We start from the raw sequence: 143214 nt of genomic DNA, 5'->3' as shown, positions 1-143214 counted from the left end.
ATAACACCATAGACATACACAACCCAAAAAACAATAAAAAACACCACCACCAAAATATAAACAAAGAAAAAAGAACAGACAACCGATAAGAAAACATATGAAAAATATAAAACATAGTTAACCTCATAAACCAAATGTCCATGACCTTCTTTTCTGACTCCCTCACATCTCCCTTTTCTGTGTTCCCATTTAGAAAATCATGTTCAGCAATACTTCACCTTCTCTCGAAACTTGTTTTAAGTTGTACGTTTCAACTATTATGTCTCCAATTTTACCCTTTGTTTTCAAATATTTAAATATTTAAGTTTGACATAATTATTCAAATTTCACCTTTGTTCTTATAGTTCAGTTATTTTCATGTTCCTTTCCGCTAAGTCACTAATGCCATGTTATCTTTATATCCTGCATCATTCTAGCATTCATACAATTTACAATACTTTTGCAAATAGTCCTTAAACATCTTCCAATCCTCTTCCACTGTCCCCTCTCCCAGGTCTCGGATTCTGCCAGTCATTTCTGCCAGTTCCATGTAGTCTATCAGTTGCATCTGCCATTCTTCCAGGGTGGGCAAATCTTGTGTCTTCCAGTATTTTGCGATGAGTATCCTTGCTGCTGTTACTGCATACATAAAGAAAGTTCTGTCCTTCTTTAACACCATTTGGCCAACGATACCCAAAAGGAAGGCCTCTGGTTTCTTAAGAAAGGTATATTTAAATACCTTTTTCAGTTCATTATAGATCATTTCCCAGAAAGCCTTAATCTTGGGGCACGTCCACCAAAGGTGAAAGAATGTTCCCTCAGTTTCTTTACATTTCCAACACTTATTGTCAGGCAAATGATATATTTTTGCCAGCTTGACTGGGGTCATGTACCACCTGTATATCATTTTCATAATATTTTCTTTCAAGGCATTACATGCCGTAAATTTCACACCAGTGGTCCATAACTGTTCCCAGTCAGCAAACATAATATTATAGCCAATATCTTGCACCCATTTTATCATTGCTGATTTAACTGTTTCATCCTGAGTGTTCCATTTTAACAGCAAGTTATACATTCTTGAAAGTACCTTAGTTTTTGGTTCTAGCAGTTCTGTTTCTAATTTCGATTTTTCCACCTGGAAGCCTATTTTTTTGTCAACCTTAAAGACCTCCCTAATCTGACCATAATGTAACCAATCCCGCACCTTACCCTTTAATTTCTCAAAACTCTGCAGTCTCCAAGTGTCTCCATCTTCCTCTATTATCTCCCAATACTTTGGCCAGTTGGCCTCCATATTGAGTCTTTTCTGAGCCTTAGCTTCCATCGGTGACAACCACCTTGGGGTCTTACTCTCCAATAAATCTTTATATCTTATCCAGACATTAAACAGTGTCTTCCTGACTATATGGTTCTTAAATGCTTTATGAGCTTTAACCTTGTCATACCACAAGTATGCATGCCACCCAAACACATTGTTAAATCCTTCCAAATCCAAAATGTCAGTGTCTTCAAGAAGTAGCCAATCTTTCAGCCAGCAGAAAGCTGCTGATTCATAATACAGTTTCATATCTGGCAGGGCAACCCCCCCTCTTTCTTTAGCATCAGTTAATATTTTAAATTTTATTCTGGGCTTTTTGCCATGCCAGACAAATCTAGAAATGTCTCTCTGCCACCTCTTGAAACAATCCATCTTGTCCACAATCTGCAAAGTTTGAAACAGAAACAACATTATTGGCAATGCATTCATCTTTATAGCGGCTATTCGACCCAACATGGAAAGCTTCAGTTTTGTCCAAATTTCTAGATCCTTTTTAATTTCTGACCAACATTTTTCATAGTTATCTTTAAATAAGTTCAAATTTTTAGCCGTCATATTAACCCCTAAATATTTCGCCTTTTTGACCATATTTAACTCTGTCTCCTTCTGAAACCTTTCTTTTTTCCAAAGTTGTCAAATGTTTACCCAAAACCTTAGTTTTCTGCTTGTTTAATTTAAATCCTGCCACTCGACCAAATTCTTGGATCAGTTCTAACACCCTTTTCGTACTAGATTCTGGCTCCTGTAGTGTCAAAACAAGATCATCTGCAAAAGCCTTAAGTTTGTACTGCTTAGCTCCGACCTGAATTCCTTCAATTCCGGTCGGTGCCAGCGCTTAATGGCGGTCCTCCCTCCGAGCTCCGGAGAAGGACTGCTCCGCAAGTTCGGGTCTTACCCGCTACGGCGAGCGGGGGACCCCTAAAATCTCAGGCGCTGAAGCCTGAGAGCAAGGAGATTCGGTGGGCACCTTTGCGCCCCCCGGTACTGTGAAAGAGCCTTTTTAAAGGCTCCGGAGCGGCATAGGGAGTGAGCGCGGTGCTGAGAGTCGTTACCCAGCCTGCGGAGTGAAGCCGCGTCGCCATAAGCGGAGAGCGCCGATTTCTTCCTGAAAAGAAAATCTGGACTGAATTCCCGTGAGTAAGAGCAGAAAAAGAATCGGGACCCTTTAAAATTTGAAAATCTGGCTGAAAACGGGAGGGAATAAAATAAGGAAGTCTGCCCCCCCCCCGGACTGCAGAAATTTAAAGCAACGAAAGACCCTGCTGCAGTTACAAGAAACTTAGTTGCGAACTGTCAACCCTGAGCTGTTAAAAGTATCTCTTCCCCCCTGATCGGAGGAGAAGGGGAAAAAAAAAGACAGTCTTGTGAAGATACTCTTAATTCAAAGGAAACAAAGTTTTCCACTGCCCTGATCCCCTGGGGACGATCTGCCAGGAGTTAACACCGGGAAAATTGTTCTTTAAAATAGGTATGAAGTGGATATAGACTATACCTTAAATGGTGAACGAGTTTTAAGACTTGAACGGGACTTTGTTACAGATATTTGATTAGCTAAATCTACCTGGAGAAAAAGTCTTAAATAACTTTAATGGCGGACTTCTGACTCTTTACATCCGGCTTTCTGCTTCTTTGTTTCCTCCAACTTGGACACTATTAATTGCTCCCTCTGGAGGATTAAGAGGGAAAAAACTGTAAAGTAACTGGCTGACAGTGGGATTTTCCATTGCAAGTTTTTCCTGTGAGAACGGCCTTGGGATATGAGTGGCACGGCAGAGGAGATAAGAACCAGATCTAAAGCTAAAGTGACACAAAAGAAAAGAGGCTCAATCTCTGGCAATACAGTGCCTGCACTGGAAAGTGCGACAGCAGCATCAATGGAATCTATGACACAGGCACTGCTTAAAATAAATCAATCCCTAGAGGCCTTAACAAAGCAATCTACAGAAAATTCAAAGAAATTGACAGAACTCACAGCAAGACTGGACTTGAACACCACGTCAGTGGCAACTAATACAGAATCCATAAATAGACTGATTCAGGAATCTACAGAAACTAAGAAAATTGCAGAGAGTGCAAGATCTATTGCCGGGGAGACACAGGAAAAACTTGCACCGATAGAGAAAAAGGTGAATGAGCATGAAGAGGCCCTCTCCTTACTGGAGCTACAACGGAAAGAACGGAATCTGAAATTAAGACAGGTTCCAGAGAATGAAAAGGACAACCTGAGGGAATTTCTCACAGAGGCAATTTTGGAAAATTGGCAAGGAGATCTGGAGGAGGATGAAGTAGAGATAACAACTGCTTTCAGACTTGGTAGAAAGCAAAGTGCGAAGCCAAGGGATTGTCTGATCACCTTCAGAACCAAAGAGGAAAGAGACAAGATACTGAACCTTCATTATCAAAAAGCTTTGGTAACTGGAAACACTCAAGTCCAAATCTTTAAGGACATCCCTAAATACATCTTGGAAGTGAGGACTTTCTATAGAGACTTGGCCAATTTGCTGAGGAAGAACTTTATACCTTTCAGGTGGGAATTTCCACAGGGGTTATCCTTCAACTACAAAGGGAAGAAAAGAAGAATAAGATCAGTACAGGAAAAAGAAAACTTCTTGGAGAGGAACCTAGAGGACCTACAGAAAGGTACGGTGGGCCTGGCAAGAGGAGGACAAGAATCAACACCAGAAGGAGGAGGGCTAACAGACATTGCAAATCTATCATTTGGATTACTACAACCGCCAACTGAAGAGGAAGAAAAGCTTGGAGCAGTCAGAGGGTCAAACATCTAATAAACAAAATGTCTCTGCAACTTCTTAGTTGGAACTGCAACGGTTTGAACCATCCCAGAAAAAAACGACAAGTTTTTCATATTTTGAAAAGGGAACAACTGGATCTGATATGTCTACAGGAAACCCATATAACCAGAGCACACAGGAAACTGTTGGTGAACAAAAGATTAGGACAAGAATTTATATCTTCTGACAAAGTAAAAAAGAGAGGAGTAGTGATTTATGCAAAAGAAAAATTAGACCCAAAAATGAAATTTAAGGATGAAGAAGGAAGATATTTGGCAATCGAAGTACAGATTCAGGGAGAAAAATATTTGATAATTGGAATATATGCACCTAATGATGGGAAGGCTGAATTTTTTAAGAAGTTGCATGAAACCCTATTGGACTACCTCGACTGCAAAATAATACTGATGGGGGACATGAACGGAGTGGTCTCCACAAATATGGATAAGGCACAAAGACAGACAATTTCTAAAGAAGGAAGACTACCAAAGACTTTCTTTGAGATGACGGAAAATATGGATTTGATTGACATCTGGAGACCAAAGAACCCTCTCGAGAGAGAGGGAACCTTTTTCTCGGAATCTAAAATGACATGGACAAGAATCGACCAAATTTGGGTATCTAGTGTGATGGCTACAAAGATAAAGAAAGTAGAAATCTGCCCAAAAACCTGCTCCGACCATAATGCAGTAAAGATGGAAATGAAAATGACAACAACTGGATCCTTTAGATGGAGAATGAATGACTCCCTATTTAGAGACGAACAATTCTGTAAAAAGGCCCTAAAGACATTGAAAGATTACTTTGAGATAAACCTGAGAACAGAAGTGGAAAAAAGAACAATCTGGGACGCGAGCAAAGCCGTGATGCGAGGCTTCCTGATACAACAGAATTCAATTAAGAGGAAAAAGCAAAATGAAAGGAAAGAAAGAATTTTAGAAAAAATGAAGGAAGGAGAAAAGAAATTGAGGTCTAAACCAAAGTCTCAAGAAATTTTGAGAGAAATAAAGTATTATCAGACGCAATATATGGAACTGACAAATCAAGAGATAGAATGGAAAATTAAACAAATGAGACAAAGGACCTTCAAGTCAGCAGACAAATGTGGGAAGCTTCTTGCATGGCAATTGAAAAAGAGGCAAAAATTGAATACAGTCACCTGTTTGGAGATAGAGGGAAAGAATATTCACAAGGAATGAGATAAGTAATTGTTTCCAAAGCTTTTTTAGGAAATTATACACACAAGGGCCAGCGAACGAACAAGAAATAGATGAATTCCTTAAAAATCATGGACTACCTAAAATTTCAGAACAGAGCAAGCGGACTTTGAATGAGAAAATAACAGAGCAAGAAATAGAGGAGGCCATTCAAAAAGCGCAATTGGGAAAGTCTCCAGGACCAGATGGTTTGACGGCTAGATACTATAAAGCTTTGAAAGAATGTTTAGTGCAACCATTGAAAGAAGTTTGCAATGAAATATTGGAGGGGAAAAAGGCACCTGAAACGTGGAAAGAGGCTTTTATTTCGCTTATACCAAAAACTGAGACTGAAAAGAATCAGGTCAAGAACTACCGCCCGATATCATTACTAAATGTGGATTACAAAATATTTGCAGACATTTTAGCAAAAAGACTGAAGAAAGTACTGATAGGCGAGATTCATAAGGACCAAGCTGGCTTTCTCCCGGGAAGATATATGTCTGATAATGTGAGGAACATAATAGACATTGTGGAACTGCTGGAAATGAACATTAATAGAAAAGCGGTTTTGATCTTTGTGGACGCGGAGAAAGCCTTTGACAATATTTGCTGGAGTTTTATGAAAAAGAATCTCCAAGGGATGGGGGTAGGCCAAGGTTTTGAAAATGGTATAGGTGCAATATATTCTGAGCAGAAGGCAAAGCTAATTGTGAATAATGTGGTAACGGAAGAGATAGCTATAGAGAAAGGAACACGACAGGGATGCCCTATCTCCCCTCTACTTTTCATACTGGTCCTGGAGGTTTTGTTAAATATGATTAGAAAGGACCAGTTGGTTAAAGGAATCCAGCTCGGAGTGAAAGAGTATAAACTGAGGGCATTTGCAGATGACCTAGTTTTGACTCTACAGCAGCCAAACACCAGTACAAAAAGAGTTTTAGAACTGATTGAGATATTTGGTCAAGTTGCAGGATTTAAATTGAATAAACAAAAAACTAAAGTGCTGGAGAAAAACTTAACAAATGAGGAAAAAGAGACATTTCAGAATGAAACAGGTTTGGAGATAGCAAAAAAAGTGAAGTACTTGGGGGTGAACTTGACAGCGAAAAATGTGAACTTATTTAAAGACAATTACGATAAATGTTGGACAGAAGTTAAGAAAGATCTAGACATATGGTCAAGGCTGAAACTTTCCTTGTTAGGCAGAATTGCTGTTATCAAAATGAATGTATTGCCTAGAATGTTATTCCTGTTTCAGACATTACAAATAATAGACAAGATGGACTGTTTCAAGAGGTGGCAGAAAGACATATCAAAATTTGTTTGGCAGGGCAAAAAGCCAAGAATAAAATTTAAGACATTAACAGACGCAAAAGATAGAGGAGGTTTTGCCCTGCCGGACTTAAGACTTTACTATGAATCAGCAGCGTTTTGCTGGTTGAAAGACTGGCTGCTCCTCGAGAATACAGACATTTTGGATCTTGAAGGGTTTGATAACAGATTTGGTTGGCATGCATATATATGGTATGACAAGGTAAAAGTGCACAAAGGCTTTAAGAACCATATGGTAAGGAAAGCTCTGTATAACGTCTGGATAAGGTATAAAGATTTGTTGGAAAGCAGAACCCCTAGGTGGCTGTCACCAATGGAGGCAAAAGAGGTGAAAAAATTGAATATGGATTCTAATTGGCCTAAATATTTTGAAATGATAGAACAAGATGGTGAAAAAGTAAAATTGCAGAGTTTCGAGAAACTGAAGTTTAAGGTGAGAGATTGGTTACATTATCGACAGATAAATGAAGTATTCAAACAGGACAGAAAAAAAGGCTTCCAAGTGGAGAAGTCAAAACTAGAAACAGAACTGTTAGAACCCAATACTAAAAACTTGTCAAGAATGTACAACCTGCTGTTGAAATGGAATACTCAAGATGAAATGGTGAAATCTAGTATGATTAAATGGGCACAGGATATAGGGCATGACATTGAGCTTGCTGACTGGGAGCAGTTATGGACCACTGGTGTTAAATTTACGGCATGTAATGCCTTAAGAGAAAACATTATGAAAATGATCTATAGGTGGTACATGACTCCGGCTAAGTTAGCAAAGATTTATCATTTGCCCAATAACAAGTGTTGGAAGTGTAATGAAACGGAGGGAACCTTCTATCACCTTTGGTGGACCTGCCCGAAGATTAAGGCTTTCTGGGAAATGATCTATAATGAAATTAAAAAAGTTCTGAAGAGAACTTTTAATAAAAAGCCAGAAGCCTTTCTCCTGGGTATGGTGGGCCAAATGGTGCCAAAGAAGGATAGGACATTTTTTATGTATGCCACAACAGCAGCAAGAATACTTCTAGCAAAGTATTGGAAGACACAAGATCTACCCACGTTGGAAGAATGGCAGACGAAGGTGATTGACTATATGGGACTGGCAGAGATGACTGGCAGAATCCGAGACCGGGGGAAAGAGGCGGTGGATGAAGACTGGAACAAATTTAAAGTTTACCTTAAAAACTGTTGTAATTTGGAAAATTAGAGGATCAGGGTTATAAGAGATAAAGAACTACAGTTGTTTTAATATCTTATGGAAGTTAAATTTACGAAATAGAAATATGTTTAATACGAAAGGGTTGCTGAAAAATCTTGAAACAAGAATGCAGAAAAGGGGTGGTACGGGGAAGTCGTTTTTGTGTTTATTTATGTTTTTGCTTTGCTTTCTTTTTTACTTTTGGAAAATTAATAAAAATTTATATATATATAAAAAAAATGAATTCCTTCAATCAGCCGGTCTCCTCTAATCCTGTTCAAGAGCACCTCCAGGACCGAGATGAATAACAATGGGGAAATGGGGCAACCTTGTCGTGTTCCTTTCTCAATTTTAAACTCTTCTGACACCACATTGTTAACTATCAATTTTGCCTTTTGTTCTGAATAAATTGCATCTATACCATTTTCAAAACCCCATCCCACTCCCATCCCTTTAAGATTTTTCTTCATAAAATTCCATGAAATGTTATCAAAGGCCTTCTCCGCATCTATAAAAATCAACACTGCTTTTGTATTGGTATTCATTTGCAGTAGTTCCAATATATCAATAATGTTCCTTGTATTATCAGACAGATGTTTACCTGGGAGAAAGCCTGCCTGGTCTTTATGGATCACTCCATTTAACACTCGTTTTAGTCTATTAGCCAAAATGTCTGCGAAAATTTTGTAATCCACATTTAAAAGGGAGATAGGACGGTAGTTCTTGAGTTGTGTCTTTTCAGTTTCAGATTTAGGTATAAGTGTGATGAAAGCTTCTTTCCACGTTTCCGGTGCCTTCTTCCCCTCCATAATCTCATTACATACCTCCTTCAATGGTTGAATCAAATGGTCTTTTAAAATCTTATAGTATTTGGAGGTTAGCCCATCCGGCCCTGGAGATTTGCCCAATTGCATGTTCTGAATGGCGCCTTCAATCTCTTGTTCTGTTATCTTATGGTTCAATGTTATCTTATTTTCTTGAGACAATTCTGGTAATCCGTTGTTTCTTAAAAATTGGTCTATCTCAATCTCATTTTGCAGCCCTTGAGTGTAGAGTTGTTTAAAGTATCTCTGGAAGCATTTTCTAATCTCCACAGGGTTCTGAATATTTCTCCCTTCAATCTCTAGATTAGTAACCGTGTTCATTTTCTGTCTTTTTTTCAACTGCCATGCTAGCAGTTTTCCACATTTATTTGCCGATTCAAAAGTCCTTTGTCTCATCTGTTTAATTTTCCATTCCACTTCCTGATTTATCAATTTTGAATATTGTGCTTGATAGAGTTTAATTTCTCTCAGAATCTCCCGTGACTTTGGTTTCAGTCTTAACTTTTTCTCTCCTTCTTTTATTTTCTCCAAGATCTTATTTTTTTTCTCATTCTGAGCTCTTTTCTTTATCATATTCTGTTGTATCAGAAACCCCCTCATAACCGCTTTACTTGCATCCCAGATTACTCTTTTTTCCACTGTAGTTTTCAAATTTATTTCAAAATAGTCACTTAAAGTCTTTTGGGCCTTCTTAACAATCTCCTGATCTCTTAATAAGGTGTCATTCATCTTCCATCTAAAGGAGCCGGTTGGAGTTAGTCTCATTTCCATCTTTACTGCGTTATGGTCGGAGCAGGTTTTTGGGCAGATTTCCACCTTTCTAGTCTTAGGTGCCAGTCCTCTAGTTATCCATATTTGGTTGATTCTTGTCCATGTCATTTTGGCTTCAGAGAAGAATGTCCCCTCTCTTCCCAAGGGGTTCTTTGTCCTCCAAATACCAACCAAGTCCATATTGTCAGTTAGTTCAAAAAAGGTTTTTGGCAGTCTGCCCTCTTTTGTCATAGTTTGGTTTTGCGCTTTATCCATGTTCGTGGATACCACCCCATTCATATCTCCCATCATGATGATGTTGTTATAGTCCATGTAGTCCAGCATTGTCTCATGCAGCTTCTTGTAAAATTCCGATTTCCCCTCATTCGGTGCATAGATTCCCAGAATCAGGAATTTCCCCCCTTGTATTTGCACTTCAATTGCCAAAATTCTTCCTTGCTCATCTTTGAAAAGGAATTTTGGTGACAGGCTCTCCTTTGCATATATCACGACTCCTCTCTTCTTCACTCGATCCACTGAAATAAATTCTTGGCCTAGTCTCTTATTAATTAGCACTTTTCTGTGGAGCCTGATCACATGTGTTTCCTGCAAACAGATAATATCTAATTGTTCCTTTTTTAATAAATGAAAGATCCTCCTCCTTTTTTCCGGGGAATTACAGCCGTTAATATTCCAACTTAAAAGCTGCAGAGACATCTTGGACAGTTCTATTGTCCCTTTGGTGGTGGTATCTCTCTCTCCTGGTCTTCAGGCCCCGAAGGTGTAGGTAAAGATTTCAATAACCCAGGTCCTAAGGCTCCCGGATCTTCTACAGTCCCTTTCTGAATGTCTTCTCCGTGATTGCTCAGAAACTTTTCTTTATCTTCAGCTGTTTTGATTTTCACTTTCTTCCCTCTAAAGGTAAAAGATAGTCCTTGGGGAAATTCCCACCTAAAGGCGATTATGTTGCTCCTCAGCAGTTTCACCAAATCTGCGTAGCAAGATCTAAGTTCCAATAGTTGTTTCGGGATATCTTTGTAGATTTCCACTCTCAAATCCTGAATTTCAAGTGTCTTTGGAAAGTGTGCACTCAATATCTTATCTCTTTCCTCCTTCATTCTCAGAGAAATCAGGCAGTCTCTAGGCCTGCCCTTTCTCACTACTTTTCCAAGTCTGAATGCACTTACAATTTTAAAATCTTTGTCTTCTTCCAAAGGCCAAAATTTTGTAAATTCTTTTGTCAAATACTCAATTAAGTCCCCTTTTTCAAGTTCTGAGACTGACCTCAATCTCAAGTTATTCTCCTTACTTCGTAGTTCTATCATAGACAGATAGGCCTGCTGTTCACCAATCTGCTTGCGCATAGGTTTTACCTCCTCTTGTACGGCCTCTGCTTTCTGTTTAGCCTCCTCAGCTAATTTACGATTTTCTGTGGTAGCTTCAAATAGCTTCCCAATTGATTGTGCATTTAGAGCCACTTGTTGGGTCAAATTGTTAACGCTAGATGTATTTTGATCAATTTTAGATTATTGTTCAGCTACTTGCTTGCTCAGGCCTTCCAATTTTTCAAAAAATTTATCCAGTACTGAATGGGAATCCCCTCCTGCAGCCATTCCTTCTGGCCTGGCTTGCTCTATTTCTTCTGCTTGTGCCACAGAAACAATAGGAACCGATGATCTGCGCAGATGTGAAATTACAGTAGTTTGTTGTGTTTTAGCTTTGGCTGATCTTGTCCTCCCAGTTCCACTCATCCCAGTTCTGTCTACGTGTCAAGGTCAGTCAGTGTACAATTCCCATGGGAAACCACCAGTCCAGAAGTAAGCAGAGAAGAAGAAAAACAAATCCCCAGTAGTTGTAATTCACAGTTCCTCTAGAGGGAGTTAAATGTATCTTAAGGGAAAAGACAAAGTTATTGTTCATGCAAAGTTTCTCAAATTGCTCCAAGTCCCTTAAGCATTTGTAACAATATCCAACAACCTCCAAGTCCCAAAAGTCCTTCAGATCTTTAAACCTTAGCAGAGTTAATCCTTAGGCTACTTACAATGTCTCAAAAGGTGCCAGATTCAAAACAACAATGTAGCAGTTCAGGTAACAGTCCAATGTAACAATCATAGAATCATAGAATCATAGAATCATAGAGTTGGAAGAGACCACAAGGGCCATCGAGTCCAACCCCCTGCCAAGCAGGAAACACCATCAGAGCACTCCTGACATATGGTTGTCAAGCCTCTGCTTAAAGACCTCCAAAGTAGGAGACTCCACCACACTCCTTGGCAGCAAATTCCACTGTCGAACGGCTCTCACTGTCAGGAGGTTCTTCCTAATGTTTAGGTGGAATCTTCTTTCTTGTAGTTTGGATCCATTGCTCCGTGTCCGCTTCTCCGGAGCAGCAGAAAACAACCTTTCTCCCTCCTCCATGTGACATCCTTTTATATATTTGAACATGGCTATCATATCACCCCTTAACCTCCTCTTCTCCAGGCTAAACATGCCCAGCTCCCTTAGCCGTTCCTCATAAGGCATCGTTTCCAGGCCTTTGACCATTTTGGTTGCCCTCCTCTGGACACGTTCCAGTTTGTCAGTGTCCTTCTTGAATTGTGGTGCCCAGAACTGGACACAGTACTCCAGGTGTGGTCTGACCAGAGCAGAATACAGTGGCACTATTACTTCCCTTGATCTAGATGCTATACTCCTATTGATGCAGCCCAGAATTGCATTGGCTTTTTTAGCTGCCGCGTCACACTGTTGGCTCATGTCAAGTTTGTGGTCAACCAAGACTCCTAGATCCTTTTCACATGTACTGCTCTCAAGCCAGGTGTCACCCATCTTGTATTTGTGCCTCTCATTTTTTTTGCCCAAGTGCAATACTTTACATTTCTCCCTGTTAAAATTCATCTTGTTTGTTTTTGCCCAGTTCTCTAATCTGTCAAGGTCGTTTTGAAGTGTGATCCTGTCCTCTGGGGTGTTAGCCACCCCTCCCAGTTTGGTGTCATCTGCAAATTTGATCAGGATGCCCTTGAGTCCATCATCCAAGTCGTTGATAAAGATGTTGAATAAAACCGGGCCCAAGACAGAACCCTGTGGCACCCCACTAGTCACTCTTCTCCAGGATGAAGAGGAACCATTGATGAGCACCCTTTGGGTTCGGTCAGCCAGCCAGTTACAAATCCACTGAGTGGTAGCATAGTCAAGACCGCATTTTACCAGCTTCTTTACAAGAATATCATGGGGCACCTTGTCAAATGCCTTGCTGAAATCAAGGTAGGCTACATCCACTGCGTTCCCTTCATCTACCAGGCTTGTAATTCTGTCAAAAAACGAGATCAGGTTAGTCTGACATGACTTATTTTTCAGAAATCCATGCTGACTATTGGTGATCACAGCATTCCTTTCTAGGTGCTCACAGACTGTTTGCTTAATGATCTGCTCCAGAATCTTCCCTGCTATTGATGTCAGACTGACTGGGCGGTAATTATTTGGGTCCTCTCTTTCCCCCTTTTTGAAAATAGGGACAACATTTGCCCTCCTCCAGTCTGCCGGGACTTCGCCTGTTCTCCAGGAATTCTCAAAGATGACTGCCAGTGGTTCTGAGATCACATCTGCCAGTTCTTTTAATACTCTTGGATGCAGTTCATCTGGCCCGGGAGACTTGAATACATCTAAACTAGCCAAATATTCTTGTACTATCTCCTTAGTTATTCTGGGCTGTGTTTCCTTTGCTGAATCATTTGCTCCAAATTCTTCAGGTCGGGCATTGTTTTCTTTATCGGAGAAGACTGAGGCAAAGAAGGCATTGAGTAGTTCAGCCCTTTCTGTGTCCCCTGTTTGCATTTCACCATCTTCTCCTCTGAGTGACCCCATTGTTTCTTTGTTCTTCCTTTTGCTACGAACATACCCATAAAAGCCTTTTTTGTTGCTTTTAACCTCTCTAGCAAGCCTGAGTTCATTCTGTGCTTTAGCTTTTCTGACTTTGTGTCTACACGTGCTGGCTATTTGTTTGAATTCCTCTTTGGTGGTTTCCCCCCTTTTCCATTTTTTGTACACATCCTTTTTTAATATTAATTCAGTTAAAAGTTCTTTAGATAGCCACCCTGGCTTCTTTAGGCACCTTCCATGTTTCCGTCTCATTGGTATTGCCTGACGTTGTGCTTTTAGTATCTCCCTCTTAACAAACTCCCAGCCATCATGAACTCCCTTTCCTTTTAGTATTGTTGTCCATGGGATCTCACCCAGCACTTCCCTAAGTTTTATGAAGTCGGCTTTCTTAAAGTCAAGAAATTGAGTCCTAGTATGCTTGGCTGCTCCTTTCCGCTGTATAGTAAACTTCAGAAGAGCATGATCACTCGCGCCTAATGATCCTTCCACTTCTACCCCACTAACCAGGTCATCAACATTGGTTAGGACCAGATCTAAAATGGCTGTTCCTCTTGTTGCTTCTCCCACTTTCTGGACAATGAAGTTGTCTGCAAGGCCAGTGAGGAATCTGTTTGACCTTATGCTCTTGGCTGAGTTTGACGTCCAACAAATGTCCGGGTAATTGAAGTCCCCCATTACTACTATCTCCATTCCTTTTGCATGCTTGGCCATCTGTTCCAGGAAGGCATCATCTATGTCCTCCGTTTGGCTTGGGGATCTATAGTAAACTCCCACAATGAGGTCTCTGTTATTCTTCTCTCCCTTAATTTTGACCCAAATGCTCTCACTTTGGCTTTGAGGATCTAAATCTTGGATCTCTTCACAGGTATACACATCCCTGACATAGAACGCCACTCCTCCTCCTTTCTTGTCTGGTCTGTTTCTCTGAAATAGATTGTATCCCCCCATTATTACATTCCAATCGTGGGACTTATCCCACCAGGTTTCAGTGATGCCTATTATGTCATATTTAGTTTGCTGTACCAAGAGCTCAAGCTCATCTTGTTTATTTCCCATGCTTTGTGCATTAGTGTACAGACATTGAAGTCCATTAATCATTCCCCCGTGTCTCTTATTTAAGGATTTTTTCCTCCCACCACTAGGTCCGCGTGCTGTTTGCTCCATTTGGTCTATGACATTTGGATGATCATCTTCATTAATTGATAGACTCCTACCTTCAGGAGCACTGTCTCCCTCCCCCACATTAGTCAGTTTAAAGCCCTCCTGATGAGGTTTCTGAGATTTTTGGCAAAAACATTTCTCCCAACCGTTGTGAGGTGCAGCCCATCACTTGCCAGAAGTCCATCTTCAAGAAACTGCAGTCCGTGATCTAAGAATCCAAACCGTTCCTGTTTACACCATTTGCGGAGCCAGCTGTTCACTTCCACTATTTTCCCCTCTCTCCCTGGGCCACGTCGTTCAACTGGGAGGACAGATGAGATGACAATTTGTGCATTTAGTTGCTTCAATTTCCTGCCGAGAGCCTCGTAGTCTCTTTTGATCTTCTGGAGGCTATTGCTTGCAGTGTCATTGGTTCCCACATGAACCAAGAGGAAGGGGTATTTGTCAGTGGGTTTTATGATTCCTTGCAGTCGTTCAGTTACATCTTGGATCTTAGCCCCGGGGAGACAGCACACTTCCCGAGACATCTTGTCAGGCCCACAGATCACTGCTTCTGTTCCCCTCAGTAGGGAATCCCCTATCACCACTACACGCCTCCTCTTGGGTTTGGTCGGGGTTCTTCCGTGAGCTGTCCGTTCCAAGGTCGCCTGCACATTCCCTGAGGACTGACTTTGCTGCTCGTCTTCATATACCTGGTTGACTGTAATGAGGGAGAGATCCTCAAATGGAGTCTGCTCTTCGTCTTCCATGCTAGGGGAGAGGACCTCAAAGCGATTGTGTATTTCTAAGCAATCAGAGTGAACCCTGGGCCTCCTACTTCTTTGAGTCACGTTTCTCCATATATCTGGCTCCTGTGTTGGTGAACTAGACTCCTTCTCAGGGGAGTCCCCTGTCTCCTCCTTGGTGGAGACGGTGTGCTCTGTTGCTTCCAAGAAGAGCTCCAGCTCTCTAATTCTTTGGAGCGTAGCTACACGTTCCTCCAGTTGCTGGACTTTGTCTTTTAAGAGGGCAATCAACATGCAATTGCTGCAGGTAAAGCTGCCTGCAACCTTTGGCAAGATGGCAAACATTGCGCAGGAATCGCAGGCGACTGCAGCTGTTCCCTCCCATCTTGAGATCGTGTCGTTGGGGTTGGCTACAGAGGTCCTCCATCATAAAAAGCTTGAAGACAGGACAAATAACTTCCCCCACACACAAAAAAAACCACCTAGATCTCCCCAACAAACGTTTGAGACTAGCTCCCCTAAATCTAAAAGATGGATCTAACTGCGCGCGCCGCTAGGCGCGCGCCGCTGCCCTGCAAACTCTGATAAGCTCCTCCCACAGCTAATCCCCTGCCTCAACAGAAACCCTGCCCCCTCTGACCTTTACACAGGGAAAACAGCTAATCAGCCACAAGGAAACACACAGACACAAGAAAACCCTTTTTGCTCCTTCTTCAACTGATGCCCTGCAAACTGCAAACAATCCAAGTAGCCAAGTCCGCAAACTGACAATTTTGACAGTCTGGCAGCCCGACTGCCCGGGTAGCTTGATAAATTTGTAAATCCACTGAGGAAGAGGTAAACAGATGTCCACAAATAGAAAGATCAAGTCAATTAGTGCCAAGACAGGGTCAAGTTCGGATTGATTCCTTTTAAAACACAGCTTCAAAGGCATTAGAAAGTTTGAAGTCTTTGCTTTAGGTCTTTTAAGCAGTACCGGGAGACGGACTTCCTGGTTGCGTCTCCCGTTTTGGCCGAAATTTCAATTTAAAATTAGTCCCAAATCGATCTTTTCCCCTACTCACGGGTTGTTACGTTTTTTTAGCCGAATATTCCCAGGAAAAGGGTCACCGCTCACCGACAGCAGCTTTGCGGCTTCACAGAAAGAGCGATCGACTCACAGCACCGCGCCAGCCCTTTCACGATCCGGATCCCCTTACGGGGCTCCTTCAACATTTCAGGGGGCGCTGATGGTGCCCGCCGAGTCCCACGGCCGCAGGCTCTCTCTGCCTGCGGTTTTCCGACGAGGGTCTCCGCTTCGCCGTAGCGGACGACCCGTTTCAGCGGAGCTTCCCCTTCACAGCTGGAAGGAGACCGCCATTGCCGTTCGCGCCGCCCCCGGAAGTGACCCATCAATCCTAGCTTTAATGACCTTTTCTGCTCATCAAACATTTGCTGAAGGATGCCAACAGTCGGTGGAATGTCCAGTGATATATTTGCCATACTGAATGTTTTTGGTCTTACTAATATTTCAGTCTTTTTACATCTCCCATCTCCACCTTAAGATCTTCACAGTGTTTTCTCTAATGAAAACACCTTCCTTTCCCATGGAATAAATATGAAGTGGCAAAATCATTTTTGATTTCAAGAAAAAAGAATTTTAATCAAGAAAAAAGAAAATAAAAAATTAAGAAAATAAAAATTCTTAGCACTCCTAACTTCCTGTAATTATTTAAAAATTTATTGTCTAAAACAATTAGAGCATGCTTTCTGTTCTGTCTTCAGCCTTTAATGATTGACTCTTCTTAAAGCCAGAAAGTAGCTCACACACCAGATGTAAATATCCACTGGCTGACAGAGAAACCTTTCTCAGTCATAAATTATAACCATCTCAGAGATAATTAAAGAAAGGGAGGCTTTTGCACACCTTATGCCCATCAGAGTTTTAACATATCTTTTGGAAAGATGTTGATTCCTCCGCTCATAAGTCGATCACCCCCTCTGGTTTTCCCGGAGCTGACAGCTTCTCTGTCTCCTGATGTAGAAAATGTCTTTTTCAGAGCATTAGAGGTTAATTGCCTTTCACTCTTATCTCTAGAGCATTAGTGTGCATTGGCAGCACCCCGAGCAAGGCAAAGATTATTCCCCCTAATCTCCTTGCAGGGATTGCATGGGAGGCAAGAGGTGCGCTGTGCTGCTCCTCATGGAGGTTGCCTGTGGGTTACCATGTTTGCCCTCTCCGCTTGGTCTGCTCCTGGTGCTCCTTGGTGGGCTTGGCAGCGTCCCAGAAGCACCTGAGCTGCAGCTGCAGCAGGCCTAGTAGGAGGGCGGCAGGGAGCAAGCCAGGCACCAAGCGCAGCCCTTTCCCAGCTGCCACTCCTTGGCTGCACTGTGCAAGGACAGGTGAAGGAAGGTCCTGTTGTGGGGCACGCACATCGCCCAAGGACACACAACGGAAAGGAGGCCCCAGGGAAGGACTGGCATGGACCAGGAAAAGTCTGGCCTCCAGCCAGTGGGAATTCCACCTAGGAGTTGCTGTCCCTTCACTGACTGTGAGAAGAACACAGCAGACACACAGCCTTGGCACCCCCTCAGAATTCTGCACTGAGGGCCACAGCATCCCTTGCCCCTCACGCTATACCATTGCTCTAGAGTGAATTTGATAGCCAAGATTCATGCCTGGCTATCATCTATCACTGTAATTATCTCTGTTGGAAACCTGCCAACAAAAGTTGATAGAGCTCCTCCCCCTGAAGTCCTATTCCACTTTTACAGCTTCCACCCAATCTCTGTTGCCCCTTGAAATATTTGGCCTGCCGGCTGCTCTCTTTCAGATCTGTGATCCTATAAATGCTGCTATAATCATACAAACATACACAGCTGCCTTCTCCAAGGCAAATAAACTGGTCCACGTAGTTCAGTATCAGCGGCTTCCCAAGGCCCGAGGCAGACACCTTGCTACTCAAGACCCTTTTCACTGAAGATGCCTAGAGGTAAGTCTTCTGCCTGAAGACATGTACGCTTCCTACCAATGAGCTATGATCATGCCACGGTCTTCCAAAGCCGAAGCTTCTTATTCCTCCCACCATGTGACTATACAGTGGTACCTCGGGTTAAGTACTTACCGTATTTTTCGCCCTATAGGACGCACTTTTCCCCCTCCAAAAATGAAGGGGAAATGTGTGTGCATCCTATGGGGCGAGTGCAGGCTTTCGCTGAAGCCTGGAGAGTGAGAGGGGTCGGTGCGCACCGACCCCTCTCGCTCTCCAGGCTTCAGGAAGCCATCCGCAAGCCGTGGGAGCCCGTGGGAGTTGGGAAACTGCCAGGGAGATAACGTCCATCATGGCCCCCAAGCCGAAGTTCGGAGAATCCATCGGCCTCCCGTAGTCACGCAGATCCAACAGTTAGGGGCACAAAGCCTTAGAAATTCCTAGCCACATTCCTAGGCTGGTTCACCCTCTTTCAGCAGAAAGCACAGTCAAAAGCTTGCATCACAGAAGAGCATAATTTACAGACTTTATTTAGCGTTTAACAGAACAAAAGAAAACGTGACCGTTCTGTGTCAGCATCTCTGGCCGACTGGCAAAACGAAAGGAAAACAGCAAGCATAAACATCCTGTCAACAGGACATGCACAGACTCTGTTGCTTACAAAGCCTGCTCCCTTTAAGGTGGAACGGAAATATCCTAACATCCTGCACCCCAAAGCCCCGGCGTGCTGAGGCTCCCCCGGTGCGCTGAGGCTCCCCCGGCTTGCGCAAGCGCTGCCTCTTATCCCGAAGCCGCGGCGTGCTCAGCAGTCGCTCCAGGGCTTTGGGTAGCTCTGCACAAACCACGGGGGGCTCCCCCGGCTTGCGCAGAGCTGCCTCTTATCCCGAAGCCCCGGCGTGCTGAGCAGTCACGCTGGAGCTTCAGGTAGCTCTGCGCAAGCCGCGGGAGGGCTCCCACGGCTTGCGGAGAGCAGCCTGTCCTTGGGGCTGGGGGAAGCTCGGGCTTCCCCCGCCCCAGCCTAGTGCCTTGGGGGGTGGAAATAATTTTTTTTCTTTATTCCCCCCCCAAAAGCTAGGTGCGTCTTATGGGCTGGTGCGCCCTATGGGGCGAAAAATACGGTAATTCGTTCTGGAGGTCCGTTCTTAACCTGAAACCGTTCTTAACCTGAGGCACCACTTTAGCTAATGGGGCCTCCCGCTGCTGCCAATGCATGATTTCTGTTCTCATCCTGAGGCAAGGTTCTGACTTAACCCGAGGTACTACTTCCAGGTTAGTGGAGTCTGTCCCCAAAGTGTTTGTAACCCGAGGTACCACTGTACCCAGGTGCCTTCTCAGTCTGGCATAGACTGCATCTGGTGCATCTGGTACTTTGCCTCTCGCTTCTGCTCTTATTTCCCAATGCACCTTTACCTGTGATATCCCACCCAGCTGCCAGGTGGTCTACTGCAACCCCTCTCCTTATTTCTGTCCCTCCTTATGCATGGGACTGTCTCCACACAAGTCCTGGAGGGTTGGTACCCTCTTTTAAGAACTCCTTAGTTCCCCTTTCTTCTCCCTGTATAAATGACTCAACAGCGATGCCAAATAGCAGAGACTTTGGGGTCTGTCTTCATCCCACTTCCTGAGTTAAGTTACTGCCATTTGGCTAAGGCCATACTGCTTGCTTCTTGTTTGAGCAACAGCAGTCTTTTTGCTTCCATTGCAGGCTGTACCTCCTCTCGAGAATTCGGAAGAAGCAGATCTGTGCCTGCTGCACTGAGAGAGAGAAAGGCCTGGTTGGAAAATGCATGCATTTGACTTCCAAGAGAAAAATCCTGACACAGGCAAGCTGTGTCCCTTCCTTTCTGTGCTGCTGCAGTAGCTCCAGAGATTTAGGATTTTAGCAACTTTCCCACTCTACAGAGGTAGCGGACCTGTTAGGACAGTTCACCCTCAGAGGCTGATGGATCCAATGGGCTTCCAGGCGGTTCTAGGAGATTTCTGAGGCTGAAGCCCTGGCCAACCTCTGGTACTGGCATACGGGGGGGGGGGGGGGCGGGGGGAATGTGCTGCACCGGGTACCATTTGGGGAAAGGGTGCCATCACAGCTGCGCCCCTACCTGTTCTCCGCTCCGGGGGCTGCAGCACGTTGAGACTACAATTCCCATCAGCCTTAACCACTGGTCCCGCTCACTAGGGATCATGGGAGCTGTAGGCCAAAAACATCTGGGGGGCTGAGGTTGAGGAAGCCTGATCTAGAACATCTGAATGAGCATCTGAATGGCTCAAGCCATTGACATGATTGCTCCTGCTTGGAGAGCCTGCCTGCTCCCTGGTATACTGCAGAGCCTAGGGCAAGGTAATGAGCTGGGAGACAGCTTCAATTATGAGCGTAGCCAGGATTTCTTTGGGGGGGGCCAGCAGTGGCATAGCTAGCCGCTTGGGGGCCTGGTGCGGGGGAGTGTCCTGGAGTTGGGAGTGGGGTGATCTGCCCATGAGGGCGGGGCAAGCCTCTCCAAAGCTTGGAGCCTCTCCGCCGCACCCCCCCCCCAGCTGTAGGGCGGCTGAGGGAGAGGCAGATGCAAGTCCCACGCTGCTGTTTCAGGCAGTGCAGAAACTGCAGGCGCTAAGCCACCATGTCACTCCTAAAAAGTTTCGTGAGCCCTTTTAAAAAACAAAAACTCATTTTGTTACACACACTCCAGTGATGACACCCAGGGCGGGGGGCGCCCCCTTCCTCCGCCACTGGGGGGCAGAGCCTCAGTTAGCTATTTTTATTGATGGGGGGGGGGAGCTGGCCCTCCCTACCAAGGCTTCCATGCAAGTGGAGAAAAACTCCAGTTGAATGCAGTTGAGCACGGATGCAGGCTCATCTCACGAAGGCCTACTTTTCTGCATCCCAATTGGGCCGCCCAGAAGAGCTTTTCCAGATGGTGCAGAACCTTTTAGCCTGGCCCAGAGGAGGTGGTGGGGCCCACAGTGCCGCACTGTGACTTGTCTGCAAAGCTCTTTGAGGATAAAATTGCTTGCACCCACTGGGACCTTGACTGCTGTTACAGCAGGTGAATCTCAAGGTGTCTAGCCCTGCTCTGTGTTGGATGAGTTGCGGTTCGTAAGGCTCAAGGATGTGGACAAGGTGCTAGGATCAGTCAGGGTGAATACTTGTTGTTTTTTGTATTTTGGTTAAAAGATAAAATGCTACGTATAATAAAAGGAAGAATTCCATAGATAGCAAGATCCAGGTTTGGGATAAGTACTCTTTTGTGATAAAACCCTAGCAAAGATTTAAAATCACCAAATATGCAAAATAAGCATGGAATTATAAGTTGTTACAAGGAACACAAAGAGACACAAAATCCAAAGAAACAAACTTATGTTTTATAGGCCCATGATTCTTTTTTCCTTTCACAGTGCAGGGAACAATCAAAGATTTAGTTATCATAAACCAAAAAAGGTGCAATTATGCTTCAGAATATAATTACAAGAACACCACAACTATAGCAGTTAATAGTACCATGAAATTCCAACAGACAATTCCAATAGTAAGTAGAATAAACCAGAACTTGACATACTGTGTCATCTGATGCAGAAAAATGTGTCCATTCTGTTCAGAGAAAAGACAGCTCCAAAGGAAGGGGTTTCTTAATCCTTTTATCAAGGATTATGCTCCTGTGTCACCAGACACAGCCTATCAGGGTCCATACCTGGACGGTAATAAGTTCCCACAGCTGTATTCGAGGTCATTAAGGATGGGGGAAGAGTGCAAAGACCCCCTGGAGATATTAAGCACAAATAATGTTCTACATCAACATCAAATAAATTAGTCAATACAAAATATTAGGAGTTATTTCTGGCAAATCATGGGTGAACCTTGGGCAATTTCAGTATATGTCTTTAATCAGTTCTGTTAAAAGGTTCTCTTTATTATTCACATGCAATAAAATCTGGGACCAAACAAGCACCCTGACGAAAACAGAATATTCATCTAATAAGCATCAGAAATCTGGAACTTACAGCAGCCTGTTGACATAAACATGCCAAGCAGCTAAATGTATGAAACAAAGATGGGGAGCTTACTACTAGATAAAGAGAGAGTTTTTTTTTTTTTTAAATGGTATTTCATTTTAGCAGAGATGCTCAGTCTGGGCAAAGGGAAATCGAGGGCAGGGGATCCTGGTCAGCACAGCAACCCCCAAAATTTATGTGGATGACTACAAATCCTTAATTCATAACTAAGATACAGAAGCAATGCTGGCAGCGGATCCTCTCACCCATAAATTATGTACATTCAATTGCCACCATTTTGGAAAGTGAGACTGAAAGAGCCCCATATGTCTCCTCTGGAGCATGACAGGGATAATATCTGTGCCTGCTGTTCATGCCTTTGAGCATGAATACATCGCTTGTGCCAGGGAACCTATATTCTTCCCAAGTGCCCACTTCAACAAATGACAACTTGCAACTTTGCTCCCACCTTACAGGGTTATGGGAACTTTCCATGACTGCTATTGACAACAATGAGGGAACATTTTTCTACCCTTTTCTGCAAAAGGGAGGAGGACTTTGGCTACTGAATGCACTTCATCCTTCTCTTCCCAGCGAGACAGAAAAGAATGACGGGACGCTATATTGGAAAGAGGGTGCGTGGGCCCTAACCTCCAAAGCAAGACACAGAACAGTGAACTGGGCAAGATCAAAAGAATAAAACTTGCCACTCCAGAAATGTTAGAAAGAAGTATGCAAGCTTTAATACCACGAGAGATAAAATGTATTCAAATAAAATAAAGGGATTAATAAATATACTGATATATCCAATCGATGCCTGATCAACCAACTCTTGTGACAAACAATTGTGCCAAGACCAAAATGTGTTCCAACCATGTGGGACTTCCTCAGTGATCCAAAACATTTCTCCATATGATTTGTCACAGTAAATCTAGTCTGTCTGGATGATCTGCATTTGATCTTATGCATCATTTGTTGCTTCTCATATCTGGATCTATCATTTTATTTATTATTGTATTTAAACATCTATATCAATCAACAACAACAATTGTATTGTTTACACCCTGCCTATCTGGCTGAGTTTACTTATTGAATACGGTTTATTTATCGTGGCACTGAAGTGTGTGCATTTATTTCTTTTTAACATTTTAGTGTTTCACTTTACTGGATTCAGCTGCATCAAGATCTCACTGAATCTGCTACTGGTAGCCCCTCTCCGGCTACTGGCACAGACGCAGCATTGCAACGCTGTGACATGGGCTACTTTCTGCAATGGGAAGACAGAAAAGGGAGGCGGCCAATGTGAGCTTAAGAATTATTTCCCTCTGGTATTACCTACAAAAAAAGTTCATCAGAACAAGGTCCAAGGGGCCACCAAGGGGCACAGGCACTCTCCCTGTTCAGGTGCGGAGCGCAGCGACACCCTGTGGACTAGAAGAAGATTTGTCAAGGAAGTTTGTTTCACAACATTCCACAGTATCAGACGGGGATATTTTTGTCAATATGATTACTGGCTATATCAGTTTACAAAATATTTAATAAGAGGGGGATATAGAGGTCATTGACTCTTGTTTGGAAAAGCCTTAAACAAAGGAAATCATTAATGTGCAGGTGATGTAAAAATCTCAACTCATGAACATTTTCCCTATTACTGTTTTAACATCAAACTTTTAAGATACAGACATCATATAAAAAACACACACAAACACTTCATGGAATTCCTGCATAGCGGGGGGTGGGGGTGGGGGGGATGAATCAGTACTCAACAACGAATTCCTATGATAACAATGGAACCCGGCATTTATTAATTTTTTAGGTGCAGTGGAGGTCCTACTTCTCTTGTGCAAGCTGGAGGAGAAGAAGAAAAACATGAATCGGGGTCGTTCTTGAAAAATTCCCCTTCGTTTCAACAGGGCTTGCATGAACAACCTCAATGGCTGGCTGCAGCCAGAATGTTCAGTCACAAAAAGAAAGGACATAAATAACAAGGAACTGCATGGAAGCATACTTAAGGCATGAAAACAGTTTGAAAACAAAGAGAGAGAAGTTATCTTGGTTTCTTGGCTGTATTGTAAGAACCCCACCTCCTGCTACTTTTGCACTTAAGTGTTTCCTGCTTAGTGCTGGAAAAGATGGGAACCATCACCCACTGATGAAAGTCAAAGGCCCCCAATTCTTATAAATACAAGAAGTCCGGCTGGCACCCCTAAGAAGCCAAGCTCTCTTGCAGGTGTGAACATGTGCCACACTCTCCCTCCTGGAGGAGATAGTCCAGGCTGCTTCTCCCTCTCCTGCTGCAGCTGCCTGTCTTCCATAAACCTTGTACTATGGGGCACATCCACCACATAGGGGCCTGACTCCCCACATCTTTCCCAACATCCTGCTGCAACCAAGTTAGGGAATCTACTGCCTTTAGGGGGTGGCTTTGCTTCTCTCTCTCTCTCTTTTCTTTGTACTGTTGTTAAATGGAATGATGTTCAAACAAATCAAAACCGGATTCTCTTCCTTTTTCAGGGTTGTCACACTTTTGTGTTAGCAGAGCAAAGCGTTAAGTTTGTACAGCCCTATAGCGCTCTGAGAAAAGGGGCAGAAATAAGAGCTGTACATTGAAAGGTTTTATATGGCAACTGTTTTCTCTGAAGAAAACATGGCATTCAGAAATCCTGGCTTCCCAAAAACACCCACTGCACCAAGTAAAAAAAAATAAGTCAAAAGGCTTAATAAAAAAATATCATGGCAGGATGAGGCTGAATACACCAAGTGCAATATCAGCGAGTTGTTCAGTGCTCTTCCTTAGGCAAAACAAAACAAAACAAAACAAAACAAAAACATGTAAATAATCTATGGCAGCTCACAAATATATTTCTCATTTAACATGAAAGAGACACAAGAACAAAAACCAAAGGTTGTAGTTTTTTTATAGTCACATAAGCATGCGAAGAAGTGACCAAACCAAAGTGCAACTATACAGGATGGATGGACAGACAACTCCCTTTCGGTACTACCTAAACTGCCACTTTTGAAAACCCACACCTAAGAGTCTTAAACCTCTGCATGTCCTGTTCACACAGCTGAACTCCATGATATGGTGTGGAACTGGTCTTCTTGGCAGCTATACAGCAAGAAGAAAATTTTGTCATAGCTGAAAGACACAGCCACTCAGCTGCAAGTTTAGAAAGGGAGCCAGCAATGGCTTTGTATGGCTGTTAATTGATCTAGAAACACTACTTAATTCTCTATGTGACAAACCAAACTTTGCCCACTTTGACTGCTTCAGGACTCAGAACCTGCCCCTGGCCCTATGGAATAAGGCATGAGAGAAATTTAAACACAAAAAGAAAACAAACACCCACCTTCAATCCAAGCACAAATCTTAAAGAACTTGCTTTTATGAATCACCTGGAGCATTATTATGAGAAGCACCTGTTGCAACTGAAAGACAGATGCAAGCGGCTCCTGTCAACAAGCCACTGACCATTTGCTCCTTGACCGTTTCATCCAAGCACTCTATTACCATCACAGCTTCTTATCGGCTGGTGGCAGGTTTAGCATGCAGGCCATCATAATATCAAGGTCTGTTCTAACAAATCCTATAGCAGTGCTACAGAGAGGAAATTTCAAGTCTCCAGAGCTGCCATCCACTAAAGGAAGGCAGCCAAAACCACCTGCTCACCACCTGAGATGGACGTGGCAAAACGCAACCCAAGATGCCACCACCACCACTACCTCCTTCCTACTCTCAGGTAAGTGATGGGAAATTGCAAAAGAAAAGCAGACTATTTGACACAAGTTGGGAGGGAAGATCTTGGCAGCAGTCCCCCCCTTCCCCCTTCATAACGGATATTTGTTCTAAAACAGTTCCACTGCTACACAGTATAGTCCATGAGTTTAACTTATGAAAATTAAGAGTCGCTCTTCACAAGTTGTCTCATATGGGTAGTTATATTCTCCTAACACCATATAAATATGTAATATTTATACAGCTTAGACATTCTGAGACATGCAGTAGTTTTTTTGTTGTAGGTAGTACATTTTTCTTCATGATCGTATGTGGGGGTTTTTTACTGATCACCTTATTACCAGCAGATCTCATGCCGGTCCATGTCTGGCATTGTCTACTACATTTGAGGGTGGCTCTGAATCATCCATGGGGAGAACAAGGCGTGTGCCCCTTATGACAAGTTCGTGGTCCCCAAACCCAAGCTCCTGGTCCAGGGTGTCCTCGGAACCGTTTCCCGCCGCCCTTCGAGATGCGCCAGATGTCAAAGAATCTGTGTTCACGGTGGAATCCCCGTAGGTCAAACTGATGTCTCCGTCATTCAAAATAAGGTCTGAATCATCGTCTTTCAGCTGCTCTTGATTCTGAGTAAAAGAAAAGAGCTATTTTACCAAGCAGCTAATATGTTGAATTAATATCTATTCCTGCTGCCCAATATGTCTGACTGGCATAATAAAATCGGAAAGTTTTTATTTTATGACTGCAATTTTCTACAAGGTACCCAAGTTCCAAGCAGGATATGAAGGTTTCACAACCTAGGCATGTTCCACGAGATTCAGATCCAGGACAATTGGGTCCAAATCCCACTGGAGTAGTCATCATTTCTCCCCTGCCTCACTTATACCTGTAAAATGGGGCTAAATACCTGCTCCACAAGAATATTGCTTAAAAATTAAGTCCATCTGCATTCATAAAACACCACAGAATTTATCTTCTTTGACTCCCATAGTATTTAACAATTTCACAGAGGCAAACAGGTCTCCCAAAGGCCATTACCAAAATCAAACTGCCAAGTTCAGAAGTATCAGATGCTTAGGAATGCCAATAAAGGGTGGTCTATTGGGAACATGATGGAGGTATGGATGGACTTTGACCGACCAAGCAATATTTACCGTATTTTTCCATGTATAACACCCCCCATATATAAGACACCTCCTATTTGGGGGGACAAAAAATTAAGAAACTGGGGGGGGGGGATTGCCCAGAGTTGTTGAACTTTTTTTGGGGGGGGTGGCCCAGATTTTTTTGGGAATGACAAAAATCACTCACCCGCCAGACCGACAGTGCTGCTCACACGCATCAACAAAGCAAACTATCCTCTGTCTCCTCGCTGTCAAAAGCAGTAAATTGGCCTGCCCAATTGCTGCAGCGACAGCAAATCAACACCAGCCCTTCCCGCAGCCACCAATAGCAATCTCCGACTCGCGGCAGTAACCAATCCCATGTCCCCACAATATACCCATGTATAATATGACCCCAAATTTTGAACAAGATTTTTGAATAAAAAACCAGTCTTATACATGGAAAAGTATGGTATGTGGCTTTCTGCTGCATTACGTTAGCAGTGGATTATCTTGAAATGTTGCTATATATGTTTATTGCACTTTTCTGATGCTGTTTGGAGCTGCTCTGAGCACGATTTTGAGCAAGAAAGTGGCATATGATAAATAAAGACAGAAGCCAGTCTGATTTGGAAACTGAAAAACAATCACAGCACTTGGTGGAAAAAGCTGCTCCAAGAATACAGTAACTGTTTTGCACAGCCAAACCTCAGCAGCTGCAGAAACACAACATACAAAGAAAGCATTCCATGGTCATTCTGGGAGGTTCTGCACGTACCTCATAAGCCTGAGGGCTGGTCAGGCACCTGGCAATGGGGCCGCAGCAGCTTGGGAGCGTCGTCGTTAGAGGAGGACCACTGTGCGTCAGGAGGGGCTTCAGGTAACTGAAGGGGGGCATTATTAAGGCGCAAAACATTTCAATGAGAGCACTTCATGGGTTTTTTATATAGCAACAACAACAACAACAATTTATTATTTATATCCCGCCCATCTGGCTGGGTTTCCCCAGCCACTCTGGGTGGCTTCCAACAAAAGATTAAAAACAGATTAAAACATCAGTTATTAAAAGCTTCCCTAAACAGGGCTTCCTTCAGATGTCTTCTAAATTTCTGATAGTTGTTTATTTCTTGGACATCTGGTGGGAGGGCGTTCCACAGGGCAGGAACCACCACCGAGAAGGCCCTCTGCCTGGTTCCCTGTATAACTTGGCTTCTAACAGTGAGGGAACCGCCAGAAGGCCCTCGGAGCTGGACCTCAGTGTCCGAGCTGAAGGATGGGGGTGGAGACGCTCCTTCAGGTATACTGGACCGAGGCTGTTTAGGGCTTTAGAGGTCAGCACCAACACTTTGAATTGTGCTCGGAAACGTACTGGGAGCCAATGAAGATCTCTCAGGACCGGTGTTATGTGGTCTTGGCGGCCACTCCCAGTCACCAGCCTGGCTGCCGCATTCTGGATTAGTTGTAGTTTCTGGGTCACCTTCAAAGGTAGCCCCACGTAGAGCGCATTGCAGTAGTCCAAGCGAGGGATAACCAGAGCATGCACCACTCTGGCGAGACAGTCTGCGGGCAGGTAGGGTCTCATGCTGTGTACCAGGTGGAGCTGCTCTGGACACAGAATGGACCAGAGTGGGCCTCCATGGGTCCAAAATGACCTCCAGGCTGCACAGCTGGTTCTTCAGGGGCACAGCTGCCTGATTCAGGTGCAGGGAGTCTACCACACCCGCGTGCCCGCCCACCCACAACAGGACTTAGTCTTGTCAGGATTCAACCTCAATCTGTAAGCCGCCATCCATCCCCCAACTGTCTCCAGGCAGGACCTTCGCTGAAGCCAAGGATATTAACGAAAACCTATTAAATCCCACTCCATGCATTCCCACAAGAGATGCATACAACATAATCATGAAAATATACAGTAAAATCATTTTAAAATGATTGTTTTTAAAAAGTAGTAAAATATAATGCAAATGAATGTGGTATTGTACACAAAAAGCCCTGTGTAAAAATGCCTTGTGTTTTTCCAACAGGGAAGACACAGAGAGGGAGCCAGGTGAGTTTCAAGTAGGAATGCGTTCCAGAGTTGCCCTTATTTTGTGTTTAGCTCATGCCCACAGATGGCACTAAGGTCTTACTTTCCAGGCCAACTTCTTCAAAAAGCAACAAACAAGCAAGTGGTTCTGATGGGCAACGACTGGCTAACTGGCTACCCAGGATCAGAGCAAAGTAATTTTATCAGGCCTTTAGTAGTCCTACCTAATTGTTCACTAAGTGGTGGTAAAAAGTTTCATCCAGTTTCACTTTCTGAAAACTGGTTTTCCAACGTCCCAAGAAAGCGGGGGGGGGGGGGCTCTCTGCTCCTGTTGGGGGCACTTCAGTAATAGGTTGTTTTTGTTCCACAACCTAGAAACATTCGCTGCTGAGTGGTATCAGTTTTATACTAGAGCCACTGGGGGCAAGGACATCCTTTGTTGGGGGGCCGCGCTCTCCTGTGAGCTTGAGATTGCAGGGCCCAAAAGTGCATGTTTTTGGGGCACCATGCTCTCGAGCAGGCCATGTGACTAGTCTGGCATGGATGGTTTGGCACTAGGACAAGCTGGAAGGTATGGGGGCTCCGTTCACGTAACAAAAACTGCTACAGAGAGACCAGCATTTTGGCTTGGCTTTTGAAAAACCGGGGGTCTGCAGTACCTAGCAAATTGGGAACCACAGTTCCAGGGGGCAGCCTGTGTGACAAACTATACCTTTGGAAAACATCCACACTTCCAGAGGCTAAAATAGCTGGCTCTTTAAGTAACTGAAAATATGACAGATTTATCACTCTGGCTCTTGACTGCCAGGCAATTGGCTGTATGAAAGACAAGGATCCACAGCTGAGCAGAAGAGACTTCTCAGAGAGGAGAAGCTCTCTTCCCCCATCATGGACAGAGGCAGATATTGGCCTTCTAGTACAAAGGCCAAGACGTAAGAGGAGGAGGAGAAACAAGGAGAACCGGTTTTTGTTTCTCTTAAGGATACTTATGGTCGAAGTTGTACCACAGCCGGAATAACCAAGCGCTCTCTGCTTTGGTACTTCTCCTTTCATTTTCTGGCACTCCCTGAAACAAATCAATGAGGCACAGTTACAGTACTTTGGTTGACAAGAATCACACTCCAAACAAGGCATTTGACAAGGAAAAGAAACTCTTCTGCCTGTGATAGCCTGGCAAAGCATTGGTGTCAGAAGCTTGCAAGCCTTTTCAGTGACGTGAACCACAAACAGAAGCTTCCCTTTTCCTGCCATCCCCTCTTTCACTGGAAGGCCATGCTTAATTCTGTCCTAATTTATGGCAGATTGACATGTCCTGGGTTCCAGCAAGTCGAGGCACTGAAATGATGCTTTCATGCAGTGTTAGAAACTGAGATATGAAAGCTAGGAGCTAAATGGCACCTTAAACCTGGGTTAAGAGAGCCAGTGTGGTGTAGTGGTTAAGAGCGGTAGTCTAGTAATCTGGGGAACCGGGTTCGTGTCTCCGCTCCTCCACATGCAGCTGCTGGGTGACCTTGGGCCAGTCACACTTCTCTGAAGTCTCTCAGCCCCACTCACCTCACAGTGTTTGTTGTGGGGGAGGAAGGGAGATTGTTAGCCGCTTTGAGACTCCTTAAAGGGAGTGAAAGGTGGGTTATCAAATCCAAACTCTTCTTCTTCTTCTTCTTATGGGCACTGCAACTGAGTGTCTAGGCATGCTTTTTTATAACAAGAATACAAAGCTGAAAATGAATGAACTGCACCTAAAATCTTATGTTCATTTTTCACATGGTACAGTCCTTCCCCTGCCCACCCTCCTAATATTCTCTGTTCTTCAGAGAGTAGCTGGAAGTGGGGAGGCAGAAAAAGGTCCTCCTTTCCTTCCATTCTGCAGTTTTAATCTGAAATCTCAGGTGCAAAGCTCAGAAACTGCTCGCGCTAATGAAATTCCCTGTCACAAAATGCGCCTGGAACAGTAGGAGTTTCAAAAGCTGCTTTCACATACTCTTCCATGTGACTGTGGGCAGGCAAGGAAAGGCAGGGCCTACAGATCACGGAGAGTTGGCTTTGCTCTTCCTCTTCTTCATGTTGGCCCTTGGTCCCGAAACGGCACCAATCCTTCCCAGAAGCTTCTGGCTCAAATTCTATTAGTCTCTAGTCTTGGGTTTGCATGCCGGTGCTTGTAAAATGCATGCGAGAACCCTCCCATCTGTTCGGGACTGGTTTTCTCTGCGCATAATTATTCCCCTGGTGTGTTATTTCAGAAGATACGCTTGCAACAGAGTTCAAGCATCTACTCAGCTTCAAGGTGCCTTGAAGGCAGTCACTACTCTGCAAGGCTGCTGCAGAAACAGAACGGCAAACCGTTTTGCATACAGAAATAAAAAATTGTTTACGTGAAGAAATTAACCAACATGCCACCACAACAAATGTGAGGATATCCACCACGGACACCCCTGTGTTAGAGGCAGAGAAAAAGAGCACAGCCACCTACCACGTTCTCCTGATCTGCATCCACACCAACCCTGCAGAGAAGAGGAAACAATTACTCAAGTTCTCCTGTGGGCTTCATCTACAAGGCCTCTCACTGCCCAGATGTGGGGCTTAAAAGCTAAAAAAACACAAGCCCAAACACCTGCCCTTGGCAGGAAGGGTGCGTGGTAGAAAGAAAGAAAGAAAGAAAGAAAGAAAGAAAGAAAGAAAGAAAGAAAGAAACCACATTTTTTTCCTCACACAAAAATCAAACTACTGTTTTAAAAAAATAAATTAAATTATGAAATGTCCATAACAAATTACACCTGCCTGCTCCAGAGTCCTTTTAAAGGTTTTCATGTTGCTGTGGACCACCCTAATGTTTTGCAGGAGGGAGGCATAGAATAACTTAGTAAACAAAGCCCCACTAAGTTCAACAGGACTTACTCCCTGCTAGGCTATGTACGCCAAGACCTGCAGTCTTGGATTTTTAAGCCAATCCAACTGTATCTGGCCACTGATTTTATCCTTCTCATTAAGTCATGTGACCAAGGAGACCCCCAGCGACCAAGAGGAGACATTTCACAAGCACACTTTCCCCATTATTCAGTTCCTGCTTAACACTCTTTCTTACTTCAGAAAGATGGACCCTCAGATTCCATTGTTATGAAGTGGGGAAATGTGGAGCAAAGGGTTTCTCTTCCTTCGTTGGCTTCCTGGTTTTCATCTTTTAACATTTCTTACATTCTGTTTCTTACATACATATACAGTCAAACCTCGTTCTGCGTCTGCCTCCGCTTGCATCCGCTTCAGCAAACATCCGCAGCAAACCCGGAAGTACTGGAACGGGTTACTTCTGGGTTCGCCACTCATGCATGCGCAGAAGTGCTAAATCGTGCATGCGCAGACGCGGCGCTTTGATGTGAGTCATTTCCAAGTTGTGGCAGGGCCTCTGGAATGGATTCCTGCCGTAACCCGAGGGTCCATGCATCATGGTATGTTTCCCCCCTTTATATCCCTGTGACTTCCCTCCCCCCATGTTTAGCATTATTTAGTTAATTTAATATTATTTTAATATTGTGTTAAAGCAATATGCTTTATATAAAAACCCGTAGAATCTTTTCCAACTGTTATCCTAACTTTGCGAACATCAGTCTAAGCATATCAGTAAGTTTCTTTTGGAACAATGTTTTGCCTTATACTCCTCTACACATTCCCATTCTTTCCTTAGTTTTTGATTAAATTGTAATCTGATTGCTGCCATCATTTTGCCCAATTCAATAAATTCACAAAATTTAATTTGCCAATCTGCTACTGATGGGACTATATCTCCCTTCAGGTTTTTTGCCAGTAAAACCCTAGTGGCAGCCGTCGTGTATAGGAATATTTTTTTCTTATCATTGGGGATGTCTTTTGTCACTATACCTAGAAGGAACTTTGGCCTTTTCTCAAATATTATTTTACACATATTTTTTAATTCTTCATAAATATTACTCCAGAACTTTTTGATTTTATCACATCCCCACCATACACGATACATTGTACAGATCACAGCAAGATTCCTTAGCTAAGGCAACAGCACAAGACTCAAACCGACACTCACCTGATATGAAGGCACGACAGCATAGGAGTGGTGCCACCTCCAAACACCCAGACGGTAAAGAAGACGATGAGAAGCGTTGTACTGAACATCATCTGCCGCGCATAGGTGGCGGTGTCCCGAATGGCCAGCGCAAAAGCCATGGCTCCACGGAGGCCTGGGAGAAAAGGCTCATCAAACCTTGTGTGGCCCATGGCCGGGCTCCTAAGAGCCTATTCCATTTCTGTCCCGGGGTCTGAATGCAGTATGTACATGCAAGAACGTGTGGGCATGCGTGAGTGTATGCGTGTGTGTGTGTGTGCGCGCGCGCACACACACACACACGAGCTTTTCTACTTTTCACCTTTCGAGTGCAAACCCCAACCCACCTCCCCCAGAAACCCTCTTCCATTTCACGTGGTGTTGCAGGAGGGGAGTGCTACTGTTCCAAGCTGCAACTTCCAGCAAAAAAGAATCTTGTAGTGACTTCGAGATGAACACAGTTATTACGGCATAAGCTTTCGTGGACCAGAATCTACAGTATGATCACAGGGCAGCTGTCTCCCAGCTCCAGCTGGTACACAGGTGGAGACCCTCCCTGCCCGCCGACTGTCTGGTCAGACTGGTGCATGCTCTGGTTATCTCCCGCTTAGACTACTGCCATGCGCTCTACGTGGGGCTCCCTTTGAAGGTGACCCAGAAACTACAACTAATCCAGAATATGGCAGCCAGACTGGTGACTGGGACCGCTGAGACCACATAACACTGGTCTTGAAAGACCTACATTGGCTCTCAGGACGTTTCCAGGCACAATTCAAAGTGTTGGTACTGACCTTGAAAGCCCTAAACAGCCTTGGCCCAGTAGACCTGAAGGAGCGTCTCTATCCCAAATGCTGGGGTTCCTTTCCCAAGGGCCTTCTGGCGGTTCCCTCCCTGCAAGAAGTGAGGTTACAGGGAACCAGGCAGAGAGCCTTCTCGGTAGTGGCACCCGCCCTGTGGAACACCCTCCCATCAGATGTCAAGGAAATAAACAACTACCAGACTTTTAGAAGACATCTGAAGGAAGCCCTGTTTATGGAAGCTTTTAAAGTTTGATGAACTATTGTATTTTAATATTTTGTTGGAAGCCGCCCAGAGTGCCTGGGGAAGAAATAATAAATTATTATTATTATTATTATTATTATTATTATTATTATTATTATTATTATTGGCGAGGGCTCTCTTCCAGAGGCAGTGCCCATATACCACATTGCTCAAAGCCAAAGGCTGCTGGGAAAGCCTGCATGGGGGACCTCCCTGTGCCACCACTGCCAGAGAAAGAAGAAACCACAACTTCCTCAGATGCGGGAGGGAGCAGAGGCAGACAGGGAGAGAGGCAGGTAGAAGCAGCAGACAGGTGGGGTTTCTTCTCGCTCTGCCTGCCTGCCATCCCTTAGTTGGGAAGGCTGCTGCTGCAAGAGCAAAGTGTGTGTAGTTGCATTTGCACAAGTAACATGTGTGTGAAGAGATTACGCTGCACTTCTGCAGAGGCATGAGAGAAAGACGTCCAGAGCAAGTTGCACAAGGGCCTGGATCCTGGTCCATGCTAGGACTCTTAATTAACACCTTCTCCTTCATGCATCATATTCCACCCTGCCTTAAGGCCAATCCTTAAGAGATGCTTAGATCATCTTTTAAGCCTCTGCCACTGGAATGATGCCACCTTCATGTTAAGTGCAGTGACACCAATCTAATGGCAGGAGCTCGTATTTTTGCACTTTCATCGATTCTCGGCCTTTTGGCTAAGATCAAGTGTCGTATTTTTGCACTTTCAAAAACACAACAAGTACAAAGATAAATACAGATAAATACAAAGATAAATATAGGGGACAGGGCAAAATCCTCTCTCTCCGTTTCATCTGCATCAGGAACAGCTGTACAGTGGGGTCACTCAGAGGAGAAGATGGTGAAATGCAAACAGGGGACACAGAAAGGGCTGAACTCCTCAATGCCTTCTTTGCCTCAGTCTTCTCTGATAAAGAAAACAATGCCCGACCTGAAGAATTTGGAGCAAATGATTCAGCAGAGGAAACACAGCCCAGAATAACTAAGGAGATAGTACAAGAATACTTGGCTAGTTTAGATGTATTCAAGTCTCCAGGGCCAGATGAACTGCATCCAAGAGTATTAAAAGAACTGGCAGATGTGATCTCAGAACCACTGGCAGTCATCTTTGAGAATTCCTGGAGAACAGGCGAAGTCCCGGCAGACTGGAGGAGGGCAAATGTTGTCCCTATTTTCAAAAAGGGGAAAAGAGAGGACCCAAATAATTACCGCCCAGTCAGTCTGACATCAATACCAGGGAAGATTCTGGAGCAGATCATTAAGCAAACAGTCTGTGAGCACCTAGAAAGGAATGCTGTGATCACCAATAGTCAGCATGGATTTCTGAAAAATAAGTCATGTCAGACTAACCTGATCTCGTTTTTTGACAGAATTACAAGCCTGGTAGATGAAGGGAACGCAGTGGATGTAGCCTACCTTGATTTCAGCAAGGCATTTGACAAGGTGCCCCATGATATTCTTGTAAAGAAGCTGGTAAAATGCGGTCTTGACTATGCTACCACTCAGTGGATTTGTAACTGGCTGGCTGACCGAACCCAAAGGGTGCTCATCAATGGTTCCTCTTCATCCTGGAGAAGAGTGACTAGTGGGGTGCCACAGGGTTCTGTCTTGGGCCCGGTTTTATTCAACATCTTTATCAACGACTTGGATGATGGACTCAAGGGCATCCTGATCAAATTTGCAGATGACACCAAACTGGGAGGGGTGGCTAACACCCCAGAGGACAGGATCACACTTCAAAACGACCTTGACAGATTAGAGAACTGGGCAAAAACAAACAAGATGAATTTTAACAGGGAGAAATGTAAAGTATTGCACTTGGGCAAAAAAAATGAGAGGCACAAATACAAGATGGGTGACACCTGGCTTGAGAGCAGTACATGTGAAAAGGATCTAGGAGTCTTGGTTGACCACAAACTTGACATGAGCCAACAGTGTGACGCGGCAGCTAAAAAAGCCAATGCAATTCTGGGCTGCATCAATAGGAGTATAGCATCTAGATCAAGGGAAGTAATAGTGCCACTGTATTCTGCTCTGGTCAGACCACACCTGGAGTACTGTGTCCAGTTCTGGGCACCACAATTCAAGAAGGACACTGACAAACTGGAACGTGTCCAGAGGAGGGCAACCAAAATGGTCAAAGGCCTGGAAACGATGCCTTATGAGGAACGGCTAAGGGAGCTGGGCATGTTTAGCCTGGAGAAGAGGAGGTTAAGGGGTGATATGATAGCCATGTTCAAATATATAAAAGGATGTCACATAGAGGAGGGAGAAAGGTTGTTTTCTGCTGCTCCGGAGAAGCGGACACGGAGCAATGGATCCAAACTACAAGAAAGAAGATTCCACCTAAACATTAGGAAGAACTGTGGCTTGATGATAGAGTCCGGCACATTCTGCTGCGCCACACTGGACTCCTGTGCGTAGCTCACTGTCAGCGTCCTTCAGTGAGCGTAGCTCACTGTCAGCAGAGTCTCCGCAGCGGTAGAATACTGTTGCAATGTGTGGGTAATAAATCAGACTGTACACAGGCTTGTTGCTTATCTCCAACAGTCTTTAATCGTGTAGCAAAACATCTTAAATCATCCCGGCGAAATAGCACACATCTTTCGCCTCTCGGTCAAACCGAAAGATGACTCACACACAGAGAAACCACTCCCGTATGTGAACATAACCACGCCTCAGAATGTGAGACGTCACTCAGAACTGTTTAACCCTGTAAGTTCTGATTCTCTTCACAAGAACTTCTTGACAGTAAGAGCTGTTCGACAGTGGAATTTGCTGCCAAGGAGTGTGGTGGAGTCTCCTTCTTTGGAGGTCTTTAAGCAGAGGCTTGACAACCATATGTCAGGAGGGCTCTGATGGTGTTTCCTGCTTGGCAGGGGGTTGGACTCGATGGCCCTTGTGGTCTCCTCCAACTCTATGATTCTATGATTCTAATTACTGTTTGGGTGCCTGAAAGCAGGGATGGAGGATGGCTAATAAAACTGAAGCCGAACCCAGATAAGATGCTTTGCCTGTGGAAATGGAGAGTGGCCTGAAAATTTCTAGGTGTCTGGTCGACGGTGAGGAATCTTAACTTATTTCAAGATAACTACATTAAACTATGGAAAGAGATTTAAAAAGAGTAGAAATTTAGGGAAGGATTAAACTTTCCCTACTAGGGAGAATTTCAGCTATCAAAATGAATGTGCTCCCCAAAATGCTGCTTTTATTTCAACCGATTATTGACAAACCAAGTTGCCTCAAGGAATGGAAAAGAGGTATTTCTAAATTTGTCGGGGTGGGGAAGCCACGAATTAAACACAAAATTTTGATTGACACAAAAGAAAGAGAATTGGCAACTGAAGATGACAGAATATGCAGAATTAGCAGGTCTAACAAGTAGAATAAGAGAACAAGAAGAACAGGTATTTAAAGAGGAGTGGTATCTTTTTGTTGCGCATAACAAAATAATTGTGCACCGTTGAAAACGCTGGCAGTATTAAAGTAACTCAACAATATAACATATTCTGAACTGATGTAAGATAGGAAAATTAAATTAGATAGATATATTAGAATATGTAGGAATGTTGGATAAGATAAATGAATCCTGGAAGGGGAGGGGAGGAAGTCAGTGAATGTATGGTATAATAAAAGATATTTAATTTGAAATGTACAATTTGAAAATTTAATAAAAATTATTAATTTTAAAAAGGTGCATTATCTGTGGGCTGGTGCTTCTCAGGTCCAAAAATTAGGTAAAACAGCTTGTTTTGGCAATCTTCTAGAAGGGAGATGCCTGGAGTCGGGGGGGGGGGACTTCCTAGATTCCAAGATGCCATTGCATGTCTGAGTACAATTCAAAGTGTTGGTGCTGACCTTGAAAGCCCTCAACAGCCTTGGCCCAGTAGACCTGAAGGAGCATCTCCACCCCGGATGCCAGGGTCCCTCTCCTGCAAGAAGCGAGGTTACAGGGAAGCAGGCAGGGGGCCTTCTCGGTGGTGGTGCCCGCCCTGTGGAACGCCCTCCCACCAGATGTTGATAAGCAACTATCCTACTTTCAAAAGACATCTGAAGGCAGCCCTGTTTAGGGAAGCTTTTCATGTTTCTTGCTGTATTGTGTTTTTAATATTCAATTGGGAGCCGCCCAGAGTGGCTGGGGAAACCCAGCCAGATGGGCGGGGTATAAATAATAAATTATTATTATATATTATTACTGCAGGCCCATGTGACAAGGATGCAACCTATGCGGAGCTACAGCTGTTTCTCCAGCTATGGCCATTCTAGGAACAACCTCTGAGTTAGACTGTTGTAGTGTTTGGCTTCCCTTGAAGATGATCCAGTATTTGCAGCTAGCGCATAATGCTGCTCTCTTGCAGTGAGATGAGATCATTTTACACTGAATTTGAAATCACTGCAGGAGAGCAACCAGGCCCAGTTCAAAGTATAGGTACCACCAAACCAAGTCCAAACAGCTTAGGACCCAAGTGTTTGAAGGAGTGCCTTCTGCAGCACTACCCAAACCAGGTTTTGACACCTGCAAGAAAGGCCCTGCTGAAGGTTCCCTCGTTGAGCATAGCCCAGTAGGGCTACTATACACAGTAGGGCCTTCCCAGTGGCACCACCACCTTTGCTATGAAACGCCCTCCCTGTCGAGATCTGGCTCTCTCTCTCACTTGGTCTGCATTCAGTCAGAAATTAAAAGCTCACTTGTTCCAGCAGGCCTTCATTATGTAGTAGTAGTAGTAGTTGTAATAATAATAATAATAATAATAATAATAATAATTTATTATTTGTACCCCGCCCATCTGGCTGGGTTTCCCCAGCCACTCTGGGCGGCTTCCATAAAAACCAAAAATACACTAAGCTGTCACACACTGAAAACTTCCCTGAACAGGGCTGCCTTAAGATGTCTTCTGAATGTCAGGTAGTTGTTTATCTCTTTGACATCTGGTGGGAGGGCGTTCCACAGGGCGGGCGCCACCACCGAGAAGGCCCTCTGCCTGGTTCCCTGTAGCTTTGCTTCTCGCAATGAGGGAACTGCCAGAAGGCCCTCGGTGCTGGATCTCATCGTCCGGGCACAATGATGGGGGTGGAGACGCTCCTTCAGGTATACTGGGCCGAGGCCATTTAGGGCTTTAAAGGTCAACACCAACACTTTGAATTGTGCTCGGAAACGTACTGGGAGCCAATGTAGGTCTTTCAAGACCGGTGTTATATGGTCTTGGCGGCCGCTCCCAGTCACCAGTCTAGCTGCCGCATTCTGGATTAGTTGTAGTTTCCGGGTCACCTTCAAAGGTAGTCCCACATAGAGCACATTGCAGTAATCCAAGCGAGAGATAACCAGAGCATGCATCACTCTGGCGAGACAGTCTGTGGGTGGAGCTGGTAGACAGCTGCCATGCATACAGAATTGACCTGCGCCTCCATGGACAGCTGTGAGTCCAAAATGACTCCCAGGCTGCGCACCTGGTCCTTCAGGGGCACAGTTACCCCATTCAGGACCAGGGAGTCCTCCACAATAGCCCGCCCCATTCCCCAAAAACAGTCCTTCTGTCTTGTCAGGATTCAACCTCAATTCATTAGCCGCCATCCATCCTCCAACCACCTCCAGGCACTCACACAGGACCTTCACTGCCTTCACTGGTTCTGATTTGAAAGAGAGGTAGAGCTGGGTGTCATCTGCATACTGATGAACACCCAGTCCAAACCCCCTGATGATCTCTCCCAGCGGTTTCATATAGATGTTAAAAAGCATGGGGGAGAGGACAGAACCCTGAGGCACCCCACAAGTGAGAACCCAGGGGTCTGAACACTCATCCCCTCAACACCACTTTCAGGACACAGTCCAGGAGAAAGGAGCAGAACGTCTGTATGACAGTGCCCCCAGCTCGCAGCCCCTCTCGATGGTCCAGAAGGATGTTATGGTCAATTGTATCAAAGGCTGCTGAGAGATCCAGCATAACTAGGAAACAGCTCTCACCTTTGTCCCTAGCCCGTCGGAGATCATCAACAAGCGCGACCAAGGCAGTTTCAGTCCCATGGCGAGGCCTGAATCCCGATTGGAAGGGATCCAAATGGTCCGCATCCTCCAGGCGTGCCTGGAGTTGTTCAGCAACCACCTGCTCAATCACCCTGCCCAAGAATGGAAGATTTGAGACTGGGCGATAGTTGGCCATACTGGCCGCATCTAAAGATGTTTTTTTAAAGAAGCGGTTTAATGACTGCCTCTTTCAGCGGATCTGTGAATGTTCCCTCACAGAGGGAAGCGTTCACCACTCCGCAGAGCCCATCGCCCAGCCCTTCCCGGCTAGCTTTTATAAGCCAGGATGGGCAAGGATCAAGGAGACAGGTGGTTGGTTTCATGCATCCAAGCAGCCTGTCCACATCCTCAGGGGTAACAGATTGAAACTGATTCCATGCAACTTGACCAGACAGGGCTCTAGCACTCTCCCGCCCCAGCCCTGCTCCCACAGTGGTGTCTAGCTCCTTCCGAATATGAGTGACTTTACAGTGGTGCCTCGCAAGATGAAAAGAATCCGTTCTGTGATTCTCTTTGTCTAGCAGTTTTTTTCGTCTTGCGAAGCAAGCCCATTGAAGGATTAGCGGATTAGCGCTATTAGCGGCTTTTAGAGGCTTATCTGCTGATCGAATCAGCTGATAAGCGGCTTAGCGGCTTAGAAAATGGGGGGGGGCCCAGCAGGAACTCACAAGACATTGTCGTCTTGCAAAGCAAGCCCTTAGGAGATTCGTTTTGCGAAGCACCTCCAGAACGGAAAACTCTTTCGTCTAGCGGGTTTTCCGTCTTGCAAGGCATTCGTCTTGCGGGGCACCACTGTATCTGCAAAAAACTTTGCAAAATAGTTGCAGGAGATCTTGGGGTCTTTACAAGGCCCTGGTGGTAAAGGTGGTTCCGTTAAATTGCGGACCACCTGAAAGAGTCTCCTGCTATTATTTTCTGCAGATGCAATAGAGGCGGTGAAGAAAGTCTTCTTCGCCATCGCTATCGCCACTTGGTAGGCTCTAACCCGCGTCCGGTCAGATTCGGAATGAGTTTTCTGCCACCGACGCTCTAGCCGTCTCAGCAATTGTTTCATTGCCCTCAGCTCCGAAGAAAACCACGGGGCTGTCCGGGCTCCATGCAATCGGAGAGGGCGCTTCGGAGCCAAACAGTCAATAGCCCTGTTTAACTCCACATTCCAGCGGGCCACCAGGGAATCAGCTGAAAGGCCATCAACATGGGATAAAGCATCCCCTACCACTCTCTGGAAACCATTTGGATCCATTAAGTGGCGGGGGCGGACCATGCAAATCGGCCCCACCTCCCTGCAAAGGGGAAGGGTTGCCGAGAAGTCCAGTTGCACCAGGAAGTGGTCTGACCATGGCACTTCTTTCGTTTCGCTTTTACTTAGTGTCAGATCACCCACATCACTAGAGGTGAACACCAGGTCTAAGGCATGTCCATGACTATGAGTTGGGCCAAACTTATTCAGGGACAGCCCCATGGAGGCCATGCTTTCCACGAAGTCCCGAGCGGCCCCTTGTAAGGTCGTGTCGGCATGGATGTTAAAATCCCCTAGGACGACCAAGCTAGGTGTCTCCAGGAGAACATCCGCCACGACCTGAAGCAGCTCAGGCAGGGGATCCTTGGCGCAGCGGGGAGGTCGGTACACCAGTAGGAATCCTGTACTGCCCCTATTGCCCAACTTCCAGAACATGCACTCAGAAAACTGGGTCTTCCCAATAGGACGCCTGGTGCAAACTAATGACTTCCTAAAAATCACTGCAACCCCCCCTCCCCGCCCACAAGGCCTGGGTTGCTGTGCGTAAGAGAAACCTGGTGGACAAGCGGCAGCAAGGACAGGCCCATCTGCTTCATCCAACCAAGTCTCTGTTACACATGCCAGGTCAAGTCTTCCATCCACGATCAAGTCATGGATGGCAGTGGTCTTGTGAATCATTGACCTGGCATTGCACAGCAGCACCTTCAGGCTATGTGGGTATCCCTTGCTGATTCTAGTATCCGTCCGGACAGGACCAGACCCGGAGGCAGGAATAGTCCTCAGACAACGACTAAACCTGCCTCCTCGGTAATGACATGGTCTGGTCTTAGCGTAACTCCACCTCCTGCCCATGATCACTGAGATCAGTTGTCCCAGTGCCCCCCCCCATGGAACTTGCCCCAGCCATCGTGTTGGCTGGGGCCCCACTCCCCGGCAGCCCTTAAAAACAAAACACAAACTATACAGCAACCAATAAAACAACAGAAAACAAAAACAGAACAGTTATTATAAAATTAATCCCCAACTAGATATCCATCCCACCCACCCACCCCCAACAAAGGGAAAAAGGAGAAAAAGAAATAAAAATTTAAAATGCCACTGACTGCTTGAGGACATTTTAAAACACATTAACCACTTGGAACAGGGAAGCAATAGCAGAACAACTTCCCGCACTTCCCCAAAGTTTGTTCCAAATGAGGGCCTGGGCCAGTTGGAAAAGGCCCTGGAAGGGAGCAGGCCCTGCAGTCCTCCCCTCAGCCGATGGTGAGGCCGATGTAACATAACAGGCCATATATTTGTACTTTAACTGTAAATTTGTCAATCAGGGTGGCTAAAAATCAATGGTTTATTTAAAAAAAAATTAATTTTTTTTTTAAATAGGATTTTTTTTAATCGGAATTTTTATTGATTTATATCAGAATTTTTAAATAAAATGCTTTTGGAGAAAAAACCTTTCTAAAGATTTTCTCTTTAAGTTACATTCTAGTCCAAAGGCTATTCATCAGGAAATAAGGATTTGTTTTAAGTTTTTCATGTCTGCTAAAACTCAGTCTAAGTTTTTTTAAAAAAAAAAACCATTTAACCACATCAGTTAACAAACATGGATACATTAGCTATCATGTTTTAGTTTGCTATCATGTTTTAGTTAAATAAATTGCTTAAATTGTTACTACGGAAATTATTTTTCTCCTTCCAATCAAGTACAGCAGAAAGGTTGTCCAAATATAAACAGATAACTTATTAAACCTCACAATAATTTCATAATTATCTGTCTATGTATTTCTAATAGTATAACCAAACCATTAATTTTTTATATAACTGCAAAAACTACTCTGAAAATTTATTATTCCAAAAATGAAACCTTCATCTGGTTGTCATTATTAAGATTATACCAGCAAGAATGAGTCTTTCTGTAAAAAGTGATTTAAATCAAGTCTTACTCACTAGTGATTTAAATCGTGATTTACCGTATTTCTCGCTCTATAGGACGCACCGGACCATAGGAGGGGGAGAACAGGGGAATTTTTTTTTCTTGTTCTCCCCCTCTAAAACAAGGTGCGTTCAAGGTGCATTCACCCAAAGCCTCTGGAGCATGGGGGGGAGTTCCCACTGCGCTCCGGGGGCTTCAGGCGGCTGCCTTGGCAGCCTGGAGAGCGAGAGGGGTCGGTGCGCACCCACCCCCCTCACTCTCCAGGCTTCAGTGAAGGCAACCAGAAGCCTCTGGAGCGTGGGGGGGGGGTTCCTGCTGGGCTCCGGAGGCTTCAGGTTCCTTTTGACCTGCTCTTTGGGGCTGGCGGTGGGGGGAAGCCAGCCTCAAAGACCAGGTCAAGGAGCAGCACGAAGGCCGCCTCCCCGCTGCTCCCCGAGCCTGTGGAGCTGGCGGTGGGGGAAATCAGCGCTTCCTCCCACCGCCAGCCTCAAAGATCCCTGAAGCCTTTGGAGCGCAGCGCGAGGTCCCGCTGTGCTCCAAAGGCTTCAGGGATAGCTTTGCGCAGCCATCCCCAAGCTCGAAGAGCAAGACGGAGCGCTCCGCAGTGCTCTGTCTTCCTGTTCTGGCTTTGGGCTTAGCCACGCAGCCTGCATTCGCTCTATAGGACGCACACACATTTCCCCTTAATTTTTGGAGGGGAAAAAGTGCGTCCTATGGAGTGAAAAATACAGTAAATCAATTTGATTTAAATCAAATCCACCCTGTTGTCAATTCTACTTTGCTTTCACATGTTGATGTTTTTGTATTATTTTTATTTTTGGTTGAAAGCAAGCCTGGGCAGGGAAGAGAAAGAGCAAGTATAAATAAAATAAGCAAAAATGGCTGAATCACTGCAAGAAGCAAAAATGGTTGCTATTAATACTAAGCATGTATTCAAAACATTTTCACGCACATTTTCCCAATCTTGGTTCTGATGACAGCCAGTAATTGTCTTCTTTGCAGACATTTCCCGCTTGGAGCTTCCTGGAGGCATCTGGCTGGCCTGGGGGACCCCAGAGGCTGACCTTTGATCAGGCAGGGCAATCACTGCCCTAAGATAAAATCTAAGTCATCTCTAAAGGTTCCATCCTTTGTCAAGCAGACTTTGTACTTATGAAAATAATCTATGAAGGGATGGATTTGAAACACCCCAAGAGGTGATTACTCACCAGCAAACATCATCATATGTTGGAAATTTGTTCCGATCTTGTTTCTTCTCCCCAAATTAAGCAGGAAAGAGAGAGGGTAAATGTTTGCAGCTCTCCCCAGGAATACAGCCAGCTAGATTTGGGCACATATTAAGGATTTCCCCCCCTTGTTGACAGGTTTGTGAAAATTAGAATGCATCATGCAATAGCTGACACTAAAGTTTACGTTCAACCCTAAAAATGGTGGGTTACCAATGTTCCTACTGCACAAGAAAGAAGAGTTTTTATCCCAACAGTGACAAATAACAAATAATCATGCCAAGAAGGAGAATCAGTGGCCTTCAGAGAGCATGAGTACCTCCTGCAATCCCAAACTAGCAATTTCAAAACTGGAAGGAAAAAAAACCTGACTGCTGAGAAGCAATCTGTTCAGAGATCCCAGCCATACCACCTAACATTGACTGGACCACTTCTGGGTACAGGAACATAGGAAACTGCCTTTTATCAGGCCACTAGGTTATGTTGCCTACCAGCAGCCGCCCTCCAGGAATTCAGGCACTGGATTTCTCCCAGCCCTACCTGGGGACGCAAGGAATTGAACCGGGGACCCTTCCGCATGCCGAGCAGGTGTTGCACCACTGAGCCATGGCTTTCCCCAGAAAGCTTTGAGCATGCTGAATTCTTGACAGAATGCCCAGATCTTCCATCAAGCGCTCTGTGCCACAGCCAAACCACTCTTATTACAGCTCAAGCTGCTTTTAAAAGTCTGGGTATTAACAGAACCCATGTCTGGTGCAAGGGTACATGGAAGGCCTTTTGAGAATGAGCATCTAAGACTCAAACTCACTAGGCTGACGGTTCCAGTGAACAAAACACAGCTTACTTCTGAGGAAAGGATTGGACTTAAATATTCCTATTAGTGCAAAGAGCTAACCATGTTTTTTTGGATTCCAGCCATGGTATCTAAAGGCTACCACAGTCAGCCCAGCCATTAGGAAGGGTGAGGCTGCTGTTTCAGGTGGAAGAAGCCCCCCCCACCCCGGAGGCAGGTCTATGGGCCCCCCACTGCTGTTTTTCGGCATTCCGGTCCCACCTCAAGTGGCAAAATGGGAGAGCCACCCCTGGGCTACCCTATCTTACATTCCCCCTAAATGGAGGTCATCTCTACAAAGGACGGACATGTGTGCACCAGAAATCAGAAGTATGTTATGCATTGATGAGAGGTTTCTTATGAATGCATTTACCATATGCCAAGCACACACAGCACCTGTCCTAACCACAGATTCAAAGAGGACCAAAACAAGCCCAATCGGTTCCTCTATGTAGGAACATCTGCGACCCTCCAGATGTTATTGGATGCCTGTCAGCCCCAGTCAGCATGGTCAGTGGCCAGGAAGGGTAGGGGTTAGCGCCCAGCCATGACTGGAGTGCCACTGGTCACACATCCCTGCATTACACTGTACACATGTATTCCTACAGAGACTATCCCTGTACATGATTATCCCCATCCTTGAGCCAACAAGGCTCCAGGTGTTCAAAATCAGGCCCAGTTCAAGGCTTCTAGGGGAGACCTTGGGCACAGGGTACCAATGGGAGCCTTTCCCCTTCCCTCCTCAACCCACACTCTTTCCCCACTCTGGGCCCCACCTTTTCCTCTCTGCTGCTTTATCCTCTCAAATATTTCCTTCCTTCCTTCCTTCCTTCCTTCCTTCCTTCCTTCCTTCCCATGTACCTTGCTCTCCTTCCTCTTGCCCACTCTCCCTAGGGCCCTGGCTCTGTTCTCAATCTGCTCTGACCATTAACAAGTTTTTCCTTGTGTTCATCCAAAATCTGCTCTCCAGCAACTTAAGGTCACTGGGTACAGCTTGGCTGGAGCTCAGATGTTTTTGTCCCTTTCTCCAGGGCAGGCCACACTGTGGCCCCTCATACGTCTCTTTCCCACTGCCTCCAAACCTTCTTCACAAGCTATGCCTCTGGAATCTAAAGGTTCGGTTGAAAGTGCCAGAGTTTGTGACATACACCTATGAAATGACCTCTAACGACTGCTGCAAAAATTTACAACACTCAACAGCTGTAAACACTGATCATTTCTTGCTTAAGGTGGAATGATATGCTCCCAGGCTGCGGGCCTCTGTCCCCACCACCTCTCTTTCCCCTTTCTTTTCCATTCTGTTATCCTATGCAACGTATGCTGTTGTTATTTAGATCTGAGGTTTCTCCCCATTTCATATCTGTTGATTGGGGAGGTGGCAAAAGGCAACTTCTACTCTTTTGGAATAAAAGGATACAAAAGCTCCCACTACAAACGTTGGATTAAACACATGATTCTGGAAGGTGAACAGCGTAAGGCCCATGTAGGAGAAGATGAAGTTTTCAGCCAAGAAATTGAGGAGCTCAAACAACTAAAGCAAAACACATACACACACAAGGGAGAGAGAAGGAATATCAATCATAGCTGTGACACATGGCAAGATAGTATAGAAAACACCAAGTATGTCCATAAGTGAAATGTCTGGGCAGCAAATTTCTTTGGGCACACATTGCAAAAAAAGATGAGTTTATGATTACTGGCACAATAGTTTGTGAATACTGTAAGCCAGGGGTCAGCAAACTTTTTCAGCGGGGGGCCGGTCCACTGTCCCTCAGACCTTGTGGGGGGGAGAAATGAACAAATTCCTATGCCCCACAAATAACCCAGAGGTGCATTTTAAATAAAAGGACACATTCTACTCATGTAAAAACACGCTGATTTCTGGACCATCCGGGGGTTGGATTTAGAAGGCGATTGGGCTGGATCTGGCCCCCAGGCCTTTGTTTGCCTACCCATGCTGTAAACCATCCCATGCCCAATACACAGTCAGCACAACCAAAAAACTAAAAAGAATTGCAGTGATGCATGTTAGAACAGAACAGAAGTTTTCAAGTATAATTTAAAAAGGAAAAACCTGAAAAGGCACCCATAAGCCCCTCCCCAAACTACTGGATGTCTGGTGTTTTGATGGGTTAATGAAAATGGCTGGTGCGGAGGAGAGAACATTTAAAACATATTAAGGAGAATGAAATTGGATGATGAAGGGGCAGCGGGGCCCACAGGTCACCACTGGGACAGAGGACTCACCTGTTTAGTTCTGTGCTGGGACTCAGTGGACAAGTTGTTATAAGTATAATGGGCCTGAGTGATGCCACAAAACAGCACAGCTACAACACCTGGAGGCAGAGAATTACATTAAAACTGTCACAAAGTACATGGAACTGAGATGTGTTTCAATCAGTACTGCAAACATGGGCTGTTCTGTTGGACAGAGCTTCTTTCCCATACAGAATGGCACAGAAACAGTTGACTGGGCAGGTCTAGGTTCGCAGAACCACAGGAACTCAACAAGCTGTCTTACTTTGAGTCTGATTGCTGGTTTAAGGGGGTGGGGGAGGATACACCTGTTTCACTGCAGGGTTCTGTGCCACACCAAATATGTTAGAAAAAGGAGATATATAATAGTAATCGGAGACTTCAGCTCCCTCAATATCTGATAGAACTCAAACTCTGCCGGGAATATAAGGTCCAACAAATTCCTCTGTTGCCTCACTGACAACAAGGGAATCATCTATCTGACTATTTAAGAAGAATATTGACAAGCCGGAAGGTGTGCAGAGGAGGGCAACCAAGATGATCCAGGGTCTGGAAACTGAGCCTTATGAGAAATGGTTGAAGGAGTTGGGTATGTTTAGCCTGGAGGAGACTCAGAAGAGATATGAGAGCCATCTTCAAATATATTGAGGGCTGTCCCATGGAAGAGGGAGCAAGCTTGTTTTCTCCTGTTCCAGAAGGTAGCACTCAAACCCATGGCTTCAAGTTACAAAAAAGGAGATTCTGACTAAACGTCAGGAAGACCCTTCTGACAGTACGATCTGTTCAACAGTGGAACAGTCTCCCTTGGGAGGCGTTGGGCTCTCCTTCCTTGGATGTTTTAAAGCAGAGGGATGGCCATCTGTCAGGGATGATCTAGCTGAGATTTCTGCATTGCAGGGGGTTGGACTAGATGACCCTTGGGGTCCCTTCCAACTCTACACAGTTCCAATTCTAAGACTCTGTAACTGTTATCCATCCCATCAGGCAATCCAACACACCCAGACAAGCAGACAGGCCATAGCTTACCTGTAAAGCCACAAGCTTCAGCCAATAGAAAGGTGCTCCAAGACATCAGGAAAAACAAGCCTGTTTCCAGCAGCTGGAACTCACGGAGTTTGGTGAATTTGGTGACGTGACAGAGGGGTTAAGGAAAGGACACAGGTGGGCTCCTCTGCGGATGAAAATATTCAGCAGGGGGAAATAGAGCAAGAAGCAAGTAATCTCCCAATTTGATTATTCAGGCCCCAAAGGACAGTCATATATGCATGTTGATTATTTGCACTGTTACCTTGCTGATTCATTCTTCGCTAGCAGGAAATATCAGTATCTTTTAGAAATAACAACAACAAAAAATCCTTCCCCCCCCCCAAACTGATAGTGTAATTTCTGAGTTTGGACCCAACACACCAAAAATCAAGTGGTTACACCTAAGTCCCATTTCAATAAACCAGCTTCATTCAAAATGGCTCCTGGAGTCCAAATATTGACAAAGATCACCACCACCTCCTCAAGAACCCTTGTGCTGAGTTTGGTGATGATATCTTAAGAGGAAGCCAAACATATGTCAAGAAATGTGCCAAGTGATGTTCTGGTCTGCCGTCTTGATTCATAATGGTGTCCAGGATCCTAATGGTGACAAAGTCTGCTATCTCCTTGTCAGGAACCCTTGTACAAGGTTTGGCGCTGAGTTTTATCTCAAGAGCCAGCCAAGGGAGAGGAGGGAGAAAGGTTGTTTTCTACTGCTCCAGAGAAGCGGACACGGAGCAATGGATCCAAACTACAAGAAAGAAGATTCCACCTAAACATTAGGAAGAACTTCCTGACAGTAAGAGCTGTTCGACAGTGGAATTTGCTGCCAAGGAGTGTGGTGGAGTCTCCTACTTTGGAGGTCTTTAAGCAGAGGCTTGACAACCATATGTCAGGAGTGCTCTGATGGTGTTTCCTGCTTGGCAGGGGGTTGGACTCGATGGCCCTTGTGGTCTCTTCCAACTCTATGATTCTATGATTCTATGATTCTATTCTAAGTCTATGCCAAAAAAATGGGAAGTGTCACACCAAAACCAAGTTTGTTTGCCATCTTGATCCAAAATGGTGCCTGGCACCTGAACTTCAACATAGACCCCCATCCCCACCTCAGAAAGCCTTGTGTCAAGTTTGGTGACAATATCACAGAAGGTGGCTGGATCTATGACAAAACGTGGGCAAAGTCACATTTCAGTCTGCCATCTTGATTCAAAATGGCACCAAAATTAAAGTTACACAAAAAAGGATACAAACATGTGTTTGCTTATGTACTACCTCCCCCACCAATATCTATAATACAGTGGTAAGGTAAAGGTAAAGGTACCCCTGCCCGAACGGGCCAGTCTTGACAGACTGTGGGGTTTGTGCGCCCATCTCACATCTATTGGCCGGGGGCCAGCGCTGTCCGGGGACACTTCCGGGTCACGTGGCCAGCGTGACATCGCTGCTCTGGCGAGCCAGAGCCGCACACGGAACGCCGTTTACCTTCCCGCTGGTAAGCGGTACCTATTTATCTACTTGCCCCCGGGGGTGCTTTCGAACTGCTAGGTGGGCAGGCGCTGGGACCGAGCAGCGGGAGCGCACCCCGCCGCGGGGATTCGAACCGCCGACCTTTCGATCGGCAAGCCCTAGGCGCTGAGGCTTTAGCCCACAGCGCCACCCACGTCCCTATAATACAGTGGTACCTCGGGTTAAATACTTAATTCGTTTTGGAGGTCCGTTCTTAACCTGAAACTATTCTTAACCTGAGGTACCACTTTAGCTAATGGGGCCTCCTGCTGCTGCTGCTGCTGCTGCTACTGTGCGATTTCTGTTCTCAACCTGAAGCAAAGTTCTTAAACCGAGGTACTATTTCTGGGTTAGCGGAGTCTGTAACCTGAAGCGTATGTAACCTGAGGTACCACTGTAATGGAAACAGAGCTCTTAGTATATAATCTTATCTTCCATTCCAGGATTAGAGGAAGCAAGCCCATTCCTTTCTAAGCAGAATGCCATATTGTGCTGCCTGTTTCACCTGCAGCACCCAGGCTAATTTATTTCAGGCATTATTATTATTATTATTATTATTATTATTATTATTATTATTATTTCTATACCGCCCTATACCCGAAGGTCTCTGGCTGGTTCACATAAAATATCCCAGAGTTTCACATACCATTCTCCGCATTTAGTTATCTGTGGAGTTGTTCTTTTTGCATCTTTCAGCCAAGCTGTTAACAAGCATTTAGAACTACACCTCCCTCTCCCAATGTTACACACCCTTGTATTATGCTGAAGAAAAATGGTTCGAAGTTGCAGGGACATGAAGCAGTTAGAAAGCCAGGTAACACTCATTGAACTTAAAGGATATCAAAGCAGTCACGACTCCAGTAGCTGCTCCCATGGCAAATGATCCGCTGAAGATCCCCAGGAAAATCCCAATGGACTTGAACATTGCCGTTAAATCAAAAGTGTGGCTGTTGTCCCCTGCTGGTTGGTAGGCTACAATCGAGCTGGATGCAAACATACACAAAGGTTTCTTATTAGCATACCTTGCTGGATATCAGATGCATTGCAGGGCAGCTGTGTGCAACAGGAAAGTCTCGTTCAACATCAGGGCAACTGAAGCAGTCCACAGCAGAGAAGAGCATCTTAAATATTATGAGCAAGGAAAGTCATTAACCTAAGCACAGGTGCATGAGAATGCTTGGCTGCCTTTCCAATCAAAGGGGTGCAGGTGGGAATGGGGAATTTGGGTGTCTAGTTTTGACAGGAATATAGAACCCTGAGGTCATAAGAACACAAGAAGCACCTTCTGGATCAGGCCCATCTGCCATAGGCCTGTAGGAAGAAGCGTGCAGAAGAACAACTCTCCCTCCTGTGGTCTCTGGCAACTGCCATTCAGAAGCACCGCTGCTTCCAGCTGTGTCCAGAAGCAGCACACCTCTGAATGCCACTTGCTGGGGAGCCACAGCACACTCTGGCCGTGGGCATCCTGGCACTATCTGGTCAGGTTGCTGGACTAGATGGACTTTGGTCTGATCCAGCAAGGCTCACCTTATAATGGACACAAACAATGGGTTGTTCCTTTGAAAACAAGCAATACCTTGGTTTGGAGGTAGCTTCCCTTTTTACACCGCTTACAGTTCCTCCCAATTACAGCTTCCTTGCCAGCATCGTGTGTCCCTAGAGGCACTACTGCTGGCATGGAGGCTTCCCAGATGACATCCACAGTGCCTCATGTGAAATGTCGCTTACTTAAACCTTGAGAAAGACAACAGAGAACTTACGAAGACAGGACAATGGCAACGGCATCATTGAGAACACTTTCGCCAAACAGAAGGGCATACAGTTCAACATCCACCTGAAGCTCATGGAAAATGGCAAGTACGGTCACTGTCCAAGAAAACAATAAAGGAAAGTTGAAAAATGAAATTCAGACCAACGGGCACTTACTAGAATTCTGTATTGTTACCAGCACCCTGAGACAATCATTCTAAATTTATTTCATAAGGGTTTCTTCTGGGCCTTTTTCATTTCCTGTGTTTATCATAATCATTCATCTAAGTAAACTACTCATAGCTCTTTGTATGAATTATCTCAGACATATTGACAGCAACCCTTCAATGTAGAGATGCCAGTATTGTTTTGCCCATGTTGTAGATGTTGAGGCTTATTTCATCACATTTATATCCCAATAGCTCAGGAGTACATTGTTCTAGTTTTTCTCCCATTTTACCCTCACAACAATGTGGTGATATAGATCAGAATGCTCCCAGGTCAATCACTGAATTTTATGGCTGTGTTGAAATTTGAACCCAGATCTCTCCATTTCTAGCCTTGACGCCGCCACACCATACTGCCTCCTGGAATTCCAGTAATTTGAACTGGGGGCTTCTAACTCATGCCAGTTCCTAACTCATATACTAGGTTGGCTGTTCTCTATATGGTCTTTCTTTCTCATGAAAAAAGCCAGATCTTCCCTCAAAGACAACTGACTCCTCACATTATAAATCCACTGCTAAGATATTTGTTATGATAGGATTACTTCAGAAGTACAGTTACTTTATGTATGTATGTATTTTCCAAAGTTCTCCCCATTACTTGTACAGCCAGTTGTCTGAAACACTTCTTTCTAAGCACATGCTCAAGTACATTTTCTTTAGTGATGAAGTACATATAAGACTATATTTCCCCCCAAAATTTTAAAGTTTAAAATTGGGGGTTGTCTTATACACAGAATGTTTCAATTAATTATTTCCTGACTTTGGGCTCAAAAAACAGGGGTCGTCTTATACATGGGAGCATCTTATACATGGAAAAATACAGACTTAGGCATCTCAACTTAGTTTATATAACTTAGCAAAGCCAATATGTGCACCCAAATATGTTTAAGGGATTCAATTTCACTAAAGAGAGCTCACACAGACTGAGGCAAATCTCAGGTATGTACCGTATTTTTTGCTCTATAGGATGCACTTTTTCCCCTCCAAAAATTGAGGGGAAATGTGTGTGCGTCCTGTGGAGCGAATGCAGGCTCCTTGGCTTCAGCGATAGCAACGCGAAGCCTCCGAAGCGCAGAGGGAGCGCTCCCTCCTCGCTCCAGAGGCTTCGCGTTGCTTTCGCTGAAGCCTGGAGAGCCAGAGGCGTCAGTGTGCACTGACCCCTCTTGCTCTCCAGGCTTCAGGGATAGCCGCCTGAAGGCCTTCGGAGAGCAGCGCGAGTTCCCGCTGTGTTACGAAGGCTTCAGGTTCCTTTTGCTGAAGCTGGTAGAGCAAGACTCTCCTGGCTTCAGCAAAAGGAACCTGAAGCCTCCAGAACACAGCGGGAACTCGTGCTGCTCTCCGAAGGCTTCAGAGATAGCCACGCGCAGCCCCTCCGGCAGGGAGAGGCCGCACGCGGCTATGGCTACTTTAGCCACGCGCAGCCTCTCCTGGCTGGAGAGATTGTGCGCGGCTAAAGAGGAAGCCAAGACAGCCAGCAGGATGGATCCCGCTCGCTGTCTTGGCTTCTTTGTTCTTTGGGGCTGGGGGGCGGGGAATAAGATTTTTTTCCTTGATTTCCCCCTCTAAAAACTAGATGCGCCTTATGGTCCGGTGCGCCCTATGGAGCGAAAAATACGGTAAAACTTTTCATACAATCTGAGAGAGCTCAAGTGCTCTTTGTTACCAATAAAAGCCCTCCAAATCCCATTTGTTATCAATCAATATAAAAAAGCAGGGGGCAGGGATGAAAACCAAATCCTTTGGACTGCCTGGCTTACGTGTAGCACCTGCCGTAAGCCCAGCTCAAGTCTCTAAGTACACAGACATTCTATTCAATGTCATGGAGGTGGAAATGAAAGTCTTGTGTTTACGTAATAAACAGAAAATTCTGGTTTCCTTGGTTCCCCCTTTTTAACGTTGGTAACAGGAAAAGCATGGGAGACCACAGAAATTCCCTTCCTCATGACAATGCAGATCATCAGGAAAGGTTCTGCAAATAGGAGCTCTGTTATTGTAACACCATTATACAAATCTACGTTGCGGAACACTGTGTGCGGTTCTGGTGAAGGAGAAGGCAGAGCTGGAAAAGTTTCTGAGAAGGGCAACTAAAATGATCAGGAGATGGCAGCCATTTTCCCTATGAGGAAAATGGACCTTTCTCACTTAGACATGATAAAGGACTGCAATTCTGTGTGGGAAAAGTGGGTAATTTTTTCTTTCCTATAGGGCTAGAATCCAAGGTCATCCAATGAAGTGGAATGGTGGGCTATTCAAGGCAAGACAAAAAAGCAAATACTCCTTTCAAAATGTTTGACAATAGAATTTGTTGCCACATTATGTGCTGGTGGCCAGGAACTTTAAAAGGAGATTAGACAAATTTATGGATGTTCTGCCTCTAGGAGCAGAACACAACTGGAACTGCCAGTTGCCATGAAAACACACACAGGAGGGGACTACGGCCATGATGCCCTGGGGGGCTTGCTAGAGGAAACATCTGGCCAGCCACTGCGAGAAAGAGGCATGTGCTGCAGTACATGGGCTGCCATTGTGTCTGACCAGCTGTGCTTTTCTTGTGTTCTTATGCCTGCCCACTCTCAACTTTAAAAAACTATCTCCACTCTTAGATAATAAGAAAGGGTTTGGATACACCATATCTAGATTTCAAAGAGAAATTGCAGATGATAATAATAAACTCTTAAAGAAAATGTAGAGTTTATTGTTAGAATGGGGGACTAAAGATAAAGAGGTCAAATCTGTAGTGATTAAATGGGCACAAGATATAGGAGACAATATACAAATGGAAGATTGGGAAAAATTATGGAAAGCCAATTTAAAATGTACTGACTGTACTGTATATTGTTAAAAGAGAATTATATGAAAATGATGTGTTGATGGTATATTACACCTGTGAAAATGGCAAAAATGTATATAACAGGCTCCAATAAGTGCTGGAAACGTAAAGGAAAGGAAGGTATGTTTTTTCATATATGGTGGAATTGTAAAATAATTTAAAATTACTGGGAAATGATTTATAATGAAATAAAAAAATGTTTAAGTTAACTTTAGTTGGGAGGCCAGAAGCATTTTTATTACGCATTTCAGGCAAAGATCTGCCAAAAAATAAGAAGAATTTATTCATGTCTGCTACAACAGCGACTAGGATTTTGCTAGCCGAAAGATGGGAAAATGATGAAATACCTGCGAAAGAACAATGGCAAGAAAAACTGATGGTGTATGCTGAAATGGTGAAGTTAACTGAAAGATTGAAAGATAAGGACAATAGAGACTTTTTAAAAGACTGGGAACCTTTTATCTACAGAAACAATGTAAGGAAATGAATTCACTTGCAGTGTTTGATTAAACACTTACAATTAGCAAAACAAAAAGCAAAAATATAAAAATGAGGTTAAAACGTTAAGAACAAAATAAATAATAAGCAGGAGAAATGAATGTGTAAGAAACCAGGAAGGGAAGTTGGGGGAAGTTGGGGGGAGGGGGTAATCGAGAATTTATTTTGTGTTTATATTGTTAGTTGTGATTATGTTTAAAAAAAACCCAAAACTACCGTATTTTTCGCACCATAGGACGCACTTTTTCCCTCCTAAAAAGCAAGGGAAAATGTGTGTGCGTCCTATGGAACGAATGCAGGGGGGAGGCAGGCGGGAAAAGCCCCCAAGAGCCGCACACAAGCTCCGTGCGCTCTTGCGGGCTTTTCAACAGGCGGGAGAAGGGACTGACTGGCGGCATCAGTCCCTTCTCCCGCCTCCCAGGAAAGCCAGGAGAAGCCGTGCAGCCCTTTTAAAAGGCGCGCGGCTTCTGCCAGTTTTGCGGGAGGTGGGGGAATCCCCCCGCCTCCCAGGAGAAGCCGTGCAGCCCTTTTAAAAGGTGCGCGGCTTCTGCCAGTTTTGCGGGAGGTGGGGGAATCCCCCCGCCTCCCAGGAGAAGCCGTGCAGCCCTTTTAAAAGGTGCGCGGCTTCTGCCAGTTTTGCGGGAGGTGGGGGAATCCCCCCGCCTCCCAGGAGAAGCCGTGCAGCCCTTTTAAAAGGTGTGCGGCTTCTGCCAGTTTTGCGGGAGGTGGGGGAATCCCCCCGCCTCCCAGGAGAAGCCGTGCAGCCCTTTTAAAAGGTGCGCGGCTTCTGCCAGTTTTGCGGGAGGTGGGGGAATCCCCCCGCCTCCCAGGAGAAGCCGTGCAGCCCTTTTAAAAGGCGCGCGGCTTCTGCCAGTTTTGCGGGAGGTGGGGGAATCCCCCCGCCTCCCAGGAGAAGCCGTGCAGCCCTTTTAAAAGGCGCGCGGCTTCTGCCGGTTTTGCGGGAGGTGGGGGAATTTCCTCACCTCTCACAAAAGCCAGGAGAAGCCGCGATCCCTTTAAAGGGTTTGCACGGCTTCTGCGGGCTTTTGGGAGAGGTGAGGGAATCCCCCCACCTCCCAGTAAAGCCAGGAAAGCCCTGTGCAGCCCCTCCGCCAAGGAGAGGCTGCACGGGGCTAAAGGGGAAGCCAAAACAGCGAGCGGGATCCATCCTGTTCGCTGCCTTGGCTTCCTCCATAGCTGCGCGCAGCCCCTCCGGCAGGGAGAGGCTGCACGGGGCTATGGATTCTTTAGCCCCACGCAGCCTCTCCCGGGAGGGAGAGACTGCACGGGGCTAGGGGAAGCCAAAACAGCGAGCGGGATCCATCCCGCTCGCTGCCTTGGCTTGATCCATAGCTGCACGCAACCCCTCCGGCAGGGAGAGGTTGTGTGCAGCCTGTACGCTGCTCTTTGGGGCTGCGGGGGGGGGGGGAATATTTTTTTTCTGGAATTCCCCCCCTAAAAACTGGGTGCGCCCTATGGTCCGGTGCGCCCTATGGTGCGAAAAATACGGTATCTCCACTCTTGTAGCAGACAGAAAAACCCAAGAACAAAAAGTGAGCTGGGATCCAAGGAATATCTTCCGTGGAACATCTGGCCCAAGTCTGCAACACACCTGGGTCAGTAGCAGAGGCAATGGCACCGAACAAGAGGCAGTCAGTAAAGTAGAAATCTCCTCCAAGCTGTCCCATCACCTTCATCAGAGAAACACAGCCATACATGATGGACCTGGTGATTCAACAGGAACATGGACAGGTAACATTTTCTCATTTCTCATTTAATTTGTATACTGCCTTCCAACATTGCTATAGACAAGGCAGTATAAAGGCCACACATCATACATCAATCCGGTCCAATACAAATAAGTCGTAACCAAAAAATATGACTAGTAAAATAAACTTAAATAAAGTAAGGTAATATTCAATATTTTGCTTCTGATATTGCATGATAAAATCAACTCTCAAAATCAGCAAACTGTAATTGTACAGAAAATTATTCCCAACAATTGCAATTCATTACTAGACTATGATTAATGAAAACAACAGTAAAGTCACAATACAAAAAATACCACAGCCCATGTAAAAATAGATAACTGAGTAGCAAAGTCTCATAGCTTATAACATTACAAAATGCACTAACACAGCATTTTGTTAAATGCTGGTCCAGGGCAGGATAAATTAATAATAATAATAATAATAATAATAATAATAATATTTTTTTATTTATACCCCGCCCTCCCCAGCCAAGGCCGGGCTCAGAGCAGCTTACAAGCAATAATAAAAACAAGATGAATGATTACAACTTAAAAACAAAAATAAAATACAACATTAAAATAATGGAACATTAAAATATTAAAATGTAGCCTCATCGCAGGAGGAGAAGGAAAAGAAAAAAGAAAGAGAGGGAGGGAATGAAACTGATTCTGAGCCCAAAGGCCAGGCGGAATAGTTCTGTCTTACAGGCCCTGCGGAAAGAAATCAGATCCCGCAGGGCCCTGGTCTCATGAGGCAGAGCGTTCCACCAGCCGGGGCCAGAGTTGAGAAGGCCCTGGCTCTGGTTGAGGCTAATCTGACTTCCTTAGGGCCTGGGACCTCTAGGGTGTTGTTATTTATGGACCTTGAGGCTCTCCGTGGGGCATACCGGGAGAGGCGGTCCCGTAGGTACGAGGGTCCTAGGCCGTGAAGGGCTTTAAAGGTCAAAAGCAGCACCTTAAATCTGACCCTGTACTCCACCGGGAGCCAGTGCAGCTGGAAAAGCACTGGGTGAATCTGCTCCCATGGCAGAGACCCCGTGAGGAGCCTCGCTGCAGCATTCTGCACCCACTGGAGTTTCTGGGACAGCTTCAAGGGCAGCCCCGCGTAGAGCGAATTACAGTAGTCAAGCCTGGAGGTGACCGTTGCATGGATCACTGTGGCCAGGTTGGGGCGGGAAAGGTAAGGAACCAACTGCTTGATGCGGCAAAGGTGGAAAAATGCCGCCTTGGCTGTTGCTGTAACCTGCGCCTCCTTGGAAAGGGAGGCGTCAAGGATTACACCCAAACTCTTAACGGAAGGCAATGGCACTAATTGGACCCCCAATTAATTAATAATAATTAATAAATTATTAATGTGATAATCTCCTCAAGTACAATAACAACACTGATTTTAAACTGAACATTTAGCACCTTCAGATTCCTAAGCTTAATAACAAAAAAAACAAAAGAGAAATAAGAATGCTTTCTACATCTGGTGTATACTAAACAGCTGCTCAAAGGGGACCATACACACCCTTCAGAATTCCTACACCCATCATGATCCATTCTCCTTCCATTTTCAAGAAGTCTAGAGGAACAGAGCAAACACTCACCCTATCACAAAGCAGGAAATGGCCGTTCCGAGGAAAGCGTATGCCAAGATGGATCCCAGGTTTCGAAAGAAATGCCGCTAAGAGGCAAGCAAGAGAGTCTTCCATTAAATTAAACAGCTTCAGAGCCGATGGTCAAATACTTGTTCAAGTGGATTCTTGATTACTTGTTCCAAAATGCGCAATCTCTCCATTAGCTCAGGCCATGTACCCCCAAGCAGATAAAATAAAATAAAGAGGGTGGCACATGCTTGGGAGATGTAGTGGGTCCCCAGCTCTTACAGAGTCCGGCTGTAATCTTTATTTTTACAACCTACTTGGTTATAGTTTAGAGGCACTACCGTTGCTTCTGACTTTCCCCCAATACAGTGCTTAGGGCAAAGAATAAACGAGTACTGGCGAGGAGAGAAGACTGGGGGTGGACTCCACAGGCTTATAGGCTTGCACACTGCTTGGTCAGAAGCAGGTGATTTTACAAAGACGAGGGATTCATCCTGTCTAGAAAAGTCATAATCCCCGTGGCTCCTTCAAGTAAATTATACTCCTACGACAGTCACTACCACACTGAGAATCAGGGTAGAAGGGGACATATGTGAAGCCTTGGATTACAAAGGATAGCCTTTGATAATGTTCAGATGGAAATCATTTTCCTCGACACACAGGCCTAGTGTGGGTTGTTTATGTTGCTGTTGGAAGTGAAACAGGCACCCACTAGGGGAATTTCCCCTCCTTCTCTCAGAATACTGGAAGTTGAGGCCACCCAATCAAACTGGCATGAAGTCCAGAAACAGAGGGAGAAATAAATAAAACACTTATTCACACCATGCATAACTAATTTATGCAACTCATTACCAAAGATGTGTTGGAGGCCATTAGTTTAGATGGTTTTTTAACAAGGGTTAGAAAGCTTGGTGGAGGATGGGTATATTGAAAGCTAATAGCTTATAACAGCTGAGCCTCCAGTGGCAAAACCCTCTGCATAGCTGAGAGCAAGCAAGGGAAAGCCACTGCCTCCAGGCTCTGCCCGAGAGCATCGCAGAGGCACCCTGCTGCCACCACCAGGAACAGAAGGCTGGGGCCCAAAGCAAGCCTTCCGTTCTGAGACAACGGCAGTGATTTTCACTGACAGAAGAAAGGTTCATAGCTCAGTGGGAGAGCACCCAGCATCTCCAGCTACAGGGTCAGGAAGATGCAAAAGCTTCTGAATTCTTTGCCGTGGCCAATGCCAGAAGAGAGCAGCAGAAGGGAGAGGGCACAAGGCTCACCCGGGCCAATTCCTGCCACAATAAATCCACAATAAATCCAGATGCCAACTGTGTGCACATGTCTATAATGTAAGTATTACTACACAGAACAAACAACCACAACTAATGATCAAACAGTTATTCATTTATATAATCTTAAAGGTTTCACATGACTACAGTTTATCATCTGATTTGGGGGCGGCGGGGGGGGGGGGGCGGACTCCTAAGGAAGCTGGAACTTTCAGCCAAGCATTTCAGAGTGAAAGTATGCCCAACCTCTGCTTTTTCTAAAATGTTTCATTAAGAGCAGCTTCTCCAGAGATTGTTGTTGACGAAAGAGCCTTGCAATGAATTCAGAATTTGGAAGCTTCCAAAGATTCCAAAATATTGGTCTGAGTTCAATAGCTGTCTGGACGATTGCTTAAAACAGAGTTCAAAAGATGCACAAGATTGCTCCACTGGACTCCCACATCAACCAAGTTGGAATGATTATCACCCATATAAACAACAGAAAACCTGCCCCTGAGGAGGGGAACCTGTGCCCCCCCCCAACATTGCTGGATTTCAGGATCCATCAACCCCAGCCAGCAAGGCCCTGATTGGGGCGGAGGAGTTATGATTCAGATGGAGGTTCACTGCCCACAACGTAACACATTCTAAACAGCACAGGAAGCCTATACAAATACAAAAGCTCCTTGCAGCAGAAATTATCCCACATAAGTACCATGGCTCATCTAGCTAAAGCAGCATCAATCATGCGCAGACTCACAGGAACCCTGTGGTTGCCAGAAGTTTAAAAATATAAGGAGAAGAAAGACAAGGAGAAAAAACCCACTCAGTAACTGTGTGCACTCATTGGCCATGAAGTGCTAACAAGGTGGTACACGGGGAGGGGGAGTTGAAAATGGGGTGTGAGGGGGGAATGAAGAGTGTGTTGTGGAGGACGGCATGGCTGGTTGACTGGAAAAAGAACGTTCCATTTTGCTGCAGGTCCCATTCATTACAAACAATACCTGGATGTGCAAGAAAGCCTGTTTTCTGTCACAGGACAGGTTGCACAAGTTGGCATGGGTGGCATAAGAAGACAGGGTGTTGTGTTGATGCTCCTTTCCTTCTCCCCTTCACTTTTAAAATTCTTCTGAAGCATCACTTAAAAGTTTAAAATAACTTTGAAAGTTAAATAGGTTGCCATATTTCAAAAAGTCAAAATCTGGACACAAAGATTGTTGATTGTTGAGCTTTTTTTGGTTTTGAACAAAGTGGTTGAGCTTTTTAGCAAAATCTCAAAGATAACTGATAAGTTTTTGAGCTATTTTGGGGGGAAATTGCAAAAATATAGACTTCTAAAATACTGTATAGACTTCCAAATTCCGGACATGTGGCAACATTTCTGCCATTCCAGAAAAGTGATGGCAGCACAGGCTGCATCCTCCTGGGCCAGTTCTCCTGCAACACCTTACTCTGAGGAAGGGCCAAGGAGGGGGAGGGGCCAAGACATTAAAAGTAAGGCAAGGGGGAGAGGCAGCAGGTGGGGGCAGGAGGTGTGCTAATTTGCTTGTTTTGCTCAATAAGTGGGCTAGGCCTGCAAACAGTTATAATAGCTCTACAGATTTTTAAAAAGAAGCTTTGTGTCCTCCCGTTGCTCGGCCCCTGCTCCTGCCAACCTAGCAGTTCGAAAGCACGTCAAAGTGCAAGTAGATAAATAGGCACCGCTCCGGTGGGAAGGTAAACGGCGTTTCCGTGCGCTGCTCTGGTTTTGCCAGAGCCACATGACCCAGAAGCTGTATGCCAGCTCCCTCGGCCAGTAAAGCGAGATGAGCGCCGCAACCCCAGAGTCGGCCACAACTGGACCTAATGGTCAGGGGTCCCTTCACCTTTAACACATTAATGCTGAGATGGACAGCATCATTACCTGAGCCTACAGGATAGAGCAGAATTCACATCTGACAAAGGTGTAAAAGCACCATAATTTCTTTCAACATATTAAAGCATCGGTTTAAACGAGGAAGGACATACCCTTTTCAAGCTGTATCCTGCATAAAATATAATTGGAGGGAGCAAGATGTTGAAGAATACCTCTGGATCGAATGTCACCTGTAGAAGTTTTTTTTAAAAAAAGAATGAATAAAAATCCAGGTAAGGAAAGTTTTACATAAGACTGTATATAAAGCTTAATTAAGTTCACTTTAAATCAAGAATAAAAACGTTAGCAAACACAACCGCTTCAGGGAGCCAAATGTTTTGCTTTTACAACCTGGGAACAATGGATAATTTCACAAGAAAAAGCTCCCATTACTCTAAACAGGAACACCCTTCACCATACCTGGAACTGGAAAGTTTTAGGTAATACAGAAATGTGATTTGTGTGTACAGGGAGAGAAAAAGGAGAAGGCTACACACAGGAAACTTCCATTCTGGAGGCTCTACCTAAGGAATTTAAGATGAAATAAAGGTAAAGGTAAAGGTACCCCTGCCCGAACGGGCCAGTCTTGACAGACTGTGGGGTTTGTGCGCCCATCTCACATTTATTGGCCGGGGGCCAGCGCTGTCCGGGGACACTTCCGGGTCACGTGGCCAGCGTGACATCGCTGCTCTGGCGAGCCAGAGCCGCACACGGAACGCCGTTTACCTTCCCGCTGGTAAGCGGTACCTATTTATCTACTTGCACCCGGGGGTGCTTTCGAACTGCTAGGTGGGCAGGCGCTGGGACCGAGCAGCGGGAGCGCACCCCGCCGCGGGGATTCGAACCGCCGACCTTTCGATCGGCAAGCCCTAGGCGCTGAGGCTTTAGCCCACAGCGCCACCCGCGTCCCTAGATGAAATAGATAGTGCTATTAGCTAATTACCTTGGAGTGCATGAGGGTGGGCAGACAAGGATGGGAAAGGAATTCAGGGCACATGAACAGGTTTCCATAACAGAAGACAGAAGGACCAGTGGGATGATGGTGGAGGAGGAGGAGGAAGAAGAGGAGGAGGAGGAGGAGATACATGAGAAAGCCTACCAAACCAGGTTTCTTGTTTGGTTGCTTCAGGGCCCAGTGGCCCTGGCCAGCCCAGCCCAACCAGACTGGTTTGGAAAGCCAGAGGTGGAACTGAGAAACCCTTTCTAGGGTGGAGGGGCAAAGAAGAGAAGGGAGAAAGCCAGCTTACCTTTCTGAGCATCTCATTATCCTGTACGTTATTAGGTTCGTGGGAACTGATTTCCCCTTTCAGGGTATACTCGTAGAACTTCCCACTGAGGTTTACCAACAGAGTTGCAGGGCTGGTCTGCACTGGACAGCTTAAAGTCACGTTGTTGATATCACTGGGAATGTGGATGCCATAGCGAAGGACGACACCCACCAGGACACCTGTGAATAGTAAATTCAGTGCTCTTTCAGTGTCTGCACGGTTGTCTTCTGCCAATGGTTTTACTCTGCTGCTGTGGTTGCATTTTGTTTTCGATCAAACCGCACCAGCCAGGCACCCTTCAGATATTTTGGATGACCGCTGCCATCAGCCCCAGAAAGCAAGATCATGCTGGCCAGGGCTGGTGAGTATTGTTTTGGACTGATGGGAGAAGTTTTGATCAGGAGGGTGCTAGGCTCACAAAGGCCGTTTTAGATTTTGTGTTTCATGTTCTATTTTTATAGTTTAGCGTCTTCGTTTTTAACCTGCAAGCTACTGGGAGAATTCCTGTTAGTGGGCAGTATATAAATACTGTAAATAAATAAGGTGAAAGGGAGCGCTGAATGAGAAGAACTGCAGCCACAGCCAAGAGATTTTAAGGCTTGGGGCTACAAGATCTCAGGATGTAACACTCAAAGAACCGCTTTGTTTGCCACATTTGTAAAGTGCACAAGTGAAACTGTGATGTATGCACAAAGTAAACACATTTTTAAAAATGTGCAAGTACAGACTACAAGGAACTTGGACTGTCTGTAGTTCCAAGGCACTTAATCACTATAAGGACTCATAAGAATAGCGAGAGAAACACATGGACAAACCCTCCATGCTCATATGACACATGCTCATGATGCTATTAGGAACCATCTTGCATAACAGATTGACTAAAGGGAGCAAGAGGGGAGAGGAGAGAGGAAGGCTGAGCAACAGCAGAGTAGCCTGGGAGCAAGGAAGTGGCTAGAGTCCCCTGACAGAGAAGGGGCAGCGTTTCTGGGGTTGGTGCTACAAGAAGCATCCTAAGGCATTGGCTGGGCTGGGCCAGCTTGCTAAAAGAAGGCTGCACTTAGCCTGCCTGCCTCCCAGGAAGGAAGGAAGAAGGAAGGAAGGGCCATAGCTCAGAAGCGTACACATTGCATGCAAAAGGTCCTTGGTTCAATCCCCAGCATCTCCACATCCCTGCCTGAACCCATGCTGCCCAGCAGCAGGCATAGAAAATACTGAACTAGGCGGCTCTTCCTATAACATTTCATTGCACAGGTCTGGCACCTCCTTCCAGGAGATCAGCCTCTTCACTGCTTCTCAGGTGTTAATGTTCCCTACAAAGCAGAATTCCATTTGATAGTGCTGATCTTCTGGAAAGCCCCCCCCCCCCCCGGCAATCTGAATTGATGGTTTGGAACTCAGAGGCTTAAAAGCTCAGCCAAGGAAATTTCCATGACACTGTCACCTATCTCTTTGCTTTACAGTGGTACCTAGGTTCTCAAATGCCTTGATACTCAAACAACTTGGAACCCAAACACTGCAAACTCAGAAGGAAGTGTCCTGGTTTGCGAACTTTTTTCAGAAGCCAAACATGATCTGTTTTGAGTGCCACACTTCTGTTTTGAGTGTTACACTGAGGTCTGTCTGCTTTTGCTATTCATTTGCATTTTCATGGCTCTTTTTTGTTTTTGTTACTGTGTGGTACCCAGTTCAGCTACTGATTGATTGACAGTGTCACTGCAGTGCATCATTTATTGCTTTCATTTTATGGATCCATGGTCTCGTTAGATAGTAAAATTCATGTTCAATTGCTGTTTTAGGGTTGTTTTTAAAAGTCTGGAACAGATTAATCCATTTAAAAGTCTGGAACAGATGGGAAAGTGCATCTTGCTTTTAGAAAGCTTTGGTTTTGGAACAGACTTCTGGAACGGATTAAGTTTGAGAATCAAGGTAGCACTGTACTCTGTACCCCGAGCAGATGGGTAAAGTCCTTGCCTATATGAGAGAGAATGGAACAGGACTTGAGAAACAGCACTTGCTTCACTTCTCAGAAAGAGAAGCTGCTTATGAACAGATCTGGTAACCGACAAGAGGGGAAAGCAACCAATACATCTAAGTACGATATTATTTGTTCAATCTCTTTAGCCATCTTTCTCAAAAACGACGCAATACAGTTTTACAGAAATATAAAAACATATAAAACGAATATAAAAGATACACAACAAAGGATATAAGTTACTGGTGGTTAGTCCCTGGTCTGGAAGTCTGGTTTGACCATCTATGCAAATTTTTCTGGCTGTCTAAGAACAAATCAATTTTGGCAGCGGTGATGTAAAAATTGTTTGTTTGAAAAAAAGAGATGCATCTCAGCACCCTGGCAGTACTGCCAACCGTCCCCTTCTTCATCTCAGACTGATCATTTGATGAGAGAGGGGGAGATGAGCTATGTGGGTCAGCTGGAGGGGTGTCTCTGGGTCCTCTGGGTAAGGAGGGGCAACCACCCCCCACCCCTTGTGTGTGTTCCCCAAACAGCTGGCTAAGGGTCAATGTGGTTCTCAATGGGTGCTTAGCCATGCATTATAGGCAGACTTTAGGAAGATATTACAAACATAACCATTTAAAGTTTATGTAAGAAAGAGTTATCCACAGAAATATGTCCATGGTGAGACTTAAGAACTGGACATAAGAGAAACCTAGGATGCTGATCCTGGATACATCTTGGAAACAAGGCAGAACCTTGTTTATTTTTGTGTGAAAGGGAGTGCAAGGCAGAAAAAGAAGCTCTGTTGTCTCAACCCCGGCACCTTTCGGCCAGGCATTCTGTCACCAAGCCTCACCTTGTGTGGGAAGCTCCAGAAAGAGCAGCAATACAACCATCTTACCTGTTGCTTATGCTCACGGAGCGCCTCTGAACATGGAAAAACAAATGGTTTCACGATACCCGGAGGGCTAATAAACACGACCTTTATTTCGGAGGCAGCAGCTCACTTCATCATATGCATGAAGGAAACTGCGCAGGTCCTGAATCTAAAGGTGTGCGCACAGGTAGGCAGTGGACTCGCTGCCAGGCACGTTGATAACGGCCCCAGCGATTCCCCCTGCCCCTCTCCTAGGCGTGGGCTCCACACACAGATGTGGGCAGGCGGTGGGAGCAAGGTGCCTCAAAAGGGGGGGGGGTGCAGCACCGTGGCGCCTTAGTGGAGCGGCGCTGCATCCAGGGCTGGATTGAGGTTTGATGAAGCCCTCAGCTCCTGAAGTTAATGGGGCCCTTGATATGTCCAGCTGTCCTTTGTCCACAACAGATTGCCACTGTTTTTTGTGTTGAATATATGATATGGTAATTTATGGACCTAATAGGTACCTGATGAAATTTGCACATAACAAATAGGAGCCTACACAACACAACACACTGTTGCTGTATGTAGGTTTTATTTTATTTCTTTTTTTATCTTATATTTTGGAAATGTACATCCTGGATTTTTCCCCTTTCATTTTTTGGGGCGCCCCCAAGAGAGGGGGCCCCCTAACTTATAGCTTATTTAGCTCATACGTACATCCGGCACGCCTGCATCCCTGCTCCTAAATGGCCGACGGGCCCCCTTGGAAAGTGGCCCGGGTGCCCGCCAGGGGGTCTCTGCCACCCTCCCTCCCTGTACCCAGCGCGGCGCGCTGCACCCACCGTAGATCATGGCCAGGCCCGTCTCGTGCAGGAAGCGCGCGCGGCGGTGCTTGAAAAGCCAGATGGTGAGGATGGTGAGGGTGAGCAGCAGGATGAAGATGAGCAGGTTGGCGCTGTCCTGGCGGTGGCTGGCTTCGGCCGCCTTCTCGGACACAATCTCCTCCTCCAGCGCCACGGGCCGCGCTCCGGAGGCCAGCAGCGGCTCTGCCCGGGCGCCCAGCCCCGCCGCCGCCAGCAGCAGCAGCCCCAGGAGCAGCCGCTGCTGCCGCCGGCCAGGGTCCCCCAGGTGTCCCGCCGGCCCGGCTCTCCAGCCGCCCCGCGGCAGCTGGGTCAGGGCAGCCATGGCTACTCCGGGTCCCCCTCCGCTTCTTCCCTCCCCGCAGCCGGGACTGGAGAGGGAGGAGGAAGCGCCGATCCCAGGCCGAGCAGGCGCGGCCAGCAGGGGCGCGCGAGGAGCAGGCGCCGTGGGGAGAGCAGCGCCGGGCGCGCGGCGGAGCGCAGGGTTGGCTCCGGAGTGGGTCCCCCTGGGAAGCGCAGCGGTCGCGCCCAGGGCGCAGGCCCGCCCAGGAGGCGAGGCGAGGCGGCAGCAGGGGCCGCAGGATGATCTCGGTGTGGAAGAAGCTCTATTCCTCCTTGTTACAACAAACGTGACATGATGCAGGGCCGTCTGGGGTGCAGAGAACCGCCCAGCAGCACCCCCAAATTTAGTTGCGTCTGCCAAGCGCCGCCGTTGTTCTAATCTAGCCCCGCTGCTTCGCCTTCCAAAAGGAAGAGGCTGCTGCAGAAACCTCGCCCCTTCCATGCGAAAGGGCAGCCCCGCCTCGTTCCTGCTCCCAGCCTGGTCCGCGGGGCAGGCGGGACTCCAACCGGTGCAGCTGACCCGCCCTCCGCGCGTGGCGGGGAACGGCTCCCCCTCCCCCAGCAAGGGACGCACCTGCTTCCCCCAGGACGGGGTGCGGATGGAGAGCAGGGCGTTGCTATAGGCCAGCAGCCACTGCCAGGCTGCTTGGGTGCCGCAGCCCAACTTCCAGCCCGGAGGCCTGCCCTGGCCAGGGAGCATCAGTAATACCTAGGTATATATGTATTTTGTTTTTCTAGCTTGATCCAAATTATTTATTATTTCATAACAGGTAGGTAGTTAAGACCTTGGGTGGCTTCAGCAGCAGGCACCTGGCACCCTGCAGAAATCAGCGTCCAGGTGCCCCACCCCCCTTGCACCCCGGGGTAAAGATGGCCCCATCCCGGAGTGGGTCCCCTTGGAAGAGCAGTGATTGCGCCCAGGGCAGGCCCACCCAGGAGGCAAGGCAAGGCACCAGGAGCCACAGGACCAGCAGATCCAGGTGTGGAAGCTCTATTCCTCCTTATTACAACAAACATGACATCATCATCATCATTTATTTATACCCTGCCCATCTGGCTGGGTTTCCCAGCCACTCTGGGCGGCTTCCAACAAAGATTAAAAATACGTTAAAACATCCGTCATTCAAAACTTCCCTAAACAGGGCTGCTTTCAGATGTCTTTTAAAAGTCAGATAGTTGCTTATTGCCTTGACATCTGCTGGGAGGACGTTCCACAAGGGTGGCCACCACCACCAAGAAGGCCCTCTGCCTGGTTCCCTGTAACTTCGCATCTTGCCGGAGAGGGACCCTGGCATCCGGGGTGGAGGCACTCCTTCAGGTCTACTGGGCCAAGGCCATTGAGGGCTTTCAAGGTCAGCACCGACCCTTTGAATTGTGCTCGGAAACGTACTGGGAGCCAACGTAGGTCTTTCAAGACCGGTGTTATGTGGTCCTGGCAGCCACTCCCAGTCCCCAGTCTGGCTGCCGCATTCTGGATTAATTGCAGTTTCCGTGTCACCTTCAAAGGCAGCCCCACGTAGAGCACATGGCAGTAGTCCAAGCGAGAGATAACTGAAGCATGCACCACTCTGGCCAGACAGTCTGCGGGCAGGAAGGGTCTCAGCCTGCGTACCAGATGGAGCTGCCCTGGACACAGAATTGACCAACGCCTCCATAGACAGAGGTGAGTCCAAAATGACTCCCAGGCTGCGCAGCTGGTCCTTCAGGAACAGTTACCCCGTTCAGGACCAGGGAGTCCTCCACACCAGCCTCTCCCCTGTCCCCCAATAACAGTACTTCTGTCTTGTCAGGATTCAACCTCAATCTGTTAGCCGCCATCCAACCGCCTCCAGACACTCACACAGGATCTTCACTGGTTCTGCTTTGAAAGAACGCGCCATGTGGGAATCCTTTGCAGATGACTACCAGTGCCTGGAGACAGATGGTCAGGTGGTGCATCCACAGCAGTGACCAGAGGAGGAATGACAGCTGGGAGGAGCGTAGAGAGAGGCACTGCCATAGTGCACCTGCAGCAGCCAAAGCGGACACTTTCCTCTGCCCCAGCTGCAGCAAAACATGTCCGTCCAGTATCAGTCTGTACACAGACACAGCAGGCGCTGTAACTTTGACATCACTCGCGAAGGTGAAGGTGTTAAAGCTGTCTGTGGTTCTCCCAAAAAATAATAGGTGCTCAAACTTTTTTCCGTGGACCAACACTTTCAGAATAAAAGAAAAGAAAAATACTTACTGTATTTTTCCATGTATAAGATTCCCCCTATTTTGGGGGACTCAAAATTAAGAAAATGGGGGGAGATTGCCCCCGTGTATAAGACTATCCCCCTTTTAACATTTTTAGTAAAAAAAATCCTAGTCTTATACACGGAAAAGTATGGTAATTTTTTTACTGATAACGGAAACATTGGAAAACAGCTAGGATTGTCCTCGTTGTCACTTGATAGTCTCGCTCTCATTTTGAAAATACGTTTATCCATATTCTACAATCAATCAATCAATCGATAGCATACTATACTGCACTGAAATGTTTAAATGCTTCTTTGACACATGCCATTTTCTCCTGCTGCCACACCATTTGAGAGCCACGGTTGGAGACCACATGGGGGGGGAGGCCCCTTACCAGTATTTTGGTCAGGGGTGAAAAGAAGGTGGTGGGGCGAAATACAAGGGTTCCCTTTGGGTGGGGGCTGGGGGGTATCCTTTTGGCTGCCCTAGTTATGCCCATCCCCCAGGTGAGATCAAGGAAAGGGAGGGGTGTTGCGATGGTTGTTGAGAAGCCAGGCTGAAGGAGGTGACTGAAACCACCTGTTGCCAACACAGAATGACTTTGTGCAAGGGTTAATTTGTGCACGTTTACAGTATGTGACCCAGCTAATACAAACTGTGTGCACTTCAGTTTTTAGCCTCTGTGGAAAAAAGTGTTATGCACTTTATTTGTTACTACTGCCACATACTGGCTGCTGGTTATTTAACTGTTTATATCTGATGGTACTGGAAATGTTTATCATTATATTCCCACAGACCAAGACTCCTTTGGGATCAAGGCCAGGAACTAATTTTACCAAGCAAATATCCAATTGTGATTTATATGGTCCATGGGGTCACAAAGAGTCGGACACAACTAAACAACAACAACAACAACAACAACAGACATCAATTGATATGTTTTCATGCTTGAAAGTTTATCATGAATTAAAATATAACATCCATATTATCAAAATGAATTATTTATTTGGATTGCCATATTATGTTTTGAAATAAATTAGCATTTAAACTGTTATTGTTAATGATGTATTGATTTGTATTTTTTATTGTTATGTTGTGAGTGGAATAGCAGCATGGAAACTGAAATAATAAAAGCAGTTTATTTAGCAATTTAATAACTTGCATTTCAGGGAGTTAGACTAGATGCCCTTGGAGTCCTATTCAATTCTGTGATTTTATGATTCTACCCAATCTTATCTACCCAATCAAGTCAGAGCTGTATTGAAGGACCACACAAATATATCTGTCTTATTATCTAAATGTGCAGACTAAAGAAATGGTTACTTTGATACCTTGCCACTTGCCCCAGAGACCAAGGAAAATAAAGCATTTACCATTTTCAACAGAGATGGCTTAGAGAATAATTGGTCAGATGGCCATAGACATATTAACACTAACTTAATCTACAGTATCAGATAGGTAGCCGTGTTGGTCTGCCATAGTCAAAATAAAAAAATTCCTTCCAGTAGCACCTTAAAGACCAACTAAGTTAGTTCTTGGTATGAGCTTTCGTGTGCATGCACACTTCTTCAGATACACTGAAACAGAAGGGGTATTACTCAGAAGGGTGGTGGGAATGGGAGATTGGCAGATAGCTGAGATGAGCCTGTTGACGACTCTTAACGACTGTAATAGGTCTTACAGGAAAAGGCAAGGGGTGAAAAGGTGAGAAATGGCTTAGTCATGTATAATGAGATAAGAATCCAATGTCTCTGTTCAGGCCAGGTCTCTCCATGGTGCTTGAATTGCAACTCATTACCAAACTTAAAACTATTCTGAGCTCATACCAAGAACTAACTTAGTTGGTCTTTAAGGTGCTACTGGAAGGAACTTTTTTATTTAATCTACAGTATGTAATCCAAAGAAAAACCAGAATTCCCACATCCTCAAGAACAGTGAAATGGTTGGGAAATGTAAAACATCAGCATCAATATAAAAATGTTTTGTTATTCCCTTTGACAATTGACTATTGGAAAGCTTTCACTCAATTAAAGTGGTGCCCCGCAAGACGAAATTAATTCGTTCCGCAAGTTTTGTCATCTAGCGAATTTTTCGTCTTGCGAATCACAAAATCCCATGGGAATGCATTGAAAATCAATTAATGCGTTCCTATGGTCAAAAAAAGTCCAAACAAAGCCAAATTTGGTACAACAACAGTTTATTAACTGCTCTTTAAAGTCACACATACTGTAAAGAGCAGTTCAAAAATTGAAGGGAAAATAAATTAACTTTATAAACAAAACATGTCTTTGTTTTTAGACAAAGGAAACAAAGTCGCGAGACGTTTTCGTCTTGCGAAGCAAGCCCATAGGGAAATTCGTCTTGCGAGGCAAATCGAAAACGGAAAAACCTTTCGTCTAGCGAGTTTTTTGTCTTGCGAGGCATTTGTCTTGCGAGGTACCACTGTACATTTCGAACAAATGGAATCCATGGTGCTGTTGGGGAGATTTCATGGGATCCCAGTGCAACATCCTAGTGTCTGTGAGGCTTTGGTTCATTATATCTTTCAGTGTCAGTTGTATACTGATATTACAGAACATTATTTCGAGCTATTAAAGATAATTAAATACTTGGATTTGAAAGAATCTGGGCTTCCTGCTATAAGCACATGATAGTATGTAACCTGGAGAGTTGCTTCATTCAGAGTAAAAGCCACTAAATGCAGGGGGAAGTTTTTGGATTCCATTTCTGTCAGCTATCATAGTGATTTGAAGACATGAGAGTATAAAGCATATCTTGCTGTCATCGAATATACCTGCTTACGTTTATTTGTTTTATAAATAAATCTCTGCTTATCACAAGGAATCGCATACATATAATATATTAATTTTAACTGTAACTACTGCGCCTTTATGGAAGTTTTGGTATCATGTTTATTAGTGATCCAAGGGCCGATCCAATAAACATCTTGAGTATTCCCAAGTGAGGGCTTTACAACCTTGTTCTGCTTCAGCATTTAGTCAATTTAGCTACCATGACTAACAGCCAATGCTATTCATAGGTAAAAAGTAGAATTATATTTCAGAAGTGAAAACAAGGCACAGAACTGACTCCATTCATGAAGTTTGTATTCCAGCGTGATATGAATAAAAGTTTCATTGGACAATCCAAATTCAAATATCATGGGAAGCAGAGAACAATTCATCTTCCCATATGTCATTACTTTATAAACCTATACCATCTCTCTGTTCCCCCATGTAATTCAAAACCCCTTGGTTATTTCAATTGTGCTTTTCTGCCTCTTTTTCAGTGCTGAAACTCCTTTTTAGGTGGGCTGACCAGAATGCATTCAAAATACAAAACTGCCATACATTTATAATAAGGCATTATGATACTGGCAGTTTTCAGTTCCTCATCCTTAGCATGGAAAATTCCTTCTCACAGCTGCAATACACTAAGAAGTCCCACAGGTAAGTGCATATTATTATTATTATTGTTGTTGTTGTGGTTGTTATGCCCTTCCCACAAGGGAGCCCAGGGCAGTGTACAACATAATTCATGAATACAAACATCTCAAAATATTAAAATATTAAAAATCATATACCTTATGATGGAAGCCTAATGCAAACACTGATAAGTATTGACACCCATGATCTGAAAATGATTAAATGAAGATTGTCTAACACCCCATCACTAGCTCTTTTAAAAAAGTATATTAATCACAGATTAATAAAGCAAACAAGAAATAAATTAGTTAATAAAGCAAGAAGGAAAATAAAGCAAGAAGGAAAGAAATAATAAGAGAGTGCTGCAGTGCAATTCTCTGCATGTCTACTCAGATGTAAGGGCCCATTGAGTTCAATGGGAATTTTAACCTTGATCATGAAAAGCTAAATTATAATGATGCTCCCAGACCACCCATAATATTAAATGACTAATGATAAATACTTTATACCTTTGATTGATAAAATTTCTGGATGTCATTAATACTGTGTCAGTTTTGCAGGAAAGAGCAGCTACCATTTTTAAATTATTCCATTCTAGTGGCTCCCAGTAAAAACTCTGCAGAGCCCAAGTTTCCCTTTTCCTTTTACCCTCCTCAAAAGGCTGCCTTGGCGGCTTACAAATATCGCTTACAAAGACAGCCTTTCCCCTCCGTTTTATAATATAAAAGACATGACACAAAAGGTAGCATCTTTTAGATATTAAACCTGAGGGCAGAGACTGTCTCATCAGTGACATTTGTAAGCAACTCTGACAGTCTTTTTTAAACCCAAAAGCAGGATAAAAATGCTTTAAATATAATACAAATATAATATAATACAAAGGAGGGAGAAAGGTTGTTTTCTACTGCTCCAGAGAAGCGGACACGGAGCAATGGATCCAAACTACAAGAAAGAAGAAAGAAGAAAGAAGATTCCACCTAAACATTAGGAAGAACTTCCTGACAGTAAGAGCTGTTTGACAGTGGAATTTGCTGCCAAGGAGTGTGGTGGAGTCTCCTACTTTGGAGGTCTTTAAGCAGAGGCTTGACAACCATATGTCAGGAGTGCTCTGATGGTGTTTCCTGCTTGGCAGGGGGTTGGACTCGATGGCCCTTGTGGTCTCTTCCAACTCTATGATTCTATGATTCTATGATTCTAAATCATTGGAAGGGCTTATGTTTCCACCTATCTTGCTACTGAGCATGTTATTATTGTTTTGACATTTCTGCTTAACTTTAGACAGCCAAGGCTTCAATATTATTACTATCCTATACTATTCTTTAACTACCTAGAAGGCCTTTTCTTTTAAAATGATTTTTAAAATATATTATTCAAACAATATGCAAGTGTCTCAAAGCAAAATTTGAACCAGTGACTTCCAGACCCACCCTATGGCTGGAAGGTGAGGCCTTCTTGGTGGTGGCTCCACCAGGTGTGCCGGGGCAAGGGCAGGGCCTTATCAATGGTGGCTCCCCCTTTGTTGGACACCTTCCTTCATTACTGAATCTCAGAAGAAATTTAGGAACACCTCTAATTGCTCAGGCGTTTGGTGGCTGGAAGATATATTGCTTCTGGCAACTCTGAGATCCCTAGTTGTCAATAGCTTCAAGTTGTGTTTTTTTTATCTAAAACAACTGGTGTGAATGTTTTGGCTGTTTTTAAAATGCTTGTGAATTATTTTTAACGGCCGCTTTAAGTTGGTTTAAACGTTTCCTCTTGCTGTCTCTGCCATCTTGCGCTCCTTCGGCAGGAAGAGGACCCGGATTAGTAATAACTGTTTGATGATGTTTCTTCATGGCCTGTTGGATGCTGTTGTCTTTTTCAATTTAAAAGTTCCCCTTGCTTTGTATATGGATATTTATCGGTTATGGGAAAGGCGCTTGGTGACAAGAGGAGAAGAGGAAGAGGCGCTGAGGGCGAAGGAAAGAGGCGCCAAACTCGCGCGCGACCGAGCCAAGAGAGAGTCGGGCGGCGAAGAAGGGCGTGTGGCGCAGCCATTGGCAGACCCAGCTGAACTCGGCCCCGCCCACTTCCGCCGATTCGCGCCGCCAACGCCACCAGCAGCGGCCCCGCCTTCCTCCTTCCTCTCTTAGGCGCTTGCTTGAGAGGCTCCCACCAGCCTCCGCTGCGCATTACGTCATCCCCGCGCGCCGATCGGCGAAGGCCCGACTCTTCGCGTCGCATCGCGTTCGCGTCTCAGCTCTCGCCGGAAGCTTCCCGCTGGCCTTTCGTGCGCGTGCGCGTGCGCGGCCCCGGCAGTGCCTGTGAGGGAACGAGGCAGACGATGGCGGCCGCCTCTCTGTGGAAAGGGCTGGTCGGCGTCGGACTCTTCGCCCTGGCGCACGCGGCCTTCTCCGCCGCGCAGCGTGAGTGGCTCCCGCCTCCGCCTGCGGTGGCAGCGCCCCGTCCCCTCGCCCTACGCGCATGCGCACCCTGGCGGAGGGGGTGTCCTGGTGGGCCTCGGCGCCCCTCTCGCCGCCCGGCCCAGCCCCCCCTCCTGGGAAGGGGCGGGGGGCGCCGAGGGTTCCCAGGCGGGCGGGGCGCGCGAGCAGGACGTGTATTCTGGAATGTGCCGCCTCCCTGGGGGGCGGCCCGGGCAGGAGGGGTCCCAAGGGCCGCCAGCGTTTCCCCGCCTCACCTACTGGGAGGGAGGGAGGGAGGGAATTCCGCCTGCCGCGTTTAGAGGAAAGGGAGGAGGTTCGTGTCGTAAATTGCGAGGGTAGAATTAACCAGTGCCAGATTTACGTATAAGCTCAACAAGCTCTAGCATAGGGCCCCACTCTTTTGGGGGGGGGGCAAAAAAATTAAGGGGGGAAAAACCTGGATGTACATTTCCAAAATATAAGTTCAACAATTACTTTGATAAAATGCATATTTTGTTACGTGCAAATGGCTTTAGATACCTATGAGGTCCATAAATTACCATATAGCATATACTCAACACAAAAAAGCAACAATTGTTGTGGACAAAGGACAGCTGGACATATCAAGGGCCCCATTACCTTCAGGAGCTTATAGCTTAGGGCCTAAATCCAGCCCTGACCACCACGGAGAAGAACGTGGCTGTGCAGCATGGGAATTGTGGCAGAGTCAGAAGGGGATCCCGTGGGACATCCAGGGCAAATGCAGGAGCAGTTTGTAGGCACAATCCTGCTCTGGTTGACTGCGTTCAGTAGGGCTTGCTCTCAAGTAAGGGTGCATAGGGCTGTAGCCTTGCTGTGGGTGAAGCTTACGCTTGATTGGAGCCCGCAACTTTTTTCAGGTGTGTGAGACATCAGGAGATAGAATTTTATGAGGCGCTAGTGAAATACCTATTATTACGTATGACAGCCATTGGAACCTGGGAGGGATGGATTGTTGCCTCCTCACATTCCCAGATACTGAGCATTGCACACATTCCCGGTACCATCCTGATTTCTGGTTTTTGTCCATGCTCGACAGTGGTGGGAAAATGTCAGACCTTATCTTAGGCTGTGTAGTTGTTGGATCCCAAGACCTTAAAAAGAACAGTCCACAAAAGGTTTCTCTGATCTCTGTAGCACTAAGATGGTGAATGGCACCTGGTGAAATTTTGCCTTTATGTTCATCTCATAGAATTCTAAGCCTGGTAATGAATAGAACAAAGACTTTTAATGGCTGGAAATGGAACTTGATGTGGAAAGACTATGGGGTGTAGTGGGTGGAATAGGAGTGCCATTAGAAGTCAAGGGGATCAGTTGGATTGGTGTGACACCAGCGTACACTGTGGGAGAGCGGTTGGGAGAACTAGGCTGGTGTTAGGATAAAGACAGCTGGTGAGTAGCAGGTGCTTGACTAAGGCAATAGGGAATAGATGTATCAAGTATGATGTGGAGACGGTATGTTTTTGTCAGTTGTGTGAATGAAGGGAGTCTTAAGCTCAGCAGGTGGTGGTCATCTCAGCAGAAGTGCTGGATTAATCATGCAACTCCTGATGCAATCTGTTGCTTGATCTCGTCTCTGCATCTGTAATCTGTACGCCAGGTGAGCTAACAGTAACCATGCAAATCCCTTCAGGGTTGTGTGCGTCAGTATGAATCCCCCAGATACAGCAGTCAAGATTTTAATGGGAACAGCTTGTTGGGAACATATCTAACCAGTTTTGTAATACAGTGGTACCTTGGGTTACAGACGCTTCAGGTTACAGACTCCGCCCACCCAGAAATAGTACCTCGGGTTAAGAACTTTGCTTCAGGATGAGAACAGAAATCGTGTGGCGCCAGCGGGAGGCCCCATTAGCTAAAGTGGTATCTCTGGTTAAGAACAGTTTCATGTTAAGAACGGACCTCCGGAATGAATTAAGTTCTTAACCTGAGGTACCATTGTATCTAGATTGGTTACTGGTTTGATTCGAAACTCTGTTCAAGTTGTTGGTTTTAACCTTGGAAACTCAACATTGCTTGAGACTCTGGTCCCTCAGGTTTGCCTTCTCCCACATCAGCCTTCAGTAAGATCTCCTCCTGAGGCACCTCTGAGAGCCACCACCCTTAAAGATAATGTGGGCAATAATGAAGGAGAGGGTTTTCTCCTATGTGGCAGGCCAGTTGTAGAGTATAATTTAAAGTAGTATTGGGGAATGCTGTATTTTAGAAGATACTTCATGTTTTGCTGCTTTAATTGCTATTTCACATGTGCATTCTGCTGTGTTGACTACTTTTCATTATATATTATTTTATTTAAAAATTGCATTGCATACCACTCTAGGATAAATATTAAGAAGTGTAGTATAGAAATACCAAAAATGGATGAGTGGCTGGGCTAGTAATTTCATGGGCCTCTCCTGGAACTGTCACACAATGGGTTTTGGTGACTGGACTGGTGACATGCTGCCAGACCTTGGCCTAGTCCATAAAATACTTGGATTGAAGGCAGCCAATGTGAATTCCCCATTTGTATCTTTTTGCTCTAACATAGATTGTAATCTGTGGGGTAGGGACATATTCTCTCTGATACTGGACACTGTTCAAGTAACCAGTTAAAATAGTACGTTAGCGGCTTGTCACCCCAACTCTATATGTGTGTACTGACACCCTGGCCAACAAACATGAGTGACTGCTGACATAGTACCAGTTGTAACACTTTCAGCTTAGTTGTGAATTTGCATTGTGAATTTGCACAAACTCCCATATTTCTGGATCAGGGCAGTCAGTTGGACAGGAGAAGCTAGATGATGGAGTGATTTGTTTCTGTTGCCGGCAGTGATTCCCTGTTATGACAAGTTTGGGAGAACAGTTTAATATGCATACTGAAGCAACATAGACTGGTTGCCTTTAGTTGAAATAGTTTTTAGTGGTTGTCTAAATGAGCTTGAGGCCTTTCTGTAAGATACGTAAGGAGAAGGGTCATGGCATGCAGAAAGTCTGTGGTTCAGTCCCAGACATCTCCAGGTATGTATGGGCAAGACCTGACTGAAGCCCTGCAGAACTGTTGCCAATCCTTGTGGACAAGTGCACTAAAGAACTGACTTGGAATAAGGCAGCAGAGAGCTACCAGTGATTCTCTTGCATTACTCAGTTATAGCTGTTGGACACATTTCTCTTGCGTGCACTATGGAGATTAGTTAATTCAATAAGGCAAGATTTGAAGATCTGATTAATAATCAGAAAGAGAAACTGAGGTGGAGGTGGCTTTTACCTGTAGTGGAGTTGATAGAAAACCCAGCTGTGTGGCCCCTTTTTTGCTCTGTGAACATAGAAAGGAAATCAGATTAATTTACCAGCATGTCTTCATTTTGCAGATCGCTCCTACATGAGATTAACAGAAAAGGAAGATGAAACTTTGCCAATAGATGTAAGTTAAATGTTCTTTTTCTTTCAGTGATGCAAGTGCTGACTTGACTGTGATCCGTAAGATGACACATTTCCATTTAAACTAATATGGTTGCAATGGAATAAGGTGGGGGGATGAAGCATCCAGGAACAAATTAAACGTTTTCACTGGCTTGTGGACTTGTATGGATAGCGTACTGTGTAACTTAATTCTGGCTTTTGTTTTTTACTTTGCCCTGTTTCTACAAACTGAATCTGAGCTCTTGTGTCACCATGCTTCTTCCCCTAATCTGCAGCCTCCATTGCAGTGTGACTGAGATTCATCTGAAATTTGGCATCTTCCTCTTCTCCCTTAGCAGCATTCCTTTAGGAATTGCCACTCTCTCCAGTCAGTTCTTTGAAAGCCTCTGCTTTACTCCCCATACTCTGCAGAACAAACAGCCTTTCCCTCTAGCATTTGGCAGGTATTTGTTTGTATGGAGCTGTTGTGTGGTACAGTGGTGCTTCGCAAGACGAAAAGAATCCGTTCTGTGATTCTCTTCGTCTAGTGGTTTTTTTGTCTTGCGAAGCAAGCCCATTGACGGATTAGCGGATTAGCACTATTAGCGGCTTTTAGCGGCTTATCTGCTGATCGGATCAGCTGATAAGCGGCTTAGCGGCTTAGAAAAGGGGGGGGGGAAACCAGCAGGAACTCGCAAGACATTGTCGTCTTGCGAAGCAAGCCCATAGGAAATTTGTTTTGCGAAGCACCTCCAAAACGGAAAACTCTTTCGTCTAGCGAGTTTTCCGTCTTGCGAGGCATTCGTCTTGCGGGGCACCCCTGTATCTGCTATCCACTTTCCAGCCTAATGTAATCATCCTTCAAAAATTATTACGTATCAGTGTGAGGCATCCTACCCATTCCCACCCACCTCTGCCCCTCCTCCTTTCCACACTAGAAGACTAGATAAGGTTGGGAAGTAGTTGCCAGGCTCATGCCTATTCAGCCATGTAAATAACCTGAGGTGTCTCAAGTCCAAAATTAACCCTGCTGCATTGCACATTTCTGAAGCCATGAGATTTCCCATCTTGAAAAGCACAGTGGTTGGATATTTAAGACCAAACACGAGGGGGAATTCTATTAGCAGTATTTTACTTAAGTCACTCAAGTGCTGCTTACTTTTTAATCTGTTACAGATAGTGCTTCAAACACTGTTGGCCTTTGCGGTTACCTGTTACGGCATAGTACATATTGCAGGGGAATTTAAAGACATGGATGCTACTTCAGAGCTGAAGAATAAGTATGTTTTTACCCATTTCTTTCTGCTGGCATTATTACTTTGCTCAGTGCTTTGCTTTTTATTCTTTCCCCCACCCTTTACATCAGGCAGTCTTCCAGGTCTGTTTAAAGAGGAGGGTTTCTCTCTCCTGATCAATTAGAAGACGTTTAGCAGTTGTTATTTCATCATTTGCACAATGCTGTAAGATTGAGAAACTACAGCTTGCCGTACTTCCCTCTCACACATGGCAAAGTTAAAAGAAACCTGTTCTATGCTGCATATCTATTAGTAATTGTTATTATTGGATTTATTAGTTACTTTTTCTTTGCTACTGCAACTCAAAGCAACTTACACACATTAAAACCAGGGGGGTGTGGGGGTGTATCCCCACCCACCAGATAGTTAAGAGCCAGATGCCTGGTTAAAAAGGAAAGTTTTTGCCATGTTGACTATGAAACCTACATGATTAGCAGGTATCCACCATCTGAATATCAGCAGAAAAATAGGAAGGCTGTAACCTTCATGCCCAATTCCTGTTGGACTCTTGTGGGAAGCAGGAGGAAGGAACAGATGGCTGCTTGATCCAGCAAGACTCTTCATGGGGTGATAGGAGCCAAAGGGAGATTGCTCTTCAGTTTAGCTCTTAAGTTTAGCACATCCTGGACTTCTGCTGCTTTTTCTGCCTCCCATGATCCTACCAGGCTCTGGCCTTAACTCCCGTCTTATTGCCACATTTTTGGTAGCCACCTTTGGCCTGGCCCCAGCATCCTTCTCTGTCTTGATGCCCCAGTGTGGTTCCTGTGGTTTATCACCCCTGCTGCTGCTGCTGCTACTTCTAGCTAAGAACAGATCATATTTTTATCTTGGAGTTTGATTTTTACCTCTCTTCTTGCCTCCATTGCACTCTGTGTGTTTGCTGTTGCTGGTTTTTTCATGTGATTTTAATTTTTATAAGCTACTCTGAGCATTGCATAATCGTTTGAAGGGTGGAATAGAAATTCTTACTAGTATTGGGGCAGGAGGCCAAGTTTGAACTTTTTAATATGTCCAAGGAAGATCTGAAGGTAACCTTGGTTATGGCATTTTAACCAGAATAGGACTGTGAATTAACAGTTATGATTTGTTGCCAATTGCACTTCTCTCCTTTTTGTTCTGCTTTTTGTTTCAGGACATTTGACACATTAAGGAACCATCCATCCTTCTACGTTTTTAATCACCGGGGCAGAGTATTATTCCAGTCCCCAGACACGGTCCATTCTTCCTCCAGCAGGGATGCTTTGTCGTCTAGCGCATCGCTGAAGTTGCGAAAATTCGAACCTCTTCGCCGTTAAAGATTTTTACGGATTATTCTAAAAATAGAACAGGACACTGAGCTATAACATTGGAGTTGGGGGTGTAAACACTTTTATTTCATTTCTGGAGCAGTATTTATATTGATCATCCAGACTATATATATATATATATATATACATATATATATATATGGACCTTCTTCAAACACTGTTAATGACAATGACTGAATTTTGAATTGGCAAAACAGTGTAAATTGTTGCTAGAATTATGCTGTGAAACATCACTTTACTTTTTGTCCATTAGCCCACCATCATGGTTGATTCGAATTTAGTGAAAGCAAATTCTTTATTTCCAAAAAGTAGGTGATTGTTTTAATGCCACAGATGAGCACAGAAGAAAGGAGTATTGGCTTATGCTGCTGTTCTGTTGAATGCTGAGGAAGGGGGCTGCTTTGTGTCTATCCCTTCCCTCCCATCCTTAACACAGAAGACAATGGTGATTGTGTTTCTTTCCTGTCTTCAGCACTTTGGCTGAAGTAATGTGGTCGCTGTTATGACCAGCATCAAAGACATTCAGACAGGCGGTTCTGAAGTGGGAGCTTTACCCAAACTGTTGCCAGGGACACAAAAGCTCCCATCGTTTATTGCTCACTGTCCTTGAGCTTCCTTGAAATGCTCACAGGTTTTGAAGGGAAATGCATCATTTTTGAGAGCCATTGGAGATCTCACTGGGGGTTAGGCAGGAAGGATGCTTACATCCTTACTACACCATCTGTAGTCTCATCCACTTTGCACCAAGCTCCTGCTAATTGTAGCAAGTGCTGGCTGTTGCCTAAGCTGGGAGCAAGGTGGATCGCAACAGGATTACTGCTGCAAAGCAGGAGGGCTGTACCTGAGGAAGGGCTGCAAGTCTGGGTGAGGATGGGACTGCTACATGAGCGAGTGGCTTATAACTTCCAAGGATCTCGGGGACTGCTTAGGATGTCTGCCTTGAGATGCCACAAGGCTGTTCAGTTTGTTCTTGTAACGTGGACAAGTTGTTTCCTGACTTTCTGCTCAGAAGGGTGCATTTTAATCCAGCTCCCTCCATTTAGAAGTGTGCGCTCTCACTGAAAACGTAGGACGAAGTTTGTCCAGAGGTGGGAGAGCTGCTTTGCTTTTCTTTAAACAATTTACCCTGTTTGTCTTGTTTTTCCACTTTGCTGCATTGCTCTTTTGCCAATGGCATCTCCGAGTCACCTGCCTTGGAGCATGTGGGGTGTTTGAGCAGAGGGAATAGATTCCTGTCAATTCACTAAATTTAGTTTGTCCCCATGTTTGTTTGCCATAGATTTAAACTGGTTGGAGTGGGCTGCAGGAAAGCTGTCTGTCTCTCCTTGGCTGCAATGGCGTGTTTACATTTTACTTTTTCTGCAGTGAAAGAAAGGTGCCCCATCCACTTGTGGCAGCACAGTATAGACGCATGGGCATCAACTGCTGGTGCACTTGTGATAGAATAAAACAATGCATTCCACCCAGTATGGTTTGCTCTTTTCTCTGCATGGTGGTTCCTGGTTCCACAAAAGGCACCCTAACCACAGGGGTCAGGATGGTTGAGCTGTGAATGTAAAGAAGACATGGCATTGTTTAAACTCAGATTGCTGCTTGTTCATGGAAGTTATTTTAGTGTTACAGTCCCCCCAAGTACACACAGTGGCAAACTGAACATAAAGTCTGTTGTTATGTAATGGCCTTACTGTTCCCTACCCATCCCTTGTCCTGGAGTGAAGACTCCTGCTCTGTAAAACCTGAAACAGTGCTTCAGAACTGAGCACGGAGAACAGCAGCTGGTGGGATCTCCTTTTCTTGACGAGAGAGGCTGCAGGTCTTATGCTTCACCTACTTGATGGTTCACTTCAATATTTCCTTTAAAGCCAGTGAGGGTCTCCCAGCACATTTTCAGAATTACAGCTGCTGCTGTTGGGAGTTAAGAGCCAAGTTTTTCTTGACCCTGTATGGGTGATCTGGGCTGCATAAAAGGATCTTGTCCCTTGTGGTAACCCGCTCCCTGTGGATCTCATTGCATAAAATTGAGGTGGGGTGAGAAAAGTACCCATCCAGTCTTGCAGCACAGTCCTGAATGTTTGCTAGGAAAAGGTTGCACAGTGCAGTGGAGCTTGTGGGCTAGTGGCTGTGCATAAGAGAATGGCCGGTGTCATATGTGTCCTTCAGTTTGAACTCCCCTCCCCCTGTCTTAGTACCATGTATGAAAATCATTTTCAGCTAAACTCTCCTTATTAACCAGGTGCCTACAAACCTGGCAAGAACCTGCTTTAGGCTGCCAAAAAGGCTCCATCACAGCAGGGCATCGCTGCATGAACGGAGTCTTCCCCACATTTGTGTTTTAAGTTTGCAACCTATTGAATGCCCTTTGAGCATTTAAACTTGCAAGGAGTAGCAGCTTGAACCTCCAGCATTGACATTAACTATCACATGTGCAAAACTTGTTCTTTCATTTTTGATCTTGCATTGCCTAATAAAGAACCAACATCCTTAAAAAGCACATGGGGTATGAATTCTTTCTTCAAGGATTGAACTAAGAAAAATGCCACTTTTATAAAGCTGAAGGGTGGTTTTAAATACACCCATTATTTTCCTTTTTATCCGGAAAAGGTTTGTGTTTTACTGCACTTGCTGCTGTACTGGATTGAATTTGCCTTCTGGTTTGCATAGAGCAGTGGTAGTTGGCAACCTTTTTAAGCCCACAGGCACAGCAAAGGTAAAAGACTCCTGGATGGTTAAGTCCAGTCAAAGGTGACTGTGGGGTTGCATCGCTCATCTCGCTTTCAGGCCAAGGGAGCTGGTGTTTGTCCACAGACAGCTTTCTGGGTCTTGTGGCCAGCAGGACTAAACCGCTTCTGGCGCAATGGAACACCGTGATGGAAACACCGTTTACCATCCCGCCACAGTGATACCTATTTATCTACCTGCACTGGTGTGCTTTCAAACTACTAGTTTGGCAGAGGCTGGGACAGAGCAACGGGAGCTCGCCCTGTTACGGGGATTCGAACCGCCAACCTTCCAATTAGCAAGCCCAAGAGGCTCAGTGGTTTAGACCACAGCGCCACTCGCGTCCCTTCTACAGGCACAGTAGAAACTTATGTGCTACTATAGAACACTTTTCCCAGGCCTTATTTCAGGAGGAAGACATTGCCAGGAAAGCATGCAAGCAACTGAATCCTAGTGCTACTGTTAGAAGCCCATGACTTGAATTCTCTGTACAAAAAGCTTACCTGTTTTTTGAAAAGCTAGCATTACTTACCACCATCTGAGTTGGCAACTTCTTTTGAATACGTAAGATTTTTTCAGTATGAGATTATTGAGGCAGGCAGAGCTCCAGCTTTAACCTGAAGTAGTGGCATAGGAGCAGCTCCTCTATTTGAGACACCCACTAGAATTTTATAAATAGCAGCTAAATTAGATTGCTGTGGCCATGTCTGTTTATGCCAGGGGTAGGCAACCTAAGGCCGGGGGCCAGATGTGGCCCAATAGCCTTCTCAATCCGGCCCGTCGACAGTCTGGGAATCAGCATGTTTTTACTTGAGTAGAATGTGTGCTTTTATTTAAAATGCCCCTCTGGGTTATTTGTGGGACATAGGAATTCGTTCACTCCCCCCCCCCAATATAGTCTGGCCCACCACATGGTCTGAGGGACGGTGGACTGGCCCATGGCTGGAAAAGGTTGCTGACCCCTGGTTTACACCCACAGGTGAGAGGAAGTTCTAAGGAGCTGCTATTGTAAAGCTCTCCCGTCTCTTGGGATAAAAGTAGTGGTTGTGTTTTGATAGCAACACCAACCCTTTCTCTGCGACATGCCTCTCCCTTGTATTGGTACCACTGTATTATGGCAAGCAGCCATGCAGAATACACGTAATTTGCCTAGCAAGTAAATTTTAACATAGTTGAAATTGTCTGCCTAGCCAGTAATTCCAATGAACTCTGCTTACTAAATTTAAAATCTGTTTCAACTCATTAGTTAGCATCATTAGCTAAGGAGCAATAACAGCCAGCATGCAAGTAGTTACTCCATACTCCACACTGAGAACTAGCAATCTGATAAATCAGGGATGTGGTACCTGCTTTTCTCTTGAGACTGCAATTTCCATCCGCTCCACCCAGCTTGGCCAGTGGTCAGGGAGGAGGGAACTCTTGTCCAGGAGCACGGGGACAGCCATATGCTGTTCCTCAGCAGAAAGTTTTTATGGAAGCCTTTTGAAGACAGGTGTAAGCTGCAGTTTTTCAATCTAAACCAGACTTCTTATTTGTTCCAAAGTTGCTTTAAACAAGTTTGTCTACAGGTAAAAAATGGGTAATCAAGTATTCCTCATGTAAATATTTTCTCAAAGATAATGCATGGTGGTGGTGGCTGTAAAAATAAGACCTGCACACATGAATGATTCGAATTTGGACTCACAGCTAGTTGGGTATGTGCTGCAAATCTTGAAATATTTTGTCACCAATTTACTTAAGCAGAGGTGTACTCTGCAGTACCCAAATTTGTGTTTTGCCACAGGACCTCCTTGCTCCCATCACACTTAGTAGAAGTGAGGTCCCAATTTCTTCGGGTCTGAGGCCTTTAGCACGGAGGCTGTCAGCTTTCACATGCCAGCATGGTTAATAGGATGCCTCTCCAAAGTTTAAGAAATTAGGAATTTTTAAAGCTAAAGAGAGCAGGCAGACGCACCTGTGCATGAGGCAACATCAAAATGCAGATGTGCATTAGACAGTCTACTTCAAAATAAAAACCCCTGCAACTGGTCATCTACACAGGTGACATCTTAATGACTTGTCTCAACTCCCATTGTCTACCGCCTGCTGAATCTCCCCTTCCCTCCCTAGAGATGTTTAGGGCAAAGCAGAGCAGCTGAAGATTACTTCAGTGCAGGAAAATGAGACAAACTACACAATTAGAGTTTTATTTTTAGCACTCACATGGGTATGTGTTTTGTGCATGTGTCTTCTATCATGATTCCAGGGAGAGCCCTGCCTTGTTTTGCCAATACCAGCCTGCAGAACTGGCAAATTGTGTTCACACAAGATGAGCCCCCAAAAGGACCTAGCTTCAGAGAAATTATGTCCACAACCAGAATCTGTCAGCCAAGGTTATCCTTAGCCAAAAGCACACATGGCCAATGGCCATGAAATGGGAGAGCAGCTCAGATCTTTAGAAGGTTCTGCTCATGATTAGACCAAATTGGGAATGGGCTTCTGCTAGAGAAATACACACCAGCTTGTTCACACATAGGGTTCTGGAAGGTAAATCAAGCAAATATGAAAATGTACTTCAGTAGTGTTGCCTCAAGTCACTACAACAGGGGCCCCGGTCTTCATTTGCTTTCCCTTTATCTCCTCACCATTCCTTGTCCTTCTCCAGCCTCTGTTTAAGACTACAACTCCCATCAGTCCATGCACAATATGGTTGTGTGCTGGCTGGAGTTGATGGGGGTCATCAGTTGCAAAAGGCTGCGCTCTCCCACTGCAAAAGGGCGCCGGGGGGGGGGGGGAATCATGCTCTGTCAGAAGAACAAATCTGAGAAGTGACTTATGAAGACTGCTGTGTAGCTGTCCTGGAATCAGCACACCAGATGAGTAATGTCAAGTCTTTTGTCATCGCAGTGGCTTATCTCTTGCCTTTGGGTTTTTCCTTTATCCAATTTTGGCTCAGCCAGCAATTACAAAGCAGCAAGTCAGTCAATGCCACGGAGTGCAGCTTAAAAGATTACTCAAAGCATGGCTTCAAACACTCTCTGCATTAAGTCTTTCCAACAGAGAGCTGGCAGGTTGGGACAGTAGGGGGTTTATGGCAGCATCAGAGTCAGGCCACAGTGTATCAAAGTACCAACACAAAGTGGCAGAAAGGTCAGTTATCAGACACCATTCCTGCTGAAATGCAAGTTATGTAGGCCCCAAACCCAGGTCATGGTCTGCACCCCCATGCTATAATAGCAGCTGGAAGGGGAACGTGCTTGGGCCGCCCTTGCCAGAACTAGGTCAGATCTCCTTCTGCTCCTGTTTGTAGTTAGCCTTTTCTCCTCTGTGTAGAAGAGGCAGCCCCTATTCCCAACTGGAAAGAGGATGCTCTTCGGATCTGGGATGCTTCCACCTGGGAGTTGCAAGTCTTCTTGATGGGAACATACAGTAGAAGCTTCCCTCATCAAGGGTTAGATAAAATGTGAGCCAAACTAGTGCTGTGGCAGCTGCTCAAATTCAAAACTGAAGCTCTGTTGCTTCAAAGCAGGGAAGACTGGGCCTAATGTAAGGAGCTTCGTATCCCATTGAAGGGCCCAAACAAAAAGTCATTAGCATCCAAGGCAAGGAGAAGGAGTCACCCCACTCCTGGCACCACCATGGAATGCAAAGGGACAATCTGCCAGTGACTGAAGAACATAATGTGGAAAGTCAGGTGGCAACTATAGTCAAAGCAAACCATGTGAACCAGCTCCTCCTGCAAAGAAGAAATGTGCATTCCAAGAGTCAAAGTGGTCTTTTGGAGGAAGGAGGGAAGACAACAGCGGGGGTCTTCTGTGTTTGGGGTCTTTTGTTCTTTTGTTTCTTGTGCTTGCAGGCAACTGGGATTACCAGAGATTCTTCATCAGCACCTCATTCAGATTAGGCATTTCTTAGGAAACCATAAAATGATTTTTATTATTTACAAGTGCTAAAAAAATTCATCTCTCATACACACACACGTACACACACTCTGTTTGATATATCAAATTAAGGATCTGGTAAACAACACTGTCCAAAATAATCTCTTTTCATATGAACATTTAAAAAGTAAAACACACACACACATAATATTTGGGGGACAGGGATTGTTTTTGTTTGTTTTTTAAAAACCCCAAAGTATCCTTCTAAGCGCTTCCAAGGCCAAGTCCACGTGAAGAGTCTCCGTCCTCCTCACAAGATGAAAGAGAACTGAAGTCAGGACCTGGGGAGCCTCAGGCACGCGCTTTCATAAAGTCTGCAGACAAAAGAGAAGAGAGGCTGAGGTAGGTTGCTTAGCGGCTACCAGGAGCAGCAGTCACAGGCCTCTTGACCACTTTTCCTCAACCCAGTTTCAGCAGCTGCTTTACTCTCAAATTCAATGTTACCCTGAAAACTCATGCCTGGGTCGGCTGCCAGTTCTCAGAAACTTTTGCCTTCGTGTCTGTAGCAGCAACATGCACTACCATCACGAAGGGATTTCTCTCTCTCCTCTTTTTTTTTCCTTTTTGAACATAGGCTCTCTCCAACACAAGCGCAGATAAAACGTATGCATTTTTGTTTTACCAGATTTGACCTGCTGCCTAAAGCAGCTCTTTAAAAAGTGTCTTAGAACAAAGGTTCAAATGAGTAAATTCTCATCACCTGCGGCAGAGGGCAGCACTGAGTGTTTTTCTTCAGCCCATTGAGCAGATCAGGCCCTTCAATGTGAGGTGGTGAGGGAGGACGCCAGACCCCCTGCAGCAAATCCATCAAGGTCACAGCTCAGTTTCCATTGAGAGAGGCTTGCAAGCATAAAAACTCCACCCTTCTTCTCAGACTCCAACAGAAAAGCCACCTGACTGCCAGGGGCAGCTGCTGCCACATCCTCTTCTGCTCCTCTCCAACACAGCAAACTTGTTCTCCCTGGCCCATGCACTCGTCTTGCTGGGGCATTATTATCTACTGTTGACATGATTAACTCTGTTGTGCAGGCTGTTGAACTCTATTTCCTCTAGTATTCTCTCTAAGTGCTGAATTAACACCCGTTTTTTAAACCTAAGAGAAAGAGGGGGGGAAGGGGAGCAATTTAATGTGGGTTTTGCACTTCTGTTCCAAGTTCCCCCTCTGAAACAAACAACTGCCTTTGCATTACTCTGCAGAACATATGCAGGGCCTAGGCTCACACACCCTCCTGTGCTTGGAATGTTAAGTCCCATCAACCTACAAGCAAAAGAGGTTCCTCCCACCATCAAAGGCAGTGGTTTCAAAGAACATCATGCAGCACAACAGGCAAGAAGCAAACAGGCCACTATCAGAACACATGCACATATCTGCTCAAGCTTTGAACATGCCATCTGGATACAAACCTTGCTGCTTCCTTGATAGCAAATTCAATGAAATATTTTTGAATTTCAACAGGGCCTTGAACTTCTTCAAGGAGAGAGAAAATCTTTTCGAAATCTACAGTTAAAAAACAAAACAAAACGTGAGATCATGGTAACGTTGGTAAGACCATCAGAATTCTGCCCTCAACCCTGCCCTGTGCTTCCAAGCAGTGGCTATCTCAAACTCTCCCATGGTGGAATCTTTGCCCTTTTCAGACCCTCAGTGTCCTCCTAAAGGCCACTCCTCTTCTCTCCTGGGGCATAGCTGTTTGTGCAGGATCGCATGCGACAAGCCTGGAGATAAATGAGTCAGTCTGCTGCCTCGACTTGACCCTCCTCATTGGAGAAAATACATTTTCTCCTGCTAGCACCGATTTCCTCCTCTTCCCTTTGTAACAGCACCCCACACCAAACTGACAAATCACTTTCTCTCGTGGTCACGTTCCACAGGTTTCTAAATGTGAATTCCATTATGATAGGCAGCTGCTGCCATTTACAGACGAACTCTACAATTACATTTCTGCCAACTCTAAAAGAAAGGGGATCCTCACAAATTCCAAAAGGTGCCAAGCGAGACTGGCACCATAGCAAACGCCCCCCACCCTCCCGGGAACTGAAGTGTCCCTGCAATAAATGATAGCGGTGGAGACTGAAATACCATGAGCTTCATCAGAGCCGCCTCCCATTTCACACCTGTGAAAAGGTGAGAGACGACTTTTGGCTGCCCTGGCGCTCTTTCTGGGTTGGTGGGAACAACTCAGGACCTCCCTTCGGACAACCCAGCCCCCTCTCCAACACTCACTTCTCCCGGGCTTCCGGACCTCCTTCATCACTTTGATTTTGATCACTTCGTTGCTCCCTTCAAACATGCTGGGCGTTATTTTCACCGAATGGGGTGTGGTCCCGGGTGCGGATCCTGGCAGGAGTTTTGGGTCCCCTGAAGACACACTGTAGCTGACAGGTCTGTGAAGCAGGGAGCTGGCGACAGGCCTGAGGTCCAATCCGTCTTCCCCGAGGCAATTCAGCTCACCGGACAGGGAGTCCACCTCGTTGGGCAGGTCGTCATCCATCAGGGCTGCTGGGGGCGGGGGGATTAAGGCCATCATGGGCACAGGCAGCCCATCTCCCAGCTTGTCCAGGGACTGGAAGTGTTCAGCTTTCTTCTCACCATTGCCATCTGGGACCATATTGCTATTTGCATCTGCCAGAAGAAAGAGCTCTCTTAGGGAAGTTTCCTAATGCTCAACGCTGTATCACAGGCACGCCCAACCAGCAGATCAGTGGATGTCTGTGGTAGATCACCGGCTCCCCCCCAAAAGTCAACAGCTTCGACCTGAACCCCCCAAAAGGGACTTCCTGTTCCTTAAGAAAAGCTCAGGAACTTTGACCTGAATGCCCCAAAAAGGGCCTCCCTGAACCCCTTAGGGGTCTCCTTCTCCCTAAAAAAAGCTCAACAACTTAGACCCCCAAAAAGGTGGTAGATCACAGCCAGTCTTCAACTCCGTGAGTAGATGGCAGTCTCTTGGGAGTTGGCCACCCCTGATTGTGTTTTTAATATTTGGTTGGGAGCCGCCTAGAAAGAAAGATAGATAAACTTTATTTGCATTAGCCAATGGCCATAGCAACATAAAACAAACAATATATATTTAAAAAACAACAACGCGTAAAAAGGGCCACCTACAGTGGCTGGGAAAGCACAGCCGGATGGGCTGGGGTAGAAATAATAAATTATTATATATTATGATTACTACTACTACTACTACTACTACTACTACTACTCCCATCATCCTTAGCTACTGGTCCTGTTAGCTAGGGATGATGGGAGTTGTACTCCCAAAAGAGCTGGAGGGCCAAGTTGGGCCACCACTGCTTTACAAATTCAGCTCTGGGATTCCATCAAGGTGGGAACAGGCTCCCCTTTTGTGGGCTCATCAGTGGCAACCCTTCTCTTTAAAAAATTAGTTTCTATTTTTTATATAGTTTGTATTTGGTTCTTAAGGGGAGAGGGTCAGGGTTGCCAGGGAGTGTGCCCAACCGACAGAATGGCTGGCGCACGTTACACGGGGGGGGGGGTGTTCTCTGGGATGCCCAATCTCAGTGCTCACGGACAGGAGGAGGAGTTACACTAAGACCAGACCCCATCATGACCGGATGGATAGTGGAATCAGCAAGGGAGACCCACACGACCTGTGCAATGCCAGGTCAATGATTCACAAGACTGCTGCCACCCACAACTTGAGCGTGGCTGAAGGACTTGACCTGGCATGTGTGATGGACACTTGGTTTGATGAAGCAGACAGACCTGTCCTTGCCGCTGCTTGTGCACCAGGTTTCTTGTACACACAGCAACCTGGGTCATGTGGGCGGGGGGGGGGTCATAGTGGTTTTTAGGGAGTCACTGGTTTGCACTGGGCGCCCTATTGGGAAGACCTAGTTCTCTGTGTGTTCCAGAAGCTAGGCAATAGGGGCAATGCAGGATGCCTTTCCTCCCCGCTGCACCAAGGATTCCCTGCCTGAGCTGCTTCAGGTCGTGGCAGATGTTCTCCTGGAGACACCTAGCTTGGTCGTCCTAGGGGATTTTAACATCCATGCTGACACGACCTTACAAGGGGCCGCTCGGGACTTTGTGGAAAGCATGGCCTCCATGGGGCTGTCCCTGAATAAGTTTGGCCGAACTCATAGCCGTGGACATGCCTTAGACCTGGTGTTCACCTCTAGTGACAGGGGTGATCTGACATTAAGTAAAAGTGAAACGAAAGAAGTGCTGTGGCCAGATAACTTGGACTTCTCTGCAACCCTTCCCCTCTGCAAGGAGGTGCGACTGATTTGGATGGGCCGCCCCCACCACTTAATGGATCCAAATGGTTTCCAGAGAGTGGTAGGGGGTGCTTTATGCCATGCTGATGGCCTTTCAGCTGATTCCCTGGGGGGCCACTGAAATGCGGAGTTAACCAGGGTTATCAACCGCCTGGCTCTGAAGCGCCCTCTCCGATTGCATGGAGCCTGGACAGCCCCGTGGTCTCCCACAGAGCTGCATGTGATGAAACAATCGCTGAGACGGCTAGAGCGCCGGTGGCGGAAACACATTCTGAATCGGACCAGACACAGGTAGTGGCGATAGCGACAGCAAAGAGGACTTTCTTCGCCGCCTCTATTGCATCTGCAGAAAACAGCAGCAGGTGGTTTCTTTCAGGTGGTTCACAATTTCACGGAACCACCTTTGCCACCGGGGCCTGGGAAAGACCCCAAGATCTCCTGCAACGATTTTGGAAAGTTTTTTTCAGATAAAGTTGCTCAGATTCAGAAAGGGATAGACTCCACTGTGGGATCAGGGATGGGGCAGGAGAGAGCTAAGAGTCCTGTCTAGTCGAGTTGTATGAATTAATTCCAATCTGTTCCACTTGCTTGGACGAGTGAAACCAACCACCTGTCTCCTTGATCCTTGCCCATCCTGGCTCATAAAAGCGAGCCAGGAAGGGCTGGGCAATGGGATCCACTGGGTGGCAAATGCTTCCCTCTGTGAGGACCACTGAAAGAGGAAGTCATTTAATTGCTTCTTAAAAATCATATTTGCACCCGGCCAATATGGCCAACTATCGCCCAGTCTCAAATCTTCCATTCTTGGGCAAGGGGATTGAGTGGGTGGTTGCAGAACAACTCCAGGCTCGCCTGGAGGATGCAGACCATTTGGATCCCTTCCAATCAGGATCCAGGCCTCACCATGGGACTGAAGCTGCCTTGGTCGCGCCTGTCGAGGATCTCCAGTGGGCTAGGGACAAAGGTGAGAGCTGTTTCCTAGCTCAGGGGCCGCTAGGGGGCGCCTTGGAAGATGGCGGATATTAACATCTATCCAGCTCGCACGAGGTAATTAGAGGCTGATTATGGGGAGTAAATCAGTCTCCCTCCATCTCTCCAGGGGGGAGAGATGCCGTTTTCACCCGCTCTTGCCATAAATCACCCCCGAGTTCGGAAGAAGGAGGGGGAGAGGCACTGGGTGCACAACCCTCGGCGGGCCTCAGAACTCCTCCGAAGCTGCTTCCAGGAGCGAAACTAGTTGCGTTACTTAAAAGGAAAAAAAAATAGGGAAAGATAACGCACATGCTTCAAGAGAGGCAGGAGGTTTTTATCTGCTAACAATTTTACCACTGAAAGGAAGAAGACTGAGATGGACTGAGACAGAAGATTACATCAAAGCACTACAAATATGGTATGTGGATTGGAATGCCGGAACTGGGGGGGGGGGGACGACTTTTTATTTCTTTTGCTCTATGTGATTAACTAATAACCCTCCCTCTTAGAAGATCCATCACAGTAATTAATTGGCAAATGGGACTAAAAATGAGCTGTGTGGGAATAATATGAACTTAAAGGTTTTACTCTGTGAAGGATTTGGAAAGAAGAAGGGCTCTCTCTTGTGACGCAGTAAGAATGGAAACTTGATAAGAGACCTGTGCTGTTGGAGTTGGTCTTGTGGAGGGCGAGCTGAAGATATATTATTTTCGAGGAGATTGCGAACTGGAAGGGCAGCCCGCCTGCAAAAAGACTAATTTACGATGCAACAGGTCGAAAAAGCTAAAGAGCGAGTTTCTAGACTGTATTTCATCGGAACGACAAAAATGGTGATTACTCGCTCGAGCAGAAAGGACTGTTGGAGGAGAGTGATTTACGAGAGAGCAGCACAAAGCCCACATAGAAATACAAATAAGACTGTCTTTTTCAACCCACTTGCGGAGCATATCGGAGGAAAATGGAAAGGAAAATGAGTAATGACAAGTATTGAGAAGAGGAGACTGGAAACATCATTCTTAATATGGAAGCAGAACAAATATTCGAGGATTAGACTCCTGCCAATCAAGAAGCATGGGTACCCCCCAGAAAAATTTACAATTTGGAAAACAATTGGATTATATGATATGTATTGTTATAATTTGGACTAATTGATTTGATGTGTTTAATTTGGAAATATGAAATTTAATAAAAATTATTTTAAAAAACAACAACAGAGAGCTGTTTCCTAGTTTTGCTGGATCTCTCAGCGGCTTTTGATACCATCGACCATAACATCCTTCTGGACCGTCTAGAGGGGCTGGGGGCACTGTTATACAGTGGTTCCACTCCATTCTCCTGGGCCGTGTCCAGAAAGTGGTGGGGGGGGACGAGTGTTCAGACCCCTGCGCTCTCACTTGCAGGGTGCCTCTGCTCCTATGCTTTTTAACATCTACATGACGCCGCTGGGAGAGATCATCAGGGGGTATGGGCTGGGCATTCATCAGTATGCGGATGATACCCAGCTCTGCCTCTCTTTCAAATTGGAACTAGAGAAGATGGTTAAGGTCCTGGAGGAGGTTGGATGGTGGCTAATGGATTGAGGTTGAATCCTGACAAGACAGAAGTCCTGTTCTTCAGGGGCAGGGGAAAGGCTGGTATGGAGGACTTCCTGGTCCTGAATGGGGTAACTGTGTCCCTGAAGGATCAGGTGCGCAGCCTGGGAGTCATTTTGGACTCACAGCTGTCCATGGAGGTGCAGGTCCATTCTGTCTCCAGGGCAGCTCCATCTAGTACGCAGGATGAGACCCTCCCTACCCACAGACTGTATTGCCAGTTAACTCCTGCTTGGACTGCTGCCATGCACTCTACGTGGGGCTCCCTTTGAAGGTGACTTGGAAACTGCAATTAATCCAGAATGTGGCAGCCAGACTGGGGACTGGGAGCGGCTGCCAAGACCACGTAACACCGGTCTTGAAAGACCTACATTGGCTCCCAGTACCTTTCTGGGCCCAATTCAAAGTGCTGGTGCTGACCTTGAAAGCCCTAAACGGTCTCGGCCCAGTAGACCTAAAGGAGCGTCTCCACCCTCATCATTTGGCCTGGACACTGAGGTCCAGCGCTGAGGGCCTTCTAGCAGTTCCCTTCCTGCGAGAAGCGAGGTTACAAGGTACCAGGCAGATGGCCTTCTTGGTGATGGCACCCTCCCGTCAGATGTCAAGGAAATAAACAACCACCTGATATTTAGAAGACATCTGAAGGCAGCCCTGTTTGGGCAAGTTGTTAATGACTGATCTTTTAATGTACTTTTAATCTTTTGTTGGAAGCTGCCCAGAGCATGCTTGGGGGAGTTTTGTTTCAGTAAGTTAGCTTGCTTATTTATTATAGTGCTTCTGGGTATGTTTTATTACAATAGCGTCAAACAGTTCAATTCCTCTGCTTATAAAAATGATTCCAGAAGAGAAAACCTCAGTGCACACAAGACCAAAATAAAAAAATTATAAAAAATGCATGTTTCACCGAAGTACACACATTGTCAAAAGCACATGAAGAGGCAGACGGCAATCGCTCAGGGAGCCTTTAGGAGGCTAAGCACAAATTACCATTGAAAGCTGGCATGGCTTTGAGGGTGGTGTTGGCGGGTGCCCCTGAAGCAGAAGGGGGGCCCTTCCCACTGACATGGTTGGCTATCGCTGGTGGAGACTGGGACCGCCTCAGCAGCGGGGACATGCTGCGCCTCCTTTTCAGAGAAGCTGGCGTGTTGGGCTCTCCTGGGCGCTTGATTTTGTTCTGAGGACCAGCGACAAACTCGTCTGCTTCATCAATCATCATGCCCTGGAAGACACATCATCACCCGTTAAGAACAACCCGCAGTGTTCTTCTTTTTCTTCTTTTGTAAGAAAGAGGCAACTCCACTCACTCATGGGCCGTGAGAAATTGCCGGGGGGAAGGGGACCCCGTGAAATCGGCCTACCTTCTTATCCTGCTTGAAAGGGTTCCCAAAAGTATGGAGTCTTTTGGGCTGGTCTGGGTCAATTTCTCGTAGAGGAGCGGGCATCATCTTGAGATATTCCTGGTAGTTCCCCATCTGAGCCACAGGAACACTATGAAGGCAGTCTGCAGCAGAAACAGAAAGGACACCACACTTCATTTCCAGAAGACTGAAACTTCCCTAAAGGCTCATTCCACGTCATGTCAATGCGGTCATGTCACCCACCATCTTGGGATTTGGATGAAACTTGGTGTACACACTCTTCCCTTATGGTTGAAAGAAATCGCCTTAAATTTTTCCCCTCTATCTCAAACGGTTTAAATTTTATAGCACTTCAAAATTTCAAAAATAATAATAATTATAGTACTTCAAAATTTCAAAAACCTCGAGACCCTCAGCACATGTACGTTTTATTTTATTTTTCTCCATAAAAAGGCATTTATAAAATCTTTTGAGTACTGGTGCATTTTTTCCTGAAATCCTCATCCTCTTATTGACCTCTGTGTAAAATTTCAACGAGATCTGATCATTGGTTATGAAGGAAAAAACCTTGGAGCATGCTGGGAGCATCCAGGGGGGGAATTGCAAAAAAAGCACCCGAAAACAAAATGGGGGGGGGGGAATGGGGATCATGCTGATCCAAGCGGTGATTGCAGAACTATACACGGGCCGAATCCAGAGGGCGATTGGGCTGGATCTGGCCCACGGACTGTGGTTTAACAGCCCCTGACCTAAAGGAACCAAACTTCAACCTCAATTCAGTACCACAGCAACACGGCACCCACCTTCGTCTTGGCCAAGAATGAGCTTGTGTGTTTTCAGCAGGTTCGTCCTCATGCGGGTCAGCTGGTCTAAAAGGCTGCGGCGAGGAATATCGTAAGCGTTCCTGTAAGCCTGTGGCTTCAGATCCTGTTTGTCATCAAACAAAACAGATCATTTGCGAAGATGGAAGCTGCAAAGCAAGCAGTTTGTTCCCCCTTGGCACCATGTCACACCCACCTTGTTAATTTTTTTTTATATATAATAGTTTTTATTAGTTTTTGCAAATATTTTCAAAGTAACATTCAATTGCTATATAATATAGAAAACCTTTGGCAGCAACAGCCTGAGACTTCCCTCCTCCTTGACTCATGGTTTCCCCACTTACTATCTAATACTGCATTTTGGAATTATAATTATTACTATTAAATCCTGTCAATCAACCATTTTTAAATTATAAAAGTGGTGTCTTGGTTTGCATAAGTTTTAGATTACAAACACGTCAAACCCTGAAATGCAGTTCCCGGTTTGCAACCATTTTTTGGATGACAACCCCTTTTTTTTATTACAAACAAATTTTGGGGGGAGGCCCCATCGGCGAAAGCACACCTTGGGTTACAACCTGTTTTGGTTTACAAACGGACCTCCGGAACGGATTGTGGTTGTAAACCAAGGTACCACTGTAATTGATAGTCCACCTTACAAAACTTCTTGCAACCCTACCACCACTGGGCTAATAATATCCTTGCTGCAGTTCTTGCAGATAAAAAGGCTTTTATCTTGCTTATGAATTTCATTACCTACAATGCTTAATAAGAAGGCTTCTGGTGTCTCTTTTAAACAAATGTTTATTTTCAACATTTTTTAAAGTTTATAATAAATCATTTCCCATAAAGCCTTCGCCTCCTTACAGACACACTACATAAAGTTAAAAACAGGCATGTCCAAAGTCCGTTGCGGGGGCCCAATCCAGCCCGCTGGCTGGTTTAACCTGGCCCCTGTGGCAGTTTATTTCCTGAGATAAAATCCCCCAAAAAGCTCAACTTCAATCCTAAAAGCAGCTCAACAACTCCAACCCTAAAGAAACCTCAAGAACTTCAATCCTAAAAAAAGCTCCACTTTGGGGTAAAACCCTAAAAGCAGCTCAACAGCTTGAATCATCAAAGAAGCTCAACAACTCCAGCCCTTCAAAAAGCTCAACAACTTCAATCTTAAAAAAACCTAAACTACTTTCAATCCTAAACAATGCTCAAGAACTTTGGTCGGCCCCCACGGCCCTTCACTCCATCCAATCTGGCCCTCTTTGGAAAAAGCTTGGACACAACTGGTTAAAATCACCTTCCTTTCCATTTTTTCTTCCCCTCCATTCCCCTTTTTTTCATTTCTTTCAATCCTGACGATGACTCCGTTTCATATGCTTGAGCGAATGTCACCCCACACCCACCTTGTTGAAGAGCCCTATGTGGAAGCCGGCAAATTCCTTCGCGCTTGTTTCAGACAGCCTGAGTGGAGATTCCCCCGAGATCCCTCGAAGAAGCTGTTTGAAATCCCGGTTCTGGATCGGGGAGAGGCCGCTGGAGTGGTTCTTCACTTTAATGCCAGTCTCCTGCGGGGCTTTCTTGCCCACCGACCCTATGATCCGCTCTGACTCGATTTTCGTCTATGACAAAAGCACACGGCACGTTAAGCAAACAGCAGTGCAGACGACTCTAGCGTAAAGCAAATTCTGGCCGTGTCAAAAGGCAACCCAAGCCTGCTGTCTACATGCTGAAAGAGTTCCAGGGGTCAGCAAGCTTTTTCAGCAGGGGGGCGGTCCACTGTCCCTCGGACCTTGTGGGGGGCCGGACTAGATTTTGGAGGGGGGGGGAATGAACGGATTCCTATGCCCCACAAATAACCCAGAGATTATTTTCAATAAAAGGGCACATTCTACTCATGTCACAAAACACCAGGCAGGCCGCACAAATCACCCAGAGGTGCATTTTAAATAAAAGGACACATACTACTCATGTCAAAACACGCCAGGGGTGATGGGAATTGTAGTCCCCAAACAGCTGGAGGGCCAAATAGGCCACCAGTGGACTTGATTTTCACTGGACAATAAGGCCCTTGCGTGAGTATTTCAAGATGCTTCGCCTGGAAGGGAAGGCCGATTTTCTAGAACTGCAGGCATGATACTCATCACTTGAGTTTCCAAGCTCTCCAAAATGTGTGTGAGCTGAATCTTTCCATCCTCCTTGTCCATAGGAAGGTAGAAAGCTTCAGCCGGCATTTACCACACTTTTCCATCTATAGGACGCCCCCATGTATAAGACTTTTGGGGGCCTCAAAATTAGAAAATAGGGGGGGGGATTGAGCTTTGGGGCGAGGACTATGTGGGGGGAATGCCGAAAATCACTCACCTACCAGAAGGCAGTGCACAACCGCTCACGTCACAGAAACCACCTATCAGCTGTCCGGCTTGCTGCCAATCATGCTCCTGCTTGCGGTGAAAAGGGCAGCTGTCTATTGGCTACAGCAACGGGATTGGGAGGGCTAACAGCGGCAACCGGGCAGCTGCAACGCAAGCGGCTGTGTGCCACATTCCGGCAGGTGAGCAGTTTCCGGCATCCCCTCCCCCAACAATCAAGCAGCAAATGCCAAAAATCGCCCACCCGCCGGAACGAAGCAGAAGCCTGAGATTTTCAGCGCCAATTTGCCTCTTCATTGTTTGGGGGGGGGGAGTGGATGCCGAAAATAGCGAGCAACGCATGTGGCTGTGCGCTGCGTTCTGGCGGGTGAGCCATTTTCAGTATCCGCCCCCCACAAATGACCAAGCAGCCAATCACCGCTTACAAGCTTGCGCCAAAAAAAATCTGCCTGCTCAGCACTACTCATGTATAAGACGACCCTAAATTTTGAACCCCATTTTTGGGTCAAAAAAACCTCATCTTATACACGGAAAAATTCGGTAACAACTGGTTACTCTATTTAATGTTAGGCAAAACCAGAACAGGAAGAAGCACTGGTCGCGTTTCTTAAATACCACAGGGAAAGGGCGAATTTGAGCAAGGGAAAGAATAGCACAGGCTTCTTCAACCTCAGCCCTCCAGATGTTTTGAGACTACAATTCACATCGCACCTGACCACTGGTCCTGCTTGCTAGGGATCATGGGAGTCCCCCAAACAGCTGGAGGACTGAGGTTGAGGAAGCCTGGAATAGCCTATGGGTAGGCAAACTAAGGCCTGGGGGCTGGATCCAGCCCAATCACCTTCTCAATCCGGCCCGCGGACAGTCCGGGAATCAGTGTGTTTTGACATGAGTAGAACGTGCCCTTTTGTTTTAAATCCACCTCTGGGTTATTTGTGGGGCATAGGAATTCATTCATGCGCCCCCCCCCCGCTGATCCCTGGAATAGCACTTCTTTGATGTTACAGATTTAGGTAGCCCTTATGAAAACTGGGTTCAGGAAGACAGGAGGCCTTTGGCCACTAGCCACATAAGATTGGACAGCTGCCACTCTTTCAAATCATCCGCAATGTTGACTGCAATGCTCATTAGCAGCAAACAACTAAGAACACGTGACAAGTAAGCTGAATTGTTGTCTTCCTCTTCTTCAGTAACTTCTTCCAGCAGCCCCACCACCAGCACTTACATCAGCCTTCCTCAACCTCGGCCCTCCTACTGTTTTGAGACTACAATTCCCGACAGGTCTGACTGTGGTTAAGAAAGTGAAATACTTGGGGATTAATATGACAGCCAAAAATGGGAACTTATTTAAAGATAATTATGAAAAATGTTGGACTGAAGTGAAAAAAGATTTAGAAATTTGGTCAAATTTGAAGCTTTCATTGTTGGGTCGTACTGCTGTGATAAAAATGAAGGTATTGCCTAGAATGTTGTTTTTGTTTCAGACATTGCAAATTGTGGACAAGATGGACTGTTTCAAGAAGTGGCAGAGAGATATCTCTAGATTTGTCTGGCAGGGCAAGAAGCCTAGAATAAAATTTAAGATATTAACTGATGGAAAGGAAAGAGGTGGATTTGCCCTGCCAGACTTTAAACTTTATTATGAATCAGCAGCTTTTTGCTGGTTGAAAGAATGGCTACTTCTTGAAAATACAGACATTTTGGATTTAGAAGGTTTTAACAACGTATTTGGATGGCATGCATATTTATGGTATGATAAGGTCAAAGCACATAAAGCATTTAAAAATCATATTGTCAGGAAAGCATTGTTTAATGTCTGGATAAGATATAAGGACCTACTTGAAAATAAAACCCCAAGGTGGTTGTCACCGATGGAAGCGAAGGCTCAGAAAAAGCTCAATATGGAGGCCAAATGGCCGAAATATTGGGAAATTTTGGAACAAGGAGACATATTGAAATTGCAGAGTTTCGATAAATTAAAAAACAAAGTGAGAGATTGGTTTCATTATTATCAGATAATGGAGGCATATAATTTGGATAAGAAAATTGGCTTCCAGGTGGAAAAATCAAAACTAGAAACAGAACTGCTAGAACCCAAAACTAAGAATTTGTCAAAAATGTATAACTTGCTGTTGAAATGGAATACTCAGGATGAAACGGTGAAATCTGTTATGATTAAATGGGCACAAGATGTTGGACATAATATTATGTTTGCTGACTGGGAACAGTTATGGACCACAGGTATGAAGTGTACGGCATGTAATGTCTTAAGAGAGAATATTATGAAAATGATATACAGGTGGTACATGACCCCAGTCAAGCTTGCAAAAATTTATCATTTGCCCGATAATAAATGCTGGAAATGTAAAGAAACGGAAGGTACATTCTTTCACCTTTGGTGGACGTGCCCAAGGATTAAGGCTTTCTGGGAAATGATATATAATGAATTGAAAAAGGTATTTAAATATACCTTCTTGAAGAAACCAGAGGCCTTTCTTCTGGGCATTGTCGGCCAATTGGTGCCAAAGAAGGATAGAACTCTCTTTATGTACGCCACAACAGCAGCAAGAATACTTATTGCAAAGTATTGGAAGACACAAGATCTACCCACTTTGGAAGAATGGCAGATGAAGGTGATGGACTATATGGAATTGGCAGAAATGACTGGCAGAATCCGAGACCAGGGAGAAGAGTCGGTGGAAGAAGACTGGAAAAATTTAAAGACTATCTACAGAAATATTGTAAAATTAATGAATGATAGAATGATGTTGGATAGCAACTAAGGGGTTTCTAGCTGTAATGATTTTTATAAATGGGTTAAAATCTAATGGTAAGGATTTGCTGAACCAATAAATTGAAGTGGAATACAAAAAAGGGAGGTATGAGGAGGTCCGGGAAATAAGTTAAAAGAAAATAAGTAAAAGGAAAAATGTATGTTTTTAACTGTTTTTATTTGTATTTTTCTTTTTTCTTTTTCATTTTTACTGTTATATTTCAAAATAAATAAATAAATATTTTATTTTTTTTTAAAAAAGAGAGACTACAATTCCCATGATCACTGGTCCTGCTAGCTCAGGATCGTGGGAGTTGGGAGGTAAAAAACATCTGGAGGGCCAAGGTTGAGGAAGCCTGACTTACATGAAAACGGAAACGCAGGCCAGTCTTTACCCATCTCAAAAAACGGGGGGGGGGGGGGACACATTCCTTAAGCAATGCATTTATACAACCAGAGCAAAACACACTAAAAATAAAACAAATCATCATCATAGTCATCATCATCAATGTACTTCTGATTGCAATGGTTTTGTCGATACTACCTGTTGGCTGAGTTTTTTAAGGTAAGAGATAACACTGTAACTAAGTCCACAATCTAAATTATCTGATATCAGATTTGGAGCTCCCATCATCCTTAGGGCTTTCTTTAACGGCTATAAGGAAAACAAAACAAAAAAGAGTAAGAAGAGGGTCAAAAATATTCTTTTTTCTTTTTTAAAAAAAGTTTTTCCGTTGTTTTTTTAAAGTTCCTCGCAGATCAGTGTTACGTCAAGCTAAGGCAGGCATAGGCGACCTCGGCCCTCCAGATGCTTTGAGACTACAATTCCCATCATCCCTGACCACTGCTCCTGCTAGCCAGGGATCATGGGAGTTGTAGGACAAAAACATCTGGAGGGCCGAGGTTGAGGAAGCTTGGCATTGACGCTTTGGGAAGCGAGGTGGGTTTCAGCTGGCTCGCCGGCGGGCATCGGGCTACACTGCGAGTGTGGTGCTTTGCAGTGCGGCGCCACCAGCTGATTCCACACAGAGGCGAGAGTCCCTGATTACTGGGATATGACAAGTCCACACAGCGGCGTCTTGCCCAAGCGATGAGGGAGGTTTCTGCCGCTTCCACCGCGCCCCCCAGCTTCCTCCCCAGCCCAGCCCTTTGTTAAATGAGATTTATCCGGGGGCAGAGGAGGGCTTCACTAGGAGCTTTTCCACACTGCCAGTCGCAGCAAAGAAGTATTCCCAAGGGGAGGAGGGAGAACCGAAAGAATGCTGGACTTGCGCTGGCTAGCAATCCAAGGACGAGGGGCCAGTAAGTCGTGCTAAGCTGCAAAGCATTTTTGGTTTTTGAACCCTGGCCTGTGGTCTGTTTCGTTTCCAGCAGAAGACACGTAAAAACCGCTCTGCCAAGGACAGCCAGCCACCAATTCATTTATTTAGGGCCACTGAGTTCGCAAGAGGTACGTACCAGCAAGTAGTAGGGAGGCATGGTTTTTAAGTAGTTGTCCAAAGATTGCCGCCACTTTGGATTGGGCTTCAGCTTGTGAACCTTAAAAAAGTCATCTGCATGGAGGAGAAACAAGACCAGTCACCCGCATGCCCCATGTTCCAGTCATAGTATCCGAGCAGAGTCATGCTCCGCGGGAATGTCCCTTGAGAACAACAATCTGGAGAGTTTTTATGCTTCCATGGGCTTTTCTCTCTCTTTAGCCTCTCTCCTCCTTATATATCCAGTTTTGGCACAGGCAGCGGAAGGGATCCACAGAGCCAAAAATTAAGCTGTATCTTAGCAGAGTAATAATCACAGCTTTGAATGAAGGGAACCAGCAGTGCTCAGTCTGAAGACCTCTGAAGTCAACACATTCCGTGTTTCCCTTACAATCCCATGCAAAGGGGAGAGCCCACACTTTGAACTATTAATTCTGTGGTACTGTTGAAAGTGAAATGTTTTAAGTGTGTATTTACCATATTTTTCCATGTATCATATGACCCCTATTTTGGGGGGCACAAATTTATGGAAATGGGGGGAGATGATGACCCCTGGTTTTTTAACATTCTTTTAGGCAGTGGTTTCCAAACTTTTTTCAAAGAGGGCCAGATTTTATGAAGTGAAGGGCTGTGGAGGCCGACCAAAGGGCCAACCAAAGTTGTTGACCTTTTGAAATTGTTGAGCTTTCTTTAGGGTTTTACCCCAAAATCAATAACCCCCCTCCCCACACTCACAATTTAAAGGCCCTAGATTGGGGTGCCCAAACTTTTTTCAAAGAGGGCCAGATTTGATGATGTGAACATGCATGAGGGCCAACCAAAGTTGTTGAGCTTCTTTTAGGGTTGAAGTTAAGGTTTCTTTAGTATTTTACCCCAGAAAATAAACTGCCACAGGGGCCAGATTAAACTGACCGGGGGGCCAGATTAGGCCCCTGGAACGGATTTTTGGAGAAGCCTGTTTTAGAGTAAAAAGTAACCTAGTCTTTTCCACAAAAAAGTATGGTAAGTTATGATACTAAGTATCTGAGAAACTATTCCCAGCAGAAGCTTGACCCAAAACAAGGTACCCTACATGTGCCATTATTGAGACTGGCAAAATTCCTTGTAGCTTAATTCCTGGAAGAATCCAAGAGTTATTTGACAGAAGGGGGTACCACTCAGAAGAGTGGCCACACATCCAACAAATAGCACCTATTGAACAAGGAAGGCTGATGCAGACAAAAATAGAGTCCTCTGGTGTACGATTCTTTCTACATGAATGTCGGGGAAAGAATTTTTTAACGGGTTGTAGTCAGGAGGAACCTCACAGTTGTGGTTTTTTTGGGGCAGAGAAACAAGAGGAGATCGCTTCAGGACACCATGAGCTGCACCAAAGCAATTCAAAGCCTCTGGAAGGCCCCAGGCGATTCATGAAGCCTGCCTGAGCATTTCCCCAAAACCTTCTATTAAAGAGTTGCGGGGAAGGGGGCACGGAAGAGCAGGTTCAGCAGAGCTTGTGTTTTTAAAATGCAGCCACCATAAATATATGCCTCCAAGAAGCAAATGGGATTAGAACCTTTCAAGAAGTGGTTCAGGAAACAAGAACTCCGTATGGGGCTGTGTGTTCTTCCAGAGAGGCAAGAAATAGCTCAAGGCGCATGCACTTCTATATTATGGTTACCAGACGATCCCGTTTCCCGGGGACAGTCCCTGGATTTACAAATCTGTCCCCAGACAATATCCAGCAGTGGCGCATCAAGGTCGGGGCTTGCCTCTTTTTTCTCCTTCCTCCTCCTCTCCTCCTACTCCCTGCGTTGGCTCTGGGGTTTTCCTGGCCCTGGAGCGCCACTGGGCAGCCAGCTGGATGCTCTCACCCCCGGCTCGATTTGGGTCGCAGGGGGCAGGTCAGTGGTTCCCCCAGTTGATGCGCCGGGCGTCATTTGCTCCTTGGCAGTGGCGGCGGCAGCCTCAGCAGCCTGGTAGTGCAATTGGTTCCAGTGGCTTCTGCAGCTGCTCACTGCTGTGGCACCTGCCATTTTGCCTCACCTGAAGTCCCTGTGTGATGTGTCTTCTGCCACTGAACCAATCACGCAATGTTCATTTCATACTGATAAATCTACAACGCTTAAAATATAAATCCGGGGACATGAAATGAAATCCAGGGGTGGAAGTTGTCCAGGGACAGGTTTGTAAATCCGGCGACTTTCCCCGGAAAACGGGGCCGCCTGGTAACCATATTTCTTGCCTCTCTGGAAGAACACACAGCCCCATACGGAGTTGTTCTTGTTTCCTGGACCACTTCTTGAAAGGTTCTAATCCCATTTGCTTCTTGGAGGCATATATTTGTGGTCCCAGGGACATCTGGTAACCATATTCTAGTCCTCTCTGGGATGCCTTCTTCCCCGTGTGCCCCCTTTGGAAATGTGCGCCCCCAGCTCACAAAGCCCAATGAAAAATGGGCGACACAACGCTGCTGCAAAAGACTATGCAGGCACCAACGTCCTGAAAGAGGGGAAAAGAACGGAGGTTGAACCTTACTCCAATTAAGGAAGGAGCTACGAGTCGAGGAGGTGAGCAGCGTCAAACATGCCCACGAAGCAGGCGGCTCTCCTCCTCTGCTGCAGAGAGAAAAAGGGAGAGGGCGGGTGTAAAAATCCCTCTCCTTCCAATGGAGCCGCCTGCAACCCTCGAGGCGCTCCGGCCTCCCGTCCCGCCTAAGAAAACGGCTGGCAAGTAAACACCGCGGGCGGACAGGCTCCCATTCCTGCTCGGCTGCACCAAGACACTCTGCACCACACTCACCTAGCAGAGGGAGAAGGACAGGGTAGTTGTACGGCATGACAAAGAGATTGACGCACGTCAGAGTGGTGCTGGCTTTCAGGTATCCAAAGGGGTGGCCCAGTTCACTGTACTTGCCGCTGGTGCTCACAAACACCTGGAGAACGACAAAGGAAAAGGCAAAAGTTCAGCACATGCAAGGGGCTGCTGGCCTTCGGAGGAATTCAAAACATCCTGGCATTTTCAGACGTGGCGTGGCATGTGTTTTTTGCAATAGTCACAGCGCAATTGTTTTCCCCCTTCTCTCAGAGGCTCAGGGGAGGAATCCTGGGCAGTTTACTTCTTTTTTGCCCATTTACGGTCCTGCAAGACACAGAAAAGGAAGTTTCCTGGCTGAACAGAGCTACCAACGCACAAAGCTTTCTACCAAGAGTCAAACCAAGCGTCCAATAATTACACTATCTATAATAAAATCACTCTTATTCCTTTATGGGCAGCTGTTACCTCAGGACAGTACCACCAGTTAATATGATCATGAGAAAAGCAGCTGGTCTGCATGACATTCTGATTCAAGCTGACGGGGAAAAACCCACAAAAGCTGACTGAACTTCTTGTAAATTCACTTTGTTTGATTGGTGGGTTTTATGTATTTGCTATACTATGCTGTGATCTGCCCTGTAATTATGATTGGAAGAAAGAAAATGTTATGAATGTTATGTGGCCAACTCCTGAGAGACTGCAATCTACTCATAGAGTTAAAAACGGGCAGTAATGGTGATCTGCCCCCTATTTTGGGGTTCAGGTCAAAGCTGTTGAACTTCTTTTAGGGAGGAGGAAAGCCCTGTTTTTCGGGGTTGAAGGGCAAAAATGTTGAGCTTTTATAGGGGAACCAGTTGTTGAGCTTCTTTGGAGGGAGCCAGTGATCTACCGGTAGATCACAATCTACCAGTTGGACGTGCCTATTCAAGCAGTAATATTCCTGTTGTTTTTGTAACACATTTATGAATCAGCAGGCGAGTCTATGATGGCTCTGAGGCGGCTCCACATTAATTGACATCAGTCTCACTACAAACCCAATTCCAGTCCACAGAACAATATGTAGGGGAACCCTTCGGATGTTGCTGAATGGCTGGAAGGCTGAAGGTTCACCACCCCTGGACTAGAGAGTGCATCAAAGCTTCTAATCACCTAAAATTTAAAGTGCTTAGATAGGCCCTTTTACAGTGGACCCTCCAGATAGGGCACTTCTACACTTCCGGGTTTGCTGCAATCGCAACTGGAAAGTTACATTACCTTCGGGGTCCACTGTATTATTCCTTGATGTTGGGGTACAGCTATTAAGGAACTACTGCACTTTTCAGTGGTATTGGCCCCACTTGTCCAGATGGTGGGCTATTATTAAAATCAGATCTTCACTGCCTGAAGCACAACTGTGGCCCCTGCCTCCCCTCTCTCGGCCCTCGGAAAGTGAAAGTGTGCGTTGTTCTGGATGGGAGACAACAGGGTGCCTCAGGGCTCCACCCCCCCCCCCGGCTTTTTAAAGTTGACATGAAGCCACTAGGAGAGATCATCATGGGGTTTGGGCTAGGGGTTCATCCATACGTGGATGACACCCAGCTCTACCTCTCTTTCAAATCAGAACCAGTGAGGGCAGCGAAGGTCCTGTGTGGGTGCCTGGAGGCGGTTGGAGGATGGATGGCGGCTAACAGATTGAGGTTGAATCCTGACAAGACAGAAGTACTGTTGTGTGTGAGCAGCTTGGGGGGGGGGCTCCCTGGTCCTGAATGGGGCAACTGTGTCCCTGAAGGACCAGCTGCGCAGCCTGGGGGTCATTTTGGGCTCACCTCTGTCTATGGAGGTGCAGGTCAATTCTGTGTCCAGGACAGCTGTCTACCAGCTCCATCTGGTATGCAGGATGAGACCCTACCTGCCTGCAGACTGTCTCACCAGAGTGGTGCATGCTCTATTTATCTCCTGCTTGGACTACTGCAATGGGCTCTATGTGGGGCTCCCATTGAAGGTGACTCAGAAACTGCAATTAATCCAGAATGCGGCAGCCAGACTGGGGACTGGGAGCAACCGCCGTGAAGATTCCACCTAAACATTAGGAAGAACTTCCTGACAGTAAGAGCTGTTCGACAGTGGAATTTGCTGCCAAGGAGTGTGGTGGAGTCTCCTACTTTGGAGGTCTTTAAGCAGAAGATTGACAACCATATGTCAGGAGTGCTCTGATGGTGTTTCCTGCTTGGCAGGGGGTTGGACTCGATGGCCCTTGTGGTCTCTTCCAACTCTATGATTCTATTACCACATAACACCAGTCTTGAAAGACCTGCACTGGCTCCCGGGATGTTTCCAAGCACAATTCAAAGGCCCTAAACAGCCTTGGCCCAGTAGACCTGAAGAAGCGTCTCCATCCCAGATGCCGGGGTTCCTTTCCCAAGGGCCTTCTGGCAGTTCCCTCCCTGCGAGAAGCAAGGTTACGGGGATCCAGGCCAAGGGCCTTCTCGGTGGTGGCGCCCACCCTTTGGAACACCCTCCCATCAGATGTCAAAGAAATAAACAACTATCGGACTTTTAGAAGACATCTGAAGGCAGCCCTGGTTAGAGAAGTTTTGAATGTTTGAAGTTTTATTCTGTTTTTACTGTTCTGTTGGAAGTCACCCAGAGTGGCTGGGGAATAAATAATAAATTAATAATTATTAATAATAACAGACCACTCCACTGCCAGCCCTTGGGAGGTCAAACCAAACAGCCACAGGTTCTTGCTAAGAACTGGTGGGTTTGGGAGGAAGAGGAGAAGACACACTATATTCGATAACAACCCCAGGTGTTGGAGGCTGTAGAAGCAGCCCCAATTTCATTGCATTTGGATTTTTTTTTAGATCTTATGGGGCTCTGGAGATCTTTCCAGATTCAAATGTGGGGTGAAATAAAACAGCACCACCAATTCACAGACCGAAGAAACATACATGGCTAGAACCAGCTCTGCAGAGCTACACTTCTAGGAAGGCCATTGTGGGTTTGAAGCCCAACCACAGCAGCAGCGAGATTATTACTTGCAAAGAATTGGAACGGAAATATCCCCACAAAGGAAGATTGGAGATGTAAATTAAATGAATTTATAGAATTAGTAAATTTAGCAGCAGCCATAAGGTATCAGACATGCCAGAAATTAAGGACAGAATGGCAAAGTTTTGAATTTACATGAAAAAACACTGCTCTAAGGGTAATATGTTGATATGTATAGATTAAGTTTGCAAAGTGAACCTTAAAAAAGTTATATATTGGGAGTATTGGGGGTGAGATACCAAAGATGCAATGTTAATTAAGAACTTAAAGAAGGAATCCCCAACTTGCAGCCCTCCAGATGTTTTGGCCTACAACTCCCATGATCCCTAGCTAACCAGACCCCAGTGGTCAGGGATGATGGGAATTGTAGTCCAAAACATCTGGAGGGCCAAAGGTTGGGGATGCCTGACTTAAAAGTTAAGAGATGACGGGTATTGGAGGAGAAAAGTCACATGGGTGTATTATTTGTTTTCTATGTGTGTGGTTATTGTTTTGTGTTTTTCATTTCTAACGGATTAGTGTACATGGGGGGGGGGGAGAGGAAAAAGGAAACCCAACCATGTTCTTAGAACCCAAATGCAAGAAAACTCATCACCAGCCCTTGCTCAAAAGGCGGTCTCACACTGTCAACACCCAGCAGACTTATCTTTTAAAACGAAATCTCCATTGGTTCACGGGACTAAGAATAATAGAGATAGTGTTGCCCACTTGATTGACAATTGTTTAAGCAATTAGGGAAATGCTCTGGACCTGATCAACTTCCCACTCAAGTCAGTTGCAAATGATTGGGTAAATAATTGTTCAAGGGCTGCAGAGTCCGGTGTTTTGTTGTTTTTTTAAAAAAAACACCTACATTAAAAGTATCAGAAGGCAATGTATTTTATTTATTAAATATCTATACCCCCCTTTCATCTGAGGATCAAAACGCAGTCTACGGTGTAAAGACACAAAAATGAATAGTATAGTAGCAAACCAAAACAATAACTCCCCATAGATCGGGGTGCCCAAACTTTTTCCAAAGAGGACCAGATTTGATGAAGTGAAAATGCGTGAGGGCCGACCAAAGTTATTGAGATTCTTTTGGGATTGAAGCTGTTGAGCTTTTTTTAGGATTTACCCCAAAATTGATCTTTCTTTAGAACTGTAGTTTTTGAACTTGGGGGGGGGGGGTTGAAGCTGTTCTTTTAGGATTTTACCCCAAAGTTGAGCTTTTTTTAGGATTGAAGTTGTTGAGGGGTTTTTTTTTGGACTTTACCCCAGGAAATAAACTGGATTAAACCGACCAGCGTGCCAGATTGGGCCCCCGAAACGGACCTTGGACATGCCTGCTTTAGAACAACCAAATGAAATTTCTTCATCACATAGATCTTGGCGCAAATTGAGCTTTGACTTCCTCCTGTCCCCCACCCTGACTTCCAGATGAGGCCCCTGGAACGCACTTTGGACATGCCTGGTTTATGGGGAGGCATTGCTTCTGCAAAGCAAAGATTCCTTCTCCCCTCCCCCTTATCAAACCAAGATATAGTGGTACAGTGGTACCTCGGGTTACATACGCTTCAGGTTACAGACTCCGCTAGCCCAGAAATAGTACCTCGGGTTAAGAACTTTGCTTCAGGATGAGAACAGGAATTGTGCAGCGGCAGCAGGAGGCCCCATTAGCTAAAGTGGTGCTTCAGGTTAAGAACAGTTTCAGGTTAAGAACGGACCTCCGCAACGAATTAAGTACTTAACCCGAGGTACCACTGTACCTCCGGTTGCCAATGGGATCGACTCCGATCAGATCCCAAGGTTTCCGCAACCGGAGGTGCCTGTTCTGCACAGGTACATGGCACGGTAGATGGTTTTGTTAGCCAATGGCCTGGGAGAAAAAGAATGCTTTTGCTTGGGCTCCTTAAATGAAAATAAGGCTAGGCTTGAATAAAATGTGATCATTTTTGATAATTCTTGTATTGTTATTATAAATATGAGCTTCTCAAAACATTGCAGAAAGGGACGCGGGTGGCGCTGTGGTCTAAACCACTGAGCCTAGGCCTTTCCGATCGGAAGGTCGGGGCTTCGAATTCCCGCGTCAGGGTGAGCTCCCGTTGCTCGGTCCCTGCTCCTGCCAACCTAGCAGTTCAAAAGCGCGTCAAAGTGCAAGCAGATAAATAGGTACCGCTCCGGCAGGAAGGTAAACGGCGTTACCGTGTGCTGCTCTGGTTTCGCCAGAAGAGGCTTAGTCATGGTGGCCACATGACCCGGAAAAACTGTCTGCGGACAACACTGGCTCCCTTGGCCAATAAAGTGAGATGAGAGCTGCAACCTGTCGTCCGCGACTGGACTTAACGGTCCGGGGTCTCTTCACCTTTTTTTTAAAAAAAGTTGCAACTTCTCTGAACTTTTATCTAAAAAGTGTGGCATGTAGTGGCACTGAAGGGCTGTAAGAGATTAGCAATTCTGCAAATTCTGTGATGGCGCATGGGCAGATGTCGAAAGCCAATGTTTCAACTGGGAACAGTTCAGGAAGAGAAAGTTCTTCTCCAACTCTGCTAAGCTGGATTGCAAATGCTGAGGTCCCAAGCTAGGGTCTTCAACATGCAACAACCCAGCTGCTAATGGGGGGGCGGGGAGAGAGAGAGAGAGACTAATACAGGGCATTCTCTCTACTTTCACCTGCAAAGTTTATCCCGGACTGGCTTGGGAACCCTGCAATGGGTATATCGCAAATACCTGCCAGCACACAATAGGCGACTTCCGCTCCAAGATGTACTGAGTTAGAGGTGATGGTTCGAGCTCGTACTTGTCAAAGGGAAGCTTGTCGATCACCATGGGCTCGCAATCCGTGCAGGAGAACCTCACCACTGGGTGGGCTGTGCGGGGAGGCTAGGAAGTGGGGGGGAAGGAAGAAAGGGAATAAGAACCATTTGGAGGAAAAGGGAAATAACAACAACAATAATAATTCATTATTTATACCCTACCCATCTGGCTGTGTTTCCCCAGCCACTCTGGGTAGTCTCCGACAGAACATTAAAATACAATAGTCTGTCAAACATTAAAAGCTTCCCTAAACAGGGCTGCCTTCAGATGTCTTCTAAAAGTCTGGTAGTTGTTTTTCTCTTTGACATCTGGTGGGAGGGCGTTCCACAGGGCGGGTGCCACTACTGAGCTTACAGGGCGTCATCCCAAGAGCCAATTGGCCAGCCAGGCAAGAACGTTAATTTATTCCTTTTTTCATAATCCTCCACAAAACATCGCAAAGAATGGCTAGCTCAATAGCTATCCAGCACCAAGTGTTCAAAATGTAGAATACATTAGTCACAATGTTCCAGAAGGTTGGTCTGTAACAGGGGTTGGCGAACTTTTTCAGCAGAGGGTCGGTCCACTGTCCCTCAGACCTTGTGGGGGGCCGGACTAGATTTTTTGGGGGAAGGGGGGGATGAACGAATTCCTATGCCCCACAAATAACCCAGAGATGCATTTTAAATAAAAGGGCACATTTTACTTGTGTCAAAACACACTGATTCCCAGACCACCCAGGGGCCAGATTAAGAATGCGATTGGGCCGGATCCGGCCCAATCGCCTTCTAAATCTGGCCCGCAGATGGTGCTTTTACATGAGTAGAATGCGTGCTTTTATTTAAAATGCATCTCTGGGTGATTTATAGGGCATAGGAATTCATTCATATATTTTTTTCAAAGTATAGTCTGGCCCCCCACAAGGTCTGAGGGACAGTGGACCAGCCCCCTGCTGAAAAAGTTTGCTGACCTCTGGCCTACATGATCCCCACAGTGGGAGAATTAAGAGGTTGCAAGGGGGGATATTAGGGTAGGGGTCAGCAAACATTTTTAGGAGAACGGTTCATTGCCCCTCAGACCTTGTGGCGGGCCGGACTGCACACGTGCAGCAGAAGGGGGCTTCTCTCTCTCCCCCAGCCCCTCCCCCCCCTGCTTTCCTACCTCCTCCGCCACTCTGCCTGCGGTTGGGAGCCACCGCCGCCTCTGCTTTCCGGGCCAGCTTTCCAGGGCGCCAGGCACAGGGCCCACAGACGCACCCAGCTCCAGCCAAAGCCCCGCAACACGGCCGTCACGATGCCCACAGCGCGGCCATGGGTGGAGAGGCCAGAGGGCAGATGGTGAGCCTGGGCCACACCTTGGCGCGTGGGCGACGAGGCTTCGGATTGGCTGGCACCAATCAAAGCCCAGCTCCCTTCCTTCGCAGGATGGGGAGAAGCCGGGAGGGAGGAGGCAGTGTGGGGGGAGGCGCCTAAAAAAAAAAATGCAAAAAAAATGGCGCAACCCGAACAATCACACCGATCCAAGCGGCGATTCCAGGACTGTCCGTGGGCAATTGGGCCTGATCCAACCCGTGGACCTTAGTTTGCTGACCCATGTATTAGGGCTACCCAGTGTTACTTGAGATTGGATGTGATATGAAAACAGAGAATCAGAGCTGGAAGGGAAAGCAGGGGTCATTTGCTTTCCCTGCAACCCCCTGCAACGCAGGAACCTTTTTTGCCCAAGGTGGGGCTCAAATCCACGATCCTGAGATTATGAGTCTCATGCTCTATCGACTAAGCTGTCCAGCTACTTTCCACCACATTACTAATGGTCACCAAGACATTTGCGTTGACCGTATCTGCAAAGAAGCTTGAAAGCACTGTGACATACCAGTGTTGGTGAATTTTGATCGGGCCAAAAGGATTCTGGAATTGGCCAATGCCCAACAGGAACGCCCGTTTTAGGATTAGGCCTCACATAGATGAGCTTATGACAGCTGTGCCATGGCTGAGAACCAAAAGAATTGATAGGTCTGGTGACATCAACAAGTCCATCTAAAATCCAAAAGGAGAACAATAAGAAGTTAGTACAGCACATTAGGTCTCGAGCATTACTTTTCCAATCACTACTTAGATGTGTTTTCTCAAAGCCATGCGCGAACAGATTAGCTGTAAAACTGATAATTTGAGTTAGAAAAACAAAGAAGTCTGTGTAGTGGTTGCACATCTAAGACTGTTTTGGGAAAAGTAGGTCTATTGACTGGTTTTGTGCCTAAAATAATTTGGGGGAGGGGAGATTAAAAAGTCTGCGTGGTGGTTTTGTGTTTAAGATAAAGATTAGTTTTGCATCCAAAAATGAAAACATGCAGCAGGAGAATCATTTCCGGAGCAAGAAATGAACCAGTTTAAGCATTCAAAGAACTGAAGATAATTGTTCAACAGAAATGTCAGAAGCAAAGTTATAATACAATATTGTGTACAGAATCTACTCTGGTTTTGCAATATCATCCTTTTTTTTAAACCAAAGACGTTTACACATTTGCAAACCTTAAGAGTTTACAATGGTCATAAAGCGTTTACCATACCTTCCCCAATGTAGGGTGGATCGGGTCCCGATTTCTCAAAGTTTATGACAACACCACTCTGGACTTTCTGAGCAAGAGATTCTAAACACTGGTTCAGCATCCTCTGAGTCCGAACACAATAGGAACGTCCTATAATGGAAAGCGAAGCGATAAGGAGGTTCTGAAGGAAACGTGACTCGTCAATATGGCAAAAGACTACTATTGAAACAGACCAGGGATCAGCAAACTTTTTCAGCAGGGGGCCAGTCCACTGTCCCTCAGACCTTGTGGGGGGCTGGACTATATTTTAAAATATAAAATAAAAAATGAACAAATTCCTATGCCCCACAAATAACTCAGAGATGCATTTTAAATAAAAGGACACATTCTACTAGTGTCAAAACACGCTGATTCCCAGACTGTCCGCGGGCCAGATTTAGAAGGCGATTGGGCCTTAGTTTGCCTACCCATGAAGTAGACTTTCCATCATGCCAGCTTATGGGAAAAAAGAAGACATCAGTATTGTTGCATGGGAGGTACAAGCGCCCCCTGCCATTGTCTTCCCTATGGCACCACTGCCTGGCCTGATTAAAGCGGAGGATATTTAACTTTGCACACAAGCTGTTGAATCTTGTTCATCCCCTTTGTAAAGAAGCGCCACTGAACAGAATACGATCGTACACGGGTTTCGGTCTTATCATACCTCAGATCAGGCATCCCCAACCTTTGGCCTGCCAGATGTTTTGAACTAAAATTCCCATCATCCCTAACCACTGGGGTCCTGTGAGGTAGGGATCATGGGAGTTGCAGGCCAAAACATCGGGAGGGCCGCAGGTTGGGGATGCCTGCCTCAGAACAAAACTATGGCACAGATTCCATGTTTTCAAACAGCCAGTGCAAGGGCTGTTGTGCTAGCGTAAGGGTGAGAATAGCTGCACAATAGCAACGCCAATGGGTTTACTTTGATACTGCATGGGCAACAAGACGGATCGGGGCTACAGCAATCTGTTGCGCAACCAGCCATGAGAAACACAGTGACTTCCTGTAGCCTTCTCTCATGCAAGCCATTCTGCTAGCTCATGAGGTACACCGCCAAGGAAGTTGAACCTGGCGCTAGGTTGAATGCCTACCTGTGACTTCCAGGTTTAGCAGGAAATAAAAGCTTTATCTCAGGGGTCAGTTCATGGTCCCACAGACGCTGTGGTGGGCTGGAGTGTGCGCGCGCATGCACAAATGCTATTAACGACACTGCTTCCGGTGCGGAGGAGGCACGAGCAGTTTCCCATTGGCTGCAGGAGCTTCCTTCAGGGGCACAGTTACCCCATTCAGGACCTTTTTGCAGATATAGGCATATACACATAAATGTAAAATGTATTTTTCTGTCTAATGTATTCCTCGAGACGAGTGACATGAAATAATCTTCTAAGTGTCTAATGATAGGGTTGGCAGACAAAAGAACCTGGCACTGGGAGATGCTGGCACAGGCAGACAATGATCTGAGTCTAGGTTCCCTATCTTCATCTGTTCCACTCTACTAGAAAAACTAGAAGTACAGTGGTACCTCAGGTTACATACGCTTCAGGATACAGACTCCACTAACCCAGAAATAGTACCTCGGGTTAAGAACTTTGCTTCAGGATGAGAACAGAAATCGTGCTCTGGCGGCACAGTGGCAGCAGGAGGCCCCATTAGCTAAAGTGGTGCTTCAGGTTAAGAACGGACCTCCAGAACGAATTAAGTTCTTAACCCGAGGTACCAGTGTATCATAATCTGCAGGAGTGGTCAAGGTTTGTTGATTAGTAGGTCTCTTGAACTTTTTTCAACCTGTCCAGCGGGGGTAAGCCATAAATAAACTCCACCTGTTGAATAGTCATTATGATCTCTACTTAATTTCTTCCTTTTCAAATTAGTGAGTTCATTAGAGAAGTTCTTCATGTATTCTTCTGTCGTTTGTATGAGTTTGTCATAATCAAGTTTGCTTAGCTTGGCTTCACGACATTCTTTCGCCTCCTCTATATCCTTATTAATCTGGTCTAAACTGGCTACGAATTCTTCTATTATTAACAACATTAAATCACTGGAACATTTGTTGAGAATTTGTTCACACCCATTTTCCCACAAATCTGTTATCCTCTTTGAATTGAGTAGGTGCCTTTGGGATGCGTAACCCTCTAGGAATCAAATTATTCTTAACATACTCTGTAAGTGAGGCTCCATGCCTCTCTAAACGTCCTTTTTGCTTAAATACAGACTCAAAGTTCATGTCACCATTAAGCACCTGGTCACCTTCACTCTGAAAGAAGGTAACCATGTTTAATAACTTGTCTTTTTCTACATCAGTGTACCCATTTTGTTTTTAGTATAAACAGCCACAACAAAACGCAAAACCAAAACAACCAGAAAACCTAAACTACTTAAAGTAGCTTTTCAGCTGATCACGAAGTCCAGTATGCCTGCCAACCCTATCATCTTCATTAGACACTTAAAAGAGTATTTCATATCACTCGTCTAAGGAATACATCAGACAGGAAAATACAAGAGAAAATAGAGAAATTAGATCAGAACGTACTATGGCACTGACAAAACAGGATTTGTATTTTGTACATACTGGACCTGGTGATCAACTGAAAAGCTACTTTTTAATGTATTATGTCACGAAGTAAGTAGTTTCTAGTAAAGAACTTTGCAATTGTTACAATATGGCCTATTAAGTGTGTGTTTTCTCAACTGGATTTGTGTAATGCAGGCCTTCTGGTGGTTTTGGTTTGACACAGGCATCTAGGCACATATAGACACGAATGAAAAGCTTAGCCAGATGTTACGTGTCAATGCACTAATGCACTTCATGATTTCAAAGTGGATGGATTGAGGTTGGCAAACCAAGAAAAAGGCGCAAAAAGGCTACCTCCTGTGACTTCACACATCTGTGTAATGGCAGACTCATCTGTCGGGACGCTTCCTAGCTGTTCGGGCTCCACTGAAGAGGCTCCAGGTAAGCGCAGCACGAGGGCAAACAGCCTCTGATCCCAGCGAAACGGTTCTTTGGTTAACTCGCTTCCAGGAAGGGGAGAATTCAGAGGAAGATGAAGCTGAAAAGGAAGGCAAGGCACCTGGAGGCTTCGCTAGAACAGTAAGCTCATTGGATTCCTTCTGGAAAGGAACCACAGAATCACAGAGCTGGAAGGGGCCGCAGGGAACATCTAATCCAGGGGTCAGCAACCTTTTCCAGCCATTGACCAGTCCACCGTCCCTCAGACCATGTGGTGGGCTAGACTATATTTTGAAGGGGAAAAAGAATGAATTCCCATGCCCCACAAATAACCCAGAGGTGCATTTTAAATAAAACGACACATTCTACTCATGTCAAAACACGCTGATTCCCGGACCGTCCGTGGGCCGGACTGAGAAGGCGATTGGGCCACATCCAGCCCCCAGGCCTTAGGTTACCTACCCCTGATCTAGTCCATGGATAGGCAAACTAAGGCCCGGGGGCCGGATCCACCCCAAACGCCTTCTAAACAACAGCACAACAAAATTTGGGGTCGCTGGGTGGATCTTTGCACCCTGGCGGCGCATGTGCTCAAGACAGCCCTGGTTCTGCTTCTGATTTGAGTGCCACACTTCCGCTTTGAGTGTTACACTGAGGTCTGTTTTGTGGTCTCCAAAAGAGGTTGAAAGATCTCAAAGCAAATCTTTAAAAAATGTAATACGAACATCGGCAACTGGGAAGCACTGGCCTGCGAGCGCTCCAATGGGAGAACAGCCTTGACCAAAGGTGTCGTGGGCTTTGAAGACACTCAAACTCGGGATGCAATGGAGAAACGGGCGAAGAGGAAGGAAGCCTCACTGGGATCAACTCCCGCCCAGAAACCAATGTCCCCACTGTGGAAGGATGTGTGAATCCAGAATTGGCCTCCACAGTCGCTTACAGACTCACTGTTAAAATCCATATTTATGGAAGAAAATCTTACTCGGCTACAAGGGATCGCCAGAGGAGGAGAAGCACTTGCCCTATTGCAGGTGGGAAAGCAAAGTGTCTTGACTCTGATTTTTTAATTCTGGAAAAGTACGGCATTGCTACCAGGAAGAGAACTGGCTTTTTCATGCTTACTAGAAGAAAAACGAAAAGACATGAAGTGCTTGGCATGCTCTCGTCCATGGGGTCATGAACTAATCAACTCAACAAGGACAACATCTTCAGGCAAGGCTGGGCACGGCCCCTGCTTGAAACCCTGAACAGCCACGGCTAGTCAGTGCAGGGAATCCTGAGCTAGAAGGACCGGCAGCCTGACTCTGTATGAGCATTTACTGTTCCCAACCCTAATCCTGCAGAAAGCCATCTAATTACGATTATAATTTGTTCCTGACTTGTTTTGAGGAGGTAATTGAATTATTGTTTGATTTTATACCAATGTTATATATTTGATGTCATAGTAATAATAATAAATTATTATTTATACCCTGCCCATCTGGCTGAGTTTCCCCAGCCACTCCAAGTGGCTCCCAATCGAGTACTAAAAACAATGCAGCATTAAATATTAAAAACTTCCCTAAACAGGGCTGCCTTCAGATGTCTTTTAAAAATAAATAATAATAATAGCCACCCTGAGCCCAGTTTTGGCCAGGGAGGGCGGGATATAAATTATTATTATTATTATTATTATTATTATTATTATTATTATTATTATTATTATTAACAGATTCCCATGTTTGCATCTTCTTCCAGCCTGATCTCCCTCTGAGCAAGACAGGAAGAATGGGATAGAAACATAACTAATAATTCTACATGCAATTGTTATCAAGCAGCTCTAACACTGCAGGGAATATCAGACAGGAGTGCTTTTTAAACTCCTGGCAGGAGAACACATTCAGTGCAGCCATATTCCAGTTGAAAGCTTACCTCCTCCTGCACACCTGCCATATTTGTCAACTTGTTTCCATCCGTGATAGTAATTAAAATCGAGGGCTCTAAAAAGAATGGGTTCCTTCCCTACAGAGAGGAGGGAAAATATATCTGCATTAGCGTTTGAAACACAAAGGATCCATTAAAGACAGGGAGGTTCAACAAGGTCGATCGCGATCTACTGGTAGATCCTAGCGAGGTTTTGGTAGATCGTGGTCAATCTCTGGCTCCCTTTCCTTAGCGTCGCTAAGACTGACTCCTGCCATGCCCTTTTGTGAGTGATTTAACCCTTTTTTCTGCCTTTAACCTCCCCAAAAACATTTTTTTAAATGGGGATTTCCTCCCGAAAAAAGCCCCCCCCCAAACAACTTCCGGGGTGGCACCACCGGCAATGGCGGACTCCCTCTGAACCGGAGGGACCAGCTCTGCATGAAACGGGTCTTTTCCGCTGCGGCGTAGCGGGGACCCTTCTGGAAATCACAGGCGGATGAAGCCTGTGACCGTGGGACTCGGCGGGCACCCTTAGCGCCCCCCAACCCACAAAGGAACCCACAAACGGGCTCCGAAGTGAAGAGGGGGAAGTGGCGTGGTGCTGTGAGTTAATTGCTTTTTCTGTGGAGCGAAGCCGCATAGCCGTTGCCGGAGAGTGCTGCCTGTTTCCTGGGACAATTTGGCATCTAAAATAACCAACCGTGAGTACTGGAACATTAAATATTTGGACTTCAAATAAGAACTGGCGAAATAAAAAGGAATTTGGACTTTAAAATTAACCCTAATTTGGTACTGAAATGGGAAGGTTTAAACAGGAAGTCACCCTTCCGTTTCCTTGTAGTCAGAACAAAGCAAAGACAACGCAAACTAGAGCCTTAAAAATCACTTTTAAAGGGTCGACTTTCATCATTTAAAATCGCTGAACCACCCTTCGGTAGCAGAAGAAGAGGGTCTTTTTCCTGAGCTGTTTAAACCTGCAGAAGTGAAGCTAAAGCAAAGTAATTTTCCACCGTCCTGACCCTGGAGCAGGGTGTCAGAATTGATGTTTGAAGCTCATTGACCAGAAACAAATGTCTTTGACAGATAGTTAAAAGAAGAGAAATATTGTGACTCCATTGTTTCTTTTCGTCTTTTAAAAGAACAAATATGGACAAAATATCTTAAAAAAGAAACTTTGTTGCTATAGTTTTCAAGGAAAAGAACAACCAGAAGTTTTTCCCCCTAGAGGGGAACTGTGAAATTGTAACTAAATCCTGGGAACTTGCAGCTGTTACTGATTACAACTGTGGGAAAGGATTTGTGACCTTGTAGGACAATGCCTTCAGAAGCACTGTTGGGTGCTTTCTGTAAAATAAATGCCCTATTGGATTAGTTAAGTCAGAAAACGGATTTTATGACTAATGCGGCTAGAACCTTTGAACAGGTAGTGGGAAACTATATGGAGCCCACCCAGGAACCAAAACAGGAGCATGCCATCACAGAACAACTGAAAGAAGAGGACCTTGCTGAATCTTGGGCGCCAGGGATGGAGGGACTTTTGGTCCAGCAGGAAAATGAGCCTTTGGATTTGACAAATGAACTTGGAAAAAACCAGATTTGGAAAGACAAAGTTTGGCTGGAAATGGGGGGTTGGGGTGACCCCCCTAGGCAGGGATGTTTGGACTTTCCGAATCTGGCAATGGGCCCTCAGAGGTTTGGAGCTGTTGGGACTTCCAATCTTGGAGGGAATTTGAAACATGTTTTAAAATACAACATGGAGTCTAGTCTGGACTATGAGAAAGGGGCTGATTTGTTGAAAAGGGTCAAAAACACTACCAAGCTGGAGTTCCCACGAGTGAAAGGAAAATATGAAGAAGAGCTGCGGAAGGGACATGGAAGAGATTTGAAGGCCTCGGATATAAGATCACCAGGTTAATGTGCCAGACTAATGGGATAAAAAAAGGACTGACAATCCTGGGACCGGGGGGAGGGGATGCTGGAAGAAGATTGGATTGTTTTTATTCTCTTTTTTTATCATCAGAAATGTTTTATGAACGTTGCAAAAATGTTGAAATGAAATTACTTGGCTCTTGTAAGAATGTTTAAAGAACTAGGTAAAAAGGTAATGGTTATGAGAAGCTGGTAAAAATAAGATTTAAGTTTTAAGGTCTTTTATAAGATAAGATGAAAATAGAGCAAGGTAATGTAATGACAGAATATTATGAATTATGGAAAGGATTTGCTGTGACAATTATTAATCAAGATACAAGAGATGGGAGAAGGAGGAGGTCATGGAAAGAAGGTAATGAAAGTGGAGAATTTGAAAATGATGGTTTTATTTTTATTTTTCTGTTCTTGTCTTTTTTCTCTGTAATTTTGTCTTTTTTTTTTCTTTGTAATTTTAAAAAAATATTTTTTCAATAAATATCATTTTTTAAAAAAATAAAAAGCCCCCCAAAACAGACCTTCCTTAAAAAAAGCTCAACTGCTTTGACCTGAACCCCGCCAAAAATGGGCTTTCCTCCTTCCCCAAAACAGGGCTTTCCTTCAAAAAAAAAAAAAAAAAAGCTAAACACTTTCACCCTGAACCCCTAAAAATGGGCCTTCCTCAACAAAAACCTCAACAATCTTGACACCTGAACCCCCCAAAAGGGTAGCCGTGTTGGTCTGCCGTAGTCGAAATGAAATAAAAAATATTCTTCCAGTAGCACCTTAATGAGACCAGCTAAGTTTGTTATTGGTATAAGTGGTTAGATCACCACAAGTTTTTAACTCTGAGTAGATCCCTTGGGAGTTGGCCACCCCTGCATTAGAGGATCACAGCCATCAACATGCAAATGAGATCTATATATCTACATAGATCTGCTCTGGCCCTTGGCAGAAAGTATTTCGGCTCACCATACAAGGTACTAAATAGGCAATTTTCTCAGGCTCTGGTAGTTGCAGGAGCAAGTAGCAGTGAGTTCCCCAAGTGGCCTGTTTGCTTTATTTTAAATGCGCCAGCAAATATTCACATCCTAAAGATTAGATGCTAAGGTTTTTCAGGTAAGGCAGTGAGGAAATTAAATTAAATCAAATCCATTACCTGTCCATAGTTGTCTATTCCAGACACCAATCTGTTGAGGTTGAGCAAGTCAAACGAGGATCGAAGGGCCTGTCCAAGGGTGGTCAGTCCTGACGCTTGCAGATTTTTCAGTTCATTCATAAAAGTGGCATGGTTCTCCTTCCATCCAGCCTGCAAAATAACATTATTCCACACTTTGTGACAGCCCTACTTTTAAAAAAATGTCTCCAAGACATATATAATTACTCTACATTTTCCCCATTCTTTGACATTTTTTGCTTGGATTGACCCCCAATTGTCTCTGTTAAGTCTGGCCAGTTCAATATAATAAAATAATTTATTTATTCTTTTTTTGCCGGGGGGGGGGGTGTTAATTTCTTTTTTTCCAATTTTTGGAAATGAGTGTTCTCGCAGTCCCTATAGCAAAAAGGAAGATTTTCTTGTTTCCTTTGGCTATATCTGTGTCTATTATCCCTAAGAGAAAGGCTTCTGTTTTCTTTGCAAAAAATTTTTTAAACGTTTTCTTTACTTCTTTATACACCGTGTCCCAGAAACTTTTGATTTTTTGGCAAAACCACCTCATATGTATGAGTGTCCCCTCCACTTTGTTACACCTCCAACACATATCTAATTTTACATACATTTCACATATTTTGGCAAAAAGCAGTGTCCCCAAATCAATACAGTGGTACCTCGGGTTAAGAACTTAATTCGTTCTGGAGGTCCATTCTATAGCAGAGTCTATAACCTGAATCATCTGTAACCCGAGATACCACTGTACTTGGACTTGTTTCAATTAACCTCTGCAGGATGATTTGTGCTACATAGGTTATAAATGGTTAAAAAGGGGGTTATAACAAAGTATGAAAGAGAATTTGCTAGAAGTGAAAAAGAAAACCGTGCAAAGCATGAAGGAAGTCAAACAGTAGGAAAGAAAATGGAAATATGGTGTGGGTGTGTTCGTTCTTTTTTCCCCTTTCGTTTTATTCTCTTTTTTCAGGTTTATTTTGTTTTTGTTGCTTTTTTTGTTATGTGTTTATGTTAATAATACAGTGGTACCTTGGGTTACATACGCTTCAGGTTACACACTCTGCTAACCCAGAAATAGTGCTTCAGATTAAGAACTTTGCTTCAGGATGAGAACAGAAATCGTGCTCTGGCAGCGCAGCAGCAGCGGTAGGCCCCATTAGCTAATGTGGTGCTTCAGGTTAAGAACAATTTCAGGTTAAGAACAGACCTCCAGAACGAATTAAGTACTTAACCCGAGGTAAAAGGTAAAGGAAAAGGTACCCCTGACCATTAGGTCCAGTCGTGACCGACTCTGGCGTTGCGGCACTCATCTCGCTCTATGGGCCGAGGGAGCCGGCGTTTGTCCGCAGACAGCTTCCGGGTCATGTGGCCAGCATGACTAAGCCACTTCTGGCGAATCAGAGCAGCACATGAAAACACCGTTTATCTTCCTGCTGGAGTGGTACCTATTTATCTACTTGCACTTTGACATGCTTTCTTACTGCTAGGTTGGCAGGAGCTGGGACCGAGCAACGGGAGCTCACCCCGTCGCGAGGATTCAAACTGCTGATCTTCTGATCAGCAAGTCCTATGCTCTGTGGTTTAACCCACAGCGCCACCCACATCCCTTTAACCCGAGGTACCACTGTATTAATAATAATAATTTATTTGTACCCCGCCCATCTCACTGGGTTTCTATCTATGCGGCTTCCAACAAAGATTAAAAATACATTAAAATGTCACACATTCAAAACTTCCCTAAACAGGACTGCCTTCAGATGTTGTAAATAAACTCAATAAAAATAAAAAATATTTTAAAATATATAGAATTACTTTTGCTCAATACATTCGAGGTGAGTATGAAAGATGGCCTGGAGCTCCTAAGAGAGGTAAGTTTTGAGCAAAACCACCAGCCAGAAGCATTTCCAACTTAAGGATCCACCCCCCGCCCAACAAAACACAAATTTTCACTTAGAAACTCAGATATATAAGCTAGGCTCTAAATACCTCCTTAAAACTACTCTCGTCAGCTCATATAAATAGGTGAACCTGGTGAGTAACTACAGTTCCCAACCCCTATAGTGATAATTTGCTGGTTGCCTTCTGATCTTATTTGATTTTAATCCAATTTTAAGCTGTATTTCAGCCGATTGCCGAATTTTATGTTTTAATGCAGGCATAGGCAACCTTGGCTCTCCAGATGTTTTGAGAGTACAATTCCCATCATCCCTGACTACTGGTCCTGCTAGCTAGGGATCATGGTAGTAGTAGGCCCAAAACATCTGGAGGGCCGAGGTTGCTTATGCCTGTTATAATGTATTTGTATTTTGATGTTAGCCACCCTGAGCCCGGTTATGGCTGGGGAGGGTGGGATAGAAATAAAAATTATTATTATTATTGTTGTTGTTAAGGTTACAGTTGCCGAATCAGAATGCCTAGTTGCCATTTGTGGGCTAAGCGGCTCAAAAGTTGCATTTTTCAATAGGACCTTTGGGTTCCGCTCCTGAAATTTATTCCAGTTGTTCAGATGAAATATAACAGAGAGAATTATACAGGGTGGGGTGTTAGTGTGTGAAAACAGCCAGGATCCAAGGAGAATTTTCACGCAATTTAGGCTCATGCAATTAGAAAAAAACCTCCTGTTTCGCTTATTGTATTTTAATATTGGACTATTGTTCTTTAATATTTTGAGTGGCTGGGGAAACTCAGCCAGATGGGTGGGGTATAAATAATAAATTGTTGTTGTTGTTCAACTAACTGGGCTTATTTTGGGATTAAGATAAAGCTAATTGTGGTCTCTTTCCAAATAAGGTATAAAAATGGCGGGAAGCGCCAGAGAAAAGGGTCACCAACCATTCAATGTGAATTTTTCTCATTTTATTCCCAGTGGGTTCGATAAGCCATAGGGCGCAAACCACAACTAACACGTGTATCATCCTTTTTTTGTAGAATGGACTAGTGGTTATAAAATAAATTGCTATTAAATGAAAATTTTTACAAAAAAAATATTTTTTTTCTACAGGTTTAAGGTCTCTTTGAGTCTGAAATAACTCACGCATTCGTGAGAATAGTTAAAATTGTACCCTCTTATGTTACAATGTTATCTGAAGTTATTTCACCTACAGTAACCCTCTGATTTCTTCTTGCTCCCTATCATATATAGCAGCAGGGTTTCTCAGTTCTCCAAGTGATTGACTTAAGCTGCACAACCAGGGTGGATAAAAATCAATGATTTTTAATGGATTTTTTTGATCTAAATTGGATTTTTAAAATAAAATGCTTTTGGAGGAAAAAATCTTCCTAAAGATACTGTATTTTTCGCCCCATAAGACGCACTTTTTCCCCTCCAAAAATGAAGGGGAAATGTGCCTGCGTCCTATGGGGCGAATGCAGGCTTTCGCTGAAGCCTGGAGAGCGAGGGGGGTGGGTGCTCCGAGGGTTGCGCAGAGCTGCCTGCAGTCCCGGGATCAGCGCACTTCTCCCCATCGCCAGCCCCACAAGCTTGGGGGACAGCGGGGAGGCAGAGCGTGCCTTCCCACTGTTCCCCGACCTGGTTCTTCCAGCCCCGCACCTGGGGGGGGGGAAATAATTTTTTTTTCTTTATTTCCCCCCCAAAAAACTAGGTGCGTCCTATGGGCCGGAGCGTCTTATGGGGCACAAAATACGGTAGTTTTCTATTTAAGTGACATTCTAATCTAAAGGCTAATCTTCAGGAAATAAGGATTTGTTTAAAGTTTTTCATGTGTGCTAAAACTCAGTCTAAGGGGTTTTTAAAAAAATAAAAAAGTTTAACCACATCAGTAAGCAAACATGGATACATATGCTATAATGTTATTTCTGTAGTTAAATAGTTTAAATTGTCATGAAGGAAATGATTATTTTTCTTCTTCCAATCGAATACAGGGGTACCTCGGGTTACAGACGCTTCAGGTTATGCATTTTCGGGTTGCGCACTGCGCCAAAACACCAAATTGCACTTTGCGCATAAGCACCGAATCATGACCTGCATGTGCACAGATTTTGCAAATGTGCTTCCCACACTGATCATGTTCGCAACCCGAAGTTCCACTGTACAGCAGAAAAGTTGTCCAAATAGAAACGATAATTACATAATGAACGGTCTATGTCTTTCTGATAGTAGAACCAAATCGGTCATTTTTGATGTAACTGTAAAAACTACTCTGAAAATTTATGACTCCAAAATGAAACCTTCTTCTGGTTCTTGATATGAAGAGGATACCAGCAAGGTTGAACCTTTCTGTAAAAAAATGATTTCAATCCAGCCTTACTGACTAGTGATTTACCCGAGGTACTATTTCTGAGCGGAGTCTGTAACCCGAGGTACCACTGCAGTTTTTGCTGTTATATAAAAAAAATGACTGATGTGGTTATGCCAGCCACGTCCAACAGGTAGATCGTGATCTACAAGCAGATCACTGAACATCTGGTAAGGTAAAGGTAAAGGTACCCCTGCCCGAACGGGCCAGTCTTGACAGACTGTGGGGTTTGTGCGCCCATCTCACATTTATTGGCCGGGGGCCAGCGCTGTCCGGGGACACTTCCGGGTCACGTGGCCAGCGTGACATCGCTGCTCTGGCGAGCCAGAGCCGCACACGGAACGCCGTTTACCTTCCCGCTGGTAAGCGGTACCTATTTATCTACTTGCACCCGGGGGTGCTTTCGAACTGCTAGGTGGGCAGGCGCTGGGACCGAACAGCGGGAGCGCACCCCGCCGCGGGGATTCGAACCGCCGACCTTTCGATCGGCAAGCCCTAGGCGTTGAGGCTTTAGCCCACAGCGCCACCCGCGTCCCTGAACATCTGGTAGATCACCCCAAAGTAGCTCAACAACTTTGGCTCTCTTTTAAAAAGCTCAACATTTTGCCCTGCACTCCCCCCCAAATGGGGCTTTCCTCCTCCCAAAAAAGCTCAGCAACGACCTGAACCCCAAAATAGAGGGTATATCACCGCCAGTTTTTAACTCCGTGAGTAGATCGGAGTCTCTTGGGAGCTGGCCACCCCTACATTAGAGGATCACAGCCATCACCATACAAATGATAGAAAAGCACCAGGGTCTGCTCTGACCCCTGGCAGAAAATATCTCGGAGCACAATACAAGGTACTAAATAGGCAATTTTCTCAGGCTCTGGTAGTTGCAGGAGCAAGTAGCAGTGAGTTCCCCAAGTGGCCCGTTTGCTTTATTTTAAATGCGCCAGCAAATATTCACACCCTAAAGATTAGATGCTAAGGTTTTTCAGGCAAGGCAGTGAGGAAATTAAATTAAATTAAATCCATTACCTGTCCATAGTTGTCTATTCCAGACACCAATCTGTTGAGGTTGAGCAAATCAAATGATGATCCAAGGGCCACCTCCCTAAAAAAAGCTCAACAACTGACCTAGATCCCTGGCTACCCCAACAAAGTTTGTTCTGGTACAGGTTTCCTCACCCTCAGCCCTCCCAATGTTTTTGGCCTACAACTCCCATGATCCCTAGCTAGCAGGACCAGTGGTCAGGGATGATGGGAATTGTAGTCTAGAACAGTAGGAGGAGGACACCGCTGCAGTTCTCTCTCACTGCAGATTTCAGCATGGCCCAACTTGGCCCCTCCAGCTGTTTTGGGACTACAACTCCCGTCATCCCTAGTCCCAAAACAGCTGGAGGGCCAAGTTTGGCCATGCCTGCCTGGAGGCACATGGCTGCAAGGTGGGGATGCTTTACAGATAATAATAAGAATAATAAAAATAAATTTATATTCTGCCCTCCCCAGCCATAACCAGGCTCAGGGTGGCTAACATCAAAATAGAAATACATCTTAAAATGGGATTAAAATCCAATAGGTTCAGAAGGCAACTGGCAAATTATGATTATAGGGTTTGGGAACCTTAGGTACTCACCAGGCTTACATATATATATATATATATATATATATATATATATATATATATATTTGCTTTCGTAGATTTTCACGGGTACAGGAATGCAGGTTTTGGTGTCTTCGGGTGTCTTCCCGTGTAAGAGTCGGGGTGTCTGGGCGACGTTTCGACGAGGTCTCACTCGTCATCTTCAGGCTGGTGCTTTCGGCTTCTTGTTACTGGAAGTTCCAGTAACAAGAAGCCGAAAGCACCAGCCTGAAGATGACGAGTGAGACCTCGTCGAAACGTCGCACAGACACCCCGACTCTTACACGGGAAGACACCCGAAGACACCAAAACCTGCATATATATATATATATATATATATATATATATATATATATGAGAGCCGGTGAGAGGACTTAGAGAGGCCTCTTATACATAGGATCTTGTAGGAGGAGAGGGGTCAGACTGGGCCCCAACCACAGGCCTGCCGGAATGATATAAATGCATAGCATGCATGCAGCACACGTATTTACACACACACAAACATACAGTGGTGACAGACAAGCATTCACACGCAGGGGGAGGGTCCACCTTCATCTTTGGATGTGCCTGCAAACGGTGATTCGTTTTATCTTAAGTTCAAACAGCCCCCCCACCCACACAAAAAGGAGGCCGTTTCCTGGACCCCCCCCAACTCCTCGCCACCACCATCTTTTGGCCTCTTGGGCAGGCATGGCCAAACTTGGCCCTCCAGCTGTTTTGGGACTACGATTCCCATCATCCCTGACCACTGGTCCTGTGAGCTAGGGATGATGGGAGTTGTAGTCCCAAAACAGCTGGAGGGCCCAGTTTGCCTATGTCTGATTTAACCTTTGGCCATTGCTAATTGGAATCCTACCTGCATTCCAGAAGCTGAGCTATATCAACAACAATTTATTTACACCCCACCCATCTGGCTGGGTTTCCTGCTCTTGGGAGAGGGGGGGGGCTTGTGGGAGGAAGCCCACTCACCTGTCCCCAAACTCCCCCACTCCTTACAGACAAAGGCAAACTCGGCCCTCCAGGTGCTTTGGGACTACAATTCCCACCATCCCTGACCACTGGTCCTGTTAGCTAGGGACCATAGGAGTTTGAGGAAGCATGGCATAGTCCATCACGGGCCTTGGCAAACTCGGCCCTCCAGCTCCTTTGAGACTACAACTCCCACCCTCCCTGACCACCGGTCCCGCGAGCTAAGGATGCTGGGAGTTGTAGTCCCCAAACGGCTCGCCCGCCAGGCGCTCCGCCTCCCCGCTGTCTTCCTGGGGCGGGAGGTGCCGCGTGGTGTCGGCGGGGCCTTCTTCTCCTCCGCCTTCCTCTTCTTCCTCCTCCCTCGCTCCCTCCTCCTCCTCCATCTAATCAGCGCCCTCAGCCTCCATACAAAAGCAAAATGTCCGCCATCTTCGCCCGCGGCGCGCCCGGCGGGGGAGGCGGGCGGCTTACCTTGATGCAATAGGGCGCCTCGTCGAAGGTGACCAGCATGTACCTGTCGCCGCGGCTGGCCGGGTCTCGGGCGCGCAGCTGAAGGGGGGAAAACGGGAGAAAGGAGCGCGTTAAAGGCGCGTCTGAGGGGGAGCGGGGCGGGGGGGACTCTCGACACGCGTCTTCCGAACGTGCGAGCGGGCGCTCGCGCTCGGGAGCGCGGTCTCTGAGGGTGTGTGCGCGCGCGGACTCGGACGGCCACGTCAGGCGGCGGGGCGGGGGGAGGGCGCGCGCGCACCTTCATGAAGAGCTCGACGGCGCCCTTGGCCACGTCCAGGTAGCTGGTGCCCAGGTAGGCCCGCTGGTTCATGGAGGCGGACGTGTCGATGAGGAAGAGCAGGATCGGCATGGTCCTCCGAGGGAGGCCCGGCCGGGGGGCAAGACGACGAAGGGAGGCCGCAGCCCACTCGCCCGCGCCGGGGCGCTGCTGCTGCTGCTGCTGCCGCTGAACGTACGACCGCCTCCCTCGATCCGCGCGGACGGACTGACAGGCTCTCGGCTCCTCCCGGCCGAGCCGCCGCTCGGGGGCGGCGCGTGACCCGAACGCCGGAGCGCCATTGGCCGGCGACGAGGCCGTCGTCTGCATATGCATGAGGGGCGGGGACTGCGGCGGCCTCGGCCCTCGCTCCCCTCTCTCCACCCTCGCCACTTCTCTCGGGATGCGATTGGCTTATGCGTTGCGGGCAGACGTCAGGGGGCGGAGCTGGGAGGGTTGATTGATGGGCGAAGGCGGAGGAGGCGGCAGCATTAGTTTCCAGGTAAGAGCAGGACATGGGATCCCAGACCTAGAAGGTGCCAATGCCCTTGAGTAATCATCGTGCATGGGCAGTACTAGATTGACATGTAAGCTCAACAAGCTCTAGCTTAGGGCCCTACTTTCTTGGGGGTCCCCAAAAGAAATAAAGGGGGAAAAACTGGATGTACATTTCCAAAATATAAGATAAAAAAACAAATAAAATAAAACCGACATCAACCATGTTTTGTGTTATGTAGGCTCCTATTTTGTTATGTGCAAATGGCTTTAGATACCTATTAGGTCCATCAATGACCATATAGCATATACCCAGCACAAAGAAATAGCAACAATTGGCTGCTGAGGGCCTCTTCAAACCTAAATCCAGGCCTCTGTCTATCTATTCTTAAATCTATTATCTATCTATCTATCTATCTATCTATCTATCCATCATCTATCTAATCCAAACTTTCTTTCAAAGAGGGCCATATTTGATGAAGTGAAAGGCCGTGAGGGCCCACGAAAGTTGTTAATCTTTTTTTTGGATTGAAGTTGTTGAGGGTTTATTTAGTATTTTACCCCAGGAAAAATAAACTGCCACAGGGGTTGGATTAAACTGACCAGCAGGCCAGATAATAATAATAATAATAATAATAATAATAATAATAATTTATTTATACCCCGCCCTCCCCAGCCAAGGACGGGCTCAGGGCAGCTAACAACCAATAATAAAAACAAGTTGATTAAAATACAATTTAAATAAGATTAAAATACAACATTAAAACAATAGGATGCAGCCTCTTCACAGGAGGAGAAAGGAAAAAGAAAAACGGAGAGGGAATCAAACTGATTCTGAGCCCAAAGGCCAGGCGGAACAACTCTGTCTTACAGGCCCTGCGGAAAGAAATCAGATCCTGCAGGGCCCTGGTCTCATGAGGAAGAGCATTCCACCAATCTGACTTCCTTAGGGCCCGGGACCTCTAGGGTGTTGCTGTATCTGGACATTAGGGTCCTCCGTGGGGCATACCGGGAGAGGCGGTCCCGTAGGTACGAGGGTCCTAGGCCATGGAGGGCTTTAATTGTCAAAAGCAGCACCTTAAATCTGACCCTGTACTCTACCGGGAGCCAGTGCAGCTGGAAAAGCACTGGGTGAATCTGCTCCCATGGCAGAGACCCTGTGAGGAGCCTCGCTGCTGCATTCTGCACCCACTGGAGTTTCTGGGACAGCTTCAAGGGCAGCCCCGCGTAGAGCGAATTACAGTAGTCAAGCCTGGAGGTGACCGTCGCATGGATCACTGTGGCCAGATCGGGGCGGGAAAGGTAAGGGACCAACTGCTTGATGCGCGAAGGTGGAAAAATGTCGCCCATGGAAAGGGAGGCGTCAAGGATTACACCCAAACTCTTAACGGAAGGCAATGGCACTAATTGAGCCCCCACAAGAGAAGGGAGTTGGCCCCCCCAAACCCATGTCGTCCCAATCCAGCCAGAGGACCTCTGTCTTCAAAGGATTTAGTTTCAATCGGCTCCCATGAAACCATCCAGCCACAGCTTCCAAGCATCTGGTCAGTGTGTTAGGGATCGAGTCGGTGTGGCCATCCATCAGCAGATAGAGCTGAGTGTCATCAGCACATTGGTGACAACCCAGCCCAAAGCTCCGGATAATCTGGGCAAGGGGGTGCATAAAGATGTTAAAAAGCATCGGGGAGAGGATTGCGCCCTGCGGCAGTCCACACACCAAGGAGTGGCGCAACGACATCTGCCTCCCTATTAGATTAGGCCCCCGAAACAGACATCGGACATGCCTGATCTATCAATCATCTGTCTATTTATCTAATCTATCATCCATCTATCTAATCTATCTCTCAATCAATCATCTATCATCTATCTATCCTCTATCTATCTCTATCTATATCTATCAATTATCTATCTATCATCTATCTATCTATCTATCTATCTATCTATCTATCTATCTAAATATCTACCTTATATCTATCAATCTGTCCATAAGGATCAGGCAGTGCCCATGTCTGAGCTGCTGCTGCTGCTGCTGCTGCTGCTGCTGCCGCCACTGCTGCTGGCCCAGCTGCTCTTTGGTGTCCGCTGCTGCCAGGCCAGGCCAGACACGCTCCCAGGGCCAGATTGATGTATAGGCTAGTTAGGCTGAAGCCTAGGGCCTCTAAATCTAGGGGGCCTTGCCAGTCTGCCTGCTCCCCAATGCCGCAGTCTCCCCTCTCCCCAAATTGCAAACCCAAGACTTCAGGCAAGGGCAAGGGCGACTTGGGCCCAGCGACTATGGGACTCAGGGCTAGCCAGTTGGGCCCAATTTGAAGCTCTGAGGCCCAAGGTGGAATCTTAGAGATACAAATAAAATCCATCTAGATTGCCCTGGTGTGGGGGCCTCCTTCGGAGCAGGCCATGGGGCCCAATTTGGCCCCTCTGCCTTAAGGCAGTGGGGGCGATAGTAGCGGAGCTTCATGCTCTGGCACCGGCGTGCGGAGAGCATGCAGGGTTGGGCTGGTGCACGTCCCAGGGGTATGGTGCGGCACCTGTGGGAGTGTGGCACCCCACCGGGATCGCGCTGCCGAGGATGATGTGCACCCCTGCACTCCTCTTCCTCCGCCAGTGGGTGGCAAACCTATGGCATGCACACCATTGACCCATCTGAGTGGAGGAAGCAGCAGCCGAGGAAGAGACCCCCGCCCCGCGCCCTCCACCAGTGTTTTCCGCTGGCGAGGCTGCTCCTCCACCAGCCATCTTTACTGTGGGGCCCTCAGACCTTATGGGAGGTCAGATTTTGAAAAATAAAAATAAAAATGAACAAATTTCTATGCCCCACAAATCACCCAGAGATGCATTTTCAATAGAAGCACACATTCTACTCATGTCAAAACCGTCCACGGGCCAGATTGAGAAGGTGATGGGGCCACATCTGGCCCCAGGGCCTTAGTTTGCCTACCCATGCACTAGGTCATTTTCACACATTCAGCAGTATTAAGTTGTGGGTGGACATAGCAGATGACACATCGATTTCTCCAAAGCAGCTCTTGTTTATTCACAGGCCAGAACGGAACTGAACAGCAAGCAGCTCAGCCGGCCTGCTTTTATAGGCAGCTGGCTGTCAACACTGTAACAACAACAGCCCAGGATTTCCTGCCTAAATTAACTGAAGTGGACCAGAGTGAGAACTGTATACACGATACTCCTGGTGGCCAGGGGAAGAACTTCAGTACATAACAAGCAAAGCCCTTGAGAAACCAGTTCTAAGGTTTCTCGGGCTTTAGTTTGCCTACCTATGCGTAAGCTACAGTAGGAGGATTCGGGTGGCAACATTGTCTCAATCCCTGAGCCTCTTGGGCAGGCTTCCTCAACCTTGGCCCTCCAGATGTTTTGGCCTACAACTCCCACGATCCCTAGCTAGCAGGACCAGTGGTCAGGAATGATGGGAACTGTAGTCTCAAAATATCTGGAGGGACAAGGTTGAGGAAGCTTGCTCTTGGGCTTGCTGATCAGAAGGCCGGCGGTTCAAATCCCCGTGACGGGGTGAGCTCCTGTTGCTCGGTCCCTGCTCCTGCCAACCTCGCAGTTCGAAAGCACGTCAAAGTGCAAGTAGATAAATAGGTGCCGCTCCAGCAGGAAGGTAAGCAGCGTTTTCATGCGCTGCTCTGGTTTCCATCACAGTGTCCCGTTGGGCCTGACGCAGTTTAGTCCTGCTGGCCACATGACGCAGGAAACCGTCTGTTATGTACTGAGAACAATAGGATCCAAATTGCAGCAGTCTGATTAGTCCTAGAACAATAGGATTCAGAATGCAGCAGTCTGATTGGTCCTAGAACAATGCAGCAGTATGATTGGTTGGCAGGAACCACCCAATCCTGCTCCAGATTGAAGTGAATGCACAACCTGATTGGCTTACAGTAGAATTCTGGAATTAGCCAATCATGTGCAGCCCATTGTGTAAATAATGTATATAAAGCAGATACTGTGAGGGGACTTTCATTCATTCCTCCTCACCACTATGAGCTGAATAAAGAGCATGAAATCACTCTGCGACTCTAAGTATATTTCACTGGCGACGAAGGTGGGATCCCGCTGAGCTGACTGCCACACACAGCACCGCAGCACTGCCATCTGCCGCACCGCTGCCTCGCACCGTGTATCCAGGCTTCAGCTCCGGGACACAAGGAACTCAGAATGGCAGCCAACAGCAGCTTCTCGCCATTCAACCCAGCATCTGGAGACTGGGAAGCATACGCCTCCCGTTTCACCTTCCTCCTAGAAGCCAAAGGGGTCACCGACGAAGAAGACGCCAAGAAGAGGGCGATATTCTTCAGCGTCTGCAGAGAGGAGACGTTTGAAATCGCCCGGGCTCTCCTTGCACCTGAAGACGTCACTACTGTTCCATACAAAACAATAATGGAACAGCTGAAGGGGCACTTTTCGCCGCAGCCCTCAGTGGTGGCTCGTCGAAATGCCTTATACGCAAAGCGACAAGCCCCTGGGGAAACCATAACTGGGTTTGTGACCTCTCTCCGCCAAGCCGCCCGGTTCTGCAACTTCTCAGAGCTGGAGAACATGCTTCGTGACCGCCTCGTCGGTGGCCTGAAGGATGAGAAGCTGCAACAACGCCTCTACGCTAAGAAGGACCTAACATTCCAGGTCGCTTTGGAGGAGGCCCTGGCAACGGAAGCTGCCGAGAGGTCGACGCAAGAGGCACGGCCGAGCCTGCCATCCCAACCGAGGGTCCACCACGAAGACCTCACCGACGACTCAGGATCCGACAGGGAGGAGGTGCACCGAGTACAGCAGCGCACTCAAGCAGCGCACAGACCACAGCTGCCTCGACGAGAAGGAGGAAACTGCGCAAGCTGCGGGGAGAGTCACGAGAGGAGGACCTGCCGTTTCCGCAACGCAGAGTGCAGGCAGTGCAGAAAATCGGGACACATCGCCCGGGTGTGTCGGGCTCGGCCCACCCGACACCAGGCATCAGATGACCAACCCAAGAGCCCCAGGTCCTGGGGCCCAACGCACCAAGGCAACTCGACGGAGCTCACGGACTGCCAGGTATACCAGTTGCCCCACCCCAATGTAGAGAAAATTTATGTAGAGGTACAGATAGAGGGGGCCCCATGCCGCATGGAGCTTGACACGGGTTCAGCTCTATCCATAATCTCGGCAAAGACTTTAAGGAAACTGTGTCCTACTGGGGGTCCCAAACTCAGGCCGGCCCCATTCACCCTCCGGGACTTCCGGAAACGTAAGGTCCCCACAATGGGGGTGGGGACCTTCAGGGTGCAATACCGAGGGCGGACGCGGCAACTGGACTTGCTTGTGGTCAAGGGCCCCTACATTAGCTTACTGGGATTGGCATGGTTTGGACCACTGGGGCTAGCTGTCACCGGGGTGAACCACACTAGCTTACAAGTGGACGTGGACGCCATATGCAAGGAATTTCCAGGGGTTTTCGACGGGAAATTGGGACAGTATACGGCCCCCCCATTGCGCTACAGCTTGACCCCGCAGTACGACCGGTCAGGCTCAAGGCCCGCTGGGTCCCGTTCGCCTTGAAACCCCGTATAGACGAGGAATTGGACCAACTCGTGGAGCAGGGAGTGCTGGAGCCGGTGCCTAATGCCCCCTGGGAAACTCCAATCGTCACACCCGTCAAGCCTAATGGTTCGGTCCGCATCTGCGCAGACTACAAATGTACCATAAACAAGGCCCTCACGGCCCACGCATACCCAGTGCCAGTGGTCAGCCATATCCTTGCCACCCTGGCTGGGTCGAAAATTTTTGGCAAGCTGGACTTGGCCCAAGCATATCAACAGCTGCCAGTAGACGAGGCCACAGCAGAGGCACAGACGATTGTGACACACAGAGGAGCGTTCAGGGTAAAGCGGCTGCAATTCGGGGTCAGCGTGGCACCAGGCATATTCCAGAATCTAATGGACTCTCTCCTTAAAGGGATTCCTGGTGTCACCCCCTTCTTCGATGATGTGTTGATTGCCGGGCCCACACCAGAGGAGTTTGAGGACCGCCTCCGCACCGTTCTGCACCGTTTCCAGACGGCGGGTCTCAAGGTGAAGCGGGAAAAATGTCTACTAGGAGTGCCTCAGGTGGACTTTCTGGGATTTATGGTGGACGCAGAAGGGGTCCACCCGACTGGGGACAAGGTACGGGCTATTTGTGATGCCCCAGCGCCCAAGAGCAAGACTGAACTTCAGGCCTTCTTGGGACTATTGAACTTTTACCATTCCTTCCTTCCCCACAAGGCGGCGGTAGCGGAGCCCCTACACAGACTCCTGGACAAGCGGGCCCCTTGGGTGTGGGGCCAGCGCCAGGAGGCCGCATTCCAGGCAGTCAAGGACTTGCTTGTCTCAAACTCTGTCTTGGCACACTTCGACGAGAGGCTGCCGGTGGTGCTAGCATGCGACGCCTCACCCTATGGCATTGGCGCTGTCCTGGGGCACCAACTCCCGGATGGAAGAGAGGTACCGGTGGCGTACTTTTCCCAGACACTCAACGCAACCGAGCGGAACTACTCGCAAATTGACAAGGAGGGTCTGGCAATCGTGAAGGGAGTAAAAAAATTCCATGATTTCTTGTACGGGCGGCCCTTCACCGTGGTGACTGACCACAAGCCGTTGCTTGGCTTGTTTGCCCCCGAAAGGCAGACCCCCCAAGTGCTGTCTCCTCGCGTCCTCAGGTGGTCAATTTTCCTTGCCAGCTACCAGTATGCACTGATTCACCGACCTGGGAAGGCGATGGGCCATGCGGACGCCCTCAGCAGGCTACCACTACCGGAAACAGGCCCCGCCCCAGCACCTGCACAAGAGGTTATGAGCCTGGAGCTGCTTCCCGACCGCCCCATTCAAGCACAATATGTTGCGCACCATTCCAAGAAAGATAGGGTCATCTCCCGGGTCCTGGACTGGGTGTGGAGGGGATGGCCCAGCAGCAGCCCCGGGCCAGAATTCGCCGGCTACACAACCCGCAAACATGAACTGTCGGCCCACAAGGGGTGCCTGTTATGGGGAAGCAGAGTCGTTGTTCCCCAGCCCCTCCGCAAAAGGGTCCTCACAGCCCTACACGAGACACACCCAGGGGTAGTAAGAATGAAGGCCCTTGCCAGGAGTTATGTGTGGTGGCCAGGGATCGACGGAGAGATAGAGGCCTGGGTCAAACACTGCCAGGCCTGCCAAGAATCCCGCCCAGATCCCCCAAGGGCCCCAGTCCAGTCCTGGGAGTCCGCCCGAGCACCATGGTCACGCCTGCATGTGGACTTCGCTGGCCCCTTTCAGGGGAAAACATTCTTCATAGTGGTGGACTCCTACACCAAATGGCTGGAAGTCGCACTGGTACCGTCCACTTCCACGTCCGCAGCCATCCGGGTACTACGCAGGCTGTTTGCAACCCACGGGCTCCCTGACACTCTCGTCTCAGACAACGGGACTGCATTTACGTCAGGAGAATTCCAAACCTTCACAGCGCAGAACGCCATCCGCCACATCCGTTCGGCGCCGTTCCACCCTGCCACCAATGGCCAAGCAGAACGCATGGTGCGGACCACCAAGGACACCCTTCGCCGCATGACGCAAGGGGATTGGGAGTACCACCTCGCTGCATTCCTTCTAGCACAGCACAGCACCCCCAGCTCAACGACTGGCCGGAGCCCCGCTGAACTACTAATGGGTCGGCGCCTTGCAATCAGATTGGACCGCCTTCACCCCGATAGAGCTCAGGATGAGGTAGTGGTGGGGGAAGGCAGGAACCCCCGGACCTTCGAGGCCCAGGACCCAGTGTACGCAAAGAATTTTGGGGCAGGCCCAGCATGGGTACCCGCCACAGTCACCAGGGTCACTGGCCCAGTGTCGTACGAGGTGCTAACAGCTGGGGGGCAATGCTGGCGCCGCCACTGCGACCAGATACGGCGACGATTCCCGGGAGAAACCCAGGAGGAGGACAGGTCAGAGGAGTCCCAAGGGAACAGCGGGGCAGTGAGGCCCATAGAGCAGGAGGGGCCAGCAGGAGAGGCAGAATCAGTAAATACAGAGAGGACCCGTGAGGCCGAAAGGACACCAGAACCAGAACCACGACTGAGCGAGCCGGTTGCACCAGACCAAACAACCCCATCACAGCCAGCATCCTTGGAACACGAGCCAGAGCCTGGAGCCCGGACCAGGGAACACCCCAGGCCGCAACGCACACGTAGGCCGCCAGCATACCTTGAGGACTATGAATGCGACCTCCCGGGCAGGACTGGAACTTAGAGGGGAGGGGTGTTATGTACTGAGAACAATAGGATCCAAATTGCAGCAGTCTGATTAGTCCTAGAACAATAGGATTCAGAATGCAGCAGTCTGATTGGTCCTAGAACAATGCAGCAGTATGATTGGTTGGCAGGAACCACCCAATCCTGCTCCAGATTGAAGTGAATCCACAACCTGATTGGCTTACAGTAGAATTCCGGAATTAGCCAATCATGTGCAGCCCATTGTGTAAATAATGTATATAAAGCAGATACTGTGAGGGGACTTTCATTCATTCCTCCTCACCACTATGAGCTGAATAAAGAGCATGAAATCACTCTGCGACTCTGAGTATATTTCACCATCTGTGGACAAATGCTGGCTCCCTTGGGCAAGGCTGGATTTCGAGGAAGAGCAGTCCTTGGCCCCTCCACTTGGGAGGCTCCTCCCAGCTCCGCACCCTCACAAGCAAAATTGAGTGACGCCAAGGGTGACGGTGATGGGGCTTTAAAATTCTGCAACTCTCAATTTCTCCTCTAAAGGACAGACGGTGTCATTGTTAAAAACTATGGTGATTTTTTTTAAAAGCATAAAAATAATACAGAGAAAGTTTTGCGGTAACTGAACTTTGTAAACCTTTTGCAGAATCAGCATTCATGTTAATGTTGTACAGTGGTACCTCTGGTTACGTACTTAATTCGTTCTGGAGGTCCGTTCTTAACCTGAAACTGTTCTTAACCTGAAGCACCACTTTAGCTAATGGGGCCTCCCGCTGCTGCTGCGCCGCCAGAGCCCGATTTTTGTTCTCATCCTGAAGCAAAGTTCTTAACCTGAAGCACTATTTCTGGGTTAGCGGAGTCTGTAACTTGAAGCGTATGTAACCCAAGGTACCACTGTAATGTTATTCTTTAAAAAAACAACCTTGAGTTTACAAATTATATTGTGGCCCTTAATTCATTCTTTTGAGTCTTGAAAAACTCCTCTCTCCTGAGCAGTTAGTAACCACAAGGCTAAAAAATAGCTGCAATATTGCTTCCACATTAGAAAGGGCCATCTGATTTTTTCCCTTGTATATAATTTGATAAATGTCTGAATGAAACAGAGAGGGCTCTGCTGTAAGCCTATGGCTTTGTCTCACATACAGGTGAAAGTGCCAAGGTTTCAGGTCAATATCTTCTGGGTATGCTTCCATCAACCGTTCAACACCTTGCTGAATTTCTTGCTTACATGCTATCAAATTAGCAAGAATGGCAAACAATTGTGCAATGTCACACAGTAGTTCTTCTTTTTAAATTGTCTTCAAGTGCATCTAAGACTGTATAGGAATAAAGCATGGGTAGGCAAACTTCATCCCCTTCATGGATCACTGCCTTGCCGTGGCGAAGGGGCTTGAAGAACTCAGAGAAGCTATGAACTATGCCAAGGAGGGCACCCAAGATGAACAGGTCATAGTGGAGAGTTTTGACCAAACGTGATCCACCTGGAGTAGGAACCGGCAAGCCACTCCAGTATCCCTGCCAAGAAAACTCCATGGACAAAGACAACAGGCATATAAAAGTTATGACGCTGGAAGATGAGCCCCTCAGGTCAGAAGGTGTCCAACATGCTACTGAGGAAGACCGGAGGACAAGTACAAGTAGATCCAGAGCTGATGAAGCGGCTGGGCCAAAGCCGAAAGGACGCTCAGTTGCGGATATGCCTGGAAGCGAAAGGAAAGTCCAATGCTGTAAAGAAAAATATTGCATAGGAACCTGGAATGTAAGAACAATGAACCTGGGTAAGTTGGATGTGGTCAAAATGAGATGGCGAGAATAAATATTGACATCCTGGGCATCAGTGAGCTAAAATGGACGGGAATGGGCGAATTCAGTTCGGATGACTATCATATCTACTACTGTGGGCAAGAAACCCGTAAAAGAAATGGAGTGGCCCTCATAGTCAACAAAAGAGTGGCGAAATCTGTACTGGGATGCAGTCTCAAAAATGATAGAATGATCTTGATACGAATCCAAGGCAGACCTTTTAACATCACAGTAATCCAAGTTTATGCACCAACTACTGGTGCTGAAGAAACTGAAATTGACCAATTCTATGAAGACTTACAAGACCTTATAGAAGTGACACCAAAGAAGGATGTTCTGCTCATTATAGGGGATTGGAATGCTAAAGTAGGGAGTCAAGAGATAAAAGGAACAACTGGCAAGTTTGGCCTTGGAGATCAAAACGAAGCAGGGCAAAGGCTAATAGAATTCTGCCAAGAGAACAAGCTGGTCATCACAAACACGCTTTTCCAACAACACAAGAGACGACTCTATACATGGACATCCCCAGATGGGCAACATCGAAATCAGATTGATTATATTCTCTGCAGCCAAAGATGGAGAAGCTCTCTATACAGTCTGCAAAACAAGACCTGGAGCTGACTGTGGCTCAGATCATCAGCTTCTTATAGCAAAATTCAAGCTTAAACTGAAGAAAGTAGGAAAAACCACTGGACAGGTAAGATACAATCTAAACCAAATCCCTTATGAATACACAGTGGAAGTGAGGAACAGGTTTAAGGATTTAGATTTGCTGGACAGAGTGCCTGAAGAACTATGGGTGGAGGCTCGCAACATTATACAGGAGGCAGCAACTAAAACCATCCCAATGAAAAAGAAATGCAAGAAAGCAAAGTGGCTGTCCAACGAGGCCTTACAAATAGCGGGGGAGAGAAGGCAAGCAAAATGCGAGGGAGATAATGAAAGATACAAGAAATTGAATGCAGATTTCCAAAGAATAGCAAGGAGAGACAAGAAGGCCTTCTTAAATGAGCAATGCAAACAAATAGAGGAAAGAAACAGAATGGGAAGAACCAGAGATCTGTTCAAGAAAATCGGAAATATGAAAGGAACATTTCACACAAAGATTACCATAATAAAGGACAAAAGTGGTAAAGACCTAACTGAAGCAGAAGACATCAAGAAGAGGTGGCAAGAATACACAGAGGAATTATACCAGAAAGATATGGATGTCTCGTACACCCCAGGTAGTGTGGTTGCTGACCTTGAGCCAGACATCCTGGAGAGTGAAGTCAAATGGGCCTTAGAAAGCACTGCAAATAACAAGGCCAGTGGAAGTGATGGTATTCCAGCTGAACTGTTTAAAATTTTAAAAGATGATGCTGTTAAGGTGCTACACTCAATATGCCAGCAAGTTTGGAAAACTCAGCAGTGGCCAGAGGATTGGAGAAGATCAGTCTACATCCCAATCCCAAAGAAAGGCAGTGCCAAAGAATGCTCCAACTACCGCACAATTGCACTCATTTCACACGCTAGCAAGGTTATGCTTAAAATTCTACAAGGAAGGCTCAAGCAGTATGTGGACCGAGAACTCCCAGAAGTGCAAGCTGGATTTAGAAGAGGCAGAGGAACCAGAGACCAAATTGCAAACATGCGCTGGATTATGGAGAAAGCTAGAGAGTTCCAGAAAGACATCTACTTCTGCTTCATTGACTATGCAAAAGCCTTTGACTGTGTTGACCACAGCAAACTATGGCAAGTTCTTAAAGAAATGGGAGTGCCTGATCACCTCATCTGTCTCCTGCGAAATCTCTATGTGGGACAAGAAGCTACAGTTAGAACTGGATATGGAACAACTGATTGGTTCCAAATTGGGAAAGGAGTATGGCAAGGCTGTGTATTGTCTCCCTGCTTATTTAACTTATATGCAGAATTCATCATGCGAAAGGCTGGGCTGGATGAATCCCAAGCCGGAATTAAGATTGCCGGAAGAAATATCAACAACCTCAGATATGCAGATGACACAACCTTGATGGCAGAAAGTGAAGAGGAATTAAAGAACCTTTTAATGAGGGTGAAAGAGGAGAGCGCAAAATATGGTCTGAAGCTCAACATCAAAAAAACGAAGATCATGGCCACTGGGCCCATCACCTCCTGGCAAATAGAAGGGGAAGAAATGGAGGCAGTGAGAGATTTTACTTTCTTGGGCTCCATGATCAGTGCAGATGGTGACAGCAGTCACGAAATTAAAAGACGCCTGCTCCTTGGGAGAAAGGCGATGGCAAACCTAGACAACATCTTAAAAAGCAGAGACATCACCTTGCCAACAAAGGTCCGTATAGTTAAAGCCATGGTTTTCACAGTAGTGATGTATGGAAGTGAGAGCTGGACCATAAAGAAGGCTGATCGCCGAAGAATGGATGTTTTTGAATTCTGGTGCTGGAGGAGACTCTTGAGAG

The 143214-nt window shown here is 46.0% G+C and overlaps 3 protein-coding genes and 3 long non-coding RNA genes across 11 annotated transcripts in view; 3 read left to right on the top strand and 3 right to left on the bottom strand.

Annotated features, from left to right (window-relative positions):
* The window catches only part of LOC309523589, a 21622-nt gene extending 1417 nt beyond the window's left edge, over positions 1 to 20205 (top strand). The window contains exons 2-3 of the long non-coding RNA XR_014215459.1: positions 17968 to 18126; positions 19829 to 20205. This is a non-coding gene — a long non-coding RNA (uncharacterized lncRNA). The remainder of the gene's footprint in view (positions 1 to 17967; positions 18127 to 19828) is intronic.
* Positions 20206 to 25008: 4803 nt separating this feature from the next.
* Positions 25009 to 67914, bottom strand: SLC9A6 (solute carrier family 9 member A6; the record flags this gene model as incomplete). Its single annotated transcript, XM_082207525.1, has 16 exons — positions 25009 to 26469; positions 27725 to 27830; positions 29959 to 30038; positions 31443 to 31473; positions 33024 to 33177; positions 44504 to 44615; positions 46771 to 46884; positions 47601 to 47689; positions 48636 to 48741; positions 50983 to 51124; positions 51902 to 52007; positions 57058 to 57170; positions 58788 to 58864; positions 62045 to 62122; positions 63179 to 63378; positions 66855 to 67914. 16 exons carry the CDS (start codon positions 67912 to 67914, stop codon positions 26197 to 26199), a joined length of 2841 nt encoding a protein of 946 aa, XP_082063651.1. The 3' UTR covers positions 25009 to 26196.
* On the top strand, positions 66843 to 70488 carry LOC309523586. Of its 3 annotated transcripts, none has more exons than XR_014215454.1 (4): positions 66843 to 66919; positions 67985 to 68877; positions 69005 to 69336; positions 70230 to 70488. It is a non-coding gene; the product is annotated as an uncharacterized lncRNA (long non-coding RNA). The 3 variants fall into 3 exon arrangements; XR_014215456.1 differs by lacking the exon at positions 66843 to 66919 and adding an exon at positions 67805 to 67927 and having other exon boundaries at positions 68721 to 68877; XR_014215455.1 differs by lacking the exons at positions 66843 to 66919; positions 67985 to 68877 and adding an exon at positions 67789 to 67927.
* Positions 70489 to 75114: 4626 nt separating this feature from the next.
* On the top strand, positions 75115 to 83777 carry MMGT1 (membrane magnesium transporter 1). Its single transcript, XM_082207524.1, has 4 exons — positions 75115 to 75264; positions 78654 to 78706; positions 79861 to 79964; positions 81112 to 83777. The coding sequence occupies exons 1-4, from the start codon at positions 75183 to 75185 to the stop codon at positions 81272 to 81274; spliced, it is 402 nt and encodes a 133-aa protein (XP_082063650.1). The 5' UTR covers positions 75115 to 75182; the 3' UTR covers positions 81275 to 83777.
* Positions 83778 to 87890: 4113 nt separating this feature from the next.
* LOC309523541 (integrator complex subunit 6-like) lies at positions 87891 to 130475 on the bottom strand. Of its 4 annotated transcripts, XR_014215443.1 has the most exons (19): positions 130234 to 130468; positions 129957 to 130034; positions 122628 to 122777; positions 119570 to 119659; positions 117575 to 117758; positions 114691 to 114819; positions 113997 to 114160; positions 112059 to 112211; positions 106305 to 106437; positions 103504 to 103598; positions 102590 to 102700; positions 98307 to 98522; positions 96889 to 97012; positions 96086 to 96228; positions 95715 to 95946; positions 90149 to 90547; positions 89329 to 89422; positions 88625 to 89017; positions 87891 to 88238 (listed from the first exon to the last, which is right to left on the bottom strand). XR_014215443.1 is itself a non-coding variant. In XM_082207391.1 (18 exons), exons 1-18 carry the CDS (start codon positions 130342 to 130344, stop codon positions 88918 to 88920), a joined length of 2706 nt encoding a protein of 901 aa, XP_082063517.1. In that variant the 5' UTR covers positions 130345 to 130468; the 3' UTR covers positions 87891 to 88917. The 4 variants fall into 4 exon arrangements, 2 of the variants coding, with proteins under 2 accessions (XP_082063517.1, XP_082063518.1); XR_014215444.1 differs by lacking the exon at positions 102590 to 102700; XM_082207391.1 differs by having other exon boundaries at positions 87891 to 89017.
* Positions 99572 to 100233, bottom strand: LOC309523596. Its single transcript, XR_014215467.1, has 2 exons — positions 99818 to 100233; positions 99572 to 99787 (listed from the first exon to the last, which is right to left on the bottom strand). It is a non-coding gene; the product is annotated as an uncharacterized lncRNA (long non-coding RNA).
* Positions 130476 to 143214: the final 12739 nt, after the last annotated feature.

Source organism: Podarcis vaucheri (genome assembly GCF_965113315.1).
Source record: "Podarcis vaucheri genome assembly, chromosome: Z".
NCBI lineage: Eukaryota > Metazoa > Chordata > Lepidosauria > Squamata > Lacertidae > Podarcis > Podarcis vaucheri.
Note: the sequence above shows the minus strand (reverse complement) of the source record. Positions and strands in the feature narration are given on the sequence as shown.

Bases quoted from the DNA above. Each gene is read 5' to 3' on its own strand.
- MMGT1 (XM_082207524.1), top strand. From the start codon at position 75,183: ATGGCGGCCGCCTCTCTGTGGAAAGGGCTGGTCGGCGTCGGACTCTTC. The intron at 75,265-78,653 runs GTGAGTGGCTCC...TTCATTTTGCAG, and splicing joins GGCCTTCTCCGCCGCGCAGC to ATCGCTCCTACATGAGATTA. The intron at 78,707-79,860 runs GTAAGTTAAATG...AATCTGTTACAG, and splicing joins ATGAAACTTTGCCAATAGAT to ATAGTGCTTCAAACACTGTT.
- LOC309523541 (XM_082207391.1), bottom strand. From the start codon at position 130,344: ATGCCGATCCTGCTCTTCCTCATCGACACGTCCGCCTCCATGAACCAG. The intron at 122,778-129,956 runs GTAAGCCGCCCG...GTTATTTTGCAG, and splicing joins AGGCGCCCTATTGCATCAAG to GCTGGATGGAAGGAGAACCA. The intron at 114,161-114,690 runs GTATGGTAAACG...TTTGGATTTTAG, and splicing joins TCCACCCTACATTGGGGAAG to ATGGACTTGTTGATGTCACC.